This window comes from Amblyomma americanum, chromosome 10 (genome assembly GCF_052857255.1).
Source record: "Amblyomma americanum isolate KBUSLIRL-KWMA chromosome 10, ASM5285725v1, whole genome shotgun sequence".
Classification (NCBI taxonomy): Eukaryota; Metazoa; Arthropoda; class Arachnida; order Ixodida; family Ixodidae; genus Amblyomma; species Amblyomma americanum.
This window is the reverse complement of record NC_135506.1, coordinates 32650598-32791220: the sequence shown is the minus strand read 5'-3', so window position 1 is coordinate 32791220 and position 140623 is coordinate 32650598. Positions and strand designations below refer to the sequence as shown.

The 140623-nt window shown below is 47.7% G+C and overlaps 15 protein-coding genes and 2 long non-coding RNA genes across 17 annotated transcripts in view; 1 reads left to right on the top strand and 16 right to left on the bottom strand.

The window, feature by feature from the left end:
- Positions 1-440, bottom strand: part of LOC144108172 (kelch domain-containing protein 3-like) — a 1158-nt gene extending 718 nt beyond the window's left edge. Inside the window, exon 1 of the mRNA XM_077641451.1 lies at positions 1-440. This exon is cut by the window's left edge and continues 718 nt beyond it. Coding sequence (XP_077497577.1) covers positions 1-440 — 440 coding nt within the window.
- Positions 441-4825: 4385 nt separating this feature from the next.
- On the bottom strand, positions 4826-5983 carry LOC144108171 (kelch domain-containing protein 3-like). Its single transcript, XM_077641450.1, has one exon. It carries the CDS (start codon positions 5981-5983, stop codon positions 4826-4828), a length of 1158 nt encoding a protein of 385 aa, XP_077497576.1.
- A 1468-nt stretch (positions 5984-7451) lies between these two features.
- Positions 7452-14609, bottom strand: LOC144108170 (kelch domain-containing protein 3-like). Its single transcript, XM_077641449.1, has 3 exons — positions 14272-14609; positions 13527-14217; positions 7452-7475 (listed from the first exon to the last, which is right to left on the bottom strand). Exons 1-3 carry the CDS (start codon positions 14607-14609, stop codon positions 7452-7454), a joined length of 1053 nt encoding a protein of 350 aa, XP_077497575.1.
- Positions 14610-29387: 14778 nt separating this feature from the next.
- Positions 29388-35323, bottom strand: LOC144106207 (uncharacterized). The gene is made up of 5 exons (XM_077638944.1): positions 35115-35323; positions 31246-31314; positions 29681-29735; positions 29563-29594; positions 29388-29468 (listed from the first exon to the last, which is right to left on the bottom strand). The coding sequence occupies exons 1-5, from the start codon at positions 35274-35276 to the stop codon at positions 29430-29432; spliced, it is 357 nt and encodes a 118-aa protein (XP_077495070.1). The 5' UTR covers positions 35277-35323; the 3' UTR covers positions 29388-29429.
- Positions 35324-37977: 2654 nt separating this feature from the next.
- LOC144108169 (kelch domain-containing protein 3-like) lies at positions 37978-39105 on the bottom strand. The gene has a single exon (XM_077641448.1). The coding sequence runs from the start codon at positions 39103-39105 to the stop codon at positions 37978-37980; it is 1128 nt and encodes a 375-aa protein (XP_077497574.1).
- A 5907-nt stretch (positions 39106-45012) lies between these two features.
- Positions 45013-46170, bottom strand: LOC144108168 (kelch domain-containing protein 3-like). Its single transcript, XM_077641447.1, has one exon. It carries the CDS (start codon positions 46168-46170, stop codon positions 45013-45015), a length of 1158 nt encoding a protein of 385 aa, XP_077497573.1.
- A 16129-nt stretch (positions 46171-62299) lies between these two features.
- On the bottom strand, positions 62300-63658 carry LOC144106926 (uncharacterized). The gene is made up of 4 exons (XR_013309161.1): positions 63552-63658; positions 62600-62654; positions 62482-62513; positions 62300-62387 (listed from the first exon to the last, which is right to left on the bottom strand). It is a non-coding gene; the product is annotated as an uncharacterized LOC144106926 (long non-coding RNA).
- Positions 63659-71176: 7518 nt separating this feature from the next.
- LOC144108167 (kelch domain-containing protein 3-like) lies at positions 71177-72304 on the bottom strand. Its single transcript, XM_077641445.1, has one exon. The coding sequence runs from the start codon at positions 72302-72304 to the stop codon at positions 71177-71179; it is 1128 nt and encodes a 375-aa protein (XP_077497571.1).
- Positions 72305-78312: 6008 nt separating this feature from the next.
- Positions 78313-79470, bottom strand: LOC144108166 (kelch domain-containing protein 3-like). Its single transcript, XM_077641444.1, has one exon. It carries the CDS (start codon positions 79468-79470, stop codon positions 78313-78315), a length of 1158 nt encoding a protein of 385 aa, XP_077497570.1.
- Positions 79471-86998: 7528 nt separating this feature from the next.
- LOC144108165 (kelch domain-containing protein 3-like) lies at positions 86999-88156 on the bottom strand. The gene has a single exon (XM_077641443.1). The coding sequence runs from the start codon at positions 88154-88156 to the stop codon at positions 86999-87001; it is 1158 nt and encodes a 385-aa protein (XP_077497569.1).
- Positions 88157-96424: 8268 nt separating this feature from the next.
- On the bottom strand, positions 96425-97582 carry LOC144108164 (kelch domain-containing protein 3-like). Its single transcript, XM_077641442.1, has one exon. The coding sequence runs from the start codon at positions 97580-97582 to the stop codon at positions 96425-96427; it is 1158 nt and encodes a 385-aa protein (XP_077497568.1).
- A 5318-nt stretch (positions 97583-102900) lies between these two features.
- LOC144108163 (kelch domain-containing protein 3-like) lies at positions 102901-104079 on the bottom strand. Its single transcript, XM_077641441.1, has one exon. The coding sequence runs from the start codon at positions 104077-104079 to the stop codon at positions 102901-102903; it is 1179 nt and encodes a 392-aa protein (XP_077497567.1).
- A 4906-nt stretch (positions 104080-108985) lies between these two features.
- Positions 108986-111095, bottom strand: LOC144107048 (uncharacterized). Its single transcript, XR_013309199.1, has 3 exons — positions 110881-111095; positions 109368-110746; positions 108986-109183 (listed from the first exon to the last, which is right to left on the bottom strand). It is a non-coding gene; the product is annotated as an uncharacterized LOC144107048 (long non-coding RNA).
- Positions 111096-111747: 652 nt separating this feature from the next.
- LOC144108162 (uncharacterized) lies at positions 111748-117882 on the top strand. Its single transcript, XM_077641440.1, has 3 exons — positions 111748-111756; positions 115375-115497; positions 117694-117882. Exons 1-3 carry the CDS (start codon positions 111748-111750, stop codon positions 117880-117882), a joined length of 321 nt encoding a protein of 106 aa, XP_077497566.1.
- Positions 117883-120699: 2817 nt separating this feature from the next.
- Positions 120700-122193, bottom strand: LOC144106730 (uncharacterized). The gene is made up of 4 exons (XM_077639576.1): positions 121989-122193; positions 121039-121093; positions 120921-120952; positions 120700-120826 (listed from the first exon to the last, which is right to left on the bottom strand). Exons 1-4 carry the CDS (start codon positions 122181-122183, stop codon positions 120788-120790), a joined length of 321 nt encoding a protein of 106 aa, XP_077495702.1. The 5' UTR covers positions 122184-122193; the 3' UTR covers positions 120700-120787.
- A 7020-nt stretch (positions 122194-129213) lies between these two features.
- LOC144108161 (kelch domain-containing protein 3-like) lies at positions 129214-130359 on the bottom strand. The gene has a single exon (XM_077641439.1). It carries the CDS (start codon positions 130357-130359, stop codon positions 129214-129216), a length of 1146 nt encoding a protein of 381 aa, XP_077497565.1.
- Positions 130360-134751: 4392 nt separating this feature from the next.
- Positions 134752-135909, bottom strand: LOC144108160 (kelch domain-containing protein 3-like). Its single transcript, XM_077641437.1, has one exon. It carries the CDS (start codon positions 135907-135909, stop codon positions 134752-134754), a length of 1158 nt encoding a protein of 385 aa, XP_077497563.1.
- Between the last annotated feature and the right edge of the window lie 4714 nt (positions 135910-140623).

Genomic DNA, 140623 nt, shown 5'->3' with positions numbered 1-140623 from the left:
GGCGTGGGTGGGCCATCCACCGGCCATCCACCATAGAGGTAGACTCGGCTGCCCACCAAGCATGCAGTTTGGCCGAACCGAAATTCTGGCCATATGCCAGACACTTCCAGAAGACTCCATGCCATCGTTCTGGTGTCGAAGCGGTAAACTGCGCTACCCCCTTCGATATAATCCCGGCTGCTCCAGAGGTAAGCGCTATCACCGTAGGCGACGACCGTGCGGCTGTAATTATTATGCCAGGGGCTCCCGTCCGGAAGGGACTGTGTCTGCAGCTGGTTCCACTGGCAGGTCGCAGGGTCGAATACGTAGACTTCGACGGACTCGCGTGTGGTGCGCTCCACATCCTCGCGGTCGGGGTCGAACGAGTAGATCTTGCCATTAATGGAGACAGACGTGTAGCATGCGCCTTCCGGCACGCCTCCCAGCCGCACCGTCCACATCTTCGCTACTGCAAATTCCTCCCGGGAAAGATGCGCAGGTTTCTTTTCGGTCGTAGAACGTGCACGTGCACGTGCGGGATCGTCTTCTTCAACCCTTTCATCGTTCTCCTTTATGCACGTGCACCTGTGTGAGGGATGTTCCAGTGTCCCTACTGGCGAACTTACATACTTTGGGTGCACTGGCAAAGGCCATATGTAATTATAAGATAATAACAAAAAATATATAAAGTGACTGAACATTGTTTTGTGAAGGGTTACGTGTTGGCCTTCAGGTTTTTCTGTGTCCTTCGCTTGGTCGCAGTGACTTATTCTGCGCAAAATTAAATTAGCTGCCAGGTGTTTGCGCGCCGGCGTGTCTGTCTTCTGTGTATTTGCCATTTCCTCTGTTCCCCTTCATGGCGCCTTTTTGTAAAAATGTGTTCACCCACGTTTGCCAAACAGTATTCAAAACCCATCTATACTTTGCCAAGTGGTGAAGAAAAGGATGAAATGTGCTGTTGAAATGCTGGCAAAGAGGCAAGGCGTTTTTAGAGAATGCCGCGTCGCCCACCAAACGGATGACGATGCCTCTGAGGTGCACGCAACAATGCCCTTTGGCCCACTTCCCTAAAGACCACTGTTTTTCACAGAAATGTGAACTTCTGCTGAAAGGCCAAATGTGCCTGGGATTTCAAGTGTTTACAAACGCACAGAATTCTCTCTGAACGCAAAACTGTCGGAATTCTCGTAAGCAGCAGTAAGCAGAGAGAGAGAGAGCGATTTGATGCGTACCGGTTAAGACCTGCGCGAGCTGTATGAATGCCAACGCTAGCGTCGAGGCACGCTTTCATTCGGCAGCTCCAAACGCGACATAAAAATGACTGTGTTCACGCTTGTTGTGATAACTGGTAAATTAGGGAAAAGCTAATATGAAAGTATTCAATTTGTTTCTATTCTTTTTTCTAATTTCTCCGTCAACACAAATGCGCGTCTCGCACTCTATTCGGACTCAGGCTGTCGCAGTTGAGTGCTCGAAACTGAAGGAAAATTCCTTCCCTAAGGCTATGCTGAACACAATTAAATGAAAGCTGTCCCTGCGGCGGAGTCCGCGCTGTTGTCGGACTTGAGAGCAGGCTGCTCTTCCCTCAACATATACGTGTGTTCAAGACATGAATTTCACGTGCGTCTACTCACCGCGATGCGAGTGCCAGCCAGTGCGTGTGTGGACATCACCCATGAAACTCATGGTATTATGCCAATATCAACCTTCATTCCCGGTTTACCTTTCCTCCCTTTCCCCTCTCCCGGGTGTGAAGCAGCAGGCCAGGGTCATATCACCACCGGCCGACCTTTCCTCCTTCCACCTCATTAAAATTCCTTTCTCTCTCTCCCTCGTTTAAGACGAGACAGCTTCATCAGAATACGTACTTTAGGTTGAGGTCGATAAAAGAATACCTCGACCGCAACACTAAGGCATCGCGGCTGATGAAAATCTAATTAAAAACAAAAGAAAGGGGCATAGTGCTAATACAATAAAAGAAACCATTTTGATAAAGTTGAAAACAGGAAAATGTTCAGGAGGTGAAACCAGCGAAGACAGGTAAAGTTTGCCTTCTCTCTAGACTCCCCGCGCGCGTCCAGTAATGTCATGTTTTTCTCCTTCTTCTGTCTTCCTCCTTGTTATTCCTCTTCGGTTGTCGAAGCCATCGTTGATTCACATAATGTCTTTTCCTCAAGTAAATTTACTAAACATAAGGCAGATCCTGGTTAATTGTGAATGTTTGTTGCCTACACTATAGGAAATCCTGAAAGCTCCGAACCTTCTTGATTGGTTTTCTTGATTTGTAGATTTTTGCCCCTCCTTCTGTGCCAATATCTGGTCTCTAGGTCTTGTCTTCAAATGTTATCTGCCAGGTGTATTCAAATGTGGTGTGGCAGGTGTCTGCGGATTGTGTTTTTTTAACTGATTGTTTTTTTTTGTTGCTATGTTGCCACCATGGAAGCACGCTAGCCCTCTGCCTTGCTGCCACAGGAGTGACAGTGGCGGTCAACGCAGGCTACTGTTTTTCGTAAGATTCCTCCAGTATATTTTTACCACGTCCTCTAACATTTTAACAAGCTTTTGATCTTTTATTATCTCAGGTTTTCTCTTTGTGTGTTTTTTCCAAGCTTTCCTGTCAATATTTTTCTTTCGTGCTCCGTTAAGACGCATTTATGCGCGTAGTGATCAAAACCTTGTACTTCAGGATCACAACGGTAACTGCGCTCTCCACTAATGTTAACTCGCTGGAAGAAAAATGTAAATTGCCCGTGTCCTGTGATGGCTACTGACTAGTGGTGATTTGTAGGAAATGTTCCTGACATTTGCTTAGTGCTCTTAACCCACTGAAATGCAAAGATATTCTTTCCTTCGTTGTGCCAGATGTTATTTCATTTATGTGCAAGTTCCATTTTCAGTTGCTTTCTTATAAATTGCATAGTTATCGGGAGTTTTCCCTCCTCTCCAGTATCTTTCGCTTTCTTCGCTAGAGAAGCTGCTGTTTCGCTGCCAGTATTTCCACTGTGCCCCTTGAAATAAATTAAAAATATTTGGTATCGCTGGAGAGTTTGCCGTTTTCCGTTGACTGTGTGAAAAATAGTGTTAGTGTTGCTCGGATTCTCTTCTGGCTTTAGCTGCCGACAAGCTACCGGTAAAGATTTGAAGCTCTTGACGGCCACTTTTACACTGAATAAAATGTATTGCTTTTTATATGGCTAATGTTTCTGCTTGAAAGCCAGATGAATATTTTGGCAATTTTTATTGTCATTGCGCAGAAAAATATTTCTTCTAAAGTTTGGGTATCGCTCGTACTGATTAGTTAATACTGTCACATATAATCAATTCCGGATGCTTCTGACGACAGGAAAAAAACTCAAGCCTGCCGAGGGGATATGTGAGGATAAACTGATTGTTGTAGGGTTATTTCACGTTATATGAAAAATCGCGTCACGTTCATAAATAATTTCCCGTTGAAAATGCGTTTTTCGATCATTTCTGGGTATGCCACAACCTTCCTTTCGAAAGCGGAACATTGCATTCACAGTTTGTGATACCAGCCAGGTTAAGCGCATATAGACCAGGCGCCGACAATCGCTGCTTGCTTTAGCTGTAACCAGGGCTGTGAGTAAAGCAATGACGGTATTTCTGGAACGAAGAATGTTCGTAGTGCCAATAATCACGCGCAGAATGTGTAACCTCTCCAAAGTCACATCGCAGTTATGTGCATTTATTCACATCGGATCGGATCGGAAACACATTTATTGAGCTCTAGAAAAGAGATCTTCGCGGCTTCAGACGGCGTCTTCCATCTTCGGATGGCGTCTTCCGTCTTCATTCACAGGGTTGGTGCCTTAGTCCGAGGCTCCACAGAGTATGGCCATCCCGCGAGCGAGCTCTACTATGCACCTTTGGCCTTTCAAGCTTACGCTGGAAAGCATACTCTCCCACTGCTCCGCACTCGCGTTTTTCATTCTGTTGATAGTTAGAGGCCCAATCTATTGACAGGCCTATGATATATGGTATAAATCTGGTTTCTCTCCGCACCATGGGCACCTAGCCCCATACTGCGTAGGGAACATTTTATTAAGAAGGTTTAGATTCGGGAAAGTAGCCGTCTGCAGCTGTCGCCATGCAACAGCATCCTCTATGCTTAGATCTTTATGTAGGGGTGGATACTTCAGTCTGACCCCTTTATAATAATTTAAGATGTCTGAGTAGCCCATGGGTACTCCACACTACTGCCATTGGTACGACCTGTTTTATTCGGCGATGTTAAAAACTACGCAACTGTATGCACCCGCAAAGAGTTAGCAAAGCATAAAATTTTAACACATAAACATGCGTAGCACGTAGGCTGTACGCCGGAAATAATAGCATAAGGCTGCAATGAAGAGTGACACCATTTTATAAAATGTTTGAAAATTCCTCCTCACCCAAGGCTCAAATCCCCTATGATTCCCTAACCGTTCCAGTCACTATAGTCATGCTAGGCGTGATTGCCAGATTTTACGGTGACAAAAAATTGATGAAATACTTGTGGGGTTTCTACATTGGTTGCTTCCTTCATACTCAAAAGTAGAGTTGTGTTAGTGAAATGGTCTAAAAAATGCCTGATATGAAGTAAACTTTAATAGAGAGATGCCTTAGTATAAGAAGCCGTTTCTCATTTATTCTCTGGAGGTATAATAGCAAGGAAACTTGAATTCGAACTGCATGGACACATGAACATTTGCGCATTTGTGTGCAAACATTGCACGAAGCAGGGGGCAGTTTACACAAAAGATTTTTTTTTTCTTGCTGTAGCGTCGCCCCAGCGGTCGCGTAGATTACCGTCCCCACAGTCTATGGCCACATCTAAAGAGTCCAGTCAGTCATGTGCGCAGCTTGAGCGTGCAGGCTGAGAAGACGGCGAAGTGCTGCTATAGCTTGTGAGTGCACTGACCTCCTTTTTTATGGCAGGCGGCAGGTGGCCGACATGCACATTTGCATCTATGACAGCCATCAGGCACATAGTCTTCAAAGTCGGACAAAAGTCTAGGACGTGCATATCCGTCAGCGCCTCTTCGCATAGTTCAGAAGTCTCCTCTGCACTAGACTGCATCCACTGCTCGACCGTTGCGTAGTATTTCAATCCTCGACCACCGAAGACGAAAAGCAAATTGTCTATCACGCAGCAGCCCGGGAACCGCCTGGCCGACGGGCCTGACCGCTTCGGCATCACTACGCTCCAGGAGGACCTCTCAGGGCTGTACTTGTGGATGATGCCAAAGTATCGGTCCCGGTCGAAGTCCAAACCTCCAAATACGTACAGCTCCCCGTTGTAGACGAAGGTGGCGTGATCTTCGCGCCCTTCGGGGGGAAAGCCATCGACGCGGGGCCGCACCCATGTCGAGGTGGACGTGTCCAGATACACCAGAGAGCTGCTGTAGGCTGTGCCTCGACCAGAGAGCACCAGGGCTCCGCCCCACACGTACATACGGTCCCCAATGGCGGACGCCGAATGGTACATGGTGTTCTCCGGCAGCTCGCCCCTGGTTGGCACAGTATGCCAGCGCAATGTCTTCAGGTTGAGGAAATCTATCTGCGGCGTGGGATGGCCATCCACCGGCCATCCACCATAGAGGTAGACTCGGCTGCCCACCAAGCATGCAGTTTGGCCGAACCGCAATTCTGGCCATTGGCCAGACACTTCCAGAAGACTCCATGCCATCGTTCTGATGTCGAAGCGGTAAACTACGCTACCCACTTCGAGATAATCCCGGCAGCTCCAGAGGTAGGCGCTGTCACCGTAGGCGACGACCGTGCGGCTGTAATTATTATGCCAGGGGCTCCCGTCCGGAAGGGACTGCGTCTGCAGCTGGTTCCACTGGCAGCTCGCAGGGTCGAATGCGTAGACTTCGACGGACTGGCGTGTGGTGCGGTCAACGTGCTCGCGGTCTGGGTCGAACGAGTAGATCTTGCCATTAATGGAGACAGCCGTGTAGTTTGCGCCTTCCGGCACGCCTCCCAGCCGCGCCGTCCACATCTTCGCCCCTGCAAATTCCTCCCGGGAAGGCTGCGTGGATTTCTTTTGGCTGTCGACAGCTGCAGCACGCGACGAGGTTCTTCACTGTCTTCAATTCCTTCTTCTTTCTTCTTCTCGATGTCCGTACACAAGTACTTCGGCATACCAATGGTAATGTTTGCTCTGCCGTTCAAAATTTTCTTCTACAAACAAAACGCCTACCATCATAAGCTTTCGTAATGCCCATTTTACTCTTTATTTGGGTATTCCCTTCTGGCCAGTCCTCATTTTTTCCTTCTTTCTTGTACTCACTCCTGTTGTGTCCTGGCTTGCAGTTTCAGTTTGCTCTCCATGTATTGGATTTGGCCTTTTCGATGTGCATCGGTAGTTTGGATTGCCATGTGATGGTTCCACATGAAAACCCATCCCTCCATTAATAAATCGTCATTCGTCATGTTTTGCTTAGTCTCGACTCACTTCTAGGACGGCCCTCCTGGACGACACCACATTGGCGACGAGTATGGGATTCATTAGGCCCATTGGCCTAGTGTGAGTTAATTGGCTGTCACGGTTTAGTTGAAATGGGACGACGTCCCGTTGTCTTCAGTTCTGTTTTAAAAAACGAATTTCCGGCGGCAAATTCAACTTCATCGGAGGACTTTGGCGGCTACTTGCTTCCTCCTACCTCGTCATCGAGGACCATACCGCTGCCAACGAGCTGCGTTCGCCCGTAGTACTGAAGCTGTCGAAAGCGAGTGAGTGCGTTCATCACCGGCATTTTTTATACGTGTGAAGAGCGTTCTTGTGAAAATGAGCGAGGTTACGTTTTGAGACGCCTCGAGTTCAGTCGGTTGAGAAGGTCGCTAAGCCTAGCGGACCTACGCAGTTACCGCCATTGCGTGCAACTTGTTATAGCGCAGACGAGGAGGGAGGGAGACCATTTTCCGCCATTTTCTGTAACCGGCAATCGCGAAGAACGAAAGGCCGCCAACTTTCATGTTCAGTATTTAATGCGGACTGAATGATGAACCACAAGTACGTTGTACTGGGTCAGCATTTTTGTAATCAGCGATTGAGGAGGCCGCGGTTGTTTTATAGCCGGGCAGTGACGAGGTCGGGAGGCCGCTGCCATTTCGTAACCGGCCATTGGAGGATCCGGGAAGCTGTCACCGTTTTAATGACCGGCCAATGAGAGACCGGGAGGCCGCTGCCATTTTCGTAACCGACTATTGAGGAAGCCAACCGCCGTATTAAGTATTGCATCGGAAGGCCATGCGTCATTTCTGGCGATGATGTTTGAAAGTTGAATTGAGGGACGATTGTACTAGAGAAATACAAGCTGTGAACATGATTTTCAACGGAAAAAAAAAGTCGAACGCGGCGCAAGGGTTCTCCGGCGTTCATGCACCAGAGCCTTTCCTTCAGAGACCGGGACGCCCGGCGGGGCCTTGGGCACAGTGGATACAAACATTTGAACTTGATTAGAACTTCACTGGTGGTTCTTCAGCATCACCTGAAAGCAAGAAATTGTTGTTGATATACAATTTAGGGAACGAAGGGCGCAGAATTTATTTTGAACGCACTATGACGCAACCGGAGATTGCGTCGCTTCCAGCGTCAGCGTCCACAGAGATGGGAGACACTGCGCCAGATGTGTATCAGACTGCAGTGACATTACTTGCCCAAGAGTCTTCTGTGTTGACACATTTGAACGACGTCAATTCTACAACCGCGTGCAGCAGCCAGATGAGTCGGTCACAGAATACATAGCCGCACTCCGGGATCTGGCGAACGCGTCCAGTTTTGCGTCCCCAGATGAAGCAATGAGAGGCAGGTTCGTGACTGGCGTCTCATCGCTACGTGTTCGCGAACGCCTTTTGTTAGAAGGATCCGATATCTCCTCCGCCACAGCTTCGAATATTGCTTTGCGGTATGAGCAAACTGCTCGCGACGCTCAAGAATCCGCAGCACCAATACAAGAAGCAACGTGCTCATTGCATCAAGTTCGTTCACAGCGCCAAGCAACACCATCGTTGCCACGAGTTCCTCCGCAAATTCAAGGAGAAGTTTCGTATTTCCATCAAGCTCGTCCCCGACGTCAAGAAACCTTGCCTCCGTTTCAAGACGCCCGTTCTTCAAGACGTCCGGAGCACCAAGGCATCGTAACACCGTCTACGAGTACACGCAACATCAGCAGCAACGTTCCGAATGACCGCAACTTTTCGACAGGGTTCCGTCAATAAGCGCGCACAGACGCGCAACACATAACATGGCGCATTTCTGCTGCTACAGATGTGGACCGAATCGTCACATAGCGTCGGCACCTACGTGTCCTGTGTAAAGAAGGACTCGTTTTTATTGTGGACGAGTTGGACATTTTCAGTCACTCTGCAATCGTCGTCGAGCTTCTGTGAGAGAAGTGCAAGAGTATGCGTCACATGAAAATTACATTCCAGCTGCGGCATACGCGTCGGAGGAAGAGATCACTCCAACTACTACCGTTCATGACGTAAAAACGGCGGAAACATCTGTGCCACCTTCGCACCCTGATCCTTTTCCAGATAAGCCTTGGCAAAAGTTGGCAATCGACATAATCGGCCCGTTTGAGCGAGTGTCTCGACGTTGTCGCTATGCCTTCAGTTTAGTTGACTATTTTTCTAAATGGCCTCAGGTGAAGATGGCAGATAATGCTACCACTACAGATATTACAGATTTATTACTCTACGTTTTTGCCCATAAAGGCTATCGAGAAGAGATAGTATCCGATCAAGGCCCTCACTTCATGTCGAACGAATTTAAGCAAATTATGAGTAACAGGGCTATCAAGTTAACTCATTCTTCGATATATCAACCACAGGCCAACGGACAAATCGAAAGATTTAACAGAACTTTGAAGTATTTTGTTCAGCTGTAATCTTTGGAACGTGGGCCTTTTAAAACCAGAATTGCGCAGTATTTTGGCATATATAGTTCTACACCTCATCCACAGCAGGGGTCGCACCAGGAATTCTTTTTCATGGCAGATGCCATCGTACAAAGCTGGCTATTGTGGTATTTCCTTCATTTCCTCATTGTTTGCTAGAATCCATATCTAGCTATTCAAGATTTGAGGAAAAGAATGGAGAAGAAACAGATGATTAAAGAATACACAGGTAACAAACTTGGATCACGAACGCCCAGAATTCAGCCAGGGGACTTTGTTAATGTTCGTGAACCCCTCATTCAGTTCAAAGGAGACAGACGTTTCTCCGCACAACGGGATTGTCATTCAACAACATGTTCCAGCATCATACCGCCTAACTGGTGGCAATCTATGGAATGCTTCCAAGCTGGCAAAGGTACCGAGACAACTGAATCGGGAAGAGGATAAACATTTTGATTTATTTCAGCTACTGTTTCCGTACAATTCTAAAAGTTATGCACAGGATCAATGCTGGGCGGGCCCAGTGTTGCCTCGGCAGCCTCCTGATGCATCATCAGTACCTCAGTCTTCAGAAGCAAGAAATTGCTTCAGCAGTTCTACGCGGAAACAAGCTGGACAATCCATGTCGTCCCACCTCCACAGTGATGCGAGTGATTTACGTGTGAACGGGTGTGATGTGCCTTCTGCCACAAGTGCTCAGTGTCCACGTGATTTATCTGTGGGCAGGCAAGATATGCCTCCTGTCTTGCGTGCCCAGCGTTCAGTGCTCCCTGATGAAAGTGGGCCAGCCCCATCTGTTCCGCCTGGAAACCTACGTCGACGGCAGCCATCGGAAGCTGGACTGAGGATGTCTCCTCAAGAATACAGTTTGACACAGGAGCGACCAAGAAGGAACACTCGCAAGCCATAATGGTTTAAGGACTATGTGTCCCAATAACTTACCTTGCATTCTTCTCTCTTGGCCAAGAAGGGGCATTACATTGTGATTTCAATTCTTGGGTAATATAAATCTAACTCTCCTATTGAAATGCATCCGGGTGTTTCACATGTATTTCAATGTCATTTTTTTTTCGTGTGCCATTCCTTCTTCCCAGTAGTTATTGTATGGGAAGTGAATATGATATTTCTGTGGTATATTTCAGTGTATAATATTCTACTGATGTTATGATGTCACATGTTTCGATATTTCTAATATTTCTTTTATTGTATTCTCAAGATTATTCAGTATAATGTTATGAGGTTGCATTTCCCAATAAGAACATTCTTCTAAGTGACATTCTAACGCGATGAAAATAATGCTCAACAGCTCTGAAATGAGTACGATCATTTCAATCACTCACCCGCCGCGGTGGCTCAGTGGTTAGGGCGCTCGGCTACTGATCCGGAGTTCCCGGGTTCGAACCCGACCGCGGCGGCTGCGTTTTTATGGAGGAAAAACGCTAAGACGCCCGTGTGCTGTGCGATTTCAGTGCACGTTAAAGATCCCCAGGTGGTCGAAATTATCCCAGAGCCCTCCACTACGGCACCTCTTTCTTCCTTTCTTGTTTCACTCCCTCATTTATCCCTTCCCTAAGGGCGTGGTTCAGGTGTCCAACGATATATGAGACAGATACTGCGCCATTTATTTTCCCCGAAAACCAACTATTAATATTATCATTTCAATCACAGTCGTATGACTGCTATAGAAGGTGCCTTGCTGTACTTTTCTATGCTTATTTCCGGTATAGTAGAATTGGCCGATTTTCATGTGTGTATATTCCGGTTGAGTAAAGCTCGCCGATGTTCAAGGTCACTTCATAAAGACCGCAAGAAGAAGGAGCATTTTGTAAGATATCATTTTGTTGAGATGAAAGATTGCCTGCTCATGGGGACACCCTTCAGCAGATTCCTTGGGGACGCTCAGGGAATAGACAATTCATCCAAACCTTAATGATATCACGTGAGCTCCAGTGTCAGACATTACTAGTGACGGTGCCCTAGCAGCATTTGTTGTGCCTTATTGAGCCTTCTTGATTGGTTTTCTTGATTTGTAGATTCTTGCTCCTCCTTCTGTGACAGTATGTGGTCGCTCGGTCTTGTCTTCAAATGTGATCTGCCAATGAGGCCTATGGTGACTGGCAGATGTCTGCCGATTGGGCTTTTTTTGCTATGTTGCCCCCATGGAAGCACGCTAGCCCTCTGTCTTGCTGCCACATGAGTGACAGTGGCGGTCAACGCAGGCTGCTGTTTTTCGTATGATTTCTCCAGTATATTTTTTACCACGTCCTGTAACATTTTAACTAGCTTTCGATCTTTAATTATCTCAGAATTTCTCTTTGTGTGTTTTCTCCAAGCTTTCCTGCCAATATTTTTCTTTCGTGCTCCGTTAAGACGCTATTATGCGCGTAGTGATCAAAATCTTGTACTTCAGCATCACAACGGCAACTGCGCTCCCCACTAATGTTGACTCGCTGGAAGAAAAATGCAAATTGCCCGTGTCCTGTGATGGCCTTTGATTGGTAGTGATTTGTAGGAAATGTTACTGGCATTTGCTTAGTGCTTTTAACCCACTCAAATGCAAATGTATCCTTTCCTTCGTTGTGAAAGATGTTATTTCATTTATGTGCAAGTTGCATTTTCAGTTGCTTTCTTATAAATTGTGTAGTTTTCGGCAGCTTTTCCTCCTCTCCAGTTTCTTTCGCTTTCTTCGCTAGAGAAGCTGTTGTTTCACTGCCAGTACTTCCCCTGTGCCCCTTGAAATAAATAAAAATATTTGGTATCGCTGGAGACATTGCAGTTTTCCCTTCACAGTGTATAAATAGGGTTAGTGTTGCTCGGATTCTCTTCTGGCTTTAGCTGCCGACAAGATACCGGTAAAGATTTGAAGTTTTTGACGGCCACTTTTAGACTGAATAAAATGGATTCCTTTTTTATGGCTACTGTTTCTAATTCAAAGTTTTTGGAATATTTTGGCAATTTTTATTGTTTTTGTGCATTAAAATATTTCTTCTAAAGTTTGGGTATTGCTCGTACCGATTAGTTAATACTGCCACATCTTATCAATTCGGGATGCTTCTGACGATAGAATCAAAATTCAAGCCTGCCGAGGGGACATGTGAGGATAAACTGATTGTTGTAGTGTTATTTTACGATATATGAAAAATCGCGTCACGTTCATAAATAATTTCCCGTTGAAGATGCGTTTTTCGAGCATTTCTGGGTATGCCACAACCTTCCTTTCGAAAGCGGAACATTGCATTCACAGTTTGTGATACCAGCCAGGTTAAGCGCATATAGATCAGGTGCCGACAATCGCTGCTTGATTTAGCTTCAGCAAGGGGTGTGAGTAAAGCAATGACGGTATTTTTGGAACGAAGAATGTTCCTAGTGCCAATAATCCCGCGCATAATGTGTAACCTCTCCAACGTTACATCGCAATTATGTGCATTTATTCACATCGGATCGGATCGGAAACACATTTATTGAGCTCTAGAAAAGAGATCTTCGCGGCTTCAGACGGCGTCTTCCATCTTCCGATGGCGTCTTCCGTCTTCATTCACAGGGTTGGTGCCTTAGTCCGAGGCTCCACAGAGTATGACCATCACGCGAGCGAGCTCTACTATGCACCTTTGGCCATTCAAGCTTACGCTGGAAAGCATACTCTCCCACTGCTCCGCACTGGCGTTTTTCATTCTACGAATAGTTGGAGGTTCACTCTTTTGACAGGCCCATGATATATGGTAAAAATCTGGTTTCTCTCCGCACCATGGGCACCTAGCCTCATACTGCGTACGGAACATTTTATTAAGAAGGTTTAGATTCGGGAAAGTAGCCGTCTGCAGCTCTCGCCATGCAACAGCATCCTCTATGCTTAGATCTTTATGTAGGGGTGGATACTTCAGTCTGACCCCTTTATAATAATTTAAGATGTCTGAGTAGCCCATGGGTACTCCACACTACTGCCATGGGTACGACCTGTTTTATTCGGCGATGTTAAAAACTACGCAACTGTATGCACCCGCAGATAGTTAGCAAAGCATAAAATTTTAACACATAAACATGCGTAGCACGTAGGCTCTACGCCGGAAATAATAGCATAAGGCTGCAATGAAGAGTGACACCATTTTATAAAATGTTTGAAAATTCCTCCTGGCCCAAGGCTCAAATCCGCTACGATTCCCTAACCGTTCCAGTCGCTATAGTCATGCTAGGCGTAATTGCCAGATTTTACGGTGAAAAAAAATTGATGAAATACTTGTGGGGTTTCTACACTGGTTGCTTCCTTCATACTCAAAAGTAGAGTTGTGTTAGTGAAATGGTCTAAAAAATGCCTGATACGAAGTAAACTATAATAGAGAGATGCCTTAGTATAAGAAGCCGTTTCTCATTTATTCTCTGGAGGTATAATAGCAAGGAAACTTGGATTCAAACTGCATGGACACATGAACATTTGCGCATTTGTGTGCAAACATTGCACGAAGCAGGGGGCAGTTTACACAAAAGATTTTTTTTTCTTGCTGTAGCGTCGCCCCAGCGGTCGCGTAGATTACCGTCCCCACAGTCTATGGCCACATCTAAAGAGTCCAGTCAGTCTGGTGCGCAGCTTGAGCGTGCAGGCTGAGATGACGGCGAAGTGCTGCTATAGCTTGTGAGTGCACTGACCTCCTTTTTAATGGCAGGCGGCAGGTGGCCGACATGCACATTTGCATCTATGACAGCCATCAGGCACATAGTCTTCAAAGTCGGACAAAAGTCAAGCACGTGCATATCCGTCAGCGCCTCTTCGCATAGTTCAGAAGTCTCCTCTGCACTAGACTGCATCCACTGCTCGACCGTTGCGTAGGATTTCAATCCTCGACCACCGAAGACGAAAAGCAAATTGTCAATCACGCAGCAGCCCGGGAACCGCCTGGCCGACGGGCCTGACCGCTTCGGCGTCACTACGCTCCAGGAGGACCTCTCAGGGCTGTACTTGTGGATGATGCCAAAGTATCGGTCCCGGTCGAAGTCCAAACCTCCAAATACATACAGCTCTCCGTTGTAGACGAAGGTGGCGTGATCTTCGTGCCCTTCGGGGGGAAAGCCATCGACGCGGGGCCGCACCCATGTCGAGGTGGACGTGTCCAGATACGCCAGAGAGCTGCCGTAGGCTGTGCCTCGGCCAAAAAGCACAATGGCTCCGCCCCACACGTACATACGGTCCCCAATGGCGGACGCCGAATGGTACACGGTGTTCTCCGGCAGCTCGCCCCTGGTTGGCACAGTATGCCAGCGCAATGTCTTCAGGTCGCGGAAATCTATTTGCGGCGTGGGTGGGCCATCCACCGGCCATCCACCATAGAGGTAGACTCGGCTGCCCACCAATCATGCAGTTTGGCCGAACCACAATTCTGGCCATTGGCCAGACACTTCCAGGAGACTCCATGCCATCGTCCTGGTGTCGAAGCGGTAAACTACGCTACCCACTTCGATATAATCCCGGCTGCTCCAGAGGTAGGCGCTGTCACCGTAGGCGACGACCGTGCGGCTGTAATTATTATGCCAGGGGCTCCCGTCCGGAAGGGACTGCGTCTGCAGCTGGTTCCACTGGCAGGTCGCAGGGTCGAATGAGTAGACTTCGACGGACTCGCGTGTGGTGCGGTCCACGTCCTCGCGGTCTGGGTCGAACGAGTAGATCTTGCCATTAATGGAGACAGCAGTGTAGTTTGCTCCTTCCGGCACGCCTTCCAGCCGCACCGTCCACATCTTCGCCACTGTAAAATCCTCCCGGGAAGGCTCGTAGATTTCTTTTGGCCGTAGACCACTGCAGCACGCGGCGGAGTTCTTCGTTGTCTTCAGCACTTTCTTCATTACCCTCGATGTACGTACACTTGCGCTTGAATGGGAATATTATGGGAATTTTTGCTCTGCTGTTCAATATTTCCTTCCCGAAACAAAACGCCTACCATCAGAAGCTTTACGTAATGCCCCTTTTACGCTTTATTTTGGGCACTCCCTTCTTGATCACCCTACACGTTTTCCTTCTTTCTAGTAATCACTCTCTTGCATAAATTTAAGCATGTCAGACCCCCCTTACCACCCTCAATCACCTCTGTCACGAAAACTGAACTGCCCAAATTTTTTAGATCATCCCATGTTCGCCGCATGCAATTTGCAATAGGGGTAGCCACCACCTGGTTGTGGCCAATCCCTCTTGTGGGTATGTGCCATTTTATGAGACAAACAACAACAACTTGCGTCAGCGATGCTTCAGCGTCTCTATCGCCGAAGGAACTGACATAGGTTGCTTCCATGGGCAAAATCAAAAGAAACAAGAGAAACGAAATAAAAAGAGACTGTATATCGTGCGTTGTTGAGTTGGGTGTTAGGGTTAAGTTTTTTTTCAGCGTTTTTCGCTTGGCTGTAGTGATTTATTCTGCGCAAGGGGAAACAAACTTTTGCGTGCTTCTGAGCCGACCTGTATACCTTGTGTGTGACAACGAACGTTTCAAGGAAGTGATCCTATGCTGTCTCCGAATAAGTCACACGCACCTTACGCACAGCTTCGTGCTATAAAAACAAGTCAAACCTGTTTGCGAAGAATCGGGAGATGAACTTGCGGTTAACCAAATTTTATTTATTCTCTTGTGTGAAACCAGAAAAACTAAGAAAAAAGTACTTTACTCTATTTTATAATGAATGCATTTCTTTTCATCCAACATTGCTCTTAGATGACAATGTCATTGTTAAATACCTTCTCTTTTTAGCTTTTTAAAAAGTGCAGGCGGATTTGAAAAACTAAATTTTTAACCACTGGCTCCCTTTACTACATTACACACCTCAGCCACTTTCTCATTTCTGAGAAGAAGGCTGAGGTTTATATTTAAGTACTGTCTCCACTGTCTCAAATAAAATCTCAAGGTCAAAGTTCAGGCGCCATCAAGATCAAAGGTCAAGGTCGGGTACCAGTGGCGATAGTCGTATGTTCACGTGGTAATATACCTTAGCTTGAGCCATACCAAAAAACCAGTTAAGTTCGGCTTTAACTTGTGAGACATTGTAGGTCATCGCCGATGTGGCGCCCACTGTCTCAAAACAAATGTCAAGGCCAAGGGTGAAGGTCAGGTACCCTATGCCATAGTGATATCATCACGTGGTCATACTACCATAGTTTGGGCCATACCACAACGCAGTTAAGCTCGGTTTGACCTTGTGAGGCATTGAAAGTCATCGTCTCATCCACATCGAAATCAGAAGTTGTACCCCAAGGAGTAGAGCTCTCGCCATGAAAAAAGTAAAGCATTCTGCTTAGATGCTCGAAGGTTTACGGATCACGAAATGAATGTGGATGTGCAAAACTAACCCGCACGACTCGAAGCATTCTGCAAAGAACTCAGTGCTACTCGACTGATTTTAAACTCCCAAGTAGTTGCAATACTTTTGCTTTGGAAAGGCACCTTGTTTGTGACAATATTCTTCTTCCGGACGATGCAGTAAATGAGGATGGGAAATGAGTTCTGCAGCAAAAATTCAACAAGACGAAGGGGCAGGAAAATGCAACTCCGACGAAAGAAAAAGAAAAGGAAACCTGGTTCCACACTTTCCACATATTGGCTCATTACACTGAACAAACTCCGGAGTCCTTACATATACTTACCATCGATAATAAGGCTACATAATATCGTAACATTTACTAGTTCTTTTAGGCATTCAGACTGGGGATACTGTAAAGCGCATAAGGCCTAATTCATGCTGACAGAGCAGTCACAATAACAAGATCTCGCTATGACACTCCAAGCTAGTCTTACGGAGATACAACCTCTCGAATACGAAACATGTCATTTATTAAGGTATTTAATGAAAAAAAGTGGTATTCGTTTTACGCTCACTAAGGAACGGCGTTCAGGTTCTAATGGTCAATGGATTCGGAAGAACAGTTTGGGCATTTTCTTTAGCGGCTCTGTCATATATAAGCATAAACTGTTATCACTTTCTTGGCTCATTTGGGCAGCCTATGCTCAAGCATGATATCTAGTAGCGGTTTTGTACCTATAAGCGGTGCATCAGTGAAGCCAAGATGGCAGCTTGAACGATCTTTTTATGCAACTGCGGTTGGTTGATGATCAGGCTGATTTTCACTTGACGTCCTGCTAAGAGCAACGAGGCCTTTTTTTTTTCATTTTTCCGAGGTGTAAGAGAGTCCGTCATCACTCCGGTGACGACGAAAACTCTGTTACAACAAGCAAATGAAAAATACCGCAAGCAGCACTTTTCCTTGCTTTAAACTGCGAGAGATGCGAGAACCAGCGACTAGCATTCTTCTAACGCTGAAAACAACAAAGCTGGAAATATTCTACGACTCAGTTTCTTTGATGTCACTTTATAAGCTTTGCCGTTTTATATTCGGCCAACTTTACGAATTTTAATGCAAGAATTTGTGTCCGCGTATTGTTACATATCGCGCAACAGTCTAACGCGACTTCTCCACGCATTATCTATTTCCGGCACCCTTCACTGTTCCTCGTTATCTCCCAAAACGCAATCCTAAAAGCAGAGTAACGTGTCAGCGCTGATTAAACTTCAGCTGGCGTTCACTGACTGGTGTTTCATTAAAGTTTTCTCTCTTCAAAAAATTGGCGGTGGTTTGAGCTCTGGTTAAACCTGTGACGCGATAACTACAGCTGGCCGAGTGGAACTTGGTCATGTGACCAACCACGTCGCGAACCACGTGATCAGCCACGGTGCCGCGCCGCCAACAGCTGCTTCGCACCACGTGACCAACTAAGTGACAGCGTGGCAGCGCACCCACAGGGTTTGCGTTATAACGCATAACGCTGAGACCGCAAACGCGAGAAGTAAGGCTCTAAACGAGGAAACTATCCTGAAGCGCACTCCTTTTCGTTTTCTTTCTCATTGCGGGAAGCACTGAGAAGCGCGATAGTCGCGTTAGCCACAACGCGCTCAAGCCCGATGGCGCCGGCGAGCACTCAAGTGGCGACAAGTAAGAAAACTGCTGTGCGAATTATTTATTGGCAATCCTTGCGAAAGAGACCGCGCTAGAAGGCACAGGAGTTTGTTGTTTTTTTTTCTTTCCCGGAGTCAGGTGTGTTGGGAGATGAAGGCGGTGGAGTACGTTACCCGACGGACATACTGAATGGCGCAGCGAAGACGATGTATGCAGTTCATGGCAAGAGCACGCTGACTGCCAAAAAAAAAACGGCCAAGTTGAGGATCCGATACTGAAGCGGTGGTTTCAAGGAGGGGCGCGCCTCGAGGAGACGAAGGCACGGCAGCTATCGGAAAAAAAAAAAGGGGGGGGGGATAAACATGAAAAAATAAAACAATGTGGCTGCAAACGACACATTTTATACAACGCACAGCCGGCAAGCAAAGCTCGCACCTACAACGCAAACAAATCAGACTGCGAGTCCTACCAATAGCTAATCAATATGGCATAACAGAAAACCAAGGTTTGCGAGCAGTTTGCTTACTCGGACTATCGAGGCCTCGATGCGCCGCCTCCTGTCGTTGATGGACAGGGACAGGTGAAGGCAGCAGCTCCTCACACCACGTCGTTATAGCAGCTGGGAGCTCGCACGCATGAGCCCTCGCAAAGCGGCGACGATGGTTCGGGGGACAGCAGGCCACCGCGTCGATGTCCCACTGGCGCCGACTAGGGGCCCTCTTCGTGTTGACGGAAGGAGACCGTTGGTGTCCACGCCCAGTCGGCAGGCCTCGGGAAGGTGGTGAAGCCCGTTTGCCGTGTTGCACCACCGGTGATTAGAATGTTACTCTGCACATGTCTTCAACGAGTTCCTGTGCCACGTCGTTGTGGCATGTCAGTTATTTTCTTTCACAATCCTTGCTTCGCCTTTCTATTTTGAGCACGTCCCACAAGTTTCCCTGTTTCCTCTTTCCTTAGTGCGCAAGGATGGTTAAAACAACTCATGGCAGAAGGAAGGACACTGAAAGACTGAGATATGAACGTGAGTTGAAATACGTAAGGAAAGGAAAGAAGCGAAGTAGACAAATAGAGCCGAAAGTATGTTAAAAAAGAAAGCAACCTTGCACACCACGAAAGAGCCGGACTGACGTCCACCTTGCCTGGTCAAGAGGTCCGCTTGAAAGTATGCAAAAGTTGTTAATTAGCATATACAGGTGATCAGGAATGAGTGCACTGATGAAAAGGTCAGTGTTTTTGAATTGCATAGGCACGGGTAAAATATAGTTGGAAATAAATGAGAGAATGAGCGATTTGGCTCAAATTGTGTAATTTGACCAGACGTCTACGAGTAGCTATGGAAGGCAAAATAGATGAAAAAAATGAAAAAGCATTTAGCCCGTAATGTTGCCGAGATGTTTGCTTGAATAAAAGTATTCGCAGACATCGTGATTATAAACACAAAAATCATGCTTGCTGTGTGAAATCTGACAATGACTCCATTGTACGTGCAATACATGCACGACATGTGCGAATGTGGTGAAGTGCAGGGATGAACTCTGGAGTGTGTGGCTGTACTTAAGGGCACTACCTGCCGCTGAATTGGGTGACATTAGCTTAACATGGGGGACCGGCAGCCATACGACTAAGCAGGATGGGGACAATTCCGAAAATAACAATTTATATTGAACGATGGGCGAACAGACCAAGGGTTATGTGGGCCATCAACTGTTGTAGAGCCATAACAAACTTGTAATTAAATAGTCTTGTGCAGGGAGGAGGCATACGTGAGGCAGGAATTGAATATCCTGCGTGGACTACTGGACAGGGCCAGAGATCCGAGCTCGTACTTTCGGCGTATCTGCAAAGACAAGTGAAAAGCATGGATGTCGGGCGTATGCGATAGAAGTCTCCGACGGACACGCTGCCCACTTTCCGTACTGTCGGGAGCAGAACTGCCGTATGACATGCGGGCTTTGATTCGCTTGCACTTACCACCCTACTCCTGGTGTCAAGAGAGCTAAAAAGAAGGCCGATCGAGGCAGGAAGGGAACGCCTTGTGTCGTGCATGGAGGCCGGACCGGGGCCACAGACCCGAGCTCGGACTTCCCGAGTAGGGTCTGTGCTGTCGTCATCCAAGGGAGATCCTGAGCCGCCATATCTGCATAGACAGAAAGGAAACTTCGCCAAATGAACCGATAGATTAAAACGACTGAGCAGCACGAACAGACGGGATGGAAGAGAACACAGAAACATGCACCAACCAGACCGATCAAGCCCTCGTCTTGCAACACCATGGACGTCGTGAGCGTTTCAAAGTCATCCGAGGGTCACACTGTACACTGGCTGCACTGTCGGAAACAAACATGGCTTAAGCCACGCGAACTTCGACTGAACTACATCCTCGACCCCCTTCAGCGGAGCCATGGTATTGAGCAGCCTTACGGGGGTACCGCTTCCATCTGCAGCCGTGCCAGTCTTCTCGTTTCGATAAGTAATGTTCCTGCTTATTCAAAACGCAGAAAACGACGCTGCGATGCAGTGCAGTCAAAGCAGCCGACAGTACAGCGTTTGCGACAGGAGGCAGCAGCAACGCGAGTACATGGATGCCCGACCGAGACCAGAGTTCGGAGCTCGCGATTGCTGAGTCGGCTCCGTGCTGTCCTTGTGCAAGTGAGACTAAGCCGGCTTATCTTCAGAGAAAAAAAAGGAACCTTTCCCAAATACAACCATAGATGAAAACGACTGAGCAGAGCGAACAGACGGGACGGAAGAGAATAACAGACATGTACTGTGTTCTCTTCCATTCCGTCTGCTTGCGCTGTGCAACCATTTCCATCAACATGCACCCGCCAGCCCGACTAAGAGCTATTCTTGCAACCATGGATGTCGTGAGCATTCCAAAGTGCTCCGAGGGTCACGCTGTACACTAGCTATACTGTCGGGACTTCGACGGAACTACATCCTCGGCCCCCTTCAGCGACAGCTGGTATTGAAGAGCCTTACGGGGTACCGCTTTCATCTGCAGCCGTGCCAGTCTTCTCGTTTCGATAAGTCGCGGTCCTGCTTATTGAAAACGCAGAATACTGGACGCTGCGATGCAGTGCAGTCAAAGCACCCGACAGTGCAGCGTTTGTGGCAGGAGGCAGAGGGTTCACGAAAGCAACTTGCTCGACCCGCGACTGCCCTATCGGGCCAGATCTCATCGCGGGCCGAATGCACCAGTGACGTTGCATCAAGCATGAGAATGCTGGACTGAGCACATCTGCAAAGAAAAAAATGGGGGGATGACATACACGCAAGCATATCGTCGCAGTTGCACATACTCACCGTGATGGGCAAAGTGGGCGCGACTGAAGCCTTGCGCCGAGGGGCTGAAACAAGTAAGAAAGCTACCAGACCTTGGCTGCAGCGGAAACACGATGTGCTGCAGACCGGAGGCAGCGTCCGTTCTTCGGAGTTGCTGGACGAGGGTGGCGAGAATTTCCGAGCGCCGTATACGGCCACAAACCACATGTCTCAAAAGAATGTGCGCGCCTGGGCGTTCGGCTACACGACATGGTGGCCTGGTCGCAACGGCGTTCGGAACGTGTTTTTGTTTCGTGACGCAAACCACAGCGAGCTCGCGTATCTAAACCCCGTTGAGGCAGCGAGCAAAGCCTGGCATACAGGGGTCACCCAAGACCCCGCACAGTTCCCAAGGGTAGGCTTTTTGAGGTGGAAGAGCGACCCTTTCGGCATAGCACTGCAAGCGGCGTGTTACATCAGAATGCTGCGAAGGCGGACTAACTAACACGCCAGTTAAGCAGCACTGAATAGTCAACCTTCCAACTTTCACAATTAAACCACCCTTCACCGACAGACGTGCAGCCCACCGTAAGCAACATCTCGAACAGTTTCCAGAATTTCGAAAACCCGGCCACCCTCGGCGCTGTGGCCGAACAAATTTTGGCTATTTGAATGAGTTGCATGCAGTGGAGAGGTTGCTTTGCCTGCAAGCTTCTCGCGCATGTAGTGTACTTTGGCGTGATGTAGCCAAAGTTTGTTGGGCCACAGCGCCGAGGAAAACCACTCTCCTGAAATTCCAAAAACTGACATGGATACCACTTACGGTGGGCCACAAAACAATTGAGATCAAAAGCAACAGTAAAAAGTCGACAGTTCAATATTACTTAACCAGCGTGCCAGTTAGCACCCCTTAGCTGTGCTCCGACGCACTACACCGCCGACAATGCTATGCCGAAACAAGCACTCTTCTAACTCAAACTGCCCACTTTCAAAAACTGTGCAAAGTCTTAGTTGAAACACCCTGCATACGAGGTTTCGTCGCTGGCTCAATACCTAAAGCTGGCCTGCCAATTGTGAGCTAAGCCTGAAGCTGAATCCTAGCGCGCCACTCTTGCGTCACGAACAAGAAACCCGATGGCGACAGGCCATGAAACCTCTACGCGCTGCGTGTTACTTGCTGGTTATCATTCAATGCTCGCGGGAACAGCGCGAGTGAAGCTTAAATTTTGTCTAACAGGTTTCACGGGCACTCGTCGCCCTCGCCGCGAGGCCTTGCCCCGCACTCACCTTCGATGCCGACGGCCTGGCTCGGAGAGGCGTGTTCCTCGGCAGTCGCCGGTAGGCCTCGAGCGCAACGGCATACATGAGTCTCTGGTGAACACGTGAAAACGACAGCAACCCGCTGGCAACGCGCACAGAGGCATGTCCAGCAGCACTGCCGCTTGTACTGCAGCGAAAACAAGCTCTCGGAGCTAGCACCAACGAAGAATGACTGGCGGCCTCAGTGTGTCGCATTTTTTACCCCCGAGTCAGCACTGGCGCTTGCGCGTTACTGTCGACTGCAGGCGTTTTCAATGGCGGTGGGCGCTGATGCACTTATCAGCGATACAACTGCGTCACTGCGCCGCTGCTTCCATGGGCAGACAGCGCATCGTCGCGTTTCTTGCGACCACTTTTTTGTTTTGTTTTGTTTTCTTCTGCCCCAGGCGCGGCTCGATGAAGTGATGCGAAGACTGCGTTAGAAGTGCAAGTTTGGGCATGCATGCGCAGTGCATAGCTTGGCCGACGCTTTTCGTGTTTGTTATCCTGCGCTTGAGACAAACGTAATAAAAAGATGCCAACCATTCTCGCATCCCTTCGTGTTAATTCAAAAATCTAATAGGCTTCAATTTCCGCAGCGTGAACGAAGCACCTTCAAAACCCATAGAGGCTGTTGTGTTTAATACATCCAAACGGCCAGGCTCTATACGTTCGATTTTTCTGATTTCTTCCGCAGCAGCTTTAGACTGGTCGTGCTGTTAGCTTTTGCACAAATGCGAACGCGAAGACACGAGGACAAACGCACAGATACAAGTCTGGCGTCAACTACCAACTGAATTCATAGTTGGTAGTTGAGTTGCAGGTCTTAGAAGGCGCCAGTCCTGTCTCTGGGTAGAAGGATGGCGAGTTGGGCTAGTCGGATGTAATTCACGTTGAAAACAATATTCAGCGCAAACGGACGAAGAACACAGGAGGAATAGACGCTACAAGCGCTGCAGAGGGTGCATTGGCGAAATGCGAAAGAATTAGCGTTTGCCGTGACGTTGGTGGCTCCTAGTCGGCGCTTTTCTATACCTACTTCTTAGCCACTCCGTTAAGGTCCGACAGCCACGCTTCGATCTCCGATGCTACCACTTGACGACGTCTACTTTTTTGAAGCGAAAGCTTCACTACGCCAGGTAAAGCTGTTTCACCGTGCGTTGCCGGTAGACCTCCAAGTGAGCCAGAGGTCAAGTGTGGCTATAGGCCTCACCACATGTGGTTTACCATGGCGTCGCACCGCTTGACCTTTAACCTTCGATCCGCAGGTAGAATGCGGTAGAATAGGCCTCAGCGTTCACTGGGTGACCAACCTCTCGCAATGAACCATTAATTTAACCGCCACCTGCCAGGGTAGCAGGGTGGCCGCGCTGCCTATCATCCAGTGTACGGAACGCACTCAACGTTATAACGTTGAGGCTTGGCATCTGTATACAGAAGCCAAGCCGCGTTTACTTGCCCGATACACCGCAGCTTTCGATCTGCAGTCAGGTTCAGCCGTGGTTAAACCGCAGATAATTTTTTAGCCAGCAAAAAGTTATTTATTTATTTATTTATTTATTTATTGATTGATTCATTCGTTCATTCATTACTTCATTTATCGATCGATTGTTTGATTCATTCATTCATTAGTTCATTCATTGATTCACTCATTTATTTATTTATTTATTTATTTATTTATTTATTTATTTATTGATCGATCGATCGGTTGATCAGAGTAAGAGGTGATCCCTGCTGAACTATTTCAGCTCCTTCTTCTGTTGCTCTTACCCCTTCCCGCTATGCAGTACTGCAAGAACAGCAACTACGAGTTCGGTTTCTCCGACAGAAATCCGGTGGCGCCTTTCTACTCGAGCGCAAAGGAAAAGAAATTCATTGCCTTCGACGACTCTCGCTCGATGGCAATGAAGGTGAATGACGTCTCTGTCACGTGTTCTTCTAGCTTCGTATTGCTTCATTTGGTGACCTTAATGCAAGCAGCAAAGCGGTGTACCGGTAGGCGAAGTTCTTTTAAACGCTTCCACTCTAGACTGACACTGCACGCCTGTTCACTAACCACGACGAAAAATAGCGTGAAATTTCTACGACACTTTCTTAGCGTTGTCAACTGTGAATCAATGATGGAGGGCTATGCCATCAAGGCAGCTGTCAACAGAAGTTGCCAGACATGCTAGGTCTCTATGACATCTGCAACTTTGGAATATTTTTCCACTCTCAATTTTTTAAAGAAAGGACTTGCACCCGGCCCTTGAATACATTTTCTTGTACTGTGCTGTCGCACTACATATATGCAGCCAGTTTTAAATCGCGGATTAATACAGCTTGCTTTCTGTAATTTCTCCAGCGCTCGCTGCTAGTAGAACTGTGGACTGGGGATATATAATGGGGTAAATTCCAAAAAGGCACAAACCCTCTCCTCTCTACTGAATAATATTTATCGTGAGTGATGGCAACCCTTTGTGGCGCTGGTCTTTACATAATCATATACATTTACATAATCACACAGGGAAAATGAAGATAAGCACCATGTTCTGGTCGCATACTGCATCGGGAACTATTTAGTTCTAAATCATGTTTTAACGTAATAGGGTTAAGCAGCTCGTGTCGCTTAAAATCTGGCGTCGGCGTCATAGGCTTGAAGGTCACCATCGTTGACGGGGAGCGAGAAATCGGTGAAAAATCCTCTTAGAAGCAACGCAGGAGGCAGGCGGGTCACTTTGGTCACGTGACCTTGCGGCATCATCACATTCTGCCCACTCGATTGTGAGAAAACAGTCCACCGTGGCAGATGGCAGTTCGCACAAGGCCCGCCGGTGGCAGCACCTGCCATTGCAGGACAGTGGTGCATCGCTGGACTACAGCGCCTCTGCTCCAGGAGTGGTATGAGGACTCCCAGGGATCTTGAATGTAAAGTAGAGAATTACCAATATCCTTAAGGCGGATGTTAAGTGTCCCTCCAGATTTTTTTCAATACAGCACTTTTACCGGATTTTTTGTATGCGCTAAGACTATTTCGGAAATCTCTCTGCCTTGTACATCAGGATAATCGCGCGAAACGATGGCACCTGTAAGCTCTTGAAGTGCGCCAGAGATAGCGTCGGTGGCAATCACCGATACCAACCTGCGAACAAGCCAGGTCGCCTGCGTTGCCGTAGTATGTCGTGACAGAAATCTTTGTTCGCCTGCTGGTTGATCTGAATGCTGTAGAAGTTGGCCGGGAAGTACCGATGCCCAGAATACATAAGTTATGGTAATGTGGGGAAGCTTCGACACTAAGGACATCTCGCGGCTAGACGCAACACTGAAAGTTAATCCGACGCAGCTTTGTGGCATATATTCGTAGCTCGTTGGCATATACGCCAGAGCTCATGAGTATGCGGCATTTTTAGATTTGCGGTTTTACGCCGAAGTTTATACGCAGGTAAGTATTCTGGCGTGATGCCCGACGATTGCCTCCGAGAAATTGTCTTGAGGCGTATGTGAAGAAAGCACACTTACGACACGTAGGTAATTAAGCACCATAGGTAATGCCTAATTAAAATAGGTAATTAGGCACCATTATTATTATGCAAAAACGTGTCCGAAGTTTGGCGCTTCCGGGTGTAGAGAAAAAATAAAGTCAAAATGCTTACCATGCCAGGAAAAACGAAATGTTGGAGCCTGAACGTGCTTATGAAAACGCTACAGCGCACTTGTCACCTTCAGGACGCACGCCTAGCCCACCCGCAAGTTTATACTTTGATAGTTCCACTCATGGTTCATGCAGTCTTTCTAAAGGTATACGTTCTCAACTGCATCACTGTACCTGTGGACTGCGCCTTCTTGTTTAGTGCAGTGTGGGTGCTGGCCCTATGCAAACTTGCTCCTGCATGAGCGCCTAGATGATTCGCGCCTTTGACTGTCTATTTAAGGGGAACTTCAATGAATAGATGCGTGCAAATGTTAAGCATCATGTAGAGGTTATCAGATATAGGAAACGGGACCTTCAATGTAAATAAGGTATTCTGGAGACTGCTGTGAGGGATTAATTTAATTACATTGTATGTATTGATATTTAATATTCGCCTTGTGTCTGCCTTTTATTCCATCGACTAGTTCTGCCAAGGCAAGAAAGACCACACATCGGTCAAGTATGGCATCGCCGTATTCGACGTCGAATTGGATGACCCAGAAAACAAATGCGGCATGGGTGCTTACTCGAGGCTGAAATCCGTCAAGAAGCTGTTTGACTATATGAACAACAACTTCACATCGCCCAGCGACTTCGAAAAATGTGGAAAATAAATTTTGCACTTGCACAAGACTTGCACAAGACACAAGCTATCGCTACAAAAATCTTACCCATGCCAGCTGTACACAACTACTGTAACCAAATATGGCGAGAAAAAGGTCTGTCAGCAACAAAAGGTTAACCCTTGAAGCCAGGAAACGGGGAAAAACTAAGAAAAGATAGGTAGAAAGGAAACTTGTGAGAAAGATAGGAAAGTGAAAGATGGGGGGGGGGGGGAAGGACAGGAAAAGGCGACTGTCGATCTCCCCCGGTCGGGCCAGGCCGGAGGTGCCGTATACAGGAAGCTGGGGCAAAAGTGATGTGTTGCCTCCGCCGGGGGCCTTAAAGGTCCAAACACTCGGCATCGGCACAACCACCAGGATTCCTATTTCCCCGGACATGATGATGCCACGCACGGCTAAGCGCGGGTGCTCGGGTGCTCGGGTCGGTGGTGACGCACTGCCCACAATCATCCCCCTGCGGGGATGTCCCTGCCGATGCTCAGGGACCCGTGGTGTCGCAGCTCACCAACGTCTGCATGTTGCGGGCGCCTCTGCGGGCGCATCGATTGAAATGAACACAGCATTGAAAGCTACCGTTTTATAGAGAAAGCATTGTCAGTGCTCTCCTCTGCTTTTGAATCGAAAAAAGAAGCGGCTGGGTGCTTGGCTGGACGAGAATGTTTACACACCGCAAACTAAGAAAAAATACTTGCCCCTAACACTGAAGAATTACGCTAGCGGGAAATAAAGAAGGCAGTATACCATGATGAAAGGGTGCCAAATATTCCTCAGTGACTTGCCGCAAACCACCTAAGGGCTTCATAGGGTTTCTTAGGGCTTCTTAATTTTATTTTTGTAAGACAGGTTCAGGACACCAGGATAGATAATGAAGAGGGATTAAGTAGTACAGCAGCTTGTAACCCAACTCGTAACAGAATATTTGCATAAAGTAGCAATGACATTCTTTTGGCCGGGAGGCGAAAAAATATTAACTTGGTGGTTACAATTGGTCAACATGCCGCTAATTCAACACTGGACTGACAGATGACCATCCAGACTGGAAGACAATGCGAATAAACTGATGGCTTTCGGCCTTGAAAGCAACAATTAATCATTGTGAGTTAGAGCATCATCGTGTGTGCTCTGACTCATCCAGCTTTGACTCCCTGGAAAGTGTCGCCAACTCTCCAGAACGCGAAAAGCAAGCTGCGGTGCAGCCAGATATATTCCCGAATACAGGAAGAGGCGACTGGTCGTCATGGTCGACACCTTGGCGGCATCGGCGGCTCGCTTGCGGTGCTCGAGGCTTCCGTATAAGGGAAGTAGTACAGCTGCTGGGCGAGGTTGAACTGCCATCTGGAGGCGCGCAGCTCAGTCAGTTCGAGCAGCGCCTTGCGCGCCTGCGCCGGAAGGTGGGGCAGGAGGAAAGCCTCCCGCAGCCGCCGAACCAGGGTCTCCATGCAATGGGGGGCGTCGCGCTCGACGGCCTCGCTGGCGATGGTCAGCACCATCCATGCTCAGCACCGACCGCAGGCACTCCATCTGCGAGGTGCCGGTTGCAGTAGTCAGCACGCGTGATGTATAACGCGCTCACTGCGAAGACCAGCTTAATTCGAGAGAAATGAGCGACAGTTATCGTTACGAGTATTTTTACATATCGGCCCCCCTTTCACCCCTTAATATCTTCCGTCACTGAGGAGTTAACCCGCTGTAAGTCAGCTAGCGTGCCTTCCCTTCAAGTAACTACTTCAAGTAACTAACTTCTTAATCTCATCCGCCCACCTAACCTTCTGCCGCCCCCTGCTACGGTTGCCTTCTCTTGGAGTTCACACCGCTACCTTTAAGGATCGGCGGTTATCTTGCCTTCGCATCACATGCCCTGTCCAAGCCCATTTCATCCTCTTGATTTCGACTAGGATGGAGCCCTGCATTGAGGGCTCCACTCAGGAAGACGACGACGACGATGATGATAATGATGATGATTATGGTGATGATGACGATGGAAGACTAGCTACAATAAAAGCTTTTCATCCTCTTCCTCCTCTGCACAGACTGTACACAGACCACCATGACAGCGGCTATGCAAGATGTTCATTGGCTCAAGATATGATACTCACCTTGCGCCTTGAGATGGTGTAAAAAAAAATTGCACGCGAATAAAACGACTCGCTGCGTGAAACAAAATAGAATATTCTAAACGTGTTGCCAAATGATGATGACTCGCTGCTGTGATGACAGCTAGGACTCAGACGTGCACAGCAAGCAAAACATTCCTGTTGTACCTCGTCGCAGGTAGCGCTTACAAGCATTAAATAAATTGCAACAGACGAGTAATTCGTTCAGGCCGGCTTATGGCTGATGGAACCCGCGATATAGGCCCAGGGCCTTTGGCCTTTGAACGCGCTCCTGTCTTTCCAGGCTTCTGTCCAAGCTAGGATGTGCGCACGACCTCCCTGACTGCGCTGTTTGAGGTGACGGAGGCTTTTTTAGATAATTTAAGCTAACACCTTTATTTTCTTCACCCTTGTCACCTGTCCCAATTCACTCGGGAAATGCTCGCCAAGTAGAGTCGTTTGGTTCTCTCTGTGCTTGTTTATTTGGGAATGCATACACAAACCTCAGCTTTCAGTACATCGTCTGCACTTTCACGCAAGACACAACACGCGTTTATTTGTAGGTGAACAAACATCAACGACCGGTCTTTTTCATCATTTAGTTGGCCGTCGAAAAAAGCCGTCCCACAACTCCGTCCCACACCCCACAACTCCGAGCACCACAGCTCCCGATCAGTGTTGGATCACTTCAAGCACGGAGTCCTGCAAGTCCTGCGCATACAAAGCAGTCAGCCTTGTGAAATCAGGACCGCAAGCAGAAAGCACAGAACTGAGAGGCAAGCGAAGAACGGGGATCTATACGCACCGTCTCATTCTCGTTACCAGTCTCAGCTGAAACTGAAAGCAAAGCCAGACGCGTCAGTACATATGCTGCACTCTACCGGATCATGTTGCAGGCAGCTTGCGGCGTAATTACTACATACCCGTGTGCTTGATTACGATGGGCTTAGTAGGCGTCACAAGAGGAGTCACACCAATCTGCGAAAACACACAAGCAAACAACGAGTAATGAGACAAAGTGCAAGCGCACAATAGTTTAGACCCATTTTCAACGGCATCCATTGCGCTTTTTTTAGGATCAATCTTCTTTCGATACGAATTTTTTCAGAGTTATGTTTTGTCTTTAGACGACTCCTATGACACATCTATGACAAGGACCCTTCAAAAGTGAGAGACATCACAAAAGTTTTACGCAAATAGCTTAATGTGTAGGTTTTAATCTCAGACATTCTGATAACCCTGCTGAAGTGGAAAGTTATGGGTTTAAGCTTTAATAAATGACGAAAAAAATAAACAAGAAAGAGAATTCCAGTATTTGTTTTAGGGGCTGCCTGTATAAAGATAATTTATATCGCAACAGTTTGTTTTTATACTTCATGTCAGCTAGAACAGTGGATGACATAACATTTGACACTAATCAGTCATGCGCCCGCTGTGGGGTTCACTCTCTAGCGAGGTGATAGCTTATTTGCATACTTTCATAAGGAAACTAATAGCCTGGAACATTCTTATCAATTTACCTGCAGTTGTCACATATTGGCACAACTACAATGCGCTCAAAAGGTTTGCGAAGCCAAGAACGTAAGAGTAAGAGCTATAAGCTTCAAAGATAGCATATATGCTCATTATATTGGCAATTACTTTGTGACTATTTAGTGCAGTCTTGCAAAGGGTCTTTCAAAGAAACGATATCAGCTGTATCCTCTTCTCTGATGCACGATAGTCTAGTCATTTCATGAAGATCGTCACACCGCAGTAACAAATCGTGAATTGCTTCCTTCTTGTTTTGCTGACCTTAAGCAGTTAGTTGCAAATAAATCAGCTTGTATACGTACAGGGCAGGTGTTCCGTGCGAAGCACCAATAAAACACACCTTATTAAGCATCCCTGTATTCGAAGAGCGGTATCGCCTCTCGGGCAGAGAGGCTGCTCGCGGCTTGGATGGCCCCGGCGACTGGGGCAGGCGATCAGGCGTAGTCGCCGCAGTCAGAGACTGCAAAGGGCCAAGTGCATGCGTTGTCCTTACGGTCAAGAAGCAGCAGTCGCGAATACAAAGAAGGCATGTCATGCTCCCTGTGCAACAATTTACTCAGCAATGACGTGGACACTAAATGAAATGAGCGAGATACACGGCAATTTGGGTGAGGCTATAATGTGGAATGTTAGGTGCAGCAGAAGCGGTTTATAGATCATACTTGTTAGGCAATGGCTCAACGGAACAGCAGAACCATGCGGCTACACCATCCCTCAGGCTTTTTTCTTCGAGGCTCGCCTCAATCAGTAACCTTGAAAAGCCGGCTGGCCAATTCTCTCTGAACGCTTCTGTGATTAAAGCAGACCTGCCTGTTTTTGAGGGCTCGTAGTTTTATTGTTTTCCGAAAAAAATAGCATATAAAATAGATATAAAATAGAAAAGTTAGAAAGAAGGGTGGTGTGCGTGGACAAGTGGTTCAGTATATCGAGCGCGGAAACCTTGCTCGTGTCTTACCTTTGTCGATAACCATTTCCGGCCCCTGACGGTCTTCACTAGGGGAGGTACCGGTTTGTCATGAATGTACTGAAAAATAAATCACATAAAGAGATATTAAGATGATAACTGAACCTTTTGTATTGCTTCATTTACTTGTGCATTCACAGGCTGGCATGCCCAATTTTTCTCCGGTTTACGGAGCTGTGACTCCCTTGAATACGGTAACTACTCAAACAAACTCAAGGACAAAGAATACTGAGAGCCCGAAGAAAACCTGGAATGGAATTGGGCTTGCCCAAGTAAAATTTTAATCCGTATCGATGCCTTGCATTTCACGCCACAAGTGCCGTGACAGTGCGTCGCGCACAAGTCACCAAGCTTTCACAGCAAAGGTGGCGATAAACTGATCGGACATACGTACATATTTTCCTTCCACTCCTGTTCGGCCTACACAGCAGCCATTGCGTCGTCATTAAAAAGCCAGTTCAGCAAATGTCGCAGAAGAATTATCCATATTACTTGGAATGTCAGTTATTCCGGTATCACCCTTCGCGAGCACATAGCAAATGAACGTGGTTGTCAGCACCTCACATTGCTTATTCCAATTGCTTCGCGAAACCACCACTTCTGTGCAGTCGTGAACACCTACCTCACTAAACTCGCCGCACAGCATTATCTACAAATGAGCATAAAAATGACCCAGGCAAGAGGCTCAGTCAGGTCATGAGTTGCACTCCCAGGCCAATACCCTGCTGCGAAATGACAATACACTCGAATTTTAATATCATCAGCAGAAAAACTACGCCTAGCTCGCTATAAATGCATCTTCTCCCATGTGTCTTCCATTAACTGTGTCCAGTGGCAGCTGTGGCCACAATTCACCCTGGAAACCTGGTGATCGCATCCAGCCACCTGACTCTCTGCAAGCCCCTCCTACTCTTGCGTTATCTTGGAGTCCATTCTGTTACCCTAAACGATCATCAGTTATAACCAGTGCGTCAATGCGCAACTGCACGGTAGCCGAGGCCGAAGAGGAAGCCGTAGCTCTAGCGACAGCGGAGGGCTGCCGATTAAACACGTCTCTAACCATGCTCGCAGACTCCCAAGCAGCATGCCGTAACTATCTATACGGCAGAATCAGCCACAACGGGTTCCGAATTCTCCGCTCATGTGGCAACCCCAACAACAACAACCAAGCCAAACACGCGATAGTTTCGATACCGGGTCACACCGACATTACGGGAAATCAGGAGGCAGACAGGACAGCTCGAGGGTACGCAACAAACCGAGCGTCCATCCACCTCACCTCTGCAGAGGACCCGGAACCCGTAGACCAAAGCTATGCAGAGATTCTCGACTCTAGAGAGGGACTAGCAAAAAGTATCCGCCCCCACATGAACAGCTAAGCAAGGAGGACGCCATAGCGTGACGACAACTTCCAACGGGAATTTTCCTGTGCTTAAACATGCTAAGTAAAATCTATCCCACAGAGTACGAAAGCGTATGCCCGTGGTGTGGAGATACACCAACTCTATACCACACCACACGGGCATGCCAGAAAGTCGGCGAGCTAACCACAGTAGAAAACCCGAGTGCGGAACAGTGGGAGAGGATGCTTTCCAGCGACATCGTAAAAGTCCAGCAAGGACTAGTAAGACGTGCTCGCAGGTCAGCTACTCTCAGTCGAGCCCTGGACTAAGGGAACCAACCCTGGAGCAAGATGGAAAAAGTCATCTGAAACCGCTATTACCTCTGTAAGATAGAGCAAAATAAACGTTTTACCTACCTACCTCTCTCGTGCTTCGGATCTGTAGTTACTATCTGCCCGAAGTAGATGTATTCCCTTCCCCCTTTTTCTTTGCTTCGTTGCCCGTTGTAAACTGCTGTTACATTGCGGGAGCGTTAAATATTAGGATTTTAATTTTTATATCGACAGTTGTGCTTTTCCTGCTTAGGTCCTCGATTATGGTTTGCAGCTCCTCATCAGCGTTACTAAGTGCAGCAATCTGATCAACAAATCGCAGATTGCTAATGTATTCTGCATTAACTTGTATCCCCAACACTTCTTAATCAAGACCTCCAGTAAACACGCGAAGAGTAGCACTGACGAGATCTTCTCTCCCTGCCGGCATTCTTCATGGTTCTGCCTTTATTACTTTCTATGTGGAGGTATATTTTTGCAGCGCAACTGCTATATATATTTCGCTGTATTCTTCAATACACCTCTTCTACAACCTTGTTGTGTCAACCCTGAATGATTTGAGAGGTTTCGAATGAGGCACATGCTTTCTCGAAATCTATTATAGCTACATTAAAAGATGGTGATACTCTACGCATCTTTCTGTCACATGATTGATGGTGCAAATGTGGTCTATTGTGGAGTAGAGTAGCTGTTGCGCATGCCGCCTGGTCAGTTGGTTGCTTTAAGTCTAAAGATTTTCGAAATCTATGAGCGAGTTCCTCGTAAATACCTCGTCGGCAGTTTATAGTAAGCTGATCGAGTTAAAATTTTTCAAGACCATGACATCCACTCTCTTATGGATGAAGGTAGCGTTAACATTCTTCAAAGATTCCGGAAGCACGTGTTCGTCAGACATTGTGTACACGGGGGGGGGGGGGGCGGGGGGAGCAGTTTTTCGAGCACAATTTGCCCAGCGTCATTCTACAGATCTGCACTCACCTGACCCTGATAACTTTAATATAGATATGGTTTATCGCGCCAACCAGGTTTTATGAGGGCCGGCTAATTACTATGAAGTGCACCACAAACAGCACTGAGCACGGAAGTAGTGCTCAAGAGATAAAAAAAAAACGTTGATGTCAGTAAACATGGGGTGGTAAGCAAAAGGTAACATACATTTAGTCGGCAACCTCGCACCGCGTAAGATGAAAGAGGCAAACAGTAGATGACAGGTGATGATGTCAATTTACAGTGACTAAAGTGAATTTTCCAAGACGATGCACATGTCGAAGCACACACCTGCTGGCACAGCTGTTTCACTTGCCATTCAAAGCTGTGCTTGTGCCCGGTGTACTACTAAAGGGGCCGGAAGTGCCTCTTACAAAACAAACGCGCCGGCAGTCGAAGATCCAGCTTCAGAAGCTACGAAAAAAAGAAGGCGGCGCACTTCCATAGATATTGAGATATGTCCAGAAATTCTCATCTACTTGAGCACAGCCATCAGCTCTCTCTATGAATGACGCGACTAATTCCATTCGAGTTTCTCTATTCAGTAATTTTGTTACCTATGCTCGCATTCAATACGCATGTACGTCTATCAAAATATACCTGTTCAGTTATTATCTGCACCATCAATGTTAAGGACTAATTTTGCCACACATTAAATGGCACTGCACAGGAGTGCGAAAAATTCCCTGCAAGGTAACCAAGTACCGTATAAAGGTTTACGATGTCAAGCTCTGTGAATGCATGCCCCCTCTGGGAGCTTTTTTCTCTGATTGCCATTCGGCAAAGGTACCCGCCGCGGTGGCTCAGTGGTTAGAGCGCTCGGCTACTGATCCGGAGTTCCCGGGTTCGAACCAGACCGCGGCGGCTGCGTGTTTATGGAGGCAAAACGCTAAGGCGCCCGTGTGCTGTGCAATGTCAGTGCACGTTAAAAATCCCCAGGTGGTCGAAATTATTCCGGAGCCCACCACCACGGCACCTCTTTCTTCCTTTTTTCCTTCATTTCCTCCTTTATTCCTTCCCTTACGGCGCGGATCAGGTGTCCAACGATATATGAGACAGATACTGCGCCATTTCCTTTCCCAAAAAAAAAACAGTTATTATTATTATTATTCGGCAAAGGCACAGTACTAACAGCGGAGCTTTATCGTGCCGCCGGTCTCTATGAAACAGTGAAAATTAAAAAAAAAGTTGCTCTTACTTTTGCCACGGGACTGATGACTGTCCACGGTGACTTGTCCAGACGTGTCTCCTGCGGCGCAGATTTTGAGACAGTTTTCACAGCAGTCTCGCCTTGTTTCTTATTAGTTGGGGTTGCGGGTACTTTGAATATATTCTCTGTCGACTTCCGAAAAGAAGACATGATGAGATAGGAGGGGTCAATTATAAAGCACTGTGTTCAACGCTGTGCCTGGCTGCACCGAGTGTTCTTTGATCTCTTCGTCGTCGGCTTCGAAGAGCTGCTGAACACTGAAGCGATTCGTAAGTGGATATTCCTAGCGCAAGTGCTTGTTTATATTCAGAAAATAATGAACAGTCTGCAGAGCAGTTGAGGCAGCTCTCTCCTGGCGTTTAACTAGTCGCTGAGCAGTTAATGAGACATTATCAGCGCAAACGAAGAAAAAAAGCCTGACGTCTTTTTCTTTCATTTCTAAATTATGACGCTTCCTTCGGTTTTTAGGATCGAAAAGCTGTGATGAGTAGCATTCAGCTTAGTGCCCTTTATGTGCCTTGCGGGACTTCCGGCTACATCCAAATTGAAGACACTGGCGAAACGAACGATAAAGCCGACTCTTATCTGATCGGACGACCCAAGAATATATTACGCCATTGACTCGGTGTTCACATCTTTTATTTATTATTTATTTACAGCATATCCTGCAGCGCCGAAGCATTACAACGGTAGAGCGTGTACAAATAATAAAAACAACACAAAGAAAGAAACAGCACACAATTAAGAGATGATGAGTATATAAAAGAGATATTCTCAATTTAAGACCTGTTATAATATCCACGAGAACAACAGAGTGCAAAGAATATTCAAGTAATTAGAAATTATGAATAAGTTGAGCGAAGTGAACATCGTCAGCTGTGACGACCTCTTCTGGTAAAGTGTTCCATTCCAGCCAACAAGTTTAAAGCCAGCAACGACAGTCGACGGTTGCAACAGTGGAGAAAAACTGAGCTACCTGCCGAGCACTTGGAGCTTCATGAAGTGGATGCACCGGAGATCATGAAACTTGGTGCGTAACATTTTAAATGAGGCCGTGGTAACAGAACTGTCAGAAGTGGTAACAGAATAAAATGCTTTCGTGCTCCCAAGATTAAATGTGTTCTTCACGGTGCCAGCTGCGATTTCCTCCATTCACCTGTGACGAGGCGAATGCTCGCGGGGCACTTGATCGAAAGAGGTCCCCTCACACAACAACACATCGTTCCACATAACTAAAGCACGTGAACGTACCGACAACATCCTCCGGTGTTCATGAAATTAACCGCCGCGCGACAAGGCAAAGGCGTCGAAGTAAACAGTACTGTCTGCTTTAAAATAACAAGGTGCAGCCGTTGTGTGGTGCGTCGGTCTTCAAGTTCTTCCTTGGAAGGAAGCTGCTGGAGCCTGCATTGTTCAGGAATCTGCTCGGGATCTCCACGGTGTCAGTACGTTTCTTTTTATCGTGCAGCGAGGGCCAATTCCTCGCCGCAAAGGTAATAGTCCATTATTCCGATATGTAGCAAAATCTTTCTTTTAAACTGTTTCCATCGCCCGCATCGAGCAGTTAAGACTGCCATAAAAAACCAATGAGGAACGCTTTTGACGATAGCGAAAACGCAAATACAAAAAAAAATGACTGCTGTCGGTTGACCTGCGGATATAGTGATTGTTGTAGTGAAAGTTTCATTTTATGAAAAAATTGCGTGCATAAACAGTTTCCCGCTTAAAATTGCTTTTGTCTACGATTGCTGGGTATGGTATATCACCTATAACATGCATAGCACGTAGGCCGTATACCGGAAATCATGGCATAGGGCTGCCATAAATAGCAATACCGCATTTTGAAATGATGTTTGCAAACTCGCCCTTGCACCAGGGCTCCAAACCGGAATCGCTATCAAATCGTTCCAGTCGCTTAAGCCATTCAGTAAAGCTTGATTGCCAAAAGATTTACGGCGACAAAGAGCTGATGAAATACTTCTCTGGTTTCGACAACGGCTGCTACCGTACATACTCAGAGTTAGTTATGTTACTGCAATAGTATAAACTGCCATTCAGATTATTAACCGCAGGTTACCAATATTACTCAAGAGAAAAACGTACAGCAGGTGTATCTTACCGGTACGCACCTAGGGGCAGAAACATGGAGGCTAACGAATAGTTTTCAGCTCAAGTTAAGTACAACGCAACGAGCTATAGAGGGGAAAGTGATAGGTGTAACGTTAAGAGACCGGGAAGCGGGCAGAGTGGTTGAGGGAACAAACGCGGGTTAACGACATCCTAGTCGAAATCACGAGGAATAAAGGAGGTTGGGCCGGGCATGTGATGCGAAGGCAAGATAACCGCTGGTCCTTAAGGGTAACGGAGTGGATTTCAAGAGAAGGCAAGCGTAGCAGGGGGCGGCAGAAAGCTAGGTGGGCGGATGGGATTAGGAAGTTCGCAGGCATTAGGTGGGCGCAGCTGGCAAAGGACAGGGTTAATTGAGAGACATGCGAGAGGAGTTTGCCCTGCAGTAGGTGTAGTCAGGCTGATTATGATGATGATGATGAAAAATACCCTAAAGAAAACGCCTAAAATGAAGTATATAAGAAGAGACTGACTTGGTTTAAGAAGCTGGTCCTCATTTCTATTCCGGAGAAATGAAGCGAACAGCAAATATATTTGGAAAAAGCAGGAAGCATGAACATCTGTGCGTTTGTGTGCGAAATTTGCACGGAGGCGGTAATTTACTCGAAAGGGGTTTTCTTTTTTTGCTAGAGCGTTGCTACAGCGGTCGCGTCACCAGCGTCCCCATTTCTATGGCTTCATCGAACGATTCCTGGCAGTCTAGTGCTCAGCTTGAGCCTGCAGGCTAAGATGACGGCGAAGTGCTGCTGTACCTTGTGAGTGCACTGACCTCCTTTTTAATGGCAGGCGGCAGGTGGCCGACATGCACGCGAGCATCTATGACAGCCATCAGACACATAGTCTTCAATGTAGGACAAAAGTCTAGCACGTGCATATCCGTCAGCGCCTCTTCGCATAGTTCAGAAGTCTCCTCTGCACTAGACTGCATCCACTGCTCGACCGTTGCGTAGGATTTCAATCCTCGACCACCGAAGACGAAAAGCAAATTGTCAATCACGCAGCAGCCCGGGAACCGCCTGGCCGACGGGCCTGACCGCTTCGGCGTCACTACGCTCCAGGAGGACCTCTCAGGGCTGTACTTGTGGATGATGCCAAAGTATCGGTCCCGGTCGAAGTCCAAACCTCCAAATACATACAGCTCTCCGTTGTAGACGAAGGTGGCGTGATCTTCGCGCCCTTCGGGGGGAAAGCCATCGACGCGGGGCCGCACCCATGTCGAGGTGGACGTGTCCAGATACACCAGAGAGCTGCTGTAGGCTGTGCCTCGGCCAGAGAGCACAAGGGCTCCGCCCCACACGTACATACGGTCCCCAATGGCGGACGCCGAATGGTACATGGTGTTCTCCGGCAGCTCGCCCCTGGTTGGCACAGTATGCCAGCGCAATGTCTTCAGGTCGAGGAAATCTATCTGCGGCGTGGGTGGGCCATCCACCGGCCATCCACCATAGAGGTAGACTCGGCTGCCCACCAAGCATGCAGTTTGGCCGAACCGAAATTCTGGCCATTGGCCAGACACTTCCAGGAGACTCCATGCCATCGTCCTGGTGTCGAAGCGGTAAACTACGCTACCCACTTCGATATAATCCCGGCTGCTCCAGAGGTAGGCGCAGTCTCCGTAGGCGACGACCGTGCGGCTGTAATTATTATGCCAGGGGCTCCCGTCCGGAAGGGACTGCGTCTGCAGCTGGTTCCACTGGCAGGTCGCAGGGTCGAATACGTAGACTTCGACGGACTCGCGTGTGGTGGGGTCCACGTCCTCGCGGTCGGGGTCGAACGAGTAGATCTTGCCATTAATGGAGACAGCCGTGTAGTTTGCGCCTTCTGGCACGCCTTCCAGCCGCACCGTCCACATCTTCGCCACTGTAAAATCCTCCCGGGAAAGATGCGCAGGTTTCTTTTCGGTCGTAGAATGTGCACGTGCACGTGCGGGCTCGTTTTCTTCTTCTTCTTCTTCTTCTTCTTCTTCTTCTTCTTCTTCTTCTTCTTCTTCTTCTTCTTCTTCTTCTTCTTCTTCTTCTTCTTCTTCTTCTTCTTCTTCTTCTCAAGTAATATGGCACATACCCACGTGGGGGGGATTGGCCAAGGTATAGAGTAGAATGCCCCTTTCTTCGTTCCCCTTTATGCACGTGCACCTGTGTGAGGGATGTTCCAGTGCCCCTACTGGCGAACTTTCATACCTTGGGTGCATTGGCAAAAACTATATATAATGATAAGATAATAACAAAAAAATATATAAAATGACTGTACATTGTTTTGTGAAGAGTTACGTGTTGGCCTTCAGGTTTTTCTGTGTCCTTCGCTTGGCCGCAGTAACTTATTCTGCGCAAAATTAAATTAGCTGCCAGGTGTTTGCGCGCCGGCGTGTCTGTCTTCTGTGTATTTATCATTTCCTCTGTTCCCCTTCATGGCGCCTTTTTGAAAAAATGTGTTCAACCACGTTGCCAAACAGTATTCAAAAGCCATCTATACTTTGCCAAGTGGTGAAGACCAGTATGAGATGCGCTATTGAAATGCTGGCAGAAAGGCAAGGCGTTTTTCGAGAATGCCGCGTCACCCACCAAAAGGATGACGATGCATCTGAGATGCACGCAACAATGTTCTTCGGCCCACTTCCATAAAAACCGCTGTTTGTCGCAGAAATGTCAACTTCTGCTGAGACGTCAAATGTGCCTGGGGTGCCAAGTGTTTACAAACGCACGAGGTATCCAGGAAACGATGCTTTGTTTCGTCTCAAAATTCTCGTAAGCAGCAGGCTGGAATGTACTGAGAGGGAGAGAGAAAGTGTGACTTGATGCGTACCGGTTAAGACCTGCGCGAACTGTATGAATGCCAAAGCTGGCGTCGAGGCACGCTTTCATTCGGCCGCTCCAAACACGACATAAAAATGGCTTGTTCACGCTTGTGGAAGCATGGAAAAATTATTCCTGCCTCGTGGAAGCATGGAAAAATTATTTTTATTCCAAGACCCCACAAGTCTATCACCACCCTAAACAACATCCGCCCCATTTCTCTTACATCCTGTCTAGGCAAGGTCTTCGAGCACATAATTCTTGCTCGGCTAACAACGTACATGGAAGACAACCACCTTTTCCCCCACAGTATGCTCGGATTTCGTGCGCATCTATCTGCGCAGGACGCCCTACTTCAAATTGCGCATGACGTGCTTGATGATACCATCCCCCACCACACTAAAGCTATCCTGGCAGTTGACCTCACCAAGGCATTTGACAGAATTCGACACGATGCCATCTTACGGGAACTGCAGGCTCTACAGGTAGGCCCTAAAACCTACAATTACGCTCGCGCGTTTCTCTCGGGCCGCACTGCCTCCCTGCACATAGATCAGATTACCACGTCCCCTTATACACTCGGAGAGCTCGGAACCCCTCAAGGGGCGGTCCTTTCTCCTCTTTTCTTTAACGTTGCTCTCATCCCCCTAGCTCACAAACTGGCTCTAATCCCACACCTAAAGCATACCCTGTGCGCTGATGATATTACCACATGGACCACTCATGGCTCTGACGGGGAAATTGAGGAAACTCTTCAGTTAGCAGCAGACACCATCTCCTCTCACGCGTCATCCATCGGGCTCGAAAGTTCCCCATCTAAGTCCGCGCTCTTCCTAATTAGGCCAAAATCTAGCGCTAACTCGCCCATCCAAATCAATTTAAAAGGATCCGCTATCCCCATCACACCCGCCCTCCGCATCCTTGGCCTCCACTTGCAGGATTCTGGAAGAAATGAACATACCCTTAAAAGGCTCAAGGCCTCCACGCAATCCGTGTTGCACCTTCTACGCCGAGTGTCCTCCCTTAACAAGGGTTTAGACGAAGCGGACAACATGAAAGTAGTGCACGCATTTACGCTTAGCCGCATTCTATACGCAACCCCATATCTCAAATTGAACCGCACGGAAACCGAACGCGTGAACGCAATGATCCGCCTTGCGACTAAGGCAGCCCTAAACCTACCTCGTAGCACTAGCACAGCCAAACTTATTGCACTAGGCATGCATAACACCATTCAGGAACTAGTTGACGCGCACCTTCAGACACAGTACCTTAGACTTGCCACGAGCGCCACTGGCCGCCATATACTCTCCTCCCTTCGCATCAACATACCCGCTAACCAGTCAACCCTTATAGCCATTCCTCGACACATCCATACACCTCTCGTTGTGAAACCCCTTCCTCGAAACGTCCATCCCCAATATCACATCCCTCGCCGCGTAGCTCGCGCTAATGCCCTCCATAAGTATTATGGGCAAGCCCACCATGCCGTTTGGGTAGATGCCGCATGTACAGCGCATGATGCGGTAGCAGTTGCCCACAATCTAACCCTAACTCACTGTCTTCCCTCGGGCTCTACGCCTGAGGAGGCAGAGGAGACCGCCATCGCCCTAGCTCTTGCACATTCGGACGCCCAATACATCTTCAGCGACTCCAAAACGCCTCTGTCCAACTTTGCCTGGGGCAGTATTCACGCCCCTGCCTGGCAATTGTTGAACACCCCTACCCAAAATTTACCGCGCAGGGTAGAGCTTCAGTGGGTGCCGGCTCACTCTGGGAACCCTGGAAACGAGGCTGCCGATAAATTGGCCCGAGGTCTGATTTGCCGGGCTCAGGACAGTCTCGATCCAGGATTCTCGAGGGAGCAGGCGCACACCTTTGCGGAGCTCACGCAAATACCCCGTTTGGACCGTCGGACTTACCCTCCTCTCCACCCCTCTCTTACGCACTCCCAACAGATCCTCTTCAGACGCCTCTAGACCCGCTCTCTGTCATCCCCTCAGATTTTATCCCACTATTGCGGCACATCCCCTGCATGCTCCCTATGCGGTGACCCACACGCCACACTCTCCCATATCCTTTTCGGCTGCCCTGCTGACCCTCCCCTGCGGGGACAGCACGCCATCTCGAGCTGGGAGGACTGGGAGGTCCTGCTTATGTCTGCAGACCCGACATCACAGCTTGCTGCGGTGACTCGGGCTGCCGACGTCATGTCCCGGCATGACCTACTTGATGCAGTGCGGGACCGCGCAGTGGCCCAGGGACCCAGCTGGGTCTAAAACTCACTTGCTGAATAAAGTTTTTCTGTCTGTCTGTTCCTTCTTGTTATTCCTCTTCGGTTGTCGAAGTCATCGTTGATTCACATAATGCCTTTCCCGCGAGCAAATTTACTAATAATAAGGTACATCCTGGTTAATTGTCAATGTTTGCTGCCTACACTATTGGAAATCCTTAAACCTCCGAAGCTTCTTGATTGGTTTTCTTGATTTGTAAGATTCTTGCCCCTCCTTCTGTGCCAATATGTGGTCTCTCGGTCTCGTCTTCAAATGTGATCTGCCAGGTGTATTCAAATGTGGTGTCGCAGGTGTCTGCGGATTGTGTTTTGCTAACTGATTTCTTTTTTGTTTTTTTTTCTATGTTGCCACCATGGAAGCACGCTAGCCCTCTACCTTGCTGCCAAAGGAGTGACAGTGGCGGTCAACGCAGGCTACTGTTTTTCGTATGATTTCTCCAGTATATTTTTACCACGTCCTGTAACATTTTAACTAGCTTTTGATCGTTTATTATCTCCGGTTTTCTCTTTGTGTGTTTTTTCCAAGCTTTCCTGTCAATATTTTTCTTTCGTGCTCCGTTAAGACGCAATTCTGCGCGTAATTATCAACTCCTTGTACTTCAGCATCACAACGGCAGCTGCGCTCCCCACTAATGTTGACTCGCTGGAAGAAAAATGCAAATTGCCCGTGTCCTGTGATGGCTATTGACTGGTGGTGATTTGTAGTAAATGTTCCTGGCATTTGCTTAGTGCTCTTAACCCACTGAAATGCGAAGGAATTCTTTCCTTCTTTGTGCCAGATGTTATTTCATTTATGTGCAAGTTCCATTTTCAGTTGCTTTCTTATAAATTGTGTAGTTGTCGGCAGCTTTTCCTCCTCTCCAGTATCTTTCGCTTTCGTCGCTAGAGATGCTGTTCTTTCACTGCCAGTACTTCCCCTGTGCCCCTTGAAATAAATTAAAAATATTTGGTATCGCTGGAGACTTTGCAGTTTTCCATTGACTGTGTGAAAAATAGGGTTAGTGTTGCTCGGATTCTCTTCTGGCTTTAGCTGCCAACAAGCTACCGGTAAAGATTTGAAGTTTTTGACGGCCACTTTTAGACTGAATAAAATGTATTCCTTTTTTTATAGCTACTGTTTCTAATTGAAAGCTTTTGGAATATTTTGGCAATTTTTATTGTTTTTGTGCAGAAAAATATTTCTTCTAAAGTTTGGGTATTGCTCGTACCGATTAGTTAATACTGCCACATATAATCAATTCGGGATGCTTCTGACGATAGAAACAAAATTCAAGCCTGCCGAGGGGATATGAGAGGATAAACTGATTGTTGTGGTGTTATTTTACGATGTATGAAAAATCGCGTCACGTTCATAAATAATTTCCCGTTGAAAATGCGTTTTTCGAGCATTTCTGGGTATGCCACAACCTTCCTTTCGAAAGCGGAACATTGCATTCACAGTTTGTGATACATGCCAGGTTAAGCGCATATAGATCAGGTGCCGACAATCGCTGCTTGCTTTCCTAGTGTCAATAATCACGCGCATAATGTGTAACCTCTCCAAAGTCACATCGCAATTATGGGCATTTATTCACATCGGATCGGATCGGAAACACATTTATTGAGCTCTAGAAAAGAGATCTTCGCGGCTTCAGACGGAGTCTTCCATCTTCCGATGGCGTCTTCCGTCTTCATTCATAGGGTTTGTGCCTTAGTCCGAAGCTCAACCGAATATGGCCATCTCGCGCGCGAGCCCTACTATGCACCTTTGGCCTTTCAAGCTTACACTCGGGTTTTTCATTCTACGAATAGTTGGAGCCTCAATCTTTTGACAGGCCCATGATATATGGTATAAATCTGGTTTCTCTCCGCACCATGGGCACCTAACCTCATACTGCGTAGGGAACATTTTATTAAGAAGGATTAGATTCGGAAAAGTACCCGTCTGCAGCTGTCACCATGCAACAGCATCCTCTATGCTTAGATCTTTATGCAGGGGTGGATACTTCAGCCTGACCCCTTTATATTAATTTAGGATATCTGAGTTCCCCATGGGTAATGCCACATTACTGTCATGGGTACGGCCGGTTTTATTCGGCGATGTTCAAAACTACGCAACTGTATGCACCCGCGGAGAGTTAGCACAACATAAAATTTTAACCCATAAACATGCGTAGCACGTAGCCTGTACGCGGGAAATAATAGCATAAGGCTGCAATGAAGAGTGACACCATTTTCTAGAATGTCTGAAAATTTATCCTTGCCCAAGGCTCAAATCCGCTATGATTCGCTAACCGTTCCAGTCTCTATAGTCAAGCTAGGCGTGATTGCCAGAATATTTTACGGTGACAAAAAATTGATGAAATACTTGTGGGGTTTCTACACTGGTTGTTTCCTTCATACTCAAAGGTCGAGTTGTGTTAGTGAAATGGTCTAAAAAATGCCTGATCTGAAGTAAACTTTAATAGAGAGATGCCTTAGTTTAAGAACCCGTTTCTCATTTATTCTCCGGAGGTATAACAGCAAGGAAACTTGGATTCGAACTGCATGGACACATGAACATTCACGCATTTGTGTGCAAGCATTGCACGAAGCAGGGGGCAGTTTACTCGAAAGCAATTTTTTTCTTGCTGTAGCGTCCCCACAGCGGTCGCGTAGATTAACGTCCCCAGTCTATGGCCACATCGAAAGAGTCCAGTCAGTCGGGTGCGCATCTTGAGCCTGCAGGCTGAGATGACGGCAAAGGGCTGCTGTAGCTTGTGAGTGCACTGATCTCCTTTTTAATGGCAGGCGGCAGGTGGCCGACATGCACATTTGCATCTATGACAGCCATCAGGCACATAGTCTTCAAAGTCGGGCAAAAGTCTAGTACGTGCATATCCGTCAGCGCCTCTTCGCATAGTTCAGAAGTCTCCTCTACACTAGACTGCATCCACTGCTCGACCGTTGCGTAGGATTTCAATCCTCGACCACCGAAGACGAAAAGCAAATTGTCAATCACGCAGCAGCCCGGGAACCGCCTGGCCGACGGGCCTGATCGCTTCGGCGTCACTACGCTCCAGGAGGACCTCTCAGGGTTGTACTTGTGGATGATGCCAAAGTATCGGTCCCGGTTGAAGTCCAAACCTCCAAATACATACAGCTCTCCGTTGTAGACGAAGGTGGCGTGATCTTCGCGCCCTTCAGGAGGAAAGCCATCGACGCGGGGCCGCACCCATGTCGAGGTGGACGTGTCCAGATACGCCAGAGAGCTGCCGTAGGCTGTGCCTCGGCCAGAAAGCACAATGGCTCCGCCCCACACGTACATACGGTCCCCAATGGCGGACGCCGAATGGTACACGGTGTTCTCCGGCAGCTCGCCCCTGGTTGGCACAGTATGCCAGCGCAATGTCTTCAGGTCGAGGAAATCTATCTGCGGCGTGGGTGGGCCATCCACCGGCCATCCACCATAGAGGTAGACTCGGCTGCCCACCAAGCATGCAGTCTGGCCGAACCGCAATTCTGGCCATTGGCCAGACACTTCCAGAAGACTCCATGCCATCGTTCTGGTGTCGAAGCGGTAAACTACGCTACCCACTTCGATATAATCCCGGCTGCTCCAGAGGTAGGCGCAGTCTCCGTAGGCGACCACCGTGCGGCTGTAATTATTATGCCAGGGGCTCCCGTCCGGAAGGGACTGCGTCTGCAGCTGGTTCCACTGGCAGGTCGCAGGGTCGAATACGTAGACTTCGACGGACTCGCGTGTGGTGCGGTCCACGTCCTCGCGGTCGGGGTCGAACGAGTAGATCTTGCCATTAATGGAGACAGCCGTGTAGCATACGCCTTCCGGCACGCCTCCCAGCCGCACCGTCCACATCTTCGCCACTGTAAAATTCTTCCGGGAAGGCTCGTAGATTTCTTTTCGCCGTAGACCACTGCAGCACACGGCGGAGTTCTTCGTTGTCTTCAGCACGTTCTTCATTACTCTCGATGTACGTACACTTGCGCTTGAATGGCAATATTATGGGAATTTTTGCTCTTGGGTTCAATATTTTCTTCCGGAAACAAAACGCCTACCATCATAAGCTTTCGTAATGCCCCTTTTACGCTTTATTTTGGGTATTCCCTTCTTGATCATTCTACACGTTTTTCCTTCTTTCTAGTACTCACTTTCTTGCATAAATTTAAGCTTGTCAGACCCCCTTACCACCCTCAATCACCCCTGTCACGAAAACTGAGCTGCCCAAATTTTTTTAGATCATCCGATGTTCGCCGCATGCAATTTGCAATAGGGGTAGCCACCGCCTGGTTGTGGCCAATCCCCCTTGTCGGTATGTGCCATTTTATGAGACAAACAACAACAGCTTGTGTCAGCGATGCTTCAGTGTCTCTATCGCCGAAGGAACTGACATAGGTAGGTTCCATGTGCAAAATCAAAAGAAACAAGAGAAATGAAATATAAAGAGACTGTATATTGTGTGTTGTCGGTGTGGCTCTGCCGTTCAATATTTTCTTCCCTAAACAAAACGCCTACCATCATGAGCTTTCGTAATGCCCCTGACATGCTTTGGTTCTATGGCAAAATCAAAAGAAACAAGAGAAACGAAATAGAAAGCGACTGTATATTGTGTGTTGTTGAGTTGGATGTTAGGGTTAAGGTTTTTTTTTTCAGCGTTTTTCGCTTGGCAGTAGTGATTTATTCTGCGCAAGAGGAAACAAACTTTGCGTGCTTCTGAGCCGACCTGTATACCTTATGTGTGACAACGAACGACTCAACGAAGTGATCTTATGCCGTCTCCTAATAAGTCACACGCACCTTACGCACAGCTTCGTGCTAAAAAAACAAGACAAACCTGTTTGCGAAGAATCGGGAGATGAACTTGCGGTTAACCACATTTTATTTATTCTCTTGTGTGAAACCAGAAAAACTAAGAAAAAAGTACTTTACTCTGTTTTATAATGAATGCATTTCTTTTCATCCAACATTGCTCTTAGATGACAATGTCATTGTTAAATACCTTCTCGTTTTAGCTTTTTAAATAGAGCAGGCGGACTTGAAAAACTAAACTTTTTAACCACTGGCTCCCTTTACTACATTATACACCTCAGTCACTTTCTCATTTCTGAGAAGAAGGCTGGGGTTTTTATTTTACTGGTTGGGAGCCTCAGCATCTTCCCCAGCCAAGGATAGCCGCTGAGGCTGCCTGTCCTTCTTTAAGGCTTTTACAGTTAGCCATTTCCAAATTTCTTCTCCTCTGTTATTGCTGGACAGTAATATCTTTTAGGCCATCTACACCATTTATAATATTTCATGTTTGTAAACATTCTACAGGAAACTTATTCGATTTCTTGAGCTTGGTGCATGATGGCCTTAGCTGCCTATGTACCATAAAACCCAACACAACACAACACGAATGTAGGGCGACAGAAACCACAAAGAACAGAGACGACACGGTCACGGGCTTGTCCTTATCGTCTCTGACCCACGCTTTTTCTGTCGCGTTCCACGCACTTACAGTAGCGTTATGAACCAACTCGCCCAGCAGAAAGCAGTACTGAAGAATAGGCATACAGCACACGGCCTATACAGACATTGATGTATGCGGGCGATGTGGCAACAAGCAGCTTTTGATCTCTGGTCAAAACAACAAAAGGTAAAAAACCAGACAGCTTACAAAATAAGAGCGGGTTTATTGCTCGTCACTCAGAAGCAATAAAATTGATCACAGACGGGAAAAATTGGTAGCTTGACGATTTCGTTTAACAGTTCAATGAACGGAGTTAAACCTGTCCTTACCTGTTGCTCAAGTAAGCCAGCTTTTTTCTCAGCGCTGGTTACGGTCCACAAAACCCAAAGGCAGGAAGTCAATCATTATTAGTCAGAAACTCCGGGTGGAGACTTTGAGGAGATGAAGGAAATGAGGGAATATGTTGTGTGAGCTGATCAAAATACTCGGCTATTCTCGACAGTTACCCTCAGCCGGCGAGAGGACGGAGAATGACTGGTTCCATCAGCAACAGCGCCTAATGACCTTCTAAAACTGCGCTTGTAGCGTACTCTAATGTAGAACTGATGAATTAACGTGTTGTGAGATTTGATTTGCCATGAAACAAGGTCATCTCACCAGTTGTCCTCAATAGCTTTTAAGCTCACCGGTTGAGGTTATGGACGTTTTCAGAAAGCGCTCGGCGTTGAACTCTTGAGGAGGGAGTCCAGAAACAACGCTATTCTCTCACCTCGCCTAATACTGGCCTCCGCCTAGCATACCGCCGTTATTCCTACGCCGCTTCACGACCCAAAACGTCGCCGCGACGAGTCCGCCCACCACAAGGATGACGGCCAGAGTGCTGAGGAAGATCACCCACCACGGGGTCCCGCCGCCTTTCGGCGAGTTGTGCGAGGGGCGGTCGAAAGTAACCCTCGCCACGTTGGAGGGTGGCGAAGACAGTCCGTCGTCGTTCCAGGATCTGGCCGAGAAGTAGAAGTCGTGCGTAGAGTCTTTCTGGGCCTCCTGGAGCAGTTGTTCCGGGAGCGAGAAGCGCAGTCGCTGCCTCGAACGCACCTCTTCTGCAGGCAGGCTGCCCTGTGTCGCGTTGTCTTGGGTGACCTCCACAGCGGCCTCAAATTTCTTCACGATGTCGTCCACGTGGGTGCTTCCTCTCAGCTCGATTTTCGACGCTGAATGAGTGAACAAAAAAGCGGCTTGAGTTTAACGTGGCTTGAACGTAGTCATACGAGTGAAAGCTTTTTAAGCACTGTCTCCACTGTCTCAAATAAAATTTCAAGGTCAAGAGTCAAGGTTAAAGGTCAGGCGCCGTCAAGATCAAAGGTCAAGGTCGGGTACCAATGGCGATAGTCGTATGTTCATGTGGTTATAATACCTTAGCTTGAGCCATACCAAAAAAGCAGTTAAGTTCGGCTTTAACTTGTGAGACATTGAAGGTCATCGCCGATGTGGTGCCCACTGTCTCAAAACAAATGTCAAGGCCAAGGGTGAAGGTCAGGTACCCTATGCCATAGTGATATGATCGCGTGGTCATACTACCATAGCTTGGGCCATACCACAACGCAGTTAAGCTCGGTTTGACCTTGTGAGGCATTGAAGGTCATTGTCTCATCCACATCGAAATCAGAAGTTGTACCCCAAGGAGTAGAGCTCTCGCTACGGAAAAAGTAAAGCATTCTGCTTAGATGCTCGAAGGTTTACGGATCCCGAAATTCTGCAAAGGACTCAGTGTTTCTCGTCTTATTTTAAACTCCTAAGCGGTTACAATACTTTTGCTTTGGAAAGACACCTTGTTTGTGACAATTTTCTTCTTCTTGAGGATGCAGTAAATGAGGATAAGAAATTAGTACTGCAGCAAAAATTCTACAAGACTATTTTCACCTGGCCGAAGAGGCAGAAAAATGTAACTCCGACGAAAGAAAAATAAAGGAAAACCTGGTTTCACACTTTCCACATTTTGGCTCATTACACTGAACAAACTCCGGAGTCGTTACATATACTTACCATCGATAATAAGGTTACATAATATCGTAACAATTAATAGTTCTTTTAGGCGTTCAGACCGGGGAAACTGTAAAGGGAATAAGGCCCATTTCATTCTGACAGAGCAGTCACAAAATAACAGGATCTCGCTATGACACTCCAAGTTAGTCTTACGGAGATACAACCTCTCGAATACGAAACATGTCATTTATTAAGGTATTTAATGAAAAAAAAAGTGGTATTCGTTTTACGCTCACTAAGGAACGGCGTTCAGGTTCTAATGGTCCATGGATTCGGAAGAACAGTTTGGGCATTTTATTTAGCGGCTCTGTCATATATAAGCATAAAGTGTTATCACTTTCTTGGCTCATTTGGGCAGCCTATGCTCAAGCATGATATCTAGTAGCGGTTTTGTACCTATAAGCGGTGCATCAGTGAAGCCAAGATGGCAGCTTGAACGATCTTTTTATGCGACTGCTGTTGGTTGATGATCAGGTTGACTTTCACTTGACGTCCTGCTAAGAGCAACGAGGCCTTCTTTTTCATTTTTCCGAGGTGTAAGAGACCGTCATCACTCTGGTGAGGACGAAAACTCTGTTACAACAAGCAAATGAAAAATACCGCAAACAGCAGTTTTGCTTGCTTTAAACTGCGAGAGATGCGAGAACCAGCGACTAGCATTCTTCTAACGCTGAAAACAACAAAGCTTGAAATATTCTACGACTCAGTTTCTTTGATGTCACTTTAAAAGCTTTGCCGTTTTATATTCGGCCAACTTTACGAATTTTTATGCAAGAATTTGTGTCCGCGTATTGTTACATATCGCGCAACAGTCTAACGCGACTTCTCCACGCGTTATCTATTTCCGGCACCCTTCACTGTTCCTCGGTATCTCCCAAAACGCAATCCAAAAAGCAGAGTAACGTGTCAGCGCTGATTAAACTTCAGCTGGCGTTCAATGACTGGTGTTTCATTAAAGTTTTCTCTCTTCAAAAAATTGGCGGTGGTTTGAGCTCTGGTTAAACGTCTGACGCGATAACTACAGCTGGCCGAGTGGAACTTGGTCATGTGACCAACCACGTCGCGAACCACGTGATCAGCCACGGTGCCGCGCCGCCAACAGCTGCTCCGCACCACGTGACCAACCAAGTGACAGCGTGGCGGCGCAGCCACTGGGTTTGCGTTATAACGCACAACGCTGAGACCGCAAACGCGAGAAGTAAGGCTCTAAACAAGGAAACTATCCTGAAACGCACTCCTTTTCGTTTTCTTTCTCATTGCGGGAAGCACTGAGAAGCGCGATAGTCGCGTCAGCCACAACGCGCTCAAGCCGGATGGCGCCGGCGAGCACTCAAGTGGCGACAAGTAAGAAACTGCTGTGCAAATTATTTATTGGCAGTCCTTGCGAAAGAGACAACGTTCGAAGGCACAGGAGTTGTTTTTTTTTCTTTTCCGTAGTCAGATGTGAAGGTAGATGAAGGCGGCGGAGTACGTTGCCCGACGGACATACTGAATGGCGCAGCGAAGACGATGTATGCAGTTCATGGCAAGAGCACGCTGAATTAAAAAAAAACGGCTAAGTTGAGGATCCGATACTGAAGCGCTGATTTCGAGGAGTGGAGCGCCTCGAGGAGACAAAGGCACTGCAGCTATCTGAAAAAAAAAGGGGGGGGGGGGGATAAACATGAAAAAATAAAACAATGTGGCTGCAAACGGCACATTTTATACAATGCAGAGCCGGCAAGCAAAGCTCGCACCTACAACGCAAACAAATCAGACTGCGAGTCCTACCAATAGCTAATCAATGTGGCCTAACAGAAAACCAAGGTTTGCGAGCAGTTTGCTTACTCGGACTATCGAGGCCTCGATGCGCCGCCTCCTGTCGTTGATGGCCACGGACAGGTGAAGGCAGCAGCTCCTTACACCACGTCGTTAGAGCAGCTGGGAGCTCGCACGCATGAGCCCTCGCAAAGCGGCGACGATGGTTCGGGGGACAGCAGGTCACCGCGTCGATGTCCCAGTGGCGTCGACTAGGGGCCCTCATCGTGTTGACGGAAGGAGACCGTTGGTGTCCCCGCCCAGTCGACAGGCCACGGGAAGGAGATGAAGCCCGTTTGCCGTGTTGCACCACCGGCGATTAGAATGTTACTCTGCACATGTCTTCAATGAGTTCATGTGCCACGTCTTTGTGGCATGTCAGTTTTTCTTTCACAATCCTTGCTTCGCCTTTCTATTTTGAGCACGCTCCACAAGTTTCTCAGTTTTCTCTTTCCTTGGTGCACAAGGATGGTTAAAACGACTCATGGCAGAAGGAAGGACACTGAACATCTCTAAATACTCAAACAGAAAAACTGAAAGGCTGAGACATGAACATGAGTTGAAATACGTAAGGTAACAAGGAAAGGAAAGAAGCGAAGTAGACAAATAGAGCCGAAAGTATGTTAAGAAAGAAAGCAACCTTGCACACCGCAAAAGATCCGGACTGACGTCCAATTCCCTGGTCAATAGGCCCCCTTGAAAGCATGCAAAAGTTAATTATCATATACAGGTGATCAAGAATGATTGCACTGATGAGAAGATCTGTTTTTGAATTGCATAGACACGGGTAAAATATAGCTGGAAATAAATGAGAGTGAGTGATTTGGCTCAAATTGTTAACTCCAAACATCTGGGCATTCGACCAGACGTCTACGAACAGCTATGGAAGGCAAAATAGATGGAAAATATGGAAAGGCTTTTAGCCCGTAATGATGCCGAGATGTTTGCTTGAAGAAAAGTATTCGCAGACATCGTGATTATAAACACAAAAGTCATGCTTGCTGTGTGAAATCTGACAATGACTTCAGTGTATGTGCAATACATGCACAACATGTGCGAATGTGGTGAAGTGCAGAGATGAACTCTGGAGTGTGTGGCTGTACTTAAGGGCACTACCTGCCGCTGAATTGGGTGACATTAGCTTAACATGGGGGACCGGCAGCCATACGACTAAGCAGGATGGGGACAATTCCGAAAAAAACAATTTATATTGAACGATGGGCGAACAGACCAAGGGTTATGTGGGCCATCTACTGTTGCAGATGCAAAGCAGACTTTTAAGTAGATAAAGGGCTTGTGGAGGGAGGAGGCTACATCTTGCGTGGTGCATGGAAACCAGACAGGGCCAGAGATCCGAGCTCGTACTTTCGGCGTATCTGCAAAGACATGTGAAAAGCATGGATGTCGGGCGTATGCTATAGAAGTCTCCGACGGACCCGCTGCACACTTTCCGTACTGCCGGGAGCAGAACTGCCGTATGCCATGCCGGCTTCGATTCGAACGCACTCACCAGCCTACTCCTGGCGTCAAGAGGGCTAAAAAGAAGGCCGAGTCAGGAAGGGAACGCCTTGCGTCGTGCATGGAGGCCGGACCGGGGCCACAGATCCGACCTCAGACTTCCCGAGTCGGCTTTGTGCTGTCATCATCCAAGGGAGACCCTGAGCCGCTATATCTGAAAATAAAAAAAAACTTCGCCGAATGAAGCCGCAGATGAAAACGACCGAGCAGCGCGAACAGACGGGACGGAAGAGAACACAGAAACCAACCAGACCGACCAAGCCCTCGTCTTGCAACCATGGATGTCGTGAGCGTTCCAAAGTGATCCGAGGGTCACACTGTACACTGGCTGCAATGTCGGAAACAAACATGGCTTAAGCCACGCGAACTTCGACTGAACTACATCCTCCACCCCCTTCAGCGGCGCCATGGTATTGAGCAGCCTTACGGGAACACTGCTTTCATCTGCAGCCATGCCAGTCTTCTCGTTTCGATAAGCAATGTTCCTGCTTATTCAAAACGTAGAAAACGACGCTGCGATGCAGTGCAGTCAAAGCACCCGACAGTGCAGCGTTTGCGACAGGAGGCACAGGGTGCACGAAAGGAACCTTGAACGACCCGCAACTGCCATATCGGGCCAGATGTCATCGCGGGCTGAATGCACCAACGATGTTGCATCAAGCATGAGAATGCTGGAGTGAGCACATCTGCAAAGAAAAAAATGGGGTGGTGACATACACGCAAGCATATCGTCGCAGACTCACATACTCACCGTGGTGGGCAAAGTGGGCGCGACTGAACCCTTGTGCCGCGGGGCTGGAAAAAGTAAGGAAAGCTACCAGACCTTGGCTGCAGCGGAAACACGATGTGCCACAGACCGGAGGCAGCGTCCGTTCTTTGGAGTTGCTGGACGAGGCTGGCGAGAATTTCCGAGCGCCGTGCACGGCCACAAACCACATGTCTCAAAAGAATGTGCGCGCCTGGGCGTTCGGCTGCACGACATGGTGGCCTGGTCGCAACGGCGTTCGGAACGAGTTTTTGTTTCGTGACACAAACGACAGCGAGCTCGCAAATCTACACCCCGTTGAGGCAGCGAGCAAAGCTTGGCATACAGGGGTCACCCAATACACCGCACACTTCTCAAAAATATGCTTTTTGAGGTGGAACAGCGACCCTTTCGGCATAGCACTGCAAGCGGCGTGTTACATCAGAATGCTGCGAAGGCAGACTAACTAACAAGCCGGTTAAGCAACACTGAATAGTCAACCTTCCAACTGTCACAGTTAAACCACCCTTCACCGACAGACGAGCAGCCCACCGTAAGGAACATCCCGAACAGTTTCCAGAATTTCGAAAACGCGGCCACCTTCGGCGCTGTGGCCCAACAAACTTTGGCTATTTGAATGAGTTGCATGCAGTGGAGAGGTTGCTTTCCCTGTAAGCTTCTCGCGCATGTAGTGCACTTTGGCGTGATGTAGCCAATATTGGTTGGGCCACAGCGCCGAGGAAAACCACGCTCCTGTAATTCCAAAAATAGACATGGATACCACTTACAGTGGGCCACAAAACAATCGAGCCTAAAGCAATAGTAAAAGTCAACTGTTCAGTATTACTTAACCAGAGTGCCTGTGAGCACCCCTTAGCTGTGCTCCGAAGCACTGCACCGCCGATAATGCTATGCCGAAAAAAGAACTCTTCGAACTCAAACTGCCCACTTTCAAAAAGTGTGTAAAGTATTAGGTGAAACACCCTGCATACGAGGTTTCGTCGCTGGCTCAATACCTAAAGCTGGCCTGTCTATTGCGAGCTAAGCCTGAAGCTGAATCCTAGCTCGCCACGCTTGCGTCACGAACAAGAAACCCGATGGCGACAGGCCATGAAACCTCTACGCACTGCGTGTTACTTGCTGGTTATCATTCAATGCTCGCGGGAACAGCGCGAGTGAAGCTTAAATTTTGTCTAACAGGTTTCACGGACACACGTCGCCCTCGCCGCGAGGCCTTGCCCCGCACTCACTTTCGATGCCGACGGCCTGGCTCGGAGAGGCGTGTTCCTCGGCAGTCGTCGGTAGGCCTCGAGCGCAACGGCGTCCATGCGTCTCTGGTGAACACGTGAAAACGACACCAACCCGCTGGCAACGAGCACAGAGGCATGTCCAGCAGCACTGCCTCTTGTACTGCGGTGATAACAAGCTCACGCAGCTAGCACCAACGAAGAATGACTGGCGGTCTCCGTCTGTCGCATTTTTTACCCCGAGTCAGCATCAGCGCATGCGCATTAATGTCGACTACAGGCCTTTTCAATGGCGGTGGGCGCCGACGCACTTATCAGCGATACAACTGCGTCACTGCGCCGCTGCTTCCATGAGCAGACAGCGCGTCGTCGCGTTTCTTCTTGCGACCAGACTTTTTTGTTTTGTTTTGTTTTGTTTTCTTTCTGCCCCAGGCGCGTCTCGATGAAGTGATGCGAAGACTGCGTTAGAAGCGCAAGTTTGGGCATGCATGCGCAGTGCATAGCTTGGCCGACGCTTTTCGTGTTTGTTATCCTGCGCTTGAAACAAACGTAATAAAAAGATAACCAACCATTCTCGCATCCCTTCGTGTTTATTATAAAATCTAATAGGCTTCAACTTCCGCAGCGTGAACGAAGCACCTTCAAAACCATAGAGACAGTTGTGCGTAATACATCCAAACGGCGCGACTCTATTCGTTCGATTTTGCTGATTTCTTCCGCAGCGGCTTCAGTATGGTCGTGCTGTTAGCTCTTGCACAAATGCGAACGCGAAGACACGATGACAAACGCACAGATACAGGTCTGGCGTCGACTACCAACTGCGTTCATAGTTGGCAGTTAATGAGTTGCAGTTCTTAGAAGGCGCCAGTCCTGTCTGAGGGTAGAAGGATGGCGAGTTGGGTTAGTCGGATGTAATTCACGTTGAAAACAATATTCAGCGCAAACGGACGAAGAACACAGGAGGAATAGACGCTACAAGCGCTGCAGAGGGTGCATTGGAGAAATGCGACAGCATTAGCGTTTGCCGCGACGTTGGTGGCTCCTAGTCGACGCTTTTCTACATCTACTTCTTACCCATTCCGTTAAGGTCCGATCGTCACTCTTCGATCTCCGATGCTGCCACTTGACGACGTGTACTTTTCTGAAGCGAAACCTTCACTACGCCAGGTAAAGCTGTTTCACCGTGCGTTGCCGGTAGACCTCCAAGTGAGCCAGAGGTCAAGTGTGGCTATAGGCCTCACCATATGTGGTTTACCATGGTGTCGCACCGCTAGACCTTTAACCTTCGATTCGCAAATAGAGGGCGGTATAATTGGCCTCAGCGTTCACTGGGTGACCAACCTCTCGCAATGAACCATTAATTTAACCGCCACCTGCCAGGGTGGCAGGGTGGCCGCGCTGCTTATCATCCAGTGTACGGAACGCACTCAACGTTATAATGTTGAGGCTTGGCGTCTGTATACAGAAGCCAAGCCGCGTTTACTTGCCCGATACACCACAGCTTTCGATCTGCAATCAGGTTCAGCCGCGGTTAAACCGCAGATAATTTTTTAGCCAGCAAAGAATTTATTTATATATTTATTTGTTGATTGATTTATTAATTGATTCATTCATTCGTTCATTCATTAATTCATTTATCGATCGATTGATTGATTCATTCATTCATTAGGTCATTCATTGATTCACTCATTGATAGATAGATAGATTGATTGATCGATTGATTGATTGATTGATTGATTGATTGATTGATTGGTTGGTTGATTGATTGATTGATTGATTGATTGATTGATTGATTGATTGATTGATCGATCGATCGATCGATCGATCGATCGATCGTTTGATCAGAGTAAGAGGTGATCCCTGCTGAACTGTTTCAGCTCATTCTTTTGTTGCTCTTACCCCTTCCCGCTATGCAGTACTGCAAGAACAGCAACTACGAGTTCGGTTTCTCCGACAGAAATCCGGTGGCGCCTTTCTACTCGAGCGCAAAGGAAAAGAAATTCATTGCCTTCGACGACTCCCGCTCGATGGCAATGAAGGTGAGTGACGTCTGTGTCACGTGTTCTTCTAGCTTTGTATTGCTTCTATTGGTGACCTTAATGGAAGCAGCAAAGCGGTGTACCGGTAGGCGAGGTTCTTTTAAACGCTTCCACTCTATACTGACACTGCACGCCTGTTCACTAACCACGACGAAAAATAGCGTGAAATTTCTACGACACTTTCTTAGTTAGCGTTGTCAACATAGAATCTATGATGGAGTGCTATGCCATCAAGGCAGCTGTCAACAGAAGTTGCCAGACATGCTAGGTCTCTATGACATCTGCAACTTTGGAATATTTTCCACTCTCAATTTTTTAAAGGAAAGTCTTGCTCCCGGCCCTTGAATACATTTTCTTGTACTGTGCTGTCGCGCTACATATATGCAGCCAGTTTTAACTCGCGGATTACTACAGCTTGGTTTTTGTAATTTCTCAAGCGCTCGCTGCAAGTACAACTGAGGACTGGGGATATATAATGGGGTAAATTCCAAAAAGGCACAAACCCTCTCCTCTCTACTGAATAATATTCATCGTGAGTGATGGCAACCCTTTGTGGCGCTGGTCTTTACATAATCATATACATTTACATTATAACATAGGGTAAATGAAGATAAGCATCATGTTCTGGTCTCATATTGCATCGGGAAGTATTTAGTTCTAAATCATGTTTTAACGTAATAGGGTTAAGCAGCTCGTGTCGCTTAAAATCTGGCGTCGGCGTCATAGGCTTGAAGGTCATCATCGTTGACGGGGAGCAAGAAATCGGTGAAAAATCCTCTTAGAAGCAACGCAGGAGGCAGGCGGGCCACTTTGGTCACGTGACCTTGCGGCATCATCACATTCTGCCCACTCGATTGTGAGAAAACAGTCCACCGTGGCAGATGGCAGTTCGCACAAGGCCCGCCGGTGGCAGCACCTGCCATTGCAGGGCAGTGGTGCTTCGCTTGACTACAGCGCCACTGCTCCAGGAGTGGTATGAGGACTCCCAGGGATCTATGAATGTAGAGAATTACCAATATCCTTAAGGCGGATGTTAAGTGTCCCTGCTGTTTTTTTTCAATACAGCACTTTTACCGGATTTTTTTATGCGCTAAGACTATTTCGGAAATCTCTCTGCCTTGTACATCAGGATAATCGCGCGAAACGATGGCACCTGTAAGCTCTTGAAGTGCGCCAGAGATAGCGTCGGTGGCAATCACCGATACCAACTCGCGAACAAGCCAGGTCGGAAGCGCCACCGCGCCTTGCGTTGCCGTAGTATGTCGTGACAGAAATCTTTGTTCACCTGCTGGTTGATTTGAATGCTGTAGAAGTTGGCCGGGGAGTACCGATGCCCAGAATACATAAGTTATGGTAATGTGGGGAAGCTTCGACACTGAGGACATCTCGCGGCTAGACGCAACACTGAAAGTTAATCCGACGCAGCTTTGTGGCATATATTCGCAGCTCGTTGGCATATACGCCAGAGGTCATGAGTATGCGGCATTTTTAGATTTGCGGTTTTACGCCGAAGTTTATACGCAGGTAAATATTCTGGCGTGATGCCCGACGATTGCCTCCGAGAAATTGTCTTGTGGCGTATGTGAAGAAAGCGCACTTACGACACATAGGTAATTAGGCACCATAGGTAATGTCTAATTACAGTAGGTAATTAGGCACCATTATTATTATGCAAAAACGTGTCCGAAATTTGGCGCTTCCGGGTGGAGAGAAAAAATAAATTCAAAATGCTTACCATGCCAGCAAAAACGAAATGTTGGGGCCTGAACGTGCTATGAAAACGCTACAGCGCACTTGTCACCTTCGGGACGCACGCCTAGCCCACCCGCAAGTTTATACCTTGATAATTCCACTCATGGTTCATGCAGTCTTTCTAAGGCTATACGTTCTCAACTGCATCACTGTACCTGTGGACTACGCCTTCTTGTTTAGTGCAGTGTGGGTGCTGGCCCTATGCAAACTTGCCCCTGCATGAGCGCCTAGATGATTCGCGCCTTTGACTGTATTTAAGGGGAACTGCAATGAATAGATGCGTGCAAATGTTAACCATCATGTGGAGGTTATGAGATGTAGGAAACAGGACCTTTTTATAAATAAAGTACTCTGGAGGCTGCTGTGAGGGATTAATTTAATTGCATTTCATGTATTGAAATTTAATATTCGCCTTGTGTCTGCCTTTTTTTCCATCCACCAGTTCTGCCAAGGCAAGAAAGACCACACATCGGTCAAGTATGGCATCGCCGTATTCGACGTTGAACTGGATGACCCAGAAAACAAATGCGGCATGGGTGCTTACTCGAGGCTGAAATCCCTCAAGAAGCTGTTTGACTATATGAACAACAACTTCACATCGCCCAGCGACTTCAAAAATTGCGGAAAATAAATTTTGCACTTGCACAAGACTTGCACAAGAGACAAGCTATCGCTACAAAAATCTTACCCATGCCAGCTGTAGACAACTACTATAACCAAATATGGCGAGAGACAGGTCTGTCAGCCACAGAAGGTTAGCGCTAGCAGCCAGGAAAATGGAAAAAACTAAGAAGAGAGGGCTAGACAGGAAACTTGTGAGAAAGATAGGAAAGTGAAAGACGGAGGGGCGGACAGGAAAAGGCGACTGTCGATCTCCCCCGGTCGGGCCAGGCCGGAGGTGCCGTATACAGGAAGCTGGGGCAAAAGTGATGTGTTGCCTCCGCCGGTGGCATTAAAAGGTCCAAACACTCGGCATCGGCTCAACCACCAGGATTCCTGTTTCCCCGGACATGGCGATGCCACGCACGGCTAAGCGCGGGTGCTCGGGTCCGTGGTAACGCACTGCCCACAATCATCCCCCTGCGGGGATGTCCCTGCCGATGCTCAGGAACCCTTGGTGTCGCCACTCACCAACGCCTGCAAGCTGCTGACACCCCTGGGGGAGCATCGATTGAAATGAACACTGCATTGAAAGCTATCGTTTTATAACATTATTTACAACAAAAACGAAGGCTGCAAACGTTGCTGAGCACAAACAGAAAGCATTGTCAGTGCTCTCCTCTGCTTTTGAATCGATAAAAGAAGCGGCTGGGTGCTTGGCTGGACGAGAATGTTTACACACCACAAACTAAGAAAAAATACTTGCTCCTAACACTGAAGAATTAGGCTAGCGGGAAATAAAGAAGGCAGTATACCATGATGAAAGGGTGCCAAATATTCCTCAGTTACTTGCCGCAAACCACCTAAGGGCTTCATAGGGTTTCTTAGGGCTTCTTAATTTTATTTTTGTAAGAGAGGTGCAGGACACCAGGATAGACACTGAAGAGGGATTAAGTAGTACAGCAGCTTGTAACCCAACTCGTAACAGAATATTTGCATAAAGTAGCAGTGACTTCTTTTGGCCGGGCGGCGAAGAAATATTAACTTGGTGGTTACAAGTGGTCAACATGCCGCTAATTCAACACTGGACTGACAGATGGCCATCCACACTGGAAGACATATGCTAATAAACTGATGGCTTTCGGCCTTGAAAGCAACAATTAATCATTGCGAGTTAGAGCATCATCGTGTGTGCTCTGACTCATCTAGCTTTGACTCCCTGGATAGTGTCGCCAACTCTCCAGAGCGCCAAAAGCAAGCTGCGGTGCAGCCAGATATATTCCCGAATACAGAAGGAGGCGACTGGTCGTCATGGTCGACACCTTGGCGACATCGGCGGCTCGCTTGCGGTGCTTGAGGCTTGCGTATAAGGGAAGTAGTACCGCTGCTGGGCGAGGTTGAACTGCCATCTGGAGGCGCGCAGCTCAGTCAGTTCGAGCAGCGTCTTGCGCGCCTGCGCCGAAAGGTGGGGCAGGAGGAAAGCCTCCCGCAGCCGCCGAACCAGGGTCTCCATGCGATGTGGGGCGTCGCGCTCGATGACCTCGCTGGCGATGGTCAGCACCGACCGCAGGAACTCCATCTGCGAGGTGCCGGGTGCAGTAGTCAGCATGCGTGATGTATAACGCGCTCATTGCGAAGACCAGCTTAATTCGAGAGAAATGAGCGACAGTTACTGTTACGAGTATTTTTACATATCGGCCCCCCTTTCACCCCTTAATATCTTCCGTCACTGAGGAGTTAACCCGCTGTAAGACAGCTAGCGTGCCTTCCCTCCAAGTAACTAACTTCTTAATCTCATCCGCCCATCTAACCTTCTGCCGCCCCCTGCTACGGTTGCCTTCTCTTGGAGTTCACACCGTTACCCTTAAGGATCGGCGGTTATCTTGCCTTCGCATTACATGCCCTGTCCAAGCCCGTTTCTTCCTCTTGATTTCGACTAGGATGGAGCCCTGCATTGAGGGCTCCACTCAGGAAGACGACGACGATGATGATGATAATTATGATGATGATGATGACGATTGAAGACTAACTATAATAAAAGTTTTTTCTCCTTTTCCTCCTCTACACAGAGTGTACACAGACCACCATGACAGCGTCTATGCAAGACGTTCATTGGCTCAAGATATGATACTCACCTTGCGCCTTGAGATGGTGTAAAAAAATTTGCACGCGAATAAAACGACTCGCTGCGTGAAACAGAATAGAATATTCTAAACGTATTGCCAAATGATGCTGTCTCGCTGCTGCGATGACAGCTAGGACTCGGACGTGGACAGCAAGCAAAACATTCCTGTTGTACCTCGTCGCAGTTAGCGCTTACAAGCATTAAATAAATTGCAACAGACGCGTAATTCGTTCAGGGCGGCTTATAGCTGATGGAACCCGCGGTATAGGCCCAGGGCCTTTGGCTTTTGAACGCGCTCCTGTCATTGCAGGCTTCTGTCCAAGCTAGGATGTGCGCATGACCTCCTTGAATGCGCTGTTTGAGGTGACGGAGGCTTTTTTAGATAATTTAAGCTAACACCTTTATTTTCCTCTTCACCCTTTAATGACCTCACTGCTGTAGGCTTGTCACCTGTCCCAATTCACTCGGGAAATGCTCGCCAAGTGGAGTCGTTTGGATCTCTCTGTGCTTATTTGGGAATGTATACACAAACCTCAGCTTTCAGTACATCGTCTGTACTCTCACGCAAGACACAACACGCGTTTATTTGTAGGAGAATAAACATCAACAACCGGTCTTTTTCATCATTTAGTTGGCCGTCCGAAAAAGCCGTCCCACAACTCCGTCCCACACCCCACAACTCCGTCCCACACCCCACAACTCCGAGCACCACAGCTCCCGATCAGTGTTGGATCACTTCAAGCACGGAGTCCTCCAGGTCCTGCACATACAGAGCAGCCAGCCTTGTGAAATCAGGGCTGCAAGCAGAAAGCACAGAACTGAGAGGCAAGCGAAGAACGGGGATCTATACACACCGTCTCATCCTCGTTACCAGTCTCAGTTGGAACTGAAAGCAAAAGCAGATGCGTCAGTACATATGGTGCACTCTACCGGAGCATGTTGCAGGCAGCTTGCGGCATAATTACTACATACCCGTGTGCTTTATTACGATGGGCTTAGTAGACGTCACAAGTGGGGTTGCACCAATCTGCGAAAACACACAAGCAAACAGCGAGTAATGAGACAAAGTGCAAGCGCACAATAGTTTAGACCCATTTTCAACGGCATCCACTGCGCTTTTTTTAGGATCAATCTTCTTTCGATACGAATTTTTTCGGTGTTATGTTTTGTCTTTAGACGACTCCTATGAGACATCTATGACAAGGACCCTTCAAAATTGAGAGACATCACAAAATTTTTACGCAAATAGCTTAATGCGTAGGTTTAAATGTCAGACGTTCTGCTAACCCTGCTGAAGTGGAAAATTAAGGGTTTTAAGCTTTAATAAATGTCGAAAAAAATAAACAAGAAAGAGAATTCCAGTATTTGTTTTAGGGGCTGCCTGCAAAAAGATCATTTATATCGCTAGAGTTTGTTGTTATACTTCACGTCAGCTAGAACAGTGGATGACATAACATTTGACACTAATCAGTCATGCACCCGCTGTGGGGTTCACTCTCTAGCGAGGTGATGGCTTATTTGCATACTTTCATAAGGAAGCTAATAGCCTGGAACATTCTTATCAATTTACCTGCAGTTGTCATATATTGGCGCAACTGCAATGCGCTCAAAAGGTTTGCGAAGCCAAGAACGTAAGAGTAGGAGCTATAAACTGTCTAAGATAGCATATATGCTCATTATATTGGCAATTACTTTGTGACTATTTAGTGCAGTCTTGCAAAGGGTCTTTCAAAGAAACGATATCAGCTGTATCCTCTTCTCTGATGCACGATAGTCTAGTCATTTCATGAAGATCGTCACAACGCAGTAACAAATCGTGAATTGCTTCCTTCTTGTTTTGCTGACCTTAGGCAGTTAGTTGCAAACAAATCAGCTTGTATACGTACAGGGAAGCTGTTCCGTGCGAAGCACCAATAAAACACACCTTATTAAGCATCCCGGTATTCGACGAGTGGTATCGCCTCTCGGGCAGAGAGGCCGCTCGCGGCTTGGATGGCCCCGGAGACTGGGGCAGGCGATCAGGTGTAGTCGCCGAAGTCAGAGACTGCAAAGGGCCAAGTGCATGCGTTGTCCTTACGGTCAAGAAGCAGCAGTCACGAATACAAAGAAGGCATGTCATGCTGCCTGTGCAACAATTTACTCCGCAATGACGTGGACACTAAATGAAATGAGCGAGATACATGGCAATTTCGGTGAGGCTAATGCGAAATGTTAGGTGCAGCAGAAGCGGTCTATAGATCAGACTTGTTAGGCAATGGCTCAACGGAACAGGAGAACCATGCGGCTACACCATCCCTCAGGCTTTTTTCTTCGAGGCTCGCCTCAATCAGGAACCTTGAAAAGCCGGCTGGCCAATTCTCTCTGAACGCTTCTGTGATTAAGGCAGACCTGCCTGTTTTTGAGGGCTCGTAGTTTTATTGTATTCCGAAAAAAAAAATAGCATATCCGATAATACCAGAAAAGTTAGAAAGAAGGGTGGTGTGCGTGGACAACTGGTTCAGTATACCGAGCGCGGAAACCTTGCTCGTGTCTTACCTTTGTCGATAACCATTTCCGGCCCCTGACGGTCTTCACTAGGGGAGGCACCGGATTGTCATGAATGTACTGAAAAATAAATCACATAAAGATATATTAAGATGATAACTAAACCTTTTGTATTGCTTCATTTTCTTGTGTATTTACAGGCTGACATGCACAATTCTTCTCCGTATTACGGAGTTGTGACTCCCTTGAATAGGGTAACTACTCAAAAAAAGCTCAAGGACAAAGAACACCGCGAGCCCGAAGAAAACCCGGAATGGAATTGGGCTTGCCCAAGAAAAATTTTGATCCGTATCGATGCCTTGCATTTCACGCCACAAGTGCCGTGACAGTGCGTCACGCACAACAGTCACCAACCTTTCACGGCAAAGGTGGCGATAAACTGATCGGACATACGTGCATATTTTCCTTCCACTCCTGTTCGGCCTACACAGCAGCCATTGTGTCATCAGTAAAAAGCCTGTTTAGAAAATGTCATCGAAGAATTATCCAGATTACTTGCAGGTATATGGTTTATGCATGGGGGTTTAACGTCTCAAAGCGACTCAGGCTATGAGGGACGCCGTAGTGACGGGCTCCGGAGACTTCGACCACCTGGGGTTCTTTTACGTGCACTGACATCGCACACCACACGGGCCTCTAGAATTTCGCCTCCATCGAAATTCGACCGCCGCGGCCGGGATCCAACCCGCGTCTTTCGGGCCAGCAGCCGAGCGCCATAACCACTGAGCAACTGCGGCGGTTTCCAGATTACTTGGAATGTCAGTTATTCTGGTATCACTCTTCGCGGGCACGCAGAAAATGAACGATTGTTGTCAGCGCCTCGCATTGCTTATTCCAATTGCTTCGCGAAACCACCACTTCTGTGCAGTCGTCAACACCTACTTCACTAAACTCGCCGCACAGCATTATCTACAAATGAGGATAAAAATGACCTAGGCAAGAGGCTCAGTCAGGCCATGAGTTGCACACCGAGGGCAATGCCCTGCTGCGAAATAACAATACACTCGAATTTTAATATCATCAGCAGAAAACCTACGCCTAGCTCGCTATAAATGCATCTTCTCCCATGTGTCTTCCATTAACTGTGTCCAGTGACAGCCGTGGCCACAATTCACCCTGGAAACCTTGTGATCGCATCCAGCCACCTGACTCTCTGCAAGCCCCTCCTACTCTTGCGTTATCTTGGAATCCAGTCCATTGCCCTAAACAATCATCAGTTATCACCGGTGCGTCAATACGCAACTGCACGGTAGCCGAGGCCGAAGAAGCAGCCATAGCTCTAGCGACAGCGGAGGGCTACCGATTAAACAGGTCTCTAACCATGCTCGCAGACTCCCAAGCAGCATGCCGTAACTATCTATACTGCAGAATCAGCCACAACGCGTTCCGAATTCTCCGCTCATGTGGCAACTCCAACAACAACCAAGCCAAACACGCGATAGTTTGGATACCGGGTCACACCGACATTAAGGAAATCAGGAGGCAGACAGGACAGCTCGAGGGTACGCAACAAACCGAGCGTCCATCCACCTCGTCTCTACAGCGGACCCGGAACCGGTAGACCAAAGCTATGCAGAGATTCTAGACTACTTGAGAGGGACAAGCAAAAAGTATCCCCCCCCCTCCCCCACATGAACAGCTATGCAGTGAGGACGCCATAGGGTGACGAAAACTGCCAACGGGAACTTTCCCGTGCTTAAACTTGATAAGTAAAATGTACCCCACACAGTACGAAAGCGTATGCCCGTGGTGTGGAGATACACCAACCCTATACCACACCACACGGGCATGCCAGAAAGTCGGCGAGCTAACCATAGTAGAAAACCCGAGTTCGGAACAGTGGGAGCGGATGCTTTCCAGCGACATCGTAAAAGTCCAGCAAGGACTAGTAAGACGTGCTCGAAGGTCAGCTACCCTCAGTCGAGCCCTGGACTAAGGGAACCAACCCTGGAGCAAGATGGAAGAAGCCATCTGAAACCGCTAATACCTCTGTAAAATAGAGCAAAATAAACGTTTTACCTACCTACCTCTCTCTTGCTTCGGATCTGTGGTTACTATCTGCCCGCAGTAGATGTATTCCCTTCCCCCTTTTTCTTTGCTTCGTTGCCCGTTGTAAACTGCTGCTACATTGCGGGAGTGTTAAATATTAGGATTTTAATTTTTAGATCGACAGCTGTGCTTTTTCTGCTTAGGTCCTCGATCATGTTTTGCAGCTCTTCATCAGAGTTACTTAGTGCAGCAATCTGATCAACAAATCGCAGATTACTAATCTATTCTGCATTAACTTGTATCCCAAACAATTCTTAATCAAGACCTCCAGTAAACACGCGAAAAGTAGCACTGACGAGTTCTTCTTTCCCTGCCGGCATTCTTCATGGTTCTGCCTTTATTACTTTCTATGTGGAGGTATATTTTAGCAGTGCAACTGCTATATATATTTCGCTGTATTCTTCAATACACCTCTTCTACAACCTTGTCGTGTCATCACTGAATGATTTGTGAGGTTTCGAATGAGGCACATGCTTTCTAGAAATCTATTATAGCTACATTAAAGGATGGTGATATTCTACGCATCTTTCTGTCGCATGATTGATGGTTCAAATGTGCTCTATTGTGGAGTAGCCTTTACGAAAGCCGTCTGGTCATTTGGTTGCTTCAAGTCTAAGGATGCTCGAACTCTATGAGCGAATTCCTTACATAGTAAATACCTTGTCGGCAGTTTACAGTAAGCTGATCGAGTTAAATTATTTCATAACCATGACATCCACTCTCTTACGAATTAAGATAACGTTAGCGTTGAGCACAGCCATCAGCTCTGTCTATAGCGTTCTTCCAAGATTCCGGAAGCACGTGTTCATCAGGCATTGTGTACACGGGGCGTCCAGTTTTTCTAGCACAATTTGCCCAGCGTCATTCTACAGATCTGCACTCACCTGACCCTGACAACTTTAATATAGATATGGTTTATCGCGCCAACCAGGTTTTATGAGGGCCGGCTAATTACTATAAAGTGCACCACAAACAGCACTGAACACGGAAGTAGTGCTCAAGAGATAAAAAAAAAACGTTGATGTCAGTAAACATGGGGTGGTCAGCAAAAGGTAATATTCTTTTAGTCGGCGGCCCCGCACCGCGTAAGATGAAAGAGGCAAACAGTAGATGACAGGTGATGATGTCAATTTACAGTGACTAAAGTGATTTTTCCAAGACGATGCACATGTCCAAGCGCACACCTGCTGGCACAGGTGTTTCACTTGCCATTCAAAGCTGTGCTTGTGCCCTGTGTGCCACTATAGGGGCCGGAAGTGCCTCTTACAAAGCACAAACATGCAGGCAGTCGAAGATACAGCTTCAGAAGCTACGAAAAAAAGAAGGCGGCGCACTTCCATAGATATTGAGATATGTCCAGAAATTCTCATCTACTTGAGCACAGCCATCAGCTCTGTCTATGAATGACGCGACTAATTCCATTCGAGTTTCACTATTCAGTAATTTTGTTACCTATGCTCACATTCAATACGCATGTACGTCTATCAAAATATACCTATTCGGTTATTATCTGCAGGATCAATGTTAGGGATTAATTTTACCACACATTAAATGGCACTGCACAGGAGTGCGAGAAATTCCATGCAAGGTAACCAAGTACCGTATAAAGGTTTCCGATGTCAAGCTCTGTGAATGCATGCCCCCTCTGGGAGCTTTTTTCTCTGATTGCCATTCGGCAAAGGTACCCGCCACGGTGGCTCAGTGGTTAGAGCGCTCGGCTACTGATCCGGAGTTCCCGGGTTCGAACCAGACCGCGGCGGCTGCGTGTTTATGGAGGCAAAACGCTAAAGCGCCCGTGTGCTGTGCAATGTCAGTGCACGTTAGAGATCCCCAGGTGGTCGAAATTATTCCGGAGCCCATCACCACGGCACCTCTTTCTTCCTTTCTTCCTTCATTTCCTCCTTTATTCCTTTCCTTGCGGCGTGGTTAAGGTGTCCAACGATATATGAGACAGATACTGCGCCATTTCCTTTCCCCCCAAAAAACAATTATTATTATTATTATTCGGCAAAGGCACAGTACTAACAGCAGAGCTTTATCATGCCGCCGGTCTCTATGAAACGGTGTAAATTAAAAAAAAAGTTGCTCTTACTTTTGCCACGGGACTGATGACTGTCCACGGTGACTTGTCCTGGCGTGTCTCCTGCGGCGCAGATTTTGAGGGAGTTTTCCCCGCAGTCCCGCCTTGTTTCTTATTAATCGGGGTTGCGGGTACCTTGAATATCTTCTCTGTCGACTTCCGAAAAGAAGACATGATGTGCAAGGAGGGATCAATAATATAGCACTGTGTTCAACGCTGTGCCTGGCTGCAACGACTTTTCTTTGACCTCTTCGTCGTCGGCTTCGAAGAGCTGCTGAACACTGAAGCGATTCGTTAAGTGGATATTCCCAGCGCAGGTGCTGGTTTATATTCAGAAAATAATAAATGCTTTGCAGAGCAGTTGAGGCAGCTCTCTCCTGGCGTTTAACTAGTCGCTGAGCAGTTAAAGAGACATTATCAGCGCAAACGAAGAAAAAAAGCCTGACGTCTTTTTCTTTCATTTCTAAATTATGACGCTTCCTTCGGTTTTTAGGATAGAAAAGCTTTGATGAGTAGCATTCAGCTTAGTGCCCTTTATATGTCTTGCGGGACTTCCGGCTACTTCCAAATTGAAGACACTGGCGAAACGAACGATAAAGCCAACTCTTATCTGATCGGACGACCCAAGAATATATTACGCCATTGAGTCGGTGTTCACACCTTTTATATATTATTTATTTACAGCATATCCTGCAGCGCCGAAGCATTACAACGGTAGAGCGTGTACAAATAATAAAAACAACGCAAAGAAAGAAACAGCACACAATTGAGAGATGACGAGTATATAAAAGAGATATTCTCAATTTGAAACCAGCTATAAAATCCATGAGAACAACAGAGTGCGAGGAATATTCAAGTAATTGCAAATTATGAATAAATTGAGCGGAGTGGACATCGTCAGCTGTGACGACCTCTTCTGGTAAAGTGTTCCATTCGAGCCAACAACTTTAATGCCAACACAGACAGTCGACGTTTGCAACAGTGGAGAAAAACTGAGATACCTGCCGAGCACTTGGAGCTTCGTGGAGTGGATGCACCGGAGATCATGAAACTTGGTGCGTAACATTTTAAATGAGACCGTGGTAACAGATCCGTCTGACGTAGTAACAGAATAAAATGCTTTCGTGCTCCCAAGATTAAACGCGTTCTTCACGGTGCCAGCTGCGGTTTCCTCCATTCACTTGTGACGAGGCGAATGCTCGCGGGGCACTTTATCGAAAGAGGTCCCCTCACACAACAACACATCGCTCCGCATAACTAAAGCACGTGAACGTACCGACAACATCCTCCGGTGTCCATGAAATTAACCGCCGCGCGACAAGGCAAAGGCGTCGAAGTAAACAGTACTGTCTGCTTTTAAATAACAAGGTGCAGCCGTTGTGTGGTGCGTCGGTCTTCAAGTTCTTCCTTGGAAGGAAGCGGCTGCAGCCTGCATTGTTCAGGAATCTGCTCGGGATCTCCACGCTGTCAGTACGTATCTTTCTATCGTGCAGCGAGGACCAAGTCTTCGCCGCAAAGGTAATAGTTCATTATTGCGATATGTAGCAAAATCTTTCTTTTAAAGTGTTTCCATCGCCCGCATCGAGCAGTTAAGACTGCCATAAAAAACCAATGGGGAACGCTTTTGATGATAGCGGAAACGCGAATAGAAAAAAAAATGACTGCTGTCGGGTGATCTGCAGATATAGTGATTGTCACAGTGAAAGTTTCATTTTATGAAAAAATTGCGTTCATAAACAGTTTCCCGCTTAAAATTGCTTTTGTCCACGATTGCTGGCTATGGTATAGCACCTATAACATGCATAGCACGTAGGCCGTATACCGGAAATCATGGCATAGGGCTGCCATAAATTGCAATACCGCATTTTGAAATGATGTTTGCAAACTCGCCCTTGCACCAGGGCTCCAAACCGGAATCGCTATCAAATCGTTCCAGTCGCTTACGCCTTTCAGTAAAGCTTGATTGCCAGAAGATTTACGGCGACAAATAACTGATGAAATACTTCTCTGGTTTCGACAACGGCTGCTACCGTACATACTCAGAGTTAGTTATGTTACTGCAATAGCATAAACTGCCATTCAGATTATTAACCGCAGTTTACCAATATTACTCAAGAGAAAAACGTACAGCAGCTGTATCTTACCGGTACGCACCTAGGGGCAGAAACATGGAGGCTAACGAAAAGTTTTCAGCTCAAGTTAAGGACAACGCAACGAGCTATAGAGGGGAAAGTGATAGGTGTAACGTTAAGAGACCGGGAAGCGGGCAGAGTGGGTGAGGGAACAAACGCGGGTTAACGACATCCTAGTCGAAATCACGAGGAATAAAGGAGGTTGAGCCGGGCATGTGATGCGAAGGCAAGATAACCGCTGGTCCTTAAGGGTAAATGAGTGGATTTCAAGAGAAGGCAAGCGTAGCAGAGGGCGGCAGAAAGCTAGGTGGGCGGATGGGATTAGGAAGTTCGCAGGCATTAGGTGGGCGCAGCTGGCAAAGGACAGGGTTAATTGAGAGACATGCGAGAGGAGTTTGCCCTGCAGTAGGTGTAGTCAGGCTGATTATGATGATGATGATGAAAAATACCCTAAAGAAAACGCCTAAAATGAAGTATATAAGAAGAGACTGACTTGGTTTAAGAAGCTGGTCCTCATTTCTGTTCCGGAGAAATGAAGCGAACAGCAAATATATTTGGAAAAAACAGGAAGCATGAACATCTGTGCGTTTGTGTGCGAACGTTGCACGAAGGAGGCGGTAATTTACTCGAAAGGTTTTTTTTTGCTGGAGCGTTGCTACAGCGGTCGCGTAGATTATCGTCCCCATCTTCTATGGCTTCATCAAAAGATTCCTGGCAGTCTAGTGCTCAGCTTGAGCCTGCAGGCTAAGATGACGGAGAAGTGCTGCTGTACCTTGTGAGTGCACTGACCTCCTTTTTAATGGCAGGCGGCAGGTGGCCGACATGCACGCGTGCATCTATGACAGCCATCAGACACATAGTCTTCAATGTAGGACAAAAGTCTAGCACGTGCATATCCGTCAGCGCCTCTTCGCATAGTTCAGAAGTCTCCTCTGCACTAGACTGCATCCACTGCTCGACCGTTGCGTAGGATTTAAATCCTCGACCACCGAAGACGAACAGCAAATTGTCAATCACGCAGCAGCCCGGGAACCGCCTGGCCGACGGGCCTGACCGCTTCGGCGTCACTACGCTCCAGGAGGACCTCTCAGGGCTGTACTTGTGGATGATGCCAAAGTATCGGTCCCGGTCGAAGTCCAAACCTCCAAATACATACAGCTCTCCGTTGTAGACGAAGGTGGCGTGATCTTCGCGCCCTTCGGGGGGAAAGCCATCGACGCGGGGCCGCACCCATGTCGAGGTGGACGTGTCCAGATACACCAGAGAGCTGCTGTAGGCTGTGCCTCGGCCAGAGAGCACAAGGGCTCCGCCCCACACGTACATACGGTCCCCAATGGCGGACGCCGAATGGTACATGGTGTTCTCCGGCAGCTCGCCCCTGGTTGGCACAGTATGCCAGCGCAATGTCTTCAGGTCGAGGAAATCTATCTGCGGCGTGGGTGGGCCATCCACCGGCCATCCACCATAGACGTAGACTCGGCTGCCCACCAAGCATGCAGTTTGGCCGAACCGAAATTCTGGCCATTGGCCAGACACTTTCAGGAGACTCCATGCCATCGTCCTGGTGTCGAAGCGGTAAACTACGCTACCCACTTCGATATAATCCCGGCTGCTCCAGAGGTAGGCGCAGTCTCCGTAGGCGACGACCGTGCGGCTGTAATTATTATGCCAGGGGCTCCCGTCCGGAAGGGACTGCGTCCGCAGCTGGTTCCACTGGCAGGTCGCAGGGTCGAATACGTAGACTTCGACGGACTCGCGTGTGGTGGGGTCCACGTCCTCGCGGTCGGGGTCAAACGAGTAGATCTTGCCATTAATGGAGACAGCCGTGTAGTTTGCGCCTTCCGGCACGCCTTCCAGCCGCACCGTCCACATCTTCGCCACTGTAAAATCCTCCCGGGAAAGATGCGCAGGTTTCTTTTCGGTCGTAGAATGTGCACGTGCACGTGCGGGATCGTTTTCTTCTTCTTCTTCTTCTTCTTCTTCTTCTTCTTCTTCTTCTTCTTCTTCTTCTTCTTCTTCTTCTTCTTCTTCTTCTTCTTCTTCTTCCTCTTCTTCTTCTTCTTCTTCTTCTTCTTCTTCTTCTTCTCAAGTAATATGGCACATACCCACGTGGGGGGATTGGCCAAGGTATAGAGTGCCCCTTTCTTCGTTCCCCTTTATGCACGTGCACCTGTGTGAGGGATGTTCCAGTGCCCCTACTGGCGAACTTTCATACCTTGGGTGCATTGGCAAAAACTATATATAATGATAAGATAATAACAAAAAAATATATAAAGTGACTGTACATTGTTTTGTGAAGAGTTACGTGTTGGCCTTAAGGTTTTTCTGTGTCCTTCGCTTGGCCGCAGTAACTTATTCTGCGCAAAATTAAATTAGCTGCCAGGTGTTTGCGCGCCGGCGTGTCTGTCTTCTGTGTATTTATCATTTCCTCTGTTCCCCTTCATGGCGCCTTTTTGAAAAAATGTGTTCAACCACGTTGCCAAACAGTATTCAAAAGCCATCTATACTTTGCCAAGTGGTGAAGACCAGTATGAGATGCGCTATTGAAATGCTGGCAGAAAGGCAAGGCGTTTTTCGAGAATGCCGCGTCACCCACCAAAAGGATGACGATGCATCTGAGATGCACGCAACAATGTTCTTCGGCCCACTTCCATAAAAACCGCTGTTTGTCGCAGAAATGTCAACTTCTGCTGAAACGTCAAATGTGCCTGGGGTGCCAAGTGTTTACAAACGCACGAGGTATCCAGGAAACGATGCTTTGTTTCGTCTCAAAATTCTCGTAAGCAGCAGGCTGGAATGTACTGAGAGGGAGAGAGAAAGTGTGACTTGATGCGTACCGGTTAAGACCTGCGCGAACTGTATGAATGCCAAAGCTGGCGTCGAGGCGCGCTTTCATTCGGCCGTTCCAAACACGACATAAAAATGGCTGTGTTCATGCTTGTGGAAGCATGGAAAAATTATTCCTGCCTCGTGGAAGCATGGAAAAATTATTTTTATTCCAAGACCCCACAAGTCTATCACCACCCTAAACAACACCCGCCCCATTTCTCTTACATCCTGTCTAGGCAAGGTCTTCGAGCACATAATTCTTGCTCGGCTAACAACGTACATGGAAGACAACCACCTTTTCCCCCACAGTATGCTCGGATTTCGTGCGCATCTATCTGCGCAGGACGCCCTACTTCAAATTGCGCATGACGTGCTTGATGATACCATCCCCCACCACACTAAAGCTATCCTGACAGTTGACCTCACCAAGGCATTTGACAGAATTCGACACGATGCCATCTTACGGGAACTGCAGGCTCTACAGGTAGGCCCGAAAACCTACAATTACGCTCGCGCGTTTCTCTCGGGCCGCACTGCCTCCCTGCACATAGATCAGATTACCACATCCCCTTATACACTCGGAGAGCTCGGAACCCCTCAAGGGGCGGTCCTTTCTCCTCTTTTCTTTAACGTTGCTCTCATCCCCCTAGCTCACAAACTGGCTCTAATCCCACACCTAAAGCATACCCTGTACGCTGATGATATTACCACATGGACCACTCATGGCTCTGACGGGGAAATTGAGGAAACTCTTCAGTTAGCAGCAGACGCCATCTCCTCTCACGCGTCATCCATCGGGCTCGAAAGTTCCCCATCTAAGTCCGCGCTCTTCCTAATTAGGCCAAAATCTAGCGCTAACTCGCCCATCCAAATCAATTTAAAAGGATCCCCTATCCCCATCACACCCGCCCTCCGCATCCTTGGCCTCCACTTGCAGGATTCTGGAAGAAATGAACGTACCCTTAAAAGGCTCAAGGCCTCCACGCAATCCGTGTTGCACCTTCTACGCCGAGTGTCCTCCCTTAACAAGGGTTTAGACGAAGCGGACAACATGAAAGTAGTGCACGCATTTACGCTTAGCCGCATTCTATACGCAACCCCATATCTCAAATTGAACCGCACGGAAACCGAACGCGTGAACGCAATGATCCGCCTTGCGACTAAGGCAGCCCTAAACCTACCTCGTAGCACTAGCACAGCCAAACTTCTTGCACTAGGCATGCATAACACCATTCAGGAACTAGTTGACGCGCACCTTCAGACACAGTACCTTAGACTTGCCACGAGCGCCACTGGTCGCCATATACTCTCCTCCCTTCGCATCAACATACCCGCTAACCAGTCAACCCTTATAGCCATTCCTCGACACATCCATACACCTCTCGTTGTGAAACCCCTTCTTCGAAACGTCCATCCCCAATATCACATCCCTCGCCGCGTAGCTCGCGCTAATGCCCTCCATAAGTATTATGGGCAAGCCCACCATGCCGTTTGGGTAGATGCCGCATGTACAGCGCATGATGCGGTAGCAGTTGCCCACAATCTAACCCTAACTCACTGTCTTCCCTCGGGCTCTACGCCTGAGGAGGCAGAGGAGACCGCCATCGCCCTAGCTCTTGCACATTCGGACGCCCAATACATCTTCAGCGACTCCAAAACGCCTCTGTCCAACTTTTCCTGGGGCAGTATTCACGCCCCTGTCTGGCAATTGTTGAACACCCCTGCCCAAAATTTACCGCGCAGGGTAGAGCTTCAGTGGGTGCCGGCTCACTCTGGGAACCCTGGAAACGAGGCTGCCGATAAATTGGCCCGAGGTCTGATTTGCCGGGCTCAGGACAGTCTCGATCCAGGATTCTCGAGGGAGCAGGCGCACACCTTTGCGGAGCTCACGCAAATACCCCGTTTGGACCGTCGGACTTACCCTCCTCTCCACCCCTCTCTTACGCACTCCCAACAGATCCTCTTCAGACGCCTCCAGACCCGCTCTCTGTCATCCCCTCAGCTTTTATCCCACTATTGCGGCACATCCCCTGCATGCTCCCTATGCGGTGACCCCCACGCCACACTCTCCCATATCCTTTTCGGCTGCCCTGCTGACCCTCCCCTGCGGGGACAGCACGCCATCTCGAGCTGGGAGGACTGGGAGGTCCTGCTTATGTCTGCAGACCCGACATCACAGCTTGCTGCGGTGACTCGGGCTGCCGATGTCATGTCCCGGCATGACCTACTTGATGCAGTGCGAAACCGCGCAGTGGCCCAGGGACCCAGCTGGGTCTAAAACTCACTTGCTGAATAAAGTTTTTCTCTCTGTCTGTTCCTTCTTGTTAATACTCTTCGGTTGTCGAAGTCATCGTTGATTCACATAATGTCTTTTCCGCGAGCAAATTCACTAATCATTAGGTACATCCTGGTTAATTGTCAATGTTTGCTGCCTACACTATTGGAAATCCTTAAACCTCCGAAGCTTCTTGATTGGTTTTCTTGATTTGTAAGATTCTTGCCCCTCCTTCTGTGCCAATATGTGGTCCCTCGGTCTCGTCTTCAAATGTGATCTGCCAGGTGTATTCAAATGTGGTGTCGCAGGTGTCTGCGGATTGTGTTTTGTTAACTGATGTCTTTTTGGTTTTTTTTAGCTATGTTGCCACCATGGAAGCACGCTAGCCCTCTGCCTTGCTGCCACAGGAGTGACAGTGGCGGTCAACGCAGGCTACTGTTTTTCGTATGATTTCTTCAGTATTTTTTTACCACGTCCTGTAACATTTTAACTAGCTTATGATCTTTTATTATCTCCGGTTTTCTCTTTGTGTGTTTTTTCCAAGCATTCCTGTCAATATTTTTCTTTCGTGCTCCGTTAAGACGCAATTCTGCGCGTAATTATCAACTCCTTGTACTTCAGCATCACAACGGCAGCTGCGCTCCCCAGTAATTTTGACTCGCTGGAAGAAAAACGCAAATTGCCCGTGTCCTGTGATGGCTTTTGACTGGTGGTGATTTGTAGTAAATGTTCCTGGCATTTGCTTAGTGCTCTTAACCCACTGAGATGCGAAGGTATTCTTTCCTTCGTTGTGCCAGATGTTATTTCATTTATGTGCAAGTTCCATTTTCAGTTGCTTTCTTATAAATTGTGTAGTTGTCGGCAGCTTTTCCTCCTCTCCAGTATCTTTCGCTTTCGTCGCTAGAGATGCTGTTGTTTCACTGCCAATATTTCCCCTGTGCCCCTTGAAATAAATTAAAAATATTTGGTATCGCTGGAGACTTTGCAGTTTTCTCTTGACTGTGAAAAATAGGGTTAGTGTTGCTCGGATTCTCTTCTGGCTTTAGCTGCCAACAAGCTACCGGTTAAGATCTGAAGTTTTTGACGGCCACTTTTAGACTGAATAAAATGTATTCCTTTTTCTATAGCTACTGTTTCTAATTGAAAGTTTTTGGAATATTTTGGCAATTTTTATTGTTTTCGTGCAGAAAAAAATTTCTTCTAAAGTTTGGGTATTGCTCGTACTGATTAGTTAATACTGTCACATATAATAAATTCGGGATGCTTCTGACGATAGAAACAAAATTCAAGCCTGCCGAGGGGATATGAGAGGATAAACTGATTGTTGTAGTGTTATTTTACGATATATGAAAAGTCGCGTCACGTTCATAAATAATTTCCCGTTGAAAATGCGTTTTTCGAGCATTTCTGGGTATGCCACAACCTTCCTTTCGAAAGCGGAACATTGCATTCACAGTTTGTGATACCAGCCAGGTTAAGCGCACATAGATCAGGTGCTGACAATCGCTGCTTGCTTTAGCTTCAGCAAGGGGTATGAGTAAAGCAATGACAGCATTTTTGGAACGAAGAATGTTCCTAGTGCCATTAATCACGCGCAGAATGTGTAACCTCTCCAAAGTCACATCGCAATTATGGGCATTTATTCACAACGGATCGGATCGGAAACACATTTATTGAGCTCTAGAAAAGAGATCTTCGCGGCTTCAGACGGCGTCTTCCATCTTCCGATGGCGTCTTCCGTCTTCATTCACAGGGTTGGTGCCTTAGTCCGAGGCTCAACTGAATATGGCCATCTCGCGAGCTCGCTCTACTATGCACCTTTGGCCTTTCAAGCTTACGCTGGAAAGCATACTCTCCCACTGCTCCGCACTCGCGTTTTTCATTCTACGAATAGTTGGAGGCTCAATCTTTTGACAGGCCCATGATGTATGGTATAAATCTGGTTTCTCTCCGCACCATGGGCACCTAGCCTCATACTGCGTAGGGAACATTTTATTAAGAAGGTTTAGATTCGGGAAAGTACCCGTCTGCAGCTGTCGCCATGCAACAGCATCCTCTCTACTTAGATCCTTATATAGGGGTGGATACTTGTCTGACCCCTTTATAATAATTTAGGATGTCTGAGTAGCCCATGGGTACTGCCACATTACTGCCATGGGTACGACCGGTTTTATTCGGCGATGTTAAAAACTACGCAACTGTATGCACCCGCAGAGAGTTAGCACATCATAAAACTTTAACACACAAACACGCGTAGCACGTAGGCTGTACGCCGGAAATAGCATAAGGCTACAATAAGGAGTGATACCATTTACTAAAATGTTAGAAAATTCATCCTGGCCCAAGGCTCAAATCGACTACGATTCCCCACCGTTCCAGTCGCTATAGTCAAGCTAGGCGTGATTGCAAGAAGATTTTACGGCGAAAAAAAATTGATGAAATACTTGTGGAGTTTCTACACTGGATGCTTCCTTCATACTCAGAGGTAGATTTGTGTTAGTGAAATTGTCTAAAAATGCCTAATATGAAGTAAACTCTAATGGAGAGATGCCTTAGTTTAAGAAGCCGTTTCTCATTTATTTTCCGGATATAATAATAGCAAGGAAACTTGGATTAGAACTTCATGGACACATGAACATCTGCGTGTTAGTGTGCAAACATTGCACGAAGCAGGGGGCAGTTTACTCGAAAGCAATTTTTTTCTTGTTGTAGCGTCTCCCCAGCGGTCGCGTAGATTACCGTCCCCACAGTCTCTGGCCACATCGAAAGAGTCCTGTCAGTCTGGTGCGCAGCTTGAGCCTGCAGGCTGAGATGACGGCGAAGTGCTGCTGTAGCTTGTGAGTGCACTGACCTCCTTTTTAATGGCAGGCGGCAGGTGGCCGACATGCACATTTGCATCTATGACAGCCATCAGGCACATAGTCTTCAAAGTCGGACAAAAGTCTAGCACGTGCATATCCGTCAGCGCCTCTTCGCATAGTTCAGAAGTCTCCTCTACACTAGACTGCATCCACTGCTCGACCGTTGCGTAGGATTTCAATCCTCGACCACCGAAGACGAAAAGCAAATTGTCAATCACGCAGCAGCCCGGGAACCGCCTGGCTGACGGGCCTGATCGCTTCGGCGTCACTACGCTCCAGGAGGACCTCTCAGGGCTGTACTTGTGGATGATGCCAAAGTATCGGTCCCGGTCGAAGTCCAAACCTCCAAATACGTACAGCTCTCCGTTGTAGACGAAGGTGGCGTGATCTTCGCGCCCTTCGGGGGGAAAGCCATCGGCGTGAGGCCGCACCCATGTCGAGGTGGACGTGTCCAGATACACCAGAGAGCTGCTGTAGGCTGAGCCTCGGCCAGAGAGCACAATGGCTCCGCCCCACACGTACATGCGGTCCCCAATGGCGGACGCCGAATGGTACACGGTGTTCTCCGGCAGCTCCCCCCTGGTTGGCACAGTATGCCAGCGCAATGTCTTCAGGTCGAGGAAATCTATCTGCGGCGTGGGATGGCCATCCACCGGCCATCCACCATAGAGGTAGACTCGGCTGCCCACCAAGCATGCAGTTTGGCCGAACCGCAATTCTGGCCATTGGCCAGACACTTCCAGAAGACTCCATGCCATCGTTCTGATGTCGAAGCGGTAAACTACGCTACCCACTTCGAGATAATCCCGGCAGCTCCAGAGGTAGGCGCTGTCACCGTAGGCGACGACCGTGCGGCTGTAGTTATTATGCCAGGGGCTCCCGTCCGGAAGGGACTGCGTCTGCAGCTGGTTCCACTGGCAGGTCGCAGGGTCGAATACGTAGACTTCGACGGACTCGCGTGTGGTGCGGTCCACGTCCTCGCGGTCGGGGTCAAACGAGTAGATCTTGCCATTAATGGAGACAGCCGTGTAGTTTGCGCCTTCCGGCACGCCTCCCAGCCGCGCCGTCCACATCTTCGCCCCTGCAAATTCCTCCCGGGAAGGCTGCGTGGATTTCTTTTGGTTGTCGACAGCTGCAGCACGCGACGAGGTTCTTCACTGTCTTCAATTCCTTCTTCTTTCTTCTCGATGTCCGTACACAAGTACTTCGGCATACCAATGGTAATGTTTGCTCTGCCGTTCAAAATTTTCTTATACAAACAAAACGCCTACCATCACAAGCTTTCGTAATGCCCATTGTACTCTTTATTGGGTATTCCCTTCTGGCCAGTCCTCATTTTTTCCTTCTTTCTTGTACTCACTCCTGTTGTGTCCTGGCTTGCAGTTTCAGTTTGCTCTCCATGGATTGGATTTGGCCTTTTCGATGTGCATCGGTAGTTTGGATTGTCATGTGGTGGTTCCACATGAAAACCCATCCCTCCAGTAATAAAACGTCATTCGTCATGTTTTGCTTAGTCTCGACTCACTTCTAGGACGGCCCTCCTGGACGACACCACATTGGCGACGAGTATGGGATTCATTAGGCCCATTGGCCTAGTGTGAGTTAATTGGCTGTCACGGTTTAGTTGAAATGGGACGACGTCCCGTTGTCTTCAGTTCTGTTTTCCAAAGCCAATTTCCGGCGGCAAATTCTACTTCATCGGAGGACTTTGGCGGCTACTTGCTTCCTCCTACCTCGTCATCGAGGACCATACCGCTGCCAACGAGCTGCGTTCGCCCGTAGTACTGAAGCTGTCGAAAGCGAGTGAGTGCGTTCATCACCGGCATTCTTTAGACGTGTGAAGAGCGTTCTTGTGAAAATGAGCGAGGTTACGTTTTGAGACGCCTCGAGTTCAGTCGGTTGAGGAGGTCGCTAAGCCTAGCGGACCTACGCAGTTACCGCCATTGCGTGAAACCTGTTGCTGCGCAGACGAGGAGGGAGGGAGACCGTTTGCCGCCATTTTCTGTAACCGGCAATCGCGAAGAACGGGAGGCCGCCAACTTTCATGTTCAGTATTTAATGCGGACTGAATGATGAACCGCAAGTACGTTGTACTGGGTCAGCATTTTTGTTATCAGCGATTCAGGAGGCCGCGGTTGTTTTATAGCCGGGCAGTGACGAGGTCGGGAGGCCGCTGCCATTTCGTAACCGGCCATTGGAGGATCCGGGAAGCTGTCACCGTTTTAATCACCGGCCATTGAGAGACCGGGAGGCCGCTGCCATTTTCGTAACCGACTATTGAGGAAGCCAACCGCCGTATTAAGTATTGCATCGGAAGGCCATGCGTCATTTCTGGCGATGATGTTTGAAAGTTGAATTGAGGGACGATTGTACTAGAGAAATACAAGCCGTGAACATGATTTTCAACGGAAAAAAAAAGTCGAACGCGACGCAAGGGTTCTCCGGCGTTCATGCACCAGAGCCTTTCCTTCAGAGACCGGGACGCCCGGCGGGGCCTTGGGCACAGTGGATACAAACATTTGAACTTGATTAGAACTTAACTGGTGGTTCTTCAGCATCACCTGAAAGCAAGAAATTGTTGTTGATATACAATTTAGGGAACGAAGGGCGCAGAATTTATTTTGAACGTACTATGACGCAACCGGAGATTGCGTCGCTTCCAGCGTCAGCGTCCACAGAGATGGGAGACACTGCGCCAGATGTGTATCAGACTGCAGTGACATTACTTGCCCAAGAGTCTTCTGTGTTGACACATTTGAACGATGTCAATTCTACAACCGCGTGCAGCAGCCAGGTGAGTCGGTCACAGAATACATAGCCGCACTCCTAGATCTGGCGAACGCGTCCAGTTTTGCGTCCCCAGATGAAGCAATGAGAGGCAGGTTCGTGACTGGCGTCTCATTGCTACGTGTTCGCGAACGCCTTTTGTTAGAAGGATCCGATATCTCCTTCGCCACAGCTTCGAATATTGCTTTGCGGTAGGAGCAAACTGCTCGCGACGCTCAAGAATCCGCAGCACCAATACAAGAAGCAACGTGCTCATTGCATCAAGTTCGTTAACAGCGCCAAGCAACGCCATCGTTGCCACGAGTTCCTCCGCAAATTCAAGGAGAAGTTTCGTATTTCCATCAAACTCGTCCCCGACGTCAAGAAACCTTGCCTCCGTTTCAAGACGCCCGTTCTTCAAGACGTCCGGCGCAACAAGGCATCGTAACACCGTCTATGAGTACACGCAACTTCAGCAGCAACGTTCCGCACGACTGCAACTTTTCGACAGGGTTCCGTCAATAAGCGCGCACAGACGCGCAACACATAACATGGCGCATTTCTACTGCTACAGATGTGGACCGAATCGTCACATAGCGTCGCCACCTACGTGTCCTGTGTAAAGAAGGACTCGTTTTTATTGTGGACGAGTTGGACATTTTCAGTCAGTCTGCAATCGTCGTCGAGCTTCTGTGAGAGAAGTGCAAGAGTATGCGTCACAGGAAAATTACATTCCAGCTGCGGCATACGCGTCGGAGGAAGAGATCACTCCAACTACTACCGTTCATGACGTAAAAACGGCGGAAACATCTGTGCCACCTTCGCACCCTGATCCTTTTCCAGATAAGCCTTGGCAAAAGTTGGCAATCGACATAATCGACCCATTTGAGCGAGTGTCTCGACGTTGTCGCTATGCCATCAGTTTAGTTGACTATTTTTCTAAATGACCTCAGGTGAAGATGGCAGATATTACAGATTTATTACTCTACGTTTTTGCCCATAAAGGCTATCGAGAAGAGATAGTATCCGATCAAGGCCCTCACTTCATGTCGAAGGAATTTAAGCAAATTCGGAGTAACAGGGCTATCAAGTTAACTCATTCTTCGATATATCAACCACAGGTCAACGGACAAATCGAAAGATTTAACAGAACTTTCAAGTATTTTGTTCAGCTGTCATCGTTGGAACGTGGGCCTTTTAAAACCAGAATTGCGCAGCATTTTGGCACATATAGTTCTACACCTCATCCACAGCAGGGGTCACACCAGGAATTCTTTTTCATGGCAGATGCCATCGTACAAAGCTGGCTATTGAGGTATTTCCTTCATTTCCCTCATTGTTTGCTGAGAATCCATATCTAGCTATTCAAGATTTGAGGAAAAGAATGGAGAATAAACAGATGACGATTAAAGAATACACAGGTAACATGCTTGGATCACGAACACCCAGAATTCAGCCAGGGGACTTTGTCAATGTTCGTAAACCCCTCATTCAGTTCAAAGGAGACAGACGTTTTTCCGCACAACGGGATTGTCATTCAACATGTTCCAGCATCATACCGCCTAACTGGTGGCAATCTATGGAATGCTTCCAAGCTGGCAAAGGTACCGAGACAACTGAATCGGGAAGAGGATAAACATTTTGATTTATTTCAGCTACTGTTTCCGTACGATTCTAAAAGTTATGCACACGATCAATGCTGGGCGGGCCCAGTGTTGCCTCGGCAGCCTCCTGATGCATCATCAGTACCTCAGTCTTCAGAAGCAAGAACTTGCTTCACCAGTTCTACACGGAAACAAGCTGGACAATCCATGTCGTCCCACCTCCACAGTGATGCGAGTGATTTACGTGTGAACGGGTGTGGTGTGTCTTCTGCCCCAAGTGCTCAGTGTCCACGTGATTTATCTGTAGGCAGGCAAGATGTGCCTCCTGTCTTGCGTGCCCAGTGTTCAGTGCTGCCTGATGAAAGTGGGCCAGCCCCAGCTCTTCCGCCTGGAAACCTACGTCGACGGCAGCCATCGGAAGCTGGACTGAGGATGTCTCCTCAAGAATCCAGTTTGACACAGGAGCGACCAAGAAGGAACACTCGCAAGCCATACTGGTTTAAGGACTATGTGTCCCAATAACTTATCTTGCATTCTTCTCTCTTGGCCAAGAAGGAGCATTACATTGAAATTTCAATTCTTGGGTAATATAATTATAACTTTTCTATTGAAATGCATCCGGGTGTTTCACATGTATTTCAATGTCATTTTTTTTCGTGTGCCATTCCTTCTTCCCAGTAGTTATTGTATGGGAAGTGAATATGATATTTCTGTGGTATATTTCAGTGTATAATATTCTACTGATGTTATGATGTCACATGTTTCTATATTTCTAATATTTCTTTCATTGTATTCTCAAGATTATTCAGTATAATGTTATGAGGTTGCATTTCCCATTAAGAACATTCTTCTAAGTGACATTCTAACGCGATGAAAATAATGCTCAACAGCTCTGAAATGAGTACGATCATTTCAATCACTCACCCAGCGCGGTGGCTCAGTGGTTAGGGCGCTCGGCTACTGATCCGGAATTCCCGGGTTCGAACCCGACCGCGGCGGCTGCGTTTTTATGGAGGAAAAACGCTAAGATGTCAGTGCACATTAAAGATCCCCAGGTGGTCGAAATTATCCCAGAGCCCTCCACTACGGCACCTCTTTCTTCATTTCTTCTTTCACTCCCTCATTTATCCCTTCCCTTAGGGCGTGGTTCAGGTGTCCAACGATATATGAGACAGATACTGCGCCATTTCCTTTCGCCGAAAACCAACTATTAATATTATCATTTCAATCACAGTCGTATGACTGCTATAGAAGGTGTCTTGCTGTACTTTTCTATGCTTATTTCCGGTATAGTAGAATTGGCCGATTATCATGTGTGTATATTCCGGTTGAGTAAAGCTCGCCGATGTTCTATGATCATGTGATCTTTATTTTTCATTCATGTAGGATGTTTCTTCCGGCCAATTAAAGCTATCCGATGTTCAAGGTAACTTCATATAGACCGCAAGAACAAACAGCATTTTATAAGATATCATTTTGTTGGGATGAAAGATTCTTGCTCATGGGGACGCCCATCAGCAGATTCCTTGGGGACGCTCAGGGAATAGACAATTCATCCAAACCTTAATGATATCACGTGAGCTCCAGTGTCTGACAATACTAGTGACGGTGCCCTAGCAGCATTTGTTGTGCCTTATTGAGCCTTCTTGATTGGTTTTCTTGATTTGTAGAATCTTGCCGCTCCTTCTGTGACAATATGTGGTCGCTCGGTCTTGTCTTCAAATGTGATCTGCCAATGAGGCCTATGGTGACTGGCAGATGTCTGCCGATTGGGCTTTCTTGACTGATTACGTCTATTTTTTTTTTGCTATGTTGCCCCCATGGAAGCACGCTAGCCCTCTGTCTTGCTGCCACATGAGTGACAGTGGCGGTCAACGCAGGCTGCTGTTTTTCGTATGATTTCTCCAGTATATTTTTTACCACGTCCTGTAACATTTTAACTAGCTTTTGATCTTTTATTATCTCAGGTTTTCTCTTTGTGTGTTTTCTCCAAACTTTCCTGCCAATATTTTTCTTTCGTGCTCCGTTAAGACGCAATTATGCGCGTAGTGATCAAAATCTTGTACTTCAGGATCACAACGGCAACTGCGCTCTCCACTAATGTTGACTCGCTGGAAGAAAAATGCAAATTGCCCGTGTCCTGTGATGGCTTTTGACTGGTGGTGATTTGTAGTAAATGTTCCTGGCATTTGCTTAGTGCTCTTAACCCACTGAAATGCGAAGGTATTCTTTCCCTCGTTGTGCCAGATGTTCTTTCATTTAGGTGCAAGTTCCATTTTCAGTTGCTTTCTTATAAATTGCATAGTTATCGGGAGTTTTCCCTCCTCTCCAGTATCTTTCGCTTTCTTCACTAGAGAAGCTGCTGTTTCGCTGCCTGTATTTCCACTGTGCCCCTTGAAATAAATTAAAAACATTTGGTATCGCTGGAGAGTTTGCCGTTTTCCCTGGACTGTGTGAAAAATAGGGTTAGTGTTGCTCGGATTCTCTTCTGGCTTTAGCTGCCAACAAGCTACCGGTAAAGATTTGAAGTTTTTGACGGCCACATTTAGACTGAATAAAATGTATTCCATTTTCTATAGCTAATGTTTCTAATTGAAAGTTTTTGGAATATTTTGGCAATTTTTATTGTTTTCGTGCAGAAAAAAAAATTTCTTCTAAAGTTTGGGTATTACTCGTAACGATTAGTTAATACTGCCACATATTATCAATTCGGGATGCTTCTGACGATAGAATCAAAATTGAAGCCTGCCGAGGGGATATGTGAGGATAAACTGATTGTTGTAGGGTTATTTCACGATATATGGAAAATCGCGTCACGTTCATAAATACTTTCCCGTTGAAAATGCGTTTTTCGATCATTTCTGGGTATGCCACAACCTTCCTTTCCAAAGCGGAACATTGCATTCACAGTTTGTGATACCAGCCAGGTTAAGCGCATATAGATCAGGCGCCGACAATCGCTGCTTGCTTTAGCTTTAACCAGGGATGTGAGTAAAGCAATGACGGTATTTTTGGAACGAAGAATGTTCCTAGTGCCAATAATCACGCGCAAAATGTGTAACCTCTCCAAAGTCACATCGCAGTTATGTGCATTTATTCACATCGGATCGGATCGGAAACACATTTATTGAGCTCTAGAAAAGAGATCTTCGCGGCTTCAGACGGCGTCTTCCATCTTCCGATGGCGTCTTCCGTCTTCATTCACAGGGTTGGTGCCTTAGTCCGAGGCTCAACTGAATATGGCCATCTCGCGTGCTCGCTCTACTATGCACCTTTGGCCTTTCAAGCTTACGCTGGAAAGCATACTCTCCCCTGCTCCGCACTGGCGTTTTTCATTCTACGAATAGTTGGAGGCTCAATCTTTTGACAGACCCATGATATATGGTATACGTCTGGTTTCTCTCCGCACCATGGGCACCTAGCCTCATACTGCGTAGGGAACATTTTATTAAGAAGGTTTAGATTCGGGAAAGTACCCGTCTGCAGCTGTCGCCATGCAACAGCATCCTCTATGCTTAGATCTTTATGTAGGGGTGGATACTTCAGTCTGACCCCTTTATAATAATTTAAGATGTCTGAGTAGCCCATGGGTACTCCACACTACTGCCATGGGTACGACCTGTTTTATTCGGCGATGTTAAAAACTACGCAACTCTATGCACCCGCAGATAGTTAGCAAAGCATAAACTTTTAACACATAAACATGCGTAGCACGTAGGCTGTACGCCGGAAATAATAGCATAAGGCTGCAATGAAGAGTGACACCATTTTATAAAATGTTTGAAAATTCCTCCTGGCCCAAGGCTCAAATCCGCTATGATTCCCTAACCGTTCCAGTCGCTATAGTCATGCTAGGCGTGATTGCCAGATTTTACGGTGACAAAAAATTGATGAAATACTTGTGGGGTTTCTACACTGGTTGCTTCCTTCATACTCAAAGGTAGAGTTGTGTTAGTGAAATGGTCTAAAAAATGCCTGATATGAAGTAAACTTTAATAGAGAGATGCCTTAGTATAAGAAGCCGTTTCTCATTTATTCTCTGGAGGTATAATAGCAAGGAAACTTGGATTCGAACTGCATGGACACATGAACATTTGCGCATTTGTGTGCAAACATTGCACGAAGCAGGGGGCAGTTTACACAAAAGATTTTTTTTTCTTGCTGTAGCGTCGCCCCAGCGGTCGCGTAGATTACCGTCCCCACAGTCTATGGCCACATCTAAAGAGTCCAGTCAGTCTGGTGCGCAGCTTGAGCGTGCAGGCTGAGATGACGGCGAAGTGCTGCTGTAGCTTGTGAGTGCACTGACCTCCTTTTTAATGGCAGGCGGCAGGTGGCCGACATGCACATTTGCATCTATGACAGCCGTCAGGCACATAGTCTTCAAAGTCGGACAAAAGTCTAGGACGTGCATATCCGTCAGCGCCTCTTCGCATAGTTCAGAAGTCTCCTCTGCACTAGACTGCATCCACTGCTCAACCGTTGCGTAGGATTTCAATCCTCGACCACCGAAGACGAAAAGCAAATTGTCAATCACGCAGCAGCCCGGGAACCGCCTGGCCGACGGGCCTGACCGCTTCGGCGTCACTACGCTCCAGGAGGACCTCTCAGGGCTGTACTTGTGGATGATGCGAAAGTATCGGTCCCGGTCGAAGTCCAAACCTCCAAATACGTACAGCTCTCCGTTGTAGACGAAGGTGGCGTGATCTTCGCGCCCTTCGGGGGGAAAGCCATCGACGCGAGGCCGCACCCATGTCGAGGTGGACGTGTCCAGATACACCAGAGAGCTGCTGTAGGCTGTGCCTCGGCCAGAGAGCAAAATGGCTCCGCCCCACACGTACATACGGTCCCCAATGGCGGACGCCGAGTGGTACATGGTGTTCTCCGGAAGCTCGCCTCTGGTTGGCACAGTATGCCAGCGCAATGTCTTCAGGTCGAGGAAATCTATCTGCGGCGTGGGTGGACCATCCACCGGCCATCCACCATAGAGGTAGACTCGGCTGCCCACCAAGCATACAGATTGGCCGAACCGCAATTCTGGCCATTGGCCAGACACTTCCAGAAGACTCCATGCCATCGTCCTGGTGTCGAAGCGGTAAACTACGCTACCCACTTCGAGATAATCCCGGCTGCTCCAGAGGTAGGCGCTGTTACCGTAGGCGACGACCGTGCGGCTGTAATTATTATGCCAGGGGCTCCCGTCCGGAAGGGACTGCGTCTGCAGCTGGTTCCACTGGCAGGTCGCAGGGTCGAATACGTAGACTTCGACGGACTCGCGTGTGGTGCGGTCCACGTCCTCGCGGTCGGGGTCGAACGAGTAGATCTTGCCATTAATGGAGACAGCCGTGTAGTTTGCGCCTTCCGGCACGCCTCCCAGCCGCGCCGTCCACATCTTCGCCCCTGCAAATTCCTCCCGGGAAGGCTGCGTAGATTTCTTTTGGCTGTCGACAGCTGCAGCACGCGACGAGGTTCTTCACTGTCTACAATTCCTTCTTCCTTCTTCTCGATGTCCGTACACAAGTACTTCGGCATACCAATGGTAATGTTTGCTCTGCCGTTCAAAATTTTCTTCTACAAACAAAACGCCTACCATCATAAGCTTTCGTAATGCCCATTGTACTCTTTATTTGGGTATTCCCTTCTGGCCAGTCCTCATTTTTTCCTTCTTTCTTGTACTCACTCCTGTTGTGTCCTGGCTTGCAATTTCAGTTTGCTCTCCACGGATTGGATTTGGCCTTTTCGATGTGCATCGGTAGTTTGGATTGTCATGTGATGGTTCCACATGAAAACCCATCCCTCCATTAATAAAACGTCATTCGTCATGTTTTGCTTAGTCTCGACTCACTTCTAGGACGGCCCTCCTGGACGACACCACATTGGCGACGAGTATGGGATTCATTAGGACCATTGGCCTAGTGTGAGTTAATTGGCTGTCACGGTTTAGTTGAAATGGGACGACGTCCCGTTGTCTTCAGTTCTGTTTTCCAAAGCCAATTTCCGGCGGCAAATTCAACTTCATCGGAGGACTTTGGCGGCTACTTGCTTCCTCCTACCTCGTCATCGAGGACCATACCGCTGCCAACGAGCTGCGTTCGCCAGTAGTACCCAAGCTGTCGAAAGCGAGTGAGTGCGTTCATCACCGGCATTTTTTAGACGTGTGAAGAGCGTTCATGTGAAAATGAGCGAGGTTACGTTTTGAGACGCCTCGAGTTCAGTCGGTTGAGGAGGTCGCTAAGCCTAGCGGACCTACGCAGTTACCGCCATTGCGTGAAACCTGTTGCTGCGCAGACGAGGAGGGAGGGAGACCGTTTGCCGCCATTTTCTGTAACCGGCAATCGCGAAGAACGGGAGGCCGCCAACTTTCATGTTCAGTATTTAATGCGGACTGAATGATGAACCGCAAGTACGTTGTATTTGTTATCAGCGATTCAGGAGGCCGCGGTTGTTTTATAGCCGGGCAGTGACGAGGTCGGGAGGCCGCTGCCATTTCGTAACCGGCCATTGGAGGATCCGGGAAGCTGTCACCGTTTTAATCACCGGCCATTGAGAGACCGGGAGGCCGCTGCCATTTTCGTAACCGACTATTGAGGAAGCCAACCGCCGTATTAGGTATTGCATCGGAAGGCCATGCGTCATTTCTGGCGATGATGTTTGAAAGTTGAATTGAGGGACGATTGTACTAGAGAAATACAAGCCGTGAACATGATTTTCAACGGAAAAAAAAAGTTGAACGCGACGCAAGGGTTCTCCGGCGTTCATGCACCAGAGCCTTTCCTTCAGAGACCGGGACGCCCGGCGGGGCCTTGGGCACAGTGGATACAAACATTTGAACTTGATTAGAACTTAACTGGTGGTTCTTCAGCATCACCTGAAAGCAAGAAATTGTTGTTGATATACAATTTAGGAAACGAAGGGCGCAGAATTTATTTTGAACGTACTATGACGCAACCGGAGATTGCGTCGCTTCCAGCGTCAGCGTCCACAGAGATGGGAGACACTGCGCCAGATGTGTATCAGACTGCAGTGACATTACTTGCCCAAGAGTCTTCTGTGTTGACACATTTGAACGACGTCAATTCTACAACCGCGTGCAGCAGCCAGATGAGTCGGTCACAGAATACATAGCCGCACTCTGGGATCTGGCGAACGCGTCCAGTTTTGCGTCCCCAGATGAAGCAATGAGAGGCAGGCTCGTGACTGGCGTCTCATCGCTAAGTGTTCGCGAACGCCTTTTGTTAGAAGGATCCGATATCTCCTTCGCCACAGCTTCGAATATTGCTTTGCGGTATGAGCAAACTGCTCGCGACGCTCAAGAAGCCGCAGCACCACTACAAGAAGCAACGTGCTCATTGCATCAAGTTCGTTCACAGCGCCAAGCAACGCCATCGTTGCCACGAGTTCCTCCGCAAATTCAAGGAGAAGTTTCGTATTTCCATCAAGCTCGTCCCCGACGTCACGAAACCTTGCCTCCGTTTCAAAACGCCCGTTCTTCAAGACGTCCGGAGCAACAAGGCATCGTAACACCGTCTACGAGTACACGCAACTTCAGCAGCAACGTTCCGAACGACCGCAACTTTTCGACAGGGTTCCGTCAATAAGCGCGCTCAGACGCGCAACGCATAACATGGCGCATTTCTACTGCTACAGATGTGGACCGAATCGTCACATAGCGTCGCCACCTACGTGTCCTGTGTAAAGAAGGACTCGTTTTTATTGTGGACGAGTTGGACATTTTCAGTCAGTCTGCAATCGTCGTCGAGCTTCTGTGAGAGAAGTGCACGAGTATGCGTCACAGGAAAATTACATTCCAGCTGCGGCATACGCGTCGGAGGAAGAGATCACTCCAACTACTACCGTTCATGACTTAAAAACGGCGGAAACATCTGTGCCACCTTCGTACCCTGATCTTTTTCCAGATAAGCCTTGGCAAAAGTTGGCAATCGACATAATCGACCCATTTGAGCGAGTGTCTCGACGTTGTCGCTATGCCATCAGTTTAGTTGATTATTTTTCTAAATGGCCTCAGGTGAAGATGGCAGATAATGCTACCACTACAGATATTACAGATTTATTACTCTACGTTTTTGCCCATAAAGGCTATCGAGAAGAAATAGTATCCGATCAAGGCCCTCACTTCATGTCGAAGGAATTTAAGCAAATTCTGAGTAACAGGGCTATCAAGTTAACTCATTCTTCGATATATCAACCACAGGTCAACGGACAAATCGAAAGATTTAACAGAACTTTCAAGTATTTTGTTCAGCTGTCATCGTTGGAACGTGGGCCTTTTAAAACCAGAATTGCGCAGTATTTTGGCACATATAGTTCTACACCTCATCCACAGCAGGGGTCGCACCAGGAATTCTTTTTCATGGCAGATGCCATCGTACAAAGCTGGCTATTGTGGTATTTCCTTCATTTCCCTCATTGTTTGCTGAGAATCCATATCTAGATATTCAAGATTTGAGGAAAAGAATGGAGAAGAAACAGATGACGATTAAAGAATACACAGGTAACAAACTTGGATCACGAACACCCAGAATTCAGCCAGGGGACTTTGTCAATGTTCGTAAACCCCTCATTCAGTTCAAAGGAGACAGACGTTTCTCCGCACCACGGGATTGTCATTCAACAACATGTTCCAGCATCATACCGCCTAACTGGTGGCAATCTATGGAATGCTTCCAAGCTGGCAAAGGTACCGAGACAACTGAATCGGGAAGAGGATAAACATTTTGATTTATTTCAGCTACTGTTTCCGTACGATTCTAAAAGTTATGCACACGATCAATGCTGGGCGGGCCCAGTGTTGCCTCGGCAGCCTCCTGATGCATCATCAGTACCTCAGTCTTCAGAAGCAAGAACTTGCTTCACCAGTTCTACACGGAAACAAGCTGGACAATCCATGTCGTCCCACCTCCACAGTGATGCGAGTGATTTACGTGTGAACGGGTGTGGTGTGCATTCTGCCCCAAGTGCTCAGTGTCCACGTGATTTATCTGTAGGCAGGCAAGATGTGCCTCCTGTCTTGCGTGCCCAGTGTTCAGTGCTGCCTGATGAAAGTGGGCCAGCCCCAGCTGTTCCGCCTGGAAACCTACGTCGACGGCAGCCATCGGAAGCTGGACTGAGGATGTCTCCTCAAGAATCCAGTTTGACACAGGAGCGACCAAGAAGGAACACTCGCAAGCCATACTGGTTTAAGGACTATGTGTCCCAATAACTTATCTTGCATTCTTCTCTCTTGGCCAAGAAGGGGCATTACATTGAGATTTCAATTCTTGGGTAATATAATTCTAACTTTCCTATTGAAATCCATCCGGGTGTTTCACATGTATTTCAATGTCATTTTTTTCGTGTGCCGTTCATTCTTTCCAGTAGTTATTTTATGGGAAGTGAATATGATATTTCTGTGGTATATTTCTGTGTATAATATTGTACTCATGTTATGATGTGACATGTTTCGATATTTCTGATATTTCTTTCATTGTATTCTCAATATTATTCAGCATAATGTTATGAGGTTCCATTTCCCATTCAGAACATTCTTCTAAGTGACATTCTAACGCGATGAAAATAATGCTCAACAGCTCAGAAATGAGTACGATCATTTCAATCACTCACCCGCCGCGGTGGCTCAGTGGTTAGGGCGCTCGACTACTGATCCGGAGTTCCCGGGTTCGAACCCGACCGCGGCGGCTGCGTTTTCATGGAGGAAAAACGCTAAGGTGCCCGTGTGCTGCGCGATGTCAGAGCACGTTAAAGATCCCCAGGTGGTCGAAATTATCCCAGAGCCCTCCACTACGGCACCTCTTTCTTCCTTTCTTCTTTCACTCCCTCATTTATCCCTTCCCTTACGGCGCGGTTCAGGTGTCCAAAGATATATTAGACAAATTTCCTTTCCCGAAAAGCATGAATAAATCGTCATTCGTCATGTTTTGCTGAGTCTCGACTCACTTCTTGGAGGACATGGAGGACATGGAGGACACCACAATAAGATATAAAGTGACTGTACATTGTTTTCTGTTGAGTATCGTGTTTCCCTTCAGCTTTTTCTGTGTCCTTCGCTTGGCCGTAGTGATTTATTCTGCGCAAAAAGAAATTAGCTGCCAGGTGTTTCGGCGCCAACGTGTTTGTCTCCCGTTTTTTTTTCTCATTTCTTCTGTTCCCCTTCATGGCGCCTTTTTGTTAAAATATGTTCACCCATGTTGCCAAACAGTAATCAAAAGCCATCTATACTTTGCCAAGTGGTGGAGACCAGGATGAGATGTGCTAGTGAAATGCTGGCATAGAGGCAAGGTGTTTTTAGAGAATGCCGCGTCACCCACCAAAAGGATGACGATGCCTCTGGGGTGCACGCAACAATGTTCTTTGGCCCACTTCCATAATGACCGCCGTTTGTCGCAGAAATGTCATCTTCTGCTGAAACGCCAAATGTGCCTGGGATGTCAAGTGTTTACAAACGCACGAGGTATTCAGGAAACGATGCTTTGTTTCGTCTCAAAATTCTCGTAAGCAGCAGGCTGGAATGTACTGAGAGGGAGAGAGAGAGAGAACGATTTGACATGTACCGGTTAAGACCTGCGCGAGCTGTATGAATGCCAACGCTGGCGTCGAGGCGCGCTTTCATTCGGCTGCTCCCAACACGACATAAAAATGACTGTGTTGACGCTTGTTGTGAAAACTGGTAAATTAGGGAAAAGTGAATATGAATGTATTCAATTTTTCTATTCTTATTTATAATTTCTCCGGCGACACAAATGCGCGTCTCGCACTCTATTCGGACTCGGGCTGCCGCAGTTGAGTACGGAAAGCTCAAATAAAATTGCTTCCCTGAGGCAATCCTGAACACAATTCCATGAAAGCTGCCCTGCGGCGGAGTCCGCGCTGTAGTCGTACTTGAGAGCAGGCTGCTCTTCCCTCGGCATATACGTGTGTTCAAGACATGAATTTCACGTGCGTCTACTCACCGCGATGCGAGTGCCAGCCAGTGCGTGTGTGGACATCACCCATGAAACTCATGGTATTATACCAATATCAACCTTCATTCCCGGTTTACCTTTCCTCCCTTTCCCCTCTCCCGGGTGTGAAGCAGCAGGCCAGGGTCATATCACCACCGGCCGACCTTTCCTCCTTCCACCTCATTAAAATTCCGTTCTCTCTCTCCCTCGTATAAGACGAGACAGCTTCATCAGCATACGTACTTTAGGCTGATGTCGATAAAAGAATACCTCGCCCGCAACACTAAGGCATTGCGGCTGATGAAAATCTAATTAAAAACAAAAGAAAGGGGCATAGTGCCAAGACGATAAAAGAAACCATTTTAATAATGTTGAAAACAGAAAAATGTTCAGGAGGTGGAACCAGCGAAGACAGGTAAAGTTTGCCTTCTCTCTAGACTCCCCAAGCGCGTCCAGTCATGTCATGTTTTTCTTCTTCTGTCTTCCTTCTTGTTATTCCTCTTCGGCTGTCGAAGTCATCGTTGATTCACATAATGTCTTTTCCGCAAGTAAATTTGCTAAATATCAGGTAGATCCCCGTTAATTGTCACTGTTTGCTGCCTACACTATAGGAAATCCTTAGAGCTCCGAAGCTTCTTGAGTGGTTTTTTTTATTTGTAGATTCTTGCCCCTCCTTCTGTGCCAATATGTGGTCTCTCGGTCTTGTCTTCAAATGTGTATTCAAATGTGGTGTGGCAGGTGTCTGCGGATTGTGTTTTGTTAACTGATTGTTTTTTTTTTTTTGCTATGTTGCCACCATAGAAGCATGATATCCCTCTGCCCTGCAGCCACAGGAGTGACAGTGTCGGTCAACGCAGAATGCTGTTTTTCGTATGATTTCTCCACTATATTTTTTACCACGTCCTGTAACATTTTAACTAGCTTTTGATCTTTTATTATCTCAGGTTTTCTCTTTGTGTGTTTTTTCCAAGCTTTCCTGTCAATATTTTTCTTTCGTGCTCCGTTAAGACGCAATTCTGCGCGTAATGATCAAATCCTTGTACTTCAGCATCACAACGGCAGCTGCGCTCCCCACTAATGTTGACTCGCTGGAAGAAAAATGCAAATTGCCCGTGTCCTGTGATGGCTTTTGACTGGTGGTGATTTGTAGTAAATGTTCCTGGCATTTGCTTAGTGCTCTTAACCCACTGAAATGCGAAGGTATTCTTTCCCTCGTTGTGCCAGATGTTCTTTCATTTAGGTGCAAGTTCCATTTTCAGTTGCTTTCTTATAAATTGTGTAGTTGTCGGCAGCTTTTCCTCCTCTCCAGTATCTTTCGCTTTCTTTGCTAGAGAAGCTGTTGTTTCACTGCCAGAATTTCCCCTGTGCCCCTTGAAATAAATTAAAAATATTTGGTATCGCTGGAGACTTTGCAGTTTTCGCTTTACTGTGTGAAAAATAGGGTTAGTGTTGCTCGGATTCTCTTCTGGTTTTAGCTGCCGACAAGATACCGGTAAAGATTTGAAGTTTTTGACGGCCACTTTTAGACTGAATAAAATGGATTCCTTTTTTTATGGCTACAGTTTCTTCTTCAACGTTAGTGGAATGTTTTGGCGTTTTTTATTGAGAAAAATTTTCCTTCTAAAGTTTGGGCATCGTTTGCACTGAGTAGTTAAAAGTGTCATATATAATCAATTGGGGATGCTTCTGACGATAGCAAAAAAAAATCAAGCCTGCTGTGTTGATATCTAGGGATAAATTTGTTGTTGTACTGTTATTTTACGATATATGAAAAAATTGCGTCACGTTCATAAACGATTTCCTGCTGGAAATGCGCTTTTCGGGATTTTCTGGTTATGTCTCATCCTTGCTTTCGATAGCGGAACATTGCATTCGCCGTTTGTGATACCAGACAGGTTAAGCGCGTATAGATCAGATGCCGACATTCACTGCTTGCTTTAGCTTCAACAAGGGCTGTGAGCAAAGCAATCACGGTATTTTTGGACCGAATAAAGTTCCTAGTGCCAATAATCGTGCGCAGAATGTGTAAGCTCTCCAAAGTCACATCGCAATTATGTGCATTTATTCACATAACTGCCACGGCTACGAGCGGTTTCATTCGGCGATGTTTAAAACTACGCAACTGCATGCACCCCCTGAGTTAGCAAAGCATAAAAGTTTAGCACATAAACGTGCGTAGCACATAGGCTGTATGCCGGAAATAATGGAATAAGGCTGCAATGAAGAGTGGCACCACTTTCTAAAATGTTTGAAAATTCATCCTGGCCCAAGGCTCAAATCCGCTATGATTCCTTAACCGTTCCAGTCGCTATAGTCAAGTTAGGCGTGATTGCCTGAAGATTTCACGGCGACAAAAACATTGATGAAATACTTGTCGGGTTTCTACACTGGTTGCTTCCTTCATACTCAGAGGTAGAGCTGTGTTAGTGAAATGGTCTAAAAATGCCTGATATGAAGTAAACTCTAATAGAGAGATGCCTTAGTTTAACAAATCTTTTCTCATTTATTCTCCGAAGGTATAATAGCAAGGAAACTTGGATTCGAACTGCATGGACACATGAACATTTGCGCATTTGTGTGCAAACATTGCACGAAGCAGGGGGCAGTTTACACAAAAGATTTTTTTTTCTTGCTGTAGCGTCGCCCCAGCGGTCGCGTAGATTACCGTCCCCACAGTCTATGGCCACATCTAAAGAGTCCAGTCAGTCTGGTGCGCAGCTTGAGCGTGCAGGCTGAGATGACGGCGAAGTGCTGCTGTAGCTTGTGAGTGCACTGACCTCCTTTTTAATGGCAGGCGGCAGGTGGCCCACATGCACATTTGCATCTATGACAGCCATCAGGCACATAGTCTTCAAAGTCGGACAAAAGTCTAGCACGTGCATATCCGTCAGCGCCTCTTCGCATAGTTCAGAAGTCTCCTCTGCACTGGACTGCATCCACTGCTCGACCGTTGCGTAGGATTTCAATCCTCGACCACCGAAGACAAAAAGCAAATTGTCAATCACGCAGCAGCCCGAGAACCGCCTGGCCGACGGGCCTGATCGCTTCGGCGTCACTACGCTCCAGGAGGACCTCTCAGGGTTGTACTTGTGGATGATGCCAAAGTATCGGTCCCGGTCGAAGTCCAAACCTCCAAATACATACAGCTCTCCGTTGTAGACGAAGGTGGCGTGATCTTCGCGCCCTTCGGGGGGAAAGCCATCGGCGCGAGGCCGCACCCATGTCGAGGTGGACGTGTCCAGATACACCAGAGAGCTGCTGTAGGCTGTGCCTCGGCCAGAGAGCACAATGGCTCCGCCCCATACGTACATACGGTCCCCAATGGCGGACGCCGAGTGGTACATGGTGTTCTCCGGAAGCTCGCCTCTGGTTGGCACAGTATGCCAGCGCAATGTCTTCAGGTCGAGGAAATCTATCTGCGGCGTGGGTGGGCCATCCACCGGCCATCCACCATAGAGGTAGACTCGGCTGCCCACCAAGCATGCAGTTTGGCCGAACCGAAATTCTGGCCATAGGCCAGACACTTCCAGAAGACTCCATGCCATCGTTCTGGTGTCGAAGCGGTAAACTGCGCTACCCCCTTCGATATAATCCCGGCTGCTCCAGAGGTAGGCGCTGTCACCGTAGGCGACGACCGTGCAGCTGTAATTATTATGCCAGGGGCTCCCGTCCGGAAGGGACTGCGTCTGCAGCTGGTTCCACCGGTAAGTCGCAGGGTCGAATACGTACACTTCGACGGATTTGCGTGTGGTGCGGTCCACGTCCCCGCGGTCGGGGTCGAACGAGTAGATCTTACCATTAATGGAGACAGCCGTGTAGTTTGCGCCTTCTGGCACGCCATCCAGCCGCGCCGTCCACATCTTCGCTACTGCAAATTCCTCCCGGGAAAGATGCGCAGGTTTCTTTTCGGTCGTAGAACGTGCACGTGCACGTGCGGGATCGTTTTCTTCAGCCCTTCGTTTTCCTTTATGCACGTGCACCTGTGTGAGGGATGTTCCACTGCCCCTACAGGCGAACTTTCATACCTTGGGTGCATTGGCAAAAACTATATATAATGATAAGATAATAACAAAAATATATAAAGTGACTGTACATTGTTTTGTGAAGAGTTAGGTGTTGGCCTTCAGGTTTTTCTGTGCCCTTCGCTTGGCCGCAGTAACTTATTCTGCGCAAAATTAAATTAGCTGCCAGGTGTTTGCGCGCCGGCGTGTCTGTCTTCTGTGTATTTATCATTTCCTCTGTTCCCCTTCATGGCGCCTTTTTGAAAAAATGTGTTCAACAACGTTGCCAAACAGTATTCAAAAGCCATCTATACTTTGCCAAGTGGCGAAGACCAGTATGAGATGCGCTATTGAAATGCTGGCAGATAGGCAAGGCGTTTTTCGAGAATTCCGCGTCACCCACCAAAAGGATGACGATGCCTCTGAGATGCAGAGATGCACGCAACAATGTTCTTCGGCCCACTTCCATAATGACCGCTGTTTGTCGCAGAAATGTCAACTTCTGCTGAAACGCCAAATGTGCTTGGGGTGCCAAGTGTTTACAAACGCACGAGGTATCCAGGAAACGATGCTTTGTTTCGTCTCGAAATTCTCCTAAGCAGCAGGCTGGAATGTACTGAAAGGGAGAGAGAAAGTGTGACTTGATGCGTACCGGTTAAAACCTGCCAGAGCTGTATGAATGCCAACGCTGGCGTCGAGGCGCGCTTTCATTCGGCCGCTCCAAACACGACATAAAAATGGCTAAGTTCACGCTTGTGGAAGAAAGGAAAAATTATTCCTGCCTCGTGGAAGCATGGAAAAATTATTTTTATTCCAAAACCCCACAAGTCTATCACCCTAGACAACATCCGCCCCATTTCTCTTACATCCTGTCTAGGCAAGGTCTTCGAGCACATAATTCTTGCTCGGCTAACAACGTACATGGAAAACAACTACCTTTTCCCCCACAGTATGCTCGGATTTCGTGCGCATCTATCTGCGCAGGACGCCCTACTTCAAATTGCGCATGACGTGCTTGATGATACCATCCCCCACCACACTAAAGCTATCCTGACAGTTGACCTCACCAAGGCATTTGACAGAATTCGACACGATGCCATCTTACGGGAACTGCAGGCTCAACAGGTAGGCCCTAAAACCTACAACTACGCTCGCGCGTTTCTCTCGGGCCGCACTGCCTCCCTGCACATAGAGCAGATTACCACATCCCCTTATACACTCGGAGAGCTCGGAACGCCTCAAGGGGCGGTCCTTTCTCCTCTTTTCTTTAACGTTGCACTCATCCCCCTAGCTCACAAACTGGCTCTAATCCCACACCTAAAGCATACACTGTACGCTGATGATATTACCACATGGACCACTCATGGCTCTGACGGGGAAATTGAGGAAACTCTTCAGTTAGCAGCAGACGCCATCTCTTCTCACGCGTCAACCATCAGGCTCGAATGTTCCCCATCTAAGTCCGCGCTTTTCCTAATTAGGCCAAAATCTAGCGCTAACTCGCCCATCCAAATCAATTTAAAAGGATCCCCTATCCCCATCACACCCGCCCTCCGCATCCTTGGCCTCCACTTGCAGGATGCTGGACGAAATGAACGTACCCTTAAAAGGCTCAAGGCCTCCACGCAATCCGTGTTTCACCTTCTACGCCGAGTGTCCTCCCTTAACAAGGGTTTAGACGAAGCGGACAACATGAAAGTAGTGCACGCATTTACGCTTAGCCGCATGCTATACGCAACCCCCTGTCTCAAATTGAACCGCACGGAAACCGAACGCGTGAACGCAATGATCCGCCTTGCGACTAAGGCAGCCCTAAACCTACCTCGTAGCACTAGCACAGCCAAACTTCTTGCACTAGGCATGCATAACACCATTCAGGAACTAGTTGACGCGCACCTTCAGACACAGTACCTCACACTTGCCACGAGCGCCACTGGCCGCCATATACTTTCCTCCCTTCGCATCAACATACCCGCTAACCAGTCAATCCTTATAGCCATCCCTCGACACATCCATACACCTCTCGTTGTGAAACCCCTTCCTCGAAACGTCCATCCCCAATATCACATCCCTCGCCGCGTAGCTTGCGCTAATGCCCTCCATAAGTATTATGGGCAAGCCCACGATGCCGTTTGGGTAGATGCCGCATGTACAGCGCATGAAGCGGTAGCAGTTGCCTACAATCTAACCCTACCTCACCCCCTAACTCACCGTCTTCCCTCGGGCTCTACGCCTGAGGAGGCAGAGGAGACCGCCATCGCCCTAGCCCTTGCACATTCGGACGCCCAATACATCTTCAGCGACTCCAAAACGGCTCTGTCCAACTTTGCCAGGGGCAGGATTCACGCCCCTGCCTGGCAATTGTTGAACACCCCTGCCCAAAATTTACCGCGCAGGGTAGAGCTTCAGTGGGTGCCGGCTCACTCTGGGAACCCTGGAAACGAGGCTGCCGATAAATTGGCCCGAGGTCTGATTTGCCGGGCTCAGGACAGTCTCGATCCAGGATTCTCGAGGGAGCAGGCGCACACCTTTGCGGAGCTCACGCAAATACCCCGTTTGGACCATCGGACTTACCCTCCTCCCCACCCCTCTCTTACGCACTCCCAACAGATCCTCTTCAGACGCCTCCAGACCCGCTCTCTGTCATCCCCTCAGCTTTTATCCCACTATTGCGGCACATCCCCTGCATGCTCCCTATGCGGTGACCCCCACGCCACACTCTCCCATATCCTTTTCGGCTGCCCTGCTGACCCTCCCCCGCAGGGACAGCACGCCATCTCGAGCTGGGAGGACTGGGAGGTCCTGCTTATGTCTGCAGAACCGACATCGCAGCTTGCTGCGGTGACTCGGGCTGCCGACGTCATGTCCCGGCATTACCTACTTGATGCAGTGCGGGACCGCGCAGTGGCCCAGGGACCCAGCTGGGTCTGAAACTCACTTGCTGAATAAAGTTTTTCTGTCTGTCTGTTCCTTCTTGTTTTTTCCTCTTCGGTTGTCGAAGTCATCGTTGATTCACATAATGTCTTCTCCGTGAGCAAATTTACTAATCATTAGGTACATCCTGGTTAATTGTCAATGTTTGCTGCCTACACTATTGGAAATCCTTAAACCTCCGAAGCTTCTTGATTGGTTTTCTTGATTTGTAACATTCTTACCCCTCCTTCTGTGTTAATATGTGGTCTCTCGGTTTTGTCTTCAAATGTGATCTGCCAGGTGTCTTCAAATGTGGTGTGGCAGGTGTCTGCGGATTGTGTTTTGTTAACAGATTTGTTTTTTGTTTTTGCTATGTTGCCACCATGGAAGCACGCTAGCCCTCTGCCTTGCTGCCACAGGAGTGACAGTGGCGGTCAACGCAGGCTACTGTTTTTCGTATGATTTCTCCAGTATATTTTTACCACGTCCTGTAACATTTTAACTAGCTTTTGATATTTTATTATCTCAGTTTTCTCTTTGCGTGTTTTTTCCAAGCTTTCCTGTCAATATTTTTCTTTCGTGCTCCGTTAAGACGCAATTCTGCGCGTAATGATCAAATCCTTGTATTTCAGCATCACAACGGCAACTGCGCTCCCCACTATTGTTGACTCGCTGGAAGAAAAATGCAAATTGCCCGTGTCCTGTGATGGCTTTTGACTGGTGGTGATTTGTAGTAAATGTTCCTGGCATTTGCTTAGTGCTCTTAACCCACTGAAATGCAAAGGTATTGTTTCCTTCGTTGTGCCAGATGTTATCTCATTTATGTGCAAGTTCCATTTTCAGTTGCTTTCTTATAAATTGCATAGTTATCGGGAGCTTTTCCTCCTCTCCAGTATCTTTCGCTTTCTTCGCTAGAGAAGCTGTTGTTTCACTGCCAGTGTTTCCCCTGTGCCCCATGAAATAAATAATATTTGGTAACGCTGGAGACTTTGCAGTTTTCCCTGGACTGTGTGAAAAATATGGTTAGTGTTGCTCGGATTCTCTTCTGGCTTTAGCTGTCGACAAGCTACCGATAAAGATTTGAAGTTTTTGACGGCCACTTTTAGACTGAATAAAATGGATTCCTTTTTTTATGGATACTGTTTCTAATTCAAAGTTTTTGGAATATTTTGGCAATTTTTATTGTTTTTGCGCAGAAAAAAATTGCTTCTAAAATTTGAGTATCGCTCGTACTGATTAGTTAATACTGTCACATATAATCAATTCGGTATGCTTCTGAGGATAGCAAAAAAATTCGAGCCTGCCGATGTGTCATCGGAGGATAAATTGATTGTTGTAGCGTTACTTTACGATATAAGAAAAATTGCGTCACGTTCATAAATAATTTCTCGTTGAAAATGCATTTTTCAAGAATTTCCGGGTATGTCACAACCTTCTTTTCGAAAGCAGAACATTCCATCCACCATTTGTGATAGCAGCCAGGTTAAGCGCATAAGAAAGAGGTGGCGACATTCACTGCCTGCATGAGCTTCAACAAGGGCTGTGAAGAAAACAATGACAGTAGTTTTGGAACGAAGAATGTTCGTAGTGCCAATAATCACGCGCAGAATGGGTAAGCTCTCCAAAGTCACATCGCAATTATGTGCATTTATGCAAATAACTGTCATGCGTACGACCGGTTATATTGGGTTATGTTGACAACTACGCAACTGTATGCACTTGCAGAGAGTTGGCACAACATACTTTTAACACATAAACGTGTGTAGCACGTAGGCTGTATGCCGGAGATAATGTCATAAGGCTGCAATGAAGAGTGACACCATTTTCTCAAATGTTTGAAAATTCATCCTGGCTCAAGGCTCAAATCCGCTATGATTCCCTAACCGCTCCAGTCGATAAAGTTAAGCTAGGCGTGATTGCCAGAAGATTTTACGGTGACAAAAAATTGATGAAATACTTGTGGGGTTTCTACACTGGTTGCTTCCTTCATACTCAAAGGTAGAGTTGTGTTAGTGAAATGGTCTAAAAATTACCTGATATGAAGTAAACTTTAATAGAGAGATGCCTTAGTTTAAGAAGCCGTTTCTCATTTATTCTCCGGAGGTATAATAGCAAGGAAACTTGGATTCGAACTGCATTGACACATGAACATTCGGGCATTTGTGTGCAAGCATTGCACGAAGCAGGGGGCCGATTACTCGAAAGCAATTTTTTTCTTGCTGTAGCGTCGCCCCAGCGGTCGCGTAGATTACCGTCCCCACAGTCTATGGCCACATCGAAAGAGTCCAGTCAGTCTGGTGCGCAGCTTGAGCCTGCAGGCTGAGATGGCGGCGAAGTGCTGCTGTAGCTTGTGAGTGCACTGACCTCTTTTTAATGGCAGGCGGCAGGTGGCCGACATGCACGCGTGCGTCTATGACAGCCATCAGGCACATAGTCTTCAAAGTCGGACAAAAGTCTAGTACGTGCATATCCGTCAGCGCCTCTTCGCATAGTTCAGAAGTCTCCTCTGCACTGGACTGCATCCACTGCTCGACCGTTGCGTAGGATTTCAATCCTCGACCACCGAAGACGAAAAGCAAATTGTCAATCACGCAGCAGCCCGGGAACCGCCTGGCCGACGGGCCTGACCGCTTCGGCGTCACTACGCTCCAGGAGGACCTCTCAGGGTTGTACTTGTGGATGATGCCAAAGTACCGGTCCCGGTTGAAGTCCAAACCTCCAAATACATACAGCTCTCCGTTGTAGACGAAGGTGGCGTGATCTTCGCGCCCTTCGGGGGGAAAGCCATCGACGCGGGGCCGCACCCATGTCGAGGTGGACGTGTCCAGATACACCAGAGAGCTGCTGTAGGCTGTGCCTCGGCCAGAGAGCACAATGGCTCCACCCCACACGTACATACGGTCCCCAATGGCGGACGCCGAATGGTACACGGTGTTCTCCGGAAGCTCGCCCCTGGTTGGCACAGTATGCCAGCGCAATGTCTTCAGGTCGAGGAAATCTATCTGCGGCGTGGGTGGGTCATCCACCGGCCATCCACCATAGAGGTAGACTCGGCTGCCCACCAAGCATGCAGTTTGGCCGAACCGCAATTCTGGCCATTGGCCAGACACTTCCAGAAGACTCCATGCCATCGTTCTGATGTCGAAGCGGTAAACGACGCTACCCACTTCGATATAATCCCGGCTGCTCCAGAGGTAGACGCTGTCACCGTAAGCGACGACCGTGCGGCTGTAATTATGCCAGGGGCTCCCGTCCGGAAGGGACTGCGTCTGCAGCTGGTTCCACTGGCAGGTCGCAGGGTCGAATACGTAGACTTCGACGAACTCGCGTGTGGTGCGGTCCACGTCCTCGCGGTCTGGGTCGAACGAGTAGATCTTGCCATTAATGGAGACAGCCGTGTAGTTTGCGCCTTCCGGCACGCCTCCCAGCCGCACCGTCCACATCTTCGCCACTGTAAAATCCTCCCGGGAAGGCTCGTAGATTTCTTTTGGCCGTAGACCACTGCAGCACGCGACGGAGTTCTTCGTTGTCTTCAGCACTTTCTTCATTACCCTCGATGTACGTACACTCGCGCTTGAATGGGAATATTATGGGAAATTTTGCTCTGCTGTTCAATGTTTTCTTCCCGAAACAAAACGCCTACCATCATAAGCTTTCGTAATGCCCCTTTTACGCTTTATTTTGGGCATTCCCTTCTTGATCACCCTACACGTTTTCCTTCTTTCTAGTACTCACTTTCTTGCATAAATTTAAGCATGTCAGACCCCCCTTACCACCCTCAATCAGCTCTGTCACGAAAACTGAGCTGGCCAAATTTTTTAGATCATCCTATGTTCGCCGCATGCAATTTGCAATAGGGGTAGCCACCGCCTGGTTGTGGCCAATCCCCCTTGTCGGTATGTGCCATTTTATGAGACAAACAACAACTTGTGTCAGCGATAATTCAGCGTCTCTATCGCCGAAGGAACTGTCATAGGTAGCTTCCATGGGCAAAATCAAAAGAAACAAGAGAAACGAAATAGAAAGAGACTGTATATTGTGTGTTGTCGGTTTGGCTCTGCCGTTCAGTGTTTTAGCCCCTAAACATAACGCCTACCATCATGAGCTTTCGTAATGCCCCTGACATGCTTTGGTTCCATGGGCAAAATCAAAAGAAAGAAGAAAAACGAAATAGAAAGCGACTGTATATCGTGTGTTGTTGAGTTGGGTGTTAGGGTTAAGGTTTTTTTTCCAGCGTTTTCCCCTGGCTGTAGTGCTAAAAAAAAACAAGACAAACCTGTTTGCGAAGAATCGGGAGATGAACTTGCGGTTAACCACATTTTATTTATTCTCTTGTGTGAAACCAGAAAAAACTAAGAAAGAAGTACTTTACTCCATTTTATAATGAATACATTCCTTTTCATCCAACATTGCGCTCAGATGATAATGCCATTGTTAAATACCTCCTCTTTTTAGCTTTTAAAAAGAGCAGGCGGACTCGAAAAACTAAATTTTTAACCACTGGCTCCCTTTACTACATTATACACCTCAGCCACTTTCACATTTCTGAGAAGAAGGCTGAGATTTTTATTTTACTGGTTGGGAGCCTCAGCATCCTTCCCCAGCCAAAGATAGCCGCTGAGGCTGCCTGTCCTTCTTTAAGGCTTTCACAGTTAGCCATTTCAAAATTTCTTCTCCTGTGTTATTGCTAGACAGTAATATCTTTTAGGCCATCTACACTATTTATAAGATTTCACATTTTTAAACATTCTACAGGAAACTTATTCGATACCTTGAGCTTGGTGCATGATGGCCTTAGCTGCATATGTACCATAATACCCAACACAACACAGCACGCATGTAGGGTGACAGAAAACGTAAGGAACAGAGACGAAACGGACACGGACTTGTCCTTATCGTCTCTGTCCCACGCTTTTTCTGTCGCGTTACATGCACTTACAGTAGCGTCATGAACCAACTCGCCCAGCAGAAAGTAGTACTGAAGAATAGGCATACAGCACACGCCCTATAAAGACAGCGACGTATGCGGGCGATGTGGTAACAAGCAGCTTTTGATCTCTGGTCAAAATAACAAAAGGTCAAAAGCCAGACAGCTCGTCGCTCAGCAGCAATAAAATTCATCACAGACAGGAAAAATTGGTACCTTGGCGATTTCGTTTAACAGTTCAATGAACGGAGTTCAACCTGGCCTTACCTGTTGCTCAAGTAAGCCAGCTTTCTTCTCAGCGCTGGTTACGGTCCACAAAAGCCAAAGGCAGAAATTCAATCGTTATTAGTCAGAAACTCCACGTGGAGACTTTGAGGAGATGAAGGAAATGAGGGAATACGTTGTGTGACCTGATTGAAATACTCAGCTATTCTCGACAGTTACCCTCAGCCGGCGACAGGACAGAGAATAACTGGTTCCATCAGCAACAGCGCCTAATGACCTCTAATACTGCGCTTGTAGCGTACTCTAATGTAGAACTGATAAATTAACGTGTTGTGAGATTTGATTTGCCACGAAACAAGGTCATCTCACCAGTTGTCCTCTCTACCTTTTAAGCTCACCGGTTGAGGTTCTGGAGGTTGAACTCTTGAGAAAGGAGTCCAGAAACAACGCTATTCTCTCACCTTGCCTAATACTGGCCTCCACCTAGCATACCGCCGTTATTCCTACGCCGCTTCACGACCCAAAACGCCGCCGCGACGAGTCCGCCCACCACAAGGATGACGGCCAGAGTGCTGAGGAAGATCACCCACCACGGGGTTCCGCCGCCTTTCGGCGAGTTGTGCGAGGGGCGGTCGAAAGTAACCCTCGCCACGTTGGAGGGTGGCGAAGACAGTCCGTCGTCGTTCCAGGATCTGGCCGAGAAGTAGAAGTCGTGCGTAGAGTCTTTCTGGGCCTCCTGGAGCAGTTGTTCCGGGAGCGAGAAGCGCAGTCGCTGCCTCGAACGCACCTCTTCTGCAGACAGGCTGCCCTGTGTCGCGTTGTCTTGGGTCACCTCCACAGCGGCCTCAAATTTCTTCACGATGTCGTCCACGTGGGTGCTTCCTCTCAGCTCGATTTTCGACGCTGAATGAGTGAACAAAAAAGCGGCTTGAGTTTAACGTGGCTTGAACGTAGTCATACGAGTGAAAGCTTTTTTTAAGCACTGTCTCCACTGTCTCAAATAAAATCTCAATGTCAGGAGTCAAGGTCAAAGGTCAGGCACCGTCAAGATCAAAGGTCAAGGTCGGGTACCAGTGGCAATTGTCGTATGTTCACGTGGTAATAATACCTTAGCTTGAGCCATACCAAAAAACCAGTTTAGTTCGGCTTTAACTTGTGAGACATTGTAGGTCATCGCCGATGTGACGCCCACTGTCTCAAAACAAATGTCAAGGCCAAGGGTGAAGGTCAGGTACCCTATGCCATAGTGATATCATCACGTGGTCATACTACCATAGCTTGGGCCATACCACAACGCAGTTAAGCTCGGTTTGACCTTGTGAGGCATTGAAGGGCATCGTCTCATCCACATCGAAATCAGAAGTTGTACCCCAAGGAGTAGAGCTCTCGCTATGAAAAAAGTAAAGCATTCTGCTTAGATGCTCGAAGGTTTACGGATCACGAAATGAATGTGGATGTGAAGAACTAACCCGTATGACTCGAAGCATTCTGCAAAGAACTCAGTGCTACTCGTCTGATTTTAAACTCCCAAGTAGTTGCAATACTTTTACTTTGGAAAGGCACCTTGTTTGTGACAATATTCCTCTTCCGGACGATGCAGTAAATGAGGATGGGAAATGAGTTATGTAGCAAAAATTCAACAAGACTATTTTCACCTGGACGAAGGGGCAGGAAAATGCAACTCCGACGAAAGAAAAAGAAAAGGAAACCTGGTTCCACACTTTCCACATAATGGCTCATTACACTGAACAAACTCCGGAGTCCCTACATATACTTACCATCGATAATAAGGCTACATAATATCGTAACAATTACTAGTTCTTTTAGACATTCAGACTGGGGATACTGTAAAGGGCATAAGGCCTAATTCATGCTGACAGAGCAGTCACAAAATAACAGGATCTCGCTATGACACTCCAAGCTAGTCTTACGGAGATACAACCTCTCGAATACGAAACATGTTATTTATTAAGGTATTTAATGAAAAAAGTGGTATTCGTTTTACGCTCACTAAGGAACGGCGTTCAGGTTCTAATGGTCAATGGATTCGGAAGAACAGTTTGGGCATTTTCTTTAGCGGCTCTGTCATATATAAGCATAAACTGTTGACACTTTCTTGGCTCATTTGGCCAGCCTATGCTCAAGCATGATATCTAGTAGCGGTTTTGTACCTATAAGCGGTGCATCAGTGAAGCCAAAATGGCAGCTTGAACGATCTTTTTATGCAACTGCGGTTGGTTGATGATCAGGTTGAGTTTCACTTGACGTCCTGCTAAGAGCAACGATGCCTTTTTTTTTCATTTTTCCGAGGAGTAAGAGAGTCCGTCATCACTCTCGTGAGGACGAAAGCTGTTACAACAAGCAAATGAAAAATACCGCAAGCAGCACTTTTGCTTGCTTTAAACTTACAGAGATGCGAGAACCAGCGACTACCATTCTTCTAACGCTGAAAACAACAAAGCTGGAAATATTCTACAAATCAGTTTCTTTGATGTCACTTTAAAAGCTTTGCCGTTTTATATTCGGCCAACTTTACGAATTTTAATGCAAGAATTTGTGTCCGCGTATTGTTACATATCGGGCAACAGTCTAACGCGACTTCTCCACGCATTATCTATTTCCGGCACCCTTCACTGTTCCTCGGTATCTCCCAAAACGCAATCCAAAAAGCAGAGTAACGTGTCAGCGCTGGTTAAACTTCAGCTGGCGTTCACTGACTGGTGTTTCATTAAAGTTTTCTCTCTTCAAAAAATTGGCGGTGGTTTGAGCTCTGGTTAAACCTGTGACGCGATAACTACAGCTGGCCGAGTGGACTTGGTCATGTGACCAACCACGTGATCAGCCACGGTGCCGCGCACCGACAGCTGCTCCGCACCACGCGACCAACCACGTGACAGCGTGGCGGCGGAGCCACAGGGTTTGCGTTATAACGCATAACGGTGAGACCGCAAACGCGAGAAGTAAGGCTCTAAACGAGGAAACTATCCTGAAGCGCACTCCTTTTCGTTTTCTTTCTCATTGCGGGAAGCACTGAGAAGCGCGATAGTCACGACCACCTCAAGGCGCTCAAGCCGGCTGGCGCCGGCGAGCACTCGAGTGGCGACAAGTAAGAAACTGCTGTGCAAATTATTTATTGGCAATCCTTGCGAAGGAGACAACATTCGAAGGCACAGGAGTTTTTTTTTTCTTTTCCGGAGTCAAGTGCGATGGGAGATGAAGGCGGTGGAGTACGTTGCCCGACGGACATACTGAATGGCGCAGCGAAGACGATGTATGCAGTTCATGGCAAGAGCACGCTGAATGCCAAAAAAAAAACGGCTAAGTTGAGGATCCGATACTGAAGCGCTGATTTCGAGGAGTGGAGCGCCTCAAGGAGACGAAGGCACGGCAGCTATCTGAAAAAAAAAGGGGGGGGGGATAAAAATAAAACAATGTGGCTGCAAACGAGACATTTTATACAACGCAGAGCCGCCAAGCAAAGCTCGCACATACAACGCAAACAAATCAGACTGCGAGTCCTACCAATAGGTAATCAATATGGCATAACAGAAAACCAAGGTTTGTGAGCAGTTTGCTTACTCGGACTATCGAGGCCTCGATGCGCCGCCTCCTGTCGTTGATGGACAGGGACAGGTGAAGGCAGCAGCTCCTTACACCACGTCGTTAGAGCAGCTGGGAGCTCGCACGCATGAGCCCTCGCAAAGCGGCGACGATGGTTCGGGGGACAGCAGGTCACCGCGCCGATGTCCCAGTGGCGCCGACTAGGGGCCCTCATCGTGTTGACGGAAGGAGACCGTTGGTGTCCACGCCCAGTCGACAGGCCACGGGAAGGAGATGAAGCCCGTTTGCCGTGTTGCGCCACCGGCGATTAGAATGTTACTCTGCACATGTCTTCAAGGAGTTCATGTGCCACGTCGTTGTGGCATGTCAGTTTTTCTTTCACAATCCTTGCTTCGCCTTTCTATTTTGAGCACGCTCCACAAGTTTCTCAGTTTTCACTTTCCTTGGTGCACAAGGATGGTTAAAACGACTCATGACAGAAGGAAGGACACTGAGCATCTCTATACACTCAAACAGGAAAACTGAAAGGCTGAGACATGAACATGAGTTGAAATACGTAAGGCAACAAGGCAGGGAAAGAAGAAGCGAAGTGGACAAATAGAGCCGAAAGTATGTTAAAAAACAAAAGCAGCCTTGCACACCGCAAAAGAGCCGGACTGACGTCCACCTTGCCTGGAAAAGAGGCCCCCTTGAAAGTATGCAAAATCTGTTCATTAGCATATACAGGTGATCAGGAATGAGTGCACTGATGAGAAGGTCTGTTTTTTAATTGCATAGGCACGGGTAAAATATAGTTGGAAATAAATGAGAGAATGAGCGATTTGGCTCAAATTGTGTAATTTGTGAAGTAACTCCAAACATCTGGGCATTCGACCGGACGTCTACAAACAGCTATGGAAGGCAAAATAGATTAAAGATATGGAAATGCCCGTAATGTTGCCGAGATGTTTGCTTGAATAAAAGTATTCGCAGACATCGAGATTATTACCAACACAAAAGGAATGCTTGCTGTGTGAAATATGACAATGACTCCAGTGTACGTGCAATACATGCACGACATGTGCGAATGTGGTGAAGTGCAGTGATGAACTCTGGAGTGTGCGGCCATACAAAAGGGACACTACCTGCAGCTGAATTGGGCGACATTAGCTTAACATGGGGGACCGGCAGTCATACGACTAAGCAGGATGGAGACAATTCCGAAAATAACAATTTATATTGAACGATGGGCGAACAGACCAAGGGTTATGTGGGCCATTAACTGTTGTAGAGCCATAACAAACTTGTAATTAGATAAACGTCTTGTGGAGGGAGGAGGAATACTTGAGGCAGGAATTGAATATCCTGCGTGGACTACCGGACAGGGCCAGAGATCCGAGCTCGTACTTTCGGCGTATCTGCAAAGACAAGGGAAAAGCACGGATGTCGGGCGTATGCGATAGAAGTCTCCGACGGACACGCTGCCCACTTTCCTTACTGTCGGGAGCAGAACTGCCGTATGACATGCGGGCTTTGATTCGCTTGCACTTACCACCCTACTCCTGGTGTCAAGAGAGCTAAAAAGAAGGCCGAGTCAGGAAGGGAACGCCTTGCGTCGTGCATGGAAGCTGGACCGGGGCCACAGATCCGAGATCGGACTTCCCGAGTCCGCTCTGTGCTGTCCTCATCCAAGGGAGACCCTGAGCCGCCATATCTGCAAAGACAAAAAGGAAACTTTGCCAAGTGAAGCCGCAGATGAAAACGACCCAGCAGCGCGAACAGACGGGATGGAAGAGAACACAGAAACCAACCAGACCGATCAAGCCCTCTTCTTGCAACCATGGACGTCGTGAGCGTTCTAAAGTCACCCGAGGGTCACACTGTACACTGGCTGCACTGTCGGAAACAAACGTGGCTTAATCCACGCGAACTTCGACTGAACTACATCCTCGACCCCCTTCAGCGGCGCCTGGTATTGAGCAGCCCTACGGGGCTATCTGCAGCCATGCCAGTCTTCTCGTTTCGATAAGTCGTGTTCCTGCTTATTCAAAACGTAGAAAACGACGCTGCAATGCAGTGCAGTCAAAGCAGCCGACAGTACAGCGTTTGCGGCAAGAGGCAGCAGCAACGCGAGTACATGGGTGCCCAACTGAGACCAAAGTTCTGAGCTCGCGGTTGCCGAGTCGGCTCCGTGCTGTCCTTGTGCAAGTGAGACCCTAAGCCGGCATATCTGCAGAGAAAAAAAACGAACCTTTGCCAAATGCAACCATAGATGGAAACGACTGAGCAGAGCGAACAGACGGGACGGAAGAGAATAACAGACATGTACTGTGTTCTCTTCCATTCCGTCTGCTAGCGCTGTGCAACCATTTCCTTCAACATGCACCCGCCAGCCCGACAAAGGCCTCTCATTGCAACCATGGATGTCGTGAGCATTCCAAAGTGCTCCGAGGGTCACGCTGTACACTGGCTGTATTGTCGGGACTTCGACGGAACTACATCCTCCACCCCTTTAAGCGACACCTAGTATTGAAGAGCCTTACGGGGTACCGCTTTCATATGCAGGCGTGCTAGTCTTCTCGTTTCGATAAGTCGTGGTCCTGCTTATTGAAAACGCAGAATACTGGACGCTGCGATGCAGTGCAGTCAAAGCACCCGACAGTGCAGCGTTTGTGGCAGGAGGCAGAGGGTGCACGAAAGGAACCTTCCACGACCCGCATCTGCCATATCTGGTATGCACCAGTGCCGTTGGATCAAGTATGAGAACACTGGAGTGATCACAACTGCAAAGAAAGAAAAGAAGGCAAGAGAAACGAAATCATATCGCAGTTGCACATAACTCACCGTGGTGGGCAAAGTGGGCGCGACTGAAGCCTTGCGCCGCGTGGCTGAAAAAAGTAAGGGAAGCGAACAGACCTTGGCTGCGGCGGAAACACGATGTGCCGCAGACCGCAGGCAGCGTCCGTTCTTCGGAGTTGCTGGACGAGGCTGGCGAGAATTTCCGAGCGCCGTGCACGGCCACAAACCACATGTCTCAAAAGAATGTGCGCGCCTGGGCGTTCGGCTGCACGACATGGTGGCCTGGTCGCTACGGCGTTCGGAACGAGTTTTTGTTTCGTGACACAAACGACAGCGAGCTCGCGTATCTACACCCAGTTGAGGCAGCGAGCAAAGCTTGGCATACCGGGGTCACCCAAGTCCCCACACAATTCCCAAAGGTAGGCTTTTTGAGGTGGAAGAGCGACCCTTTCGGCATAGCACTGCAAGCGGCGTAGTACTACATCAGAATGCTGCGAAGGCGGACTAACTAGCACGCCGGTTAAGTAGCACTGAATAGTCAACCTTCCAACTGTCACAGTTAAAGCACCCTTGACCGACAGACGTGCAGCCCACCGTAAGCAACATCCCGAACAGTTTCCAGAATTTCGAAAACGCGGCCACCCTCGGCGCTGTGGCCCAACAAATTTTGGCTATTTGAATGAGTTGCATGCAGTGGAGAAGTTGCTTTGCTTGCAAGCTTCTCGCGCATGTAGTGTACTTTGGCGTGATGTAGCCAATGTTTGTTGGGCCACAGCGCCGAGGAAAACCACGCTCCTGAAACTCCAAAAACTGACATGGATGCCACTTACGGTGGGCCACAAAACAATCAACGAGCCCAAGAGCAATAGTAAAAAGTCAACTGCTCAGTATTACTTAACCAGCGTGCTAGTTAGCACGCCTTAGCTGTACTCCGACGCACTGCACCGCCGGCAATGCTATGCCGAAACAAGCACTCTTCTAACTCAAACTGCCCACTTTCAAAAACTGTGCAAAGTCTTAGGTGAAACACCCTGCATACGAGGTTTCGTCGCTGGCTCAATACCTAAAGCTGGCCTGCCAATTGCGAGCTAAGCCTGAAGCTGAATCCTAGCTCGCCACGCTTCCGTCACGAACAAGAAACCCGATGGCGACAGGCCATGAAACCTCTACGCGCTGCGTGTTACTTGCTGGCTATCACTCAATGCTCGCGGGAACAGCGCGAGTGAAGCTTAAATTTTGTCCAACGGGTTTCACGGACACACATCGCCCTCGCCGCGAGGCCTTGCCCCGCACTCACCTTCGATGCCGACGGCCTGGCTCGGAGAGGCGTGTTCCTCGGCAGTCGTCGGTAGGCCTCGACGCAACTGCATCCATGCGTCTCTGGTGAACACGTGAAAACGACAGCAACCCGCTGGCAACGCGCACAGAGGCATGTCCAGCAGCACTGCCGCTTGTACTGCGGCGAAAACAAGCTCTCGCAGCTAGCACCAACGAAGAATGACTGGCGGTCTCCGTCAGTCGCATTTTTTACCCCCGAGTCAGCCCTAGCGCATGCGCATTAATGTCGACTACAGGCCTTTTCAATGGCGGTGGGAGCTGATGCACTTATCAGCGATAGAACTGCGTCACTGCGCCGCTGCTTCCATGAGCAGACGGCGCGTCGTCGCGTTTCTTGCGACTAGACTTTTTTGTTTTGTTTTGTTTTCTTTCTGCCCCAGGCGCGGCTCGATGAAGTGATGCGAAGACTGCGTTAGAAGCGCAAGTTTGGGAATGCATGCGAAGTTCATAACTTGGCCGACGCTTTTCGTGTTCGTTATCCTGCGCTTGAAACAAACGTAATAAAAAGATAACCAACCATTCTCGCATCCCTTCGTGTTAATTCAAAAATCTAATAGGCTTCAACTTACGCAGCGTGAACGAAGCACCTTCAAAACCATAGAGGACAGTTGGGCGTAATACATCCAAACGGCGCGACTCTATGCGTTCGATTTTGCTGATTTCTTCCGCAGCGGCTTTAGACTGGTCGTGCTGTTAGCTCTTGCACAAATGCGAACGCGAAGACACGAGGACAAACACACAGAGACAAGACTGGCGTCAACTGCCGACTGAGTTTATGTTTCTAGTTACTGAGTTGCAGTTCTTAGATGGTGCCAGTGCTGTCTCCGTGTAGAAGGATGGCGAGTTGGGCTAGTCGGATGTAATTCACGTTGAAAACAATATTCAGCGCACACGGACGAACAACACAGGAGGAATAGACGCTACAAGCGCTGTCTCGCAACGGAGCTTTTATTGTGGCGGGACGTATATGCGTGCACACACAGACACAAACAAAGGCAATCTTCTTTCACAAAACTTCGAGATCACTGCAGAGACTGCATTGGAGAAATGCGAAAGCATTAGCGTTTGCCGTGACGTTGGTGGCTCCTAGTCGGCGCTTTTCTATACCTACTTCTTAGCCACTCCGTTAAGGTCCGACAGCCACTCTTCGATCCCCGATGCTACCATTCGACGACGTGTACTTTTTTGAAGCGAAAGCTTCACTACGCCAGGTAAAGCTATTTCACAGTGCGTTGCCGGTAGACCTCCAAGTGAGCCAGAGGTCAAGTGTGGCTATAGGCCTCACCATATGTGGTTTACCATGGTGTCGCACCGCTTGACCTTTAACCTTCGATTCGCAAATAGAGGGTGGTAGAATAGGCATCAGCGTTCACTGGGTGACCAACCTCTCGCAATGAACCATTAATTTAACCGCCACCTGCCAGGGTGGCAGGCTGGCCGCGCTGCCTATCATCCAGTGTACGGAACGCACTCAGCGCCATAACGTTGAGGCTTGGCGTCTGTATACAGAAGCCAAGCCGCGTTTACTTGCCCGATACACCACAGCTTTCGATCTACAATCAGGTTCAGCCGCGGTTAAACCGCAGATAATGTTTTAGCTAGCAAAGGAATTTCTTTATTTATTTGTTGATTGATTTATTATTTGATTGATTCATTCATTCGTTCATTCGTTAATTCATTTATCGATTGATTCATTCATTCATTCATTAGTTCATTCATTGATTCACTCATTTATTGATCTATCGATCGATTAATTGATTGATTGATTGATTGATTGATTGATTGATTGATTGATTGATTGATTGATTGATTGATTGATTGATTGATTGATTGATCAGAGTAAGAGGTGATTCCTGCTGAACTATTTCAGCTCATTCTTCTGTTGCTCTTACCCCTTCCCGCTATGCAGTACTGCAAGAACAGCAACTACGAGTTCGGTTTCTCCGACAGAAATCCGGTGGCGCCTTTCTACTCGAGCGCAAAGGAAAAGAAATTCATTGCCTTCGACGACTCCCGCTCGATGGCAATGAAGGTGAGTGACGTCTGTGTCACGTCTTCTTCTAGCTTGGTATTGCTTCATTTGGTGACCTTAATGGAAGCAGCAAAGCGGTGTACCGGTAGGCGAGGTTCTTTAAACGCTTCCACTCTAGACTGACACTGCACGCCTGTTCATTAACCACGACGAAAAATAGCGTGAAATTTCTTCGACACTTTCTTGGTTAGCGTTGTCAACTGTGAATCAATGATGAAGGGCTATGCCATCAAGGCAGCTGTCAACAGAAGTTGCCAGACATGCTAGGTCTCTATGACATCTGCAACTTTGGAATATTTTTCCACTCTCAATTTTTTAAAGAAAATACTTGCTCCCGGCCCTTGAATACATTTCTTGTACTGTGCTTTCGCACTACATATATGCAGCCAGTTTTAACTCGCGGATTAATACAGCTCGCTTTCTGTAATTTCTCAAGCGCTCGCTGCAAGTAGAACTGAGGACTGGGGATATATAACGGGGTAAATTCCAAAAAGGCACAAACCCTCTCCTCTCTACTGAATAATATTTATCGTGAGTGATGGCAACCCTTTGTGGTGCTGGTCTTTACATAATCATATACATTTACATAATCACATAGGGAAAATGAAGATAAGCATCATGTTCTGGTCTCATATTACATCGGGAAGTATTTAGTTCTAAACGATGTTTTAACGTAATAGGGTTAAGCAGCTCGTGTCGCTTAAAATCTGGCATCGGCGTCATAGGCTTGAAGGTCACCATCGTTGACGGGGAGCGAGAAATCGGCGAAAAATCCTCTTAGAAGCAACGCAGGAGGCAGGCGGGCCACTTTGGTCACGTGACCTTGCGGCATCATCACATTCTGCCCACTCGATTGTGAGAAAACAGTCCACCGTGGCAGATGGCAGTTCGCACAAGGCCCGCCGGTGGCAGCACCTGCCATTGCAGGGCAGTGGTACATGGCTTTACTACAGCGCCACTGTTCCAGGAGTGGTATGAGGACTCCCAGGGATCTATGAATGTAGAGAATTACCAATATCCTTAAGGCGGATGTTAAGTGTCCCTGCTGTTTTTTTTCAATACAGCACTTTTACCGGATTTTTTTATGCGCTAAGACTATTTCGGAAATCTCTCTGCCTTGTACATCAGGATAATTGCGCGAAACGATGGCACCTGTAAGCTTTTGAAGTGCGCCAGAGATAGCGTCGGTGGCAATCACCGATACCAACTCGCGAACAAGCCAGGTCGGAAGCGCCACCGCGCCTTGCGTTGCCGTAGTATGTCGTGACAGAAATCTTTGTTCACCTGCTGGTTGATTTGAATGCTGTAGAAGTTGGCCGGGAAGTACCGATGCCCAGAATACATAAGTTACGGTAGTGTGGGGAAGCTTCGACACTGAGGACATCTCGCGGCTAGACGCAACACTGAACGTTAATCCGACGCAGCTTTGTGGCATATATTCGTAGCTCGTTGGCATATACGCCAGAGGTCATGAGTATGCGGCATTTTTAGATTTGCGGTTTTACGCCGAAGTTTATACGCAGGTAAATATTCTGGCGTGATGCCCGACGATTGCCTCCGAGAAATTGTCTTGTGGCGTATGTGAAGAAAGCGCACTTACGACACATAGGTAATTAGGCACCATAGGTAATGTCTAATTACAGTAGGTAATTAGGCACCATTATTATTATGCAAAAACGTGTCCGAAATTTGGCGCTTCCGGGTGGAGAGAAAAAATAAATTCAAAATGCTTACCATGCCAGCAAAAACGAAATGTTGGGGCCTGAACGTGCTATGAAAACGCTACAGCGCACTTGTCACCTTCGGGACGCACGCCTAGCCCACCCGCAAGTTTATACCTTGATAATTCCACTCATGGTTCATGCAGTCTTTCTAAGGCTATACGTTCTCAACTGCATCACTGTACCTGTGGACTACGCCTTCTTGTTTAGTGCAGTGTGGGTGCTGGCCCTATGCAAACTTGCCCCTGCATGAGCGCCTAGATGATTTGCGCCTTTGACTGTCTATTTAAGGGGAACTTCAATGAATAGATGCGTGCAAATGTTAACCATCATGTGGAGGTTATGAGATGTAGGAAACAGGACCTTTTTATAAATAAAGTACTCTGGAGGCTGCTGTGAGGGATTAATTTAATTGCATTTCATGCATTGAAAATAAATATTCGCCTTGTGTCTGCCCTTTTTTTCCATCGACTAGTTCTGCCAAGGCAAGAAAGACCACACATCGGTCAAGTATGGCATCGCCGTATTCGACGTCGAATTGGATGACCCAGAAAACAAATGCGGCATGGGTGCTTACTCGAGGCTGAAATCCGTCAAGAAGCTGTTTGACTATATGAACAACAACTTCACATCACCCAGCGACTTCGAAAAATGCGGAAAATAAATTTTGCACTTGCACAAGACATGCACAAGACACAAGCTATCGCTACAAATATCTTGCCCATGCCAGCTGTACACCACTACTGCAACCAAATATGGCGAGAGACAGGTCTGTCAGCCACAGAAGGTTAACCCTAGCAGCCAGGAAACGGGAAAAAAACTAAGAAGATAGGGGTAGACAGGAAACTGGTGAGAAAGACAGGAAAGTGAAAGACAGGAGGACAGGAGGACAGGAAAAGGCGACTGTCGATTTCCCCCGGTCGGGCCAGGCCGGAGGTGCCGTCTACAGGAAGCTGGGGCAAAAGTGATGTGTTGCCTCCGCCGGGGGCCTTAAAGGTCCAAACACTCGGCATCGGCACAACCACCAGGATTCCTATTTCCGCGGACATGGCGATGCCACGCACGGCTAAGCGCGGGTGTTCGGGTCCGTGGTAACGCACTGCCCACCATCATCCCCCTGCAGGGATGTCCCTGCCGATGCTCAGGGACCCTTGGTGTCGCCGCTCACCAACGCCTGCAAGCTGCTGACGCCCCTGGGGGGGGGGGGGGGGGGGGGGGGGGGGCATCGATTGAAATGAACACAGCATTGAAAGCTACCGTTTTATAACATTATTTACAACAAAAACGAAGGCTGCAAACATTGCTAAGCACGCACAAAAAGCATTGTCAGTGCTCTCCTCTGCTTTTGAATCGATAAAAGAAGCGGCTGGGTGCTTGGCTGGACGAGAATGTTTACACACCACAAACTAAGAAAAAATACTTGCTCCTAACACTGAAGAATTACGCTAGCGGAAAATAAAGAAGGCAGTACACCATGATGAATGGGTGCCAAATATTCCTCAGTTACTTGCCGCAAACCACCTAAGGGCTTCGTAGGGTTTCTTAGGGCTTCTTAATTTTATTTTTGTAAGACGGTGCAGGACACCAGGATAGATAATGAAGAGGGATTAAGTAGTACAGCAGCTTGTAACCCAACTCGTAACAGAATATTTGTATAAAGTAGCAATCACATTCTTTTGGCCGGGAGGCGAAGAAATATTAACTTGGTGGTTACAATTGGTCAACATGCCGCTAATTCAACACTGGACTGACAGATGACCATCCAGACTGGAAGACAATGCGGATAAACTGATGGCTTTCGGCCTTGAAAGCAACAATTGGTCATTGTGAGTTAGAGCATCATCGTGTGTGCTCTGACTCATCCAGCTTTGACTCCCTGGAAAGTGTCGCCAACGCTCCAGAATGCCAAAAGCAAGCTGCGGTGCAGCCAGATATATTCCCGAATACAGAAAGAGGCGACTGGTCGTCATGATCGACACCTTGGCGACATCGGCGGCTCGCTTGCGGTGCTCGAGGCTTGCGTATAAGGGAAGTAGTACAGCTGCTGGGCGAGGTTGAACTGCCATCTGGAGGCGCGCAGCTCAGTCAGTTCGAGCAGCGTCTTGCGCGCCTGCGCCGAAAGGTGGGGCAGGAGGAAAGCCTCCCGTAGTGTTCCTGTATATGCTGCTCCCTGCGGGAGCATATACAGGAACACTAGCCTCCCGCAGCCTCCGAACCAGGGTCTCCATGCGATGGGGGGCGTCGCGCTCGACGGCCTCGCTGGCGAGTGTTAGCACCGACCGCAGGCACTCCATCTGCGAGGTGCCGGGTGCAGTAGTCAGCACGCGTGATGTATAACGCGCTCACTGCGAAGACCAGCTTAATTCGAGGGAAATCAGCGACAGTTATCGTTACCGTTACCAGTATTTTTACATATCGGCCCCCCTTTCACCCCTTAATATCTTCCGTCACTGAGGAGTTAACCCGCTGCAAGACAGCTAGCGTGCCTTCTCTTCAAGTAACTAACTTCTTAATCTCATCCGCCCATCTAACCTTCTGCCGCCCCCTGCTACGGTTGCCTTCTCTTGGAGTTCACACCGTTACCCTTAAGGATCGGCGGTTATCTTGCCTTCACATTACATGCCCTGTCCAAGCCCATTTCTTCCTCTTGATTTCGACTAGGATAGAGCCCTGCATTGAGGGCTCCACTCAGGAAGACGACGACGACGATGATGATAATGATGATGATGATAATAATAATGATGATGATGATGATAACGATGGAAGACTAACTATAATAAAAGTTTTTTCTCCTCTTCCTCCTCTGCACAGAGTGTACACAGACCACCATGACAGCGTCTATGCAAGATGTTCATTGGCTCAAGATATGATACTTACCTTGCGCCTTGAGATGGTGTAAAAAAATTTGCACGCGAATAAAATGACTCGCTGCGTGAAACAAAATAGAATATCCTAAACGTGTTGCCAAATGATGCTGTCTCGCTGCTGTGATGACAGCTAGGACTCAGACGTGCACAGCAAGCAAAACATTCCTGTTGTACCTCGTCGCAGGTAGCGCTTACAAGCATTAAACAAATTGCAACAGACGAGTAATTCGTTCAGGGCGGCTTATAGCTGATGGAACCCGCGATATAGGCCCAGGGCCTTTGGCCTTTGAACGCGCCCCTGTCTTTGCAGGCTTCTGTCCAAGCTAGGATGTGCGCTCGACCTCCTTGACTGCGCTGTTTGAGGTGACGGAGGCTTTTTTAGATAATATAAGCTAACACCTTTATTTTCTTCACCCTTTAATGACCTCACTGCTGTAGGCTTGTCACCTGTCCCAATTCACTCGGCAAATGCTCGCCAAGTAGAGTCGTTTGGTTCTCTCTGTGCTTGTTTATTTGGGAATGTATACACAAACATCAGCTTTCAGTACATCGTCTGCACTTTCACGCAAGACACAACACGCGTTTATTTGTAGGTGAACAAACATCAACGACCGGTCTTTTTCATCATTTAGTTGGCCGTCGGAAAAAGCCGTCCCACAACTCCGTCCCACACCCCACAACTCCGAGCACCACAGCTCCCGATCAGTGTTGGATCACTTCAAGCACGGAGTCCTGCAAGTCCTGCGCATACAAAGCAGTCAGCCTTGTGAAATCAGGACCGCAAGCAGAAAGCACAGAACTGAGAGGCAAGCGAAGAACGGGGATCTATACGCACCGTCTCATTCTCGTTACCAGTCTCAGCTGAAACTGAAAGCAAAGGCAGACGCGTCAGTACATATGCTGCACTCTACCGGATCATGTTGCAGGCAGCTTGCGGCGTAATTACTACATACCCGTGTGCTTGATTACGATGGGCTTAGTAGGCGTCACAAGAGGAGTCACACCAATCTGCGAAAACACACAAGCAAACAACGAGTAATGAGACAAAGTGCAAGCGCACAATAGTTTAGACCCATTTTCAACGGCATCCATTGCGCTTTTTTTAGGATCAATCTTCTTTCGATACGAATTTTTTCAGTGTTATGTTTTGTCTTTAGACGACTCCTATGACACATCTATGACAAGGACCCTTCAAAAGTGAGAGTCATCACAAAAGTTTTACGCAAATAGCTTAATGTGTAGGTTTTAATCTCAGACATTCTGATAACCCTGCTGAAGTGGAAAGTTATGGGTTTAAGCTTTAATAAATGTCGAAAAAAATAAACAAGAAAGAGAATTCCAGTATTTGTTTTAGGGGCTGCCTGTATAAAGATAATTTATATCGCAACAGTTTGTTGTTATACTTCATGTCAGCTAGAACAGTGGATGACATAACATTTGACACTAATCAGTCATGCGCCCGCTGTGGGGTTCACTCTCTAGCGAGGTGATAGCTTATTTGCATACTTTCACAAGGAAACTAATAGCCTGGAACATTCTTATCAATTTACCTGCAGTTGTCACATATTGGCACAACTACAATGCGCTCAAAAGGTTTGCGAAGCCAAGAACGTAAGAGTAGGAGCTATAAGCTTCAAAGATAGCATATATGCTCATTATATTGGCAATTACTTTGTGACTATTTAGTGCAGTCTTGCAAAAGGTCTTTCAAAGAAACGATATCAGCTGTATCCACTTCTCTGATGCACGATAGTCTAGTCATTTCTTGAAGATCGTCACACCGCAGTAACAAATCGTGAATTGCTTCCTTCTTGTTTTGCTGACCTTAAGCAGTTAGTTGCAAACAAATCAGCTTGTATACGTGCAGGGAAGCTGTTCCGTGCGAAGCACCAATAAAACACACCTTATTAAGCATCCCGGTATTCGACGAGTGGTATCGCCTCTCGGGCAGAGAGGCCGCTCGCGGCTTGGATGGCCCCGGCGACTGGGGCATGCGAGCAGGTGTAGTCGCCGCTGTCAAAGACTGCAAAGGGCCAAGTGCATGCGTTGTCCTTACGGTCAAGAAGCAGCAGTCGCGAATACAAAGAAGGCATGTCATGCTGCCTGTGCAACAATTTACTCCGCAATGACACTAAATGAAATGAGCGAGATAGATGGCAATTTGGGTGAGGCTAATGCGAAATGTTAGGTGCAGCAGAAGCGGTTTATAGATCAGACTTGTTAGGCAATGGCTCAACGGAACAGCAGAACCATGCGGCTACACCATCCCTCAGGCTTTTTTCTTCGAGGCTCGCCTCAATCAGTAACCTTGAAAAACCGGCTGGCCAATTCTATCTGAACGCTTCTGTGATTAAAGCAGACCTGCCTGTTTTTGAGGGCTCGTAGTTTTATTGTATTCCGAAAAAAATAGCATATCCGATAATACCAGAAAAGTTAGAAAGAAGGGTGGTGTGCGTGGACAAGTGGTTCAGTATACCGAGCGCGGAAACCTTGCTCGTGTCTTACCTTTGTCGATAACCATTTCCGGCCCCTGACGGTCTTCACTAGGGGAGGGACCGGTTTGTCATGAATGTACTGAAAAATAAATCACATAAAGATATATTAAGATGATAACTGAACCTTTTGTATTGCTTCATTTACTTGTGTATTTACAGGCTGGCATGCCCAATTCTTCTCCGTATTACGGAGTTGTGACTCCCTTGTATAGGGTAACTACTCAAAAAAAAGCTCAAGGACAAAGAACACCGCGAGCCCGAAGAAAACCCGGAATGGAATTGGGCTTGCCCAAGAAAAATTTTTGATCCGTATCGATGCCTTGCATTTCACGCCACAAGTGCCGTGACAGTGCGTCACGCACAACAGTCACCAACCTTTCACGGCAAAGGTGGCGATAAACTGATCGGACATACGTGCATATTTTCCTTCCACTCCTGTTCGGCCTACACAGCAGCCATTGTGTCATCAGTAAAAAGCCTGTTTAGAAAATGTCATCGAAGAATTATCCAGATTACTTGCAGGTATATGGTTTATGCATGGGGATTTAACGTCTCAAAGCGACTCAGGCTATGAGGGACGCCGTAGTGACGGGCTCCGGAGACTTCGACCACCTGGGGTTCTTTTACGTGCACTGACATCGCACACCACACGGGCCTCTAGAATTTCGCCTCCATCGAAATTCGACCGCCGCGGCCGGGATCAAACCCGCGTCTTTCGGGCCAGCAGCCGAGCGCCATAACCACTGAGCAACTGCAGCGGTTTCCAGATTACTTGGAATGTCAGTTATTCTGGTATCACTATTCGCGGGCACGCAGAAAATGAACGATTGTTGTCAGCGCCTCGCATTGCTTATTCCAATTGCTTCGCGAAACCACCACTTCTGTGCAGTCGTCAACACCTACTTCACTAAACTCGCCGCACAGCATTATCTACAAATGAGGATAAAAATGACCTAGGCAAGAGGCTCAGTCAGGCCATGAGTTGCACACCGAGGGCAATGCCCTGCTGCGAAATAACAATACACTCGAATTTTAATATCATCAGCAGAAAAACTACGCCTAGCTCGCTATAAATGCATCTTCTCCCATGTGTCTTCCATTAACTGTGTCCAGTGACAGCTGTGGCCACAATTCACCCTGGAAACCTTGTGATCGCATCCAGCCACCTGACTCTCTGCAAGCCCCTTCTACTCTTGCGTTATCTTGGAATCCAGTCCATTGCCCTAAACAATCATCAGTTATCACCAGTGCGTCAATACGCAACTGCACGGTAGCCGAGGCCGTAGAGGCAGCCGTAGCTCTAGCGACAGCGGAGGGCTACCGATTAAACAGGTCTCTAACCATGCTCGCAGACTCCCAAGCAGCATGCCGTAACTATCTATACGGCAGAATCAGCCACAACGCGTTCCGAATTCTCCGCTCATGTGGCAACCCCAACAACAACAACCAAGCCAAACACGCGATTGTTTGGATACCGGGTCACACCGACATTACGGGAAATCAGGAGGCAGACAGGACAGCTCGAGGGTACGCAACAAACCGAGCGTCTATCCACCTCACCTCCACAGAGGACCCGGAACCGGTAGACCAAAGCTATGCAGAGATTAAAGACTACTTGAGAGGGACAAGCAAAAAGTATCTCCCCCCCCACATGAACAGCTAAGCAGGGAGGACGCCGTAGCGTGACGACAACTGCCAACGGGAACTCTCCCGTGCTTAAACACGATAAGTAAAATCTATCCCACACAGTACTAAAGCGTATGCCTGTGGCGTGCAGATAAACGAGCCCTATACCACACCACATGGGCATGCCAGAAAGTCGGCGGGCTAACCATAGTAGAAAACGCGAGTTCGGAACAGTGGTAGAGGATGCTTTCCAGCGACATCGTAAAAGTCCAGCAAGGACTATAGTAAGACGCACTCGCAGGTCAGCTACCCTCAGTCGAGCCCTGGACTAAGGGAACCAACCCTGGAGCAAGATGGAAGAAGCCATCTGAAACCGCTAATACCTGTGTAAAATAGAGCAAAATAAACGTTACCCCTACCTACCTCTCTTGTGCTTCAGATTTGTGGTTACTATCTGCCCGCAGTAGATGTATTCCCTTCCCCTTTTTTCTTTGCTTCGTTGCCCGTTGTAAACTGCTGCTACATTGCGGGAGTGTTAAATATTAGGATTTTAATTTTTAGATCGACAGCTGTGCTTTTTCTGCTTAGGTCCTCGATCATGTTTTGCAGCTCTTCATCAGAGTTACTTAGTGCAGCAATCTGATCAACAAATCGCAGATTACTAATCTATTCTGCATTAACTTGTATCCCAAACAATTCTTAATCAAGACCTCCAGTAAACACGCGAAAAGTAGCACTGACGAGTTCTTCTTTCCCTGCCGGCATTCTTCATGGTTCTGCCTTTATTACTTTCTATGTGGAGGTATATTTTAGCAGCGCAACTGCTATATATATTTCGCTGTATTCTTCAATACACCTCTTCTACAACCTTGTGCCATCCCTGAATGATTTGTGAGGTTTAGAATGAGGCACATGCTTTCTCGAAATCTATTATAGCTACATTAAAGATGGTGATATTCTACGCATCTTTCTGTCACATGATAGATGGTTCAAATGTGCTCTATTGTAGAGTAGCCTTTACGAAAGCCGTCTGGTCATTTGGTTGCTTCAAGTCTAAGGATGCTCGAACTCTATGAGCGAATTCCTTACATAGTAAATACCTTGTCGGCAGTTTACAGTAAGCTGATCGAGTTAAATTTTTTCAAAACCATGACATCCACTCTCTTACAAATTAAGATAACGTTAGCGTTGAGCACAGCCATCAGCTCTGTCTATAGCATTCTTCCAAGATTCCGGAAGCATTGTGTACACGGGGCGGCCAGTTTTTCTAGCACAATTTGCCCAGCGTCATTCTAAAGATCTGCACTCACCTGACCCTGATAACTTTAATATAGATATGGTTTATCGCGCCAACCAGGTGTTATGGGGGCCGGCTAATTGCTATGAAGTGCACAACAAACAGCACTGAACACGGAAGTAGTGCTCAATAGATAAAAAAAAAACGTTGATGTCAGTAAACATGGGGTGGTCAGCAAAAGGTAATACTCTTTATGTCGGCGGCCCCGCATCGCGTAAGATGAAAGAGGCAAATAGTAGATGACAGGTGATGAGGTCAATTTACAGTGACTAAAGTGAATTTTCCAAGACGATGCACATGTCGAAGCGCACACCTGCTGGCACAGGTGTTTCACTTGCCATTCAAAGCTGTGCTTGTGCCCTGTGGAGCACTAGAGAGGCCGGACGTGCCTCTTACAAAACTCAAACGCGCCGGCAGTCGAAGATACAGCTTCAGAAGCTACGAAAAAAAAGAAGGCGGCGCACTTCCAAAGATATTGAGATATGTCCAGAAATTATCATCTAGTTGAGCACAGCCATCAGCTCTGTCTATGAATGACGCGACAAATTCCATTCGAGTTTCTTTACTCAGTAATTTTGTTACCTATGCTCACATTCAATACGCATGTACGTCTATCAAAATATACCTATTCAGCTATTATCTGCACCATCAATGTTAAGGACTAATTTTGCCACACATTAAATGGCACTGCACAGGAGTGCGAGAAATTCCCTGCAAGGCAACCAAGTACCGTATAAAGGTTTACGATGTCAAGCTCTGTGAATGCATGCCCCCTCTGGGGGCTTTTTTTTCTGCGATTGCCATTCGGCTATGACACAGTACTAACAGCGGAACTTAATCGTGCCGCCGATCTCTATGAAACGGTGAAAATTAAAAAAAAAGTTGGTCTTACTTTTGCCACGGGACTGATGACTGTCCACGGTGACCTGTCCAGGCGTGTCTCCTGCGGCGCAGATCTTCCTGGAGTTTTGACACCAGTCTCGCCTTGCATCTTATTGCTTGGGGCAGCGGGTACTTTAAATATCTTCTCTGTCGACTTCCGAAAAGAAGACATGATGTGCAAGGAGGGGTCACTACAGCACTGTGTTCAACGCTGTGCCTGGCTGCACCGACTGTTCTTTGATCTCTTCGTCGTCGGCTTCGAAGAGCGGCTGAACACTGAAGCGATTCGTAAGTGGATATTCTTAGCGCAAGTGCTGGTTTATATTCAGAAAATAATAAATGCTCTGCAGAGCAGTTGAGGCAGCTCTCTCCTGGCGTTTAACTGGTCGCTGAGCAGTTAATGAGACATTATCAGCGCAAACGAAGAAAAAAAGCCTAACGTCTTTTTCTTTCATTTCTAAATTATGACCCGCCGCGGTGGCTCAGTGGTTAGGGCTCTCGGCTACTGATCCGGAGTTCCCGGGTTCGAACCCGACCGCGGTGGCTGCGTTTTTATGGAGGAAAAACGCTAAGGCGCCCGTGTGCTGTGCGATGTCAGTGCACGTTAAAGATCCCCAGGTGGTAGAAATTATTCCGGAGCCCTACACTACGGCACCTCTTCTTCCTTTCTTCTTTCACTCCCTCATTTATCCCTTCCCTTACGGCGCCGTTCAGGTGTCCAACGATATATGAGACAGATACTGCGCCATTTCCTTTCCCCTCAAAACCAATTAAAAAAAAGACCTGTTATAAAATCCACGAGAACAACAGAGTGCAAGGAATATTCAAGTAATTACAAGTTATGAATAAGTTGAGCGAAGTGAACATCGTCAGCTGTGACGACCTCTTCTGGTAAATTGTTCCATTCGAGCCAACAACTTTAAAGCCAGCACAGACAGTCGACGGTTGCAACAGTGCATAAAAACTGAGCTACCTGCCGAGCACTTGGAGCTTCGTGGAGTGGATGCACCGGAGATCATGAAACTTGGTGCGTAACATTTTAAATGAGACCGTGGTAACAGAACTGTCAGAAGTGGTAACAGAATAAAATGCTTTCGTGCTCCCAAGATTAAATGCGTTCTTCACGGTGCCAGCTGCGATTTCCTCCATTCACTTGTGACGAGGCGAATGCTCGCGGGGCACATTATCGAAAGAGGTCCCCTCACACAACAACACATCGTTCCGCATATCTAAAGCACGTGAACGTACCGACAACATCCTCCGGTGTTAATGAAATTAACCGCCGCGCGACAAGGCAAACGCGTCGAAGTAAACAGTACTGTCTGCTTTAAAATAACAGGGTGCAGCCGATGTGTGGTGCGTCGGTCTTCAAGTTCTTCCTTGGAAGGAAGCTGCTGGAGCCTGCATTGTTCAGGGATCTGCTCGGGATCTCCACGCTGTCAGCACGTATCTTTTTATCGTGCAGCGAAGGCCAAGTCCTCGCCGCAAAGGTAATAGTCCATTATTCCGATATGTAGCAAAATCTTTCTTTTAAAGTGTTTCCATCGCCCGCATCGAGCAGTTAAGACTGCCATAAAAAACCAATGGGGGACGCTTTTGACTATAGCGAAAACGCGAATAGAAAAAAAAAATGACTGCTGTCCGGTGATCTGCGGATATAGTGATTGTTACAGTGAAATTTTCATTTCATGAAAAAAATGCGTTCATAAACAGTTTCCCGCTTAAAATTGCTTTTGTTCACGATTGCTTGGTATGGTATAGCACCTATAACATGCATAGCCCGTAGGCCGTATACCAAAAATCATGGCATAGGGCTGCCGTAAATAGCAATACCGCATTTTGAAATGATGTTTGCAAACTCGCCCTTGCACCAGGGCTCCAAACCGGAATCACTACCAAATCGTTCCAGTCGCTTAAGCCATTCAGTAAAGCTTGATTGCCAGAAGATTTACGGCGACAAAGAACTGATGAAATACTTCTCTGGTTTCGACAACGGCTGCTACCGTACATACTCAGAGTTATGTTACTGCAATAGTATAAACTGCCATTCAGATTATTAACCGCAGTTTACCAATATTACTCAAGAGAAAAACGTACAGCAGCTGTATCTTACCGGTACGCACCTAGGGGCAGAAACATGGAGGCTAACGAAAAGTTTTCAGCTCAAGTTAAGGACAACGCAACGAGCTATAGAGGAGAAAGTGATAGGTGTAACGTTAACAGACCGGGAAGCGGGCAGAGTGGGTGAGGGAACAAACGCGGGTTAACGACATCCTAGTCGAAATCACGAGGAATAAAGGAGGTTGGGCCGGGCATGTGATGCGAAGGCAAGATAACCGCTGGTCCTTAAGAGTAACGGAGTGGATTTCAAGAGAAGGCAAGCGTAGCAGGGGGCGGCAGAAAGCTAGGTGGGCGGATGGGATTAGGAAGTTCGCAGGCATTAGGTGGGCGCAGCTGGCAAAGGACAGGGTTAATTGAGAGACATGCGAGAGGAGTTTGCCCTGCAGTAGGTGTAGTCAAGCTGATTATGATGATGATGATGAAAAATACCCTAAAGAAAACGCCTAAAATGAAGTATATAAGAAGAGACTGACTTGGTTTAAGAAGCTGGTCCTCATTTCTGTTCCGGAGAAATGAAGCGAACAGCAAATATATTTGGAACAAACAGGAAGCATGAACATCTGTGCGTTTGTGTGCGAAAATTGCACGAAGGAGGCGGTAATTTACTCGAAAGGGTTTTTTTTTTGCTAGAGCGTTGCTACAGCGGTCGCGTCCCCATCGTCCCCATCTTCTATGGCTTCATCGAAAGATTCCTGGCAGTCTAGTGCTCAGCTTGAGCCTGCAGGCTGAGATGACGGCGAAGTGCTGCTGTACCTTGTGAGTGCACTGACCTCCTTTTTAATGGCAGGCGGCAGGTGGCCGACATGCACGCGTGCATCTATGACAGCCATCAGACACATAGTCTTCAATGTAGGACAAAAGTCTAGCAAGTGCATATCCGTCAGCGCCTCTTCGCATAGTTCAGAAGTCTCCTCTGCACTAGACTGCATCCACTGCTCGACCGTTGCATAGGATTTCAATCCTCGACCACCGAAGACGAAAAGCAAATTGTCAATCACGCAGCAGCCCGGGAACCGCCTGGCCGACGGGCCTGACCGCTTCGGCGTCACTACGCTCCAGGAGGACCTCTCAGGGCTGTACTTGTGGATGATGCCAAAGTATCGGTCCCGGTCGAAGTCCAAACCTCCAAATACATACAGCTCTCCGTTGTAGACGAAGGTGGCGTGATCTTCGCGCCCTTCGGGGGGAAAGCCATCGACGCGGGGCCGCACCCATGTCGAGGTGGACGTGTCCAGATACACCAGAGAGCTGCTGTAGGCTGTGCCTCGGCCAGAGAGCACAAGGGCTCCGCCCCACACGTACATACGGTCCCCAATGGCGGACGCCGAATGGTACATGGTGTTCTCCGGAAGCTCGCCTCTGGTTGGCACAGTATGCCAGCGCAATGTCTTCAGGTCGAGGAAATCTATCTGCGGCGTGGGTGGGCCATCCACCGGCCATCCACCATAGAGGTAGACTCGGCTGCCGACCAAGCATGCAGTTTGGCCGAACCGAAATTCTGGCCATATGCCAGACACTTCCAGAAGACTCCATGCCATCGTTCTGGTGTCGAAGCGGTAAACTGCGCTACCCCTTTCGATATAATCCCGGCTGCTCCAGAGGTAAGCGCTATCACCGTAGGCGACGACCGTGCGGCTGTAATTATTATGCCAGGGGCTCCCGTCCGGAAGGGACTGCGTCTGCAGCTGGTTCCACTGGCAGGTCGCAGGGTCGAATACGTAGACTTCGACGGACTCGCGTGTGGTGCGGTCCACGTCCTCGCGGTCGGGGTCGAACGAGTAGATCTTGCCATTAATGGAGACAGACGTGTAGCATGCGCCTTCCGGCACGCCTCCCAGCCGCACCGTCCACATCTTCGTTACTGCAAATTCCTCCCGGGAAAGATGCGCAGGTTTCTTTTCGGTCGTAGAACGTGCACGTGCGCGTGCGGGATCGTCTTCTTCAACCCTTTCTTCTTTCTCCTTTATGCACGTGCACCTGTGTGAGGGATGTTCCAGTGCCCCTACTGGCGAACTTACATACTTTGGGTGCACTGGCAAAAGCCATATGTAATTATAGGATAATAACAAAAAATATATAAAGTGACTGAACATTGTTTTGTGAAGGGTTACGTGTTGGCCTTCAGGTTTTTCTGTGTCCTTCGCTTGGTCGCAGTGACTTATTCTGCGCAAAATTAAATTAGCTGCCAGGTGTTTGCGCGCCGGCGTGTCTGTCTTCTGTGTATTTGTCATTTCCTCTGTTCCCCTTCTTGGCGCCTTTTTGTAAAAATGTGTTCACCCACGTTTGCCAAACAGTAATCAAAACCCATCTATACTTTGCCAAGTGGTGAAGAAAAGGATGAAATGTGCTGTTGAAATGCTGGCAAAGAGGCAAGGCGTTTTTAGAGAATGCCGCGTCGCCCACCAAACGGATGACGATGCCTCTGAGGTGCACGCAACAATGCCCTTTGGCCCACTTCCCTAAAGACCACTGTTTTTCACAGAAATGTGAACTTCTGCTGAAAGGCCAAATGTGCCTGGGATTCCAAGTGTTTACAAACGCACAGAATTCTCTCGGAACGCAAAACGGTCGGAATTCTCGTAAGCAGCAGTAAGCAGAGAGAGAGAGAGCGATTTGATGCGTACCGGTTAAGACCTGCGCGAGCTGTATGAATGCCAACGCTAGCGTCGAGGCACGCTTTCATTCGGCAGCTCCAAACGCGACATAAAAATGACTGTGTTCACGCTTGTTGTGATAAATGGTAAATTAGGCAAAAGCTAATATGAAAGTATTCAATTTGTTTCTATTCTTTTTCTAATTTCTCCGTCAACACAAATGCGCGTCTCGCACTCTATTCGGACTCAGGCTGTCGCAGTTGAGTGCTCGAAACTGAAGGAAAATTCCTTCCCTAAGGCTATGCTGAACGCAATTCCATGAAAGCTGTCCCTGCGGCGGAGTCCGCGCTGTTGTCGGACTTGAGAGCAGGCTGCTCTTCCCTCAACATATACGTGTGTTCAAGACATGAATTTCACATGCGTCTACTCACCGCGATGCGAGTGCCAGCCAGTGTGTGTGTGTGTGTGGACATCACCCCATGAAACTCATGGTATTATGCCAACATCGGCCTTCATTCCCGGTTTACCTTTCCTCCCTTTCCCCTCTCCCGGGTGTGAAGCAGCAGGCCAGGGTCATATCACCACCGGCCGACCTTTCCTCCTTCCACCTCATTAAAATTCCTTTCTCTCTCTCCCTCGTTTAAGTCAAAACAGCTTCATCAGAATACGTACTTTAGGTTGAGGTCGATAAAAGAATACCTCGCCCGCAACACTAAGGCATCGCGGCTGATGAAAATCTAATTAAAAACAAAAGAAAGGGGCATAGTGCAAAGACAATAAAAGAAACCATTTTGATAAAGTTGAAAACAGGAAAATGTTCAGGAGGTGAAACCAGCGAAGACAGGTAAAGTTTGCCTTCTCTCTAGACTCCCCACGCGCGTCCAGTAATGTCATGTTTTTCTCCTTCTTCTGTCTTCCTCCTTGTTATTCCTCTTCGGTTGTCGAAGCCATCGTTGATTCACGTAATGTCTTTTCCTCAAGTAAATTTACTAAACATAAGGCAGATCCTGGTTAATTGTGAATGTTTGTTGCCTACACTATAGGAAATCCTGAAAGCTCCGAACCTTCTTGATTGGTTTTCTTGATTTGTAGATTTTTGCCCCTCCTTCTGTGCCAATATGTGGTCTCTAGGTCTCGTCTTCAAATGTTATCTGCCAGGTGTATTCAAATGTGGTGTGGCAGGTGTCTGCGGATTGTGTTTTGTTAACTGATTGTTTTTTTTTTGTTGCTATGTTGCCACCATGGAAGCACTCTAGCCCTCAGCCTTGCTGCCACAGGAGTGACAGTGGCGGTCAACGCAGGCTACTGTTTTTCGTATGATTTCTCCAGTATATTGTTACCACGTCCTGTAACATTTTAACTAGCTTTTCATCTTTTATTATCTCAGGTTTTCCTTTGTGGGTTTTTTGCAAGTTTTCCTGTCAATATTTTTCTTTCGTGCTCCGTTAAGACGCAATTATGCGCGTAGTGATCAAAATCTTGTACTTCAGGATCAGAACGGTAACTGCGCTCTCCACTAATGTTAACTCGCTGGAAGAAAAATGTAAATTGCCCGTGTCCTGTGATGGTTATTGACTAGTGGTGATTTGTAGGAAATGTTCCTGACATTTGCTTAGTGCTCTTAACCCACTGAAATGCAAAGGTATTCTTTCCTTCGTTGTGCCAGATGTTATTTCATTTATGTGCAAGTTCCATTTTCAGTTGCTTTCTTATAAATTGCATAGTTATCGGGAGTTTCCCCTCCTCTCCAGTATCTTTCGCTTTCTTCGCAAGATAAGCTGTTGTTTCGCTGCCAGTATTTCCACTGTGCCCCTTGAAATAAATTAAAAATATTTGGTATCGCTGGAGAGTTTGCCGTTTTCCGTTGACTGTGTGAAAAATAGTGTTAGTGTTGCTCGGATTCTCTTCTGGCTTTAGCTGCCGACAAGCTACCGGTAAAGATTTGAAGTTCTTGACGGCCACTTTTACACTGAATAAAATGTATTGCTTTTTATATGGCTAATGTTTCTGCTTGAAAGTCAGATGAATATTTTGGCAATTTTTATTGTCATTGCGCAGAAAAATATTTCTTCTAATGTTTGGGTATCGCTCGTACTGATTAGTTAATACTGTCACATATAATCAATTCCGGATGCTTCTGACGACAGGGAAAAAAAACTCAAGCCTGCCGAGGGGATATGTGAGGATAAACTGATTGTTGTACGGTTAGTTCACGATATATGGAAAATCGCGTCAAGTTCATAAATAATTTCCCGTTGAAAATGCGTTTTTCGATCATTTCTGGGTATGCCACAACCTTCCTTTCGAAAGCGGAACATTGCATTCACAGTTTGTGATACCAGCCAGGTTAAGCGCACATAGATCAGGCGCCGACGATCGCTGCTTGCTTTAGCTTTAACCAGGGCTGTGAGTAAAGCAATGACGGTATTTTTGGAACGAAGAATGTTCCTAGTGCCAATAATCACGCGCAGTATGTGTAACCTCTCCAAAGTCACATCGCAGTTATGTGCATTTATTCACATCGGATCGGATCGGAAACACATTTATTGAGCTCTAGAAAAGAGATCTTCGCGGCTTCAGACGGCGTCTTCCATCTTCCGATGGCGTCTTCCGACTTCATTCACAGGGTTGGTGCCTTAGTCCGAGGCTCCACAGAGTATGGCCATCCCGCGAGCGAGCTCTACTATGCACCTTTGGCCTTTCAAGCTTACGCTGGAAAGCATACTCTCCCAATGCTCCGCACTGGCGTTTTTCATTCTACGAATAGTTGGAGCCTCAATCTTTTGACAGGCCTATGATATATGGTATAAATCTGGTTTCTCTCCGCACCATGGGCACCTAGCCTCATACTGCGTAGGGAACATTTTATTAAGAAGCTTTAGATTCGGAAAAGTACCCGTCTGCAGCTGTCGCCATGCAACAGCATCCTCTATGCTTATATCTTTATGCAGGGGTGGATACTTCAGCCTGACCCCTTTATAATAATTTAGGATATCTGAGTATCCCATGGGTACTGCAACATTACTGCCATTGGTACGGCCGGTTTTATTAGGCGATGTTCAAAACTACGCAACTGTATGCACCCGCAGATAGTTAGCAAAGCATAAAATTTTAACACATAAACATGCGTAGCACGTAGGCTGTACGCCGGAAATAATAGCATAAGGCTGCGATGAAGAGTGACACCATTTTATAAAATGTTTGAAAATTCCTCCTGGCCCAAGGCTCAAATCCGCTATGATTCCCTAACCGTTCCAGTCGCTATAGTCATGCTAGGCGTGATTGCCAGATTTTACGGTGACAAAAAATTGATGAAATACTTGTGGGGTTTCTACACTGGTTGCTTCCTTCATACTCAAAGGTAGAGTTGTGTTAGTGAAATGGTCTAAAAAATGCCTGATATGAAGTAAACTTTAATAGAGAGATGCCTTAGTATAAGAAGCCGTTTCTCATTTATTCTCTGGAGGTATAATAGCAAGGAAACTTGGATTCGAACTGCATGGACACATGAACATTTGCGCATTTGTGTGCAAACATTGCACGAAGCAGGAGGCAGTTTACACGAAAGATTTTTTTTCTTGCTGTAGCGTCGCCCCAGCGGTCGCGTAGATTACCGTCCCCACAGTCTATGGCCACATCTAAAGAGTCCAGTCAGTCTGGTGCGCAGCTTGAGCGTGCAGGCTGAGATGACGGCGAAGTGCTGCTATAGCTTGTGAGTGCACTGACCTCCTTTTTAATGGCAGGCGGCAGGTGGCCGACATGCACATTTGCATCTATGACCGCCATCAGGCACATAGTCTTCAAAGTCGGACAAAAGTCTAGGACGTGCATATCCGTCAGCGCCTCTTCGCATAGTTCAGAAGTCTCCTCTGCACTAGACTGCATCCACTGCTCGACCGTTGCGTAGGATTTCAATCCTCGACCACCGAAGACGAAAAGCAAATTGTCAATCACGCAGCAGCCCGGGAACCGCCTGGCCGACGGGCCTGACCGCTTCGGCGTCACTACGCTCCAGGAGGACCTCTCAGGGCTGTACTTGTGGATGATGCCAAAGTATCGGTCCCGGTCGAAGTCCAAACCTCCAAATACGTACAGCTCTCCGTTGTAGACGAAGGTGGCGTGATCTTCGCGTCCTTCGGGGGGAAAGCCATCGACGCGGGGCCGCACCCATGTCGAGGTGGACGTGTCCAGATACACCAGAGAGCTGCTGTAGGCTGTGCCTCGGCCAGAGAGCACAATGGCTCCGCCCCACACGTACATACGGTCCCCAATGGTGGACGCCGAGTGGTACATGGTGTTCTCCGGAAGCTCGCCCCTGGTTGGCACAGTATGCCAGCGCAATGCCTTCAGGTCGAGGAAATCTATCTGCGGCGTGGGTGGGCCATCCACCGGCCATCCACCATAGAGGTAGACTCGGCTGCCCACCAAGCATGCAGTTTGGCCGAACCGCAATTCTGGCCATTGGCCAGACACTTCCAGAAGACTCCATGCCATCGTTCTGGTGTCGAAGCGGTAAACTACGCTACCCACTTCGAGATAATCCCGGCAGCTCCAGAGGTAGGCGCTGTCACCGTAGGCGACGACCGTGCGGCTGTAATTATTATGCCAGGGGCTCCCGTCCGGAAGGGACTGCGTCTGCAGCTGGTTCCACTGGCAGGTCGCAGGGTCGAATACGTAGACTTCGACGGACTCGCGTGTGGTGCGGTCCACGTCCTCGCGGTCGGGGTCAAACGAGTAGATCTTGCCATTAATGGAGACAGCCGTGTAGTTTGCGCCTTCCGGCACGCCTCCCAGCCGCGCCGTCCACATCTTCGCCCCTGGAAATTCCTCCCGGGAAGGCTGCGTAGATTTCTTTTGGCTGTCGACAGCTGCAGCACGCGACGAGGTTCTTCACTGTCTTCAATTCCTTCTTCTTTCTTCTCGATGTCCGTACACAAGTACTTCGGCATACCAATGGTAATGTTTGCTCTGCCGTTCAAAATTTTCTTCTACAAACAAAACGCCTACCATCATAAGCTTTCGTAATGCCCATTTTACTCTTTATTTGGGTATTCCCTTCTGGCCAGTCCTCATTTTTTCCTTCTTTCTTCTACTCACTCCTGTTGTGTCTTGGCTTGCAGTTTCAGTTTGCTCTCCATGGATTGGATTTGGCCTTTTCGATGTGCATCGGTAGTTTGGATTGTCATGTGATGGTTCCACATGAAAACCCATCCCTCCATTAATAAAACGTCATTCGTCATGTTTTGCTTAGTCTCGACTCACTTCTAGGATGGCCCTCCTGGACGACACCACATTGGCGACGAGTATGGGATTCATTAGGCCCATTGGCCTAGTGTGAGTTAATTGGCTGTCACGGTTTAGTTGAAATGGGACGACGTCCCGTTGTCTTCAGTTCTGTTTTCCAAAGCCAATTTCTGGCGGCAAATTCAACTTCATCGGAGGACTTTGGCGGCTACTTGCTTCCTCCTACCTCGTCATCGAGGACCATACCGCTGCCAACGAGCTGCGTTCGCCCGTAGTACTGAAGCTGTCGACAGCGAGTGAGTGCGTTCATCACCGGCATTTTTTTGACGTGTGAAGAGCGTTCTTGTGAAAATGAGCGATGTTACGTTTTGAGACGCCTCGAGTACAGTCGGTTGAGGAGGTCGCTAAGCCTAGCGGACCTACGCAGTTACCGCCATTGCGTGCAACTTGTTATAGCGCAGACGAGGAGGGAGGGCGACCGTTTGCCGCCATTTTCTGTAACCGGCAATCGCGAAGAACGGGAGGCCGCCAACTTTCATGTTCAGTATTTAATGCGGACTGAATGATGAACCGCAAGTACGTTGTACTGGGTCAGCATTTTTGTTATCAGCGATTGAGGAGGCCGCGGTTGTTTTATAGCCGGGCAGTGACGAGGTCGGGAGGCCGCTGCCATTTCGTAACCGGCCATTGGAGGATCCGGGAAGCTGTCACCGTTTTAATGACCGGCCATTGAGAGACCGGGAGGCCGCTGCCATTTTCGTAACCGACTATTGAGGAAACCAACCGCCGTATTAAGTATTGCATCGGAAGGCCATGCGTCATTTCTGGCGATGATGTTTGAAAGTTGAATTGAGGGACGATTGTACTAGAGAAATACAAGCTGTGAACATGATTTTCAACGGAAAAAAAAGTCGAACGCGACGCAAAGGTTCTCCGGCGTTCATGCACCAGAGCCTTTCCTTCTGAGACCGGGACGCCCGGCGGGGCCTTGGGCACAGTGAATACAAACATTTGAACTTGATTAGAACTGAACTGGTGGTTCTTCAGCATCACCTGAAAGCAAGAAATTGTTGTTGATATACAATTTAGGGAACGAAGGGCGCAGAATTTATTCTGAACGCACTATGACGCAACCGGAGATTGCGTCGCTTCCAGCGTCAGCGTCCACAGAGATGGGAGACACTGCGCCAGATGTGTATCAGACTTGTATGTATATTACTTGCCCAAGAGTCTTCTGTATTGACACATTTGAACGACGTCAATTCTACAACCGCGTGCAGCAGCCAGATGAGTCGGTCACAGAATACATAGCCGCACTCCGGGATCTGGCGAACGCGTCCAGTTTTGCGTCCCCAGATGAAGCAATGAGAGGCAGGTTCGTGACTGGCGTCGCATCGCTACGTGTTCGCGAACGCCTTTTGTTAGAAGGATCCGATATCTCCTTCGCCACAGCTTCGAATATTGCTTTGCGGTATGAGCAAACTGCTCGCGACCCTCAAGAAGCCGCAGCACCAATACAAGAAGCAACGTGCTCATTGCATCAAGTTCGTTCACAGCGCCAAGCAACGCCATCGTTTCCACGAGTTCCTCCGCAAATTCAAGGAGAAGTTTCGTATTTCCATCAAGCTCGTCCCCGACGTCAAGAAACCTTGCCTCCGTTTCAAGACGCCCGTTCTTCAAGACGTCCGGAGCAACAAGGCATCGTAACACCGTCTACGAGTACACGCAACTTCAGCAGCAACGTTCCGAACGACCGCAACTTTTGGACAGGGTTCCGTCAATAAGCGCGCACAGACGCGCAACACATAACATGGCGCACTTCTACTGCTACAGATGTGGACCGAATCGTCACATAGCGTCGGCACCTACGTGTCCTGTGTAAAGAAGGACTCGTTTTTATTGTGGACGAGTTGGACATTTTCAGTCAGTCTGCAATCGTCGTCGAGCTTCTGTGAGAGAAGTGCAAGAGTATGCGTCACATGAAAATTACATTCCAGCTGCGGCATACGCGTCGGAGGAAGAGATCACTCCAACTACTACCGTTCATGACGTAAAAACGGCGGAAACATCTGTGCCACCTTCGCACCCTGATCCTTTTCCAGATAAGCCTTGGCAAAAGTTGGCAATCGACATAATCGGCCCGTTTGAGCGAGTGTCTCGACGTTGTCGCTATGCCTTCAGTTTAGTTGACTATTTTTCTAAATGGCCTCAGGTGAAGATGGCAGATAATGCTACCACTACAGATATTACAGATTTATTACTCTACGTTTTTGCCCACAAAGGCTATCGAGAAGAGATAGTATCCGATCAAGGCCCTCACTTCATGTCGAAGGAATTTAAGCAAATTCTGAGTAACAGGGCTATCAAGTTAACTCATTCTTCGATATATCAACCACAGGTCAACGGACAAATCGAAAGATTTAACAGAACTTTCAAGTATTTTGTTCAGCTGTCATCGTTGGAACGTGGGCCTTTTAAAACCAGAATTGCGCAGTATTTTGGCACATATAGTTCTACACCTCATCCACAGCAGGGGTCGCACCAGGAATTCTTTTTCATGGCAGATGCCACCGTACAAAGCTGGCTATTGTGGTATTTCCTTCATTTCCCTCATTGTTTGCTGAGAATCCATATCTAGCTATTCAAGATTTGAGGAAAAGAATGGAGAAGAAACAGATGACGATTAAAGAATACACACGTAACAAGCTTGGATCACGAACACCCAGAATTCAGCCAGGGGACTTTGTCAATGTTCGTAAACCCCTCATTCAGTTGAAAGGAGACCGACGTTTCTCCGCACCACGGGATTGTCATTCAACATGTTCCAGCATCATACCGCCTAACTGGTGGCAATCTATGGAATGCTTCCAAGCTGGCAAAGGTACCGAGACAACTGAATCGGGAAGAGGATAAACATATTGATTTATTTCAGCTACTGTTTCCGTACGATTCTAAAAGTCATGCACACGATCAATGCTGGGCGGGCCCAGTGTTGCCTCGGCAGCCTCCTGATGCATCATCAGTACCTCAGTCTTCAGAAGCAAGAACTTGCTTCACCAGTTCTACACGGAAACAAGCTGGACAATCCATGTCGTCCCACCTCCACAGTGATGCGAGTGATTTACGTGTGAACGGGTGTAATGTGCCTTCTGCCCCAAGTGCTCAGTGTCCACGTGATTTATCTGTAGGCAGGCAAGATGTGCCTCCTGTCTTGCGTGCCCAGTGTTCAGTGCTGCCTGATGAAAGTGGGCCAGCCCCAGCTGTTCCGCCTGGAAACCTACGTCGACGGCAGCCATCGGAAGCTGGACTGAGGATGTCTCCTCAAGAATCCAGTTTGACACAGGAGCGACCAAGAAGGAACACTCGCAAGCAATACTGGTTTAAGGACTATGTGTCCCAATAAGTTATCTTGCATTCTTCTCTCTTGGCCAAGAAGGGGCATTACATTGAGATTTCAATTATTGGGTAATATAATTATAACTTTCCTATTGAAATGCATCCGGGGTGTTTCACATGTATTTCAATGTCATTTTTTTTTCGTGTGCCATTCCTTCTTCCCAGTAGTTATTGTATGGGAAGTGAATATGATATTTCTGTGGTATATTTCAGTGTATAATATTCTACTGATGTTATGATGTGACATGTTTCGATATTTCTAATATTTCTTTCATTGTATTCTCAAGATTATTCAGTATAATGTTATGAGGTTGCATTTCCCATTAAGAACATTCTTCTAAGTGACATTCTAACGCGATGAAAATAATGCTCAACAGCTCTGAAATGAGTACGATCATTTCAATCACTCACCCGCCGCGGTGGCTCAGTGGTTAGGGCGCTCGGCTACTGATCCGGAGTTCCCGGGTTCGAACCCGACCGCGTCGGCTGCGTTTTTATGGAGGAAAAACGCTAAGATGTCAGTGCACGTTAAAGATCCCCAGGTGGTCGAAATTATCCCAGAGCCCTCCACTACGGCACCTCTTTCTTCCTTTCTTCTTTCACTCCCTCATTTATCCCTTCCCTTAGGGCGTGGTTCAGGTGTCCAACGATATATGAGACAGATACTGCGCCATTTCCTTTCGCCGAAAACCAACTATTAATATTATCATTTCAATCACAGTCCTATGACTGCTATAGAAGGTGTCTTGCTGTACTTTTCTATGCTTATTCCCGGTATAGTAGAATTGGCCGATTTTCATGTGTGTATATTCCGGTTGAGTAAAGCTCGCCGATGTTCTATGATCATGTGATCTTTATTTTTCTTTCATGTAGGAAGTTTCTT

Excerpts from the sequence above, each read along its gene's own strand:
- LOC144108171 (XM_077641450.1), bottom strand. The coding sequence starts at position 5,983 with ATGTGGACGGCGCGGCTGGGAGGCGTGCCGGAAGGCGCAAACTACACG.
- LOC144108170 (XM_077641449.1), bottom strand. The coding sequence starts at position 14,609 with ATGTGGACGGTGCGGCTGGAAGGCGTGCCGGAAGGAGCAAACTACACT. Across the intron at positions 14,218-14,271 it reads GCATGGAGTCTCCTGGAAGT|CCGAGTCTACCTCTATGGTG; the intron begins GTCTGGCCAATG and ends ATTGGTGGGCAG. Across the intron at positions 7,476-13,526 it reads CGCCTGCCATTAAAAAGGAG|GTGATGCTGAAGAACCACCA; the intron begins GTCAGTGCACTC and ends TCTTGCTTTCAG.
- LOC144106207 (XM_077638944.1), bottom strand. The coding sequence starts at position 35,276 with ATGTCTTCTTTTCGGAAGTCGACAGAGAATATATTCAAAGTACCCGCA. Across the intron at positions 29,736-31,245 it reads GGAAATGGTTATCGACAAAG|ATTGGTGTGACTCCTCTTGT; the intron begins GTAAGACACGAG and ends GTGTTTTCGCAG. Across the intron at positions 29,595-29,680 it reads CATCGTAATCAAGCACACGG|TTTCAGCTGAGACTGGTAAC; the intron begins GTATGTAGTAAT and ends CTTTGCTTTCAG.
- LOC144108169 (XM_077641448.1), bottom strand. The coding sequence starts at position 39,105 with ATGTGGACGGTGCGGCTGGAAGGCGTGCCAGAAGGCGCAAACTACACG.
- LOC144108168 (XM_077641447.1), bottom strand. The coding sequence starts at position 46,170 with ATGTGGACGGTGCGGCTGGGAGGCGTGCCGGAAGGCGTATGCTACACG.
- LOC144108167 (XM_077641445.1), bottom strand. The coding sequence starts at position 72,304 with ATGTGGACGGTGCGGCTGGAAGGCGTGCCGGAAGGCGCAAACTACACG.
- LOC144108166 (XM_077641444.1), bottom strand. The coding sequence starts at position 79,470 with ATGTGGACGGCGCGGCTGGGAGGCGTGCCGGAAGGCGCAAACTACACG.
- LOC144108165 (XM_077641443.1), bottom strand. The coding sequence starts at position 88,156 with ATGTGGACGGCGCGGCTGGGAGGCGTGCCGGAAGGCGCAAACTACACG.
- LOC144108164 (XM_077641442.1), bottom strand. The coding sequence starts at position 97,582 with ATGTGGACGGCGCGGCTGGATGGCGTGCCAGAAGGCGCAAACTACACG.
- LOC144108163 (XM_077641441.1), bottom strand. The coding sequence starts at position 104,079 with ATGTGGACGGTGCGGCTGGGAGGCGTGCCGGAAGGCGCAAACTACACG.
- LOC144108162 (XM_077641440.1), top strand. Across the intron at positions 115,498-117,693 it reads CCCGCTCGATGGCAATGAAG|TTCTGCCAAGGCAAGAAAGA; the intron begins GTGAGTGACGTC and ends TCCATCGACTAG.
- LOC144106730 (XM_077639576.1), bottom strand. The coding sequence starts at position 122,183 with ATGACATGCCTTCTTTGTATTCGCGACTGCTGCTTCTTGACCGTAAGG. Across the intron at positions 121,094-121,988 it reads ATACCGGGATGCTTAATAAG|ATTGGTGTGACTCCTCTTGT; the intron begins GTGTGTTTTATT and ends GTGTTTTCGCAG. Across the intron at positions 120,953-121,038 it reads CATCGTAATCAAGCACACGG|TTTCAGCTGAGACTGGTAAC; the intron begins GTATGTAGTAAT and ends CTTTGCTTTCAG.
- LOC144108161 (XM_077641439.1), bottom strand. The coding sequence starts at position 130,359 with ATGTGGACGGTGCGGCTGGGAGGCGTGCCGGAAGGCGCATGCTACACG.
- LOC144108160 (XM_077641437.1), bottom strand. The coding sequence starts at position 135,909 with ATGTGGACGGCGCGGCTGGGAGGCGTGCCGGAAGGCGCAAACTACACG.